We start from the raw sequence: 144,179 nt of genomic DNA, 5'->3' as shown, positions 1-144,179 counted from the left end.
GCATTTTGGACCAGCTGTAGTTTGTTGATCAAGCATGCAGAACAACCACCCAATAAAGCATTACAATAGTATAATCTTGAGGTCATAAACGCATGAATTAGCATTTATGCATTTGACGTGGAGAGCATAGGTCACAATTTAGATATGTTTTTGAGATGGAAAAACTCAGTTTTACTGATGTTAGAAGCATGGCTTTCAAATGAAAGATTGCTATCAAACAGCACACCTAGGTTCCTAACTGATGATGAAGAATCGACAGAGCAGCCGTCAAGTGTTAGATAGTGTTCTAGGTTATTGCATGTGGGGTTTTTAGGTCCGATAATTAACACTTCTGTTTTTTCAGAATTTAGCAGTAAGAAATTACTCGTCATCCAGTTTTTTATATCGACTATGCATTCCGTTACTTTCTCAATTTGGTGTGTTTCACCGGGCCACAAAGAAATATAGAGCTGAGTATCATCAGCATAACAGTGAAAGCTAACACAATGTCTCCTGATAATATCTTCCAAGGGTAACATGTAAAGCGTGAACAGTAACGGCCCTAGTACTGAGCTTTGAGGTACTCCGTACTGCACTTGTGATCGATATGATACCTCTTCATTCACTGCTACGAACTGATGGCGGTCAGATAAGTACGATTTGAACCATGCTAAGGCACTTCCACTAATGCCAACAAAGTGTTCTAGTCTATTCAAAAGAATGTTGTGGTCGATAGTGTCGAACGCAGCGCTAAGATCCAGTAGCACTAATAAAGAGATACAACCACGATCAGATGATAGAAGCAGGTCATTTGTAACTCTAATGAGAGCAGTCTCAGTACTATGATACGGTCTAAATCCTGACTGGAATTCGTCACAGATACCATTTTTCTCTAAGAAGGAATATAATTGTAAGGATACTACCTTTTCTAGTATCTTTGACAGAAAACGGAGATTTGAGATCGGTCTGTAATTAACTAGATCTTTGGGGTCAAGTTGTGTTTTTTTAATGAGAGGCTTAATTACAGCCAATTTGAAGATTTTGGGGACATATCCTAATGACAATGACAAATTAATAATAGCCAAAAGAGGATCTATGACTTCTGGAAGCAGCTTTTTTAGTAGTTTAGATGGAATAGGGTCTAACATACATGTTGTTGGTTTAGATGATTTAACAAATTTATACAATTCTTCCTCTCCTATAGTAGAGGATGAGTGGAATTGTTCCTCAGGGGATCTATCTGATGTGATACTGTAGCTGACGGCTGCATGATTACAATTTTATCTCTGATAGTATCGATCTTGGAAGTAAAGTAATTCATAAAGTCATTACTGCTGTGCTCTTGTGGAATGCCAACACTTGTTGATGCTTTATTTTTCGTTAATTTAGCCACTATAATGAATAAATACCGGTGGTTATGTTTGTTTTCTTCTAGAAGAGACGAAAAGTAATCAGATCTAGCAGTTTTTAATGCTTTTCTGTAGGATAGGGTACTTTCTCGCCAAGCTATACGAAATACCTCTAGTTTTGTTTTCCTCCAGCTGCGCTCCATTTTCCGGGCTGCTCTCTTTAGGGTGCAAGTGTGCTCATTATACCACAGAGTCAGACTGTTTTCTTTGTGATGGTTCTACCATACTTGTAACAAGGAGTAGAATTTACAGTTTTAGCTATATGGAGTTTACACAAGACTAGATAATGATCTGAGATATCATCACTTTGCTGCAGAATTTCAACACCACTAACATCAATTCCATGTGACAGTATTAAATCTAGAGTATGATTTCGACAATGAGTAGGTCCTGAAACGTGTTGTCTAACCCCAATAGAGTTCAGAATGTCTATGAATGCTGATCCTAATGCATCATTTCCATTATCAACATGGATATTAAAATCGCCAACAATTAAGACTTTATCTGCAGCCAGTACTAACTCAGATAGAAAATCAGCTAATTCTTTAATTAAGTCTGTATGGTGCCCTGGTGGCCTGTATACAGTAGCCAGTACAAACATCACAGGGGATGTATCACTAACACGTGTTTCTCTAGATAATGTTATACGCAGCACCATAACTTCAAACGAGTTATACTTAAAGCCTGCCCTCTGAGAAATACTGAGAATATTGCTATAAATTGTAGCAACACCTCCCCCTTTACCTTTTGGACGTGGCTCATTTTTATAGCAGTAATCTTGGGGGGGGGGTAGACTCATTTAAAGTAATGTATTCATCTGGTTTTAGCCATGTTTCTGTCAAACAGAGCAAATCTAGGTTATGATCATTGATCAAATCATTTACAAAAAGTGCTTTTGTAGAAAGGGACCTGATATTCAGTAAGCCAAGTTTTATAAATTGTTTCTCGGTATTGTAAACATTTTTTATTTGTTGAACATCAATTAGATTGTTACTCTTAATTTGGTTTGGATGTTTTCTGTATTTTCTAGCTCGGGGAACAGACACAGTCTCTATAGTGTGATATCTAGGTGAAAGAATCTCTATGTGCTGAGAATTAACTGACAAGACAACAGAAAATCAAGAATAAATAATAGAAACAATGCTGTAGAGTAGGGCAAGTAAAAGCTATAAAATAAGAACAAGAAAAAAGAGAAAAGATAAATTTAGGAAGATAAAATAAAATTTAAATATAAAATACAAAGTAAACATTTTATACATTAATCATTAAAAAAACATTAACTCTACATTTGTGCAGAATATGTAAAGTGGGGCAGTACATTTCGGAACATGTGCCAGATGTGCAGTGATGGGCCAGTGCAACTGATTTCAGTTTGAGATGTGTTTTTTCATGTAAAGTGTAATGTCCATGGGTGTGAGTAAGAAACCCTGATGGGCCCTGGTATTGTTGATAAGGGCAGTCACTGTTTTTGTGGCGTGAGGTCCTGGTCCTGATGGACCGCAGCCTTCTGCCAGATGGGAGTGCCTCCAAAAGTTTGTGTCCAGGGTGAGAAGTGTCAGCCACAATCTTAACCGCCCGCTTCGGGGTCCTGGAAGTGTACAGGTCCTGAAGAGATGGAAGGTTGCATCCAATTACCTTCTAAGCAGAGCAAATAACACGTTTCAGTCGGCCTTTGTCCTTGGCAGCAGCATACCAGATGGTAATGGAGGAAGTGAGAATGGACTTAATGATAGAAGTGTAGAAGTGAATCATCATTGTCTTTGGCAGATTAAACTTCTTCAACTGCCTCGGGAAGTACATCCTCTCCTGTGTTTTTTTAATTAGAGAGCTGACGTTGACTATGAATATGAAATGAATATGAACAGAACACACGATATGGTATACTGTCAATTACTGTTCAGTAAAAAATTAATCAATCAATTCAGAATCCTCTTCTGCATTACAGCATTGGTAATGATTTTATTTGCCATACTATGGTAGTCTTCTGACAAAAGAAAAATACCCTGTAGGCCAACTTCCCTCATGATCATTCCATATAGAAGAACATGGTCAACCAGTGCCTTATATTTTATCAGAAACAAATCGACAGACAGACAGATAGATAGACAGACAGTCAACCATAGATAGATAGATAGTCTGCTCATATACCATGCTGAAAAGTTATTCCAAATATTAGATACAATAAGCAAATTAAATGATTTCAAGTAAAGATTTTTAATAGAAAAATACACATAAATAGAGACAGGATTCCTGTTATACTAAGTTCAAAAGGACTGCAAGAGCCAATAGAATTAGCATTTTTATTCACATGAAACAGCGCATATTATTATTATTATTATATTAGGATAAATCTCAGGCTGTACTCTATTTACAGTAAAAATATATTTTTCATCATTTGCAGATAAACAGAATTTACAGGGCAAGCGATCTCAGAGGATACAGGCGATGCAGAGTCAACTTTTTTGCGTAAGCACGACAGCTGTGGTCTTTCAAATTCATCATAAAGATGTCCAGGATATTTTTAATAATCAGATCACGTTTTTATAGGACACTGGGGATTATTAAATTTTTTTTATTTATTTGCAGGAGGGGCTCCATTAAAGTTGATATGACTCTTATCTTTGAGAATTCTTCTACAGTCCCAACCTCATTTGAGGTAGAGAAAATACTTAACAGGACTGCTGTGAATGGTTCCATAACTTTTGACATCATACTTGATACTATCAAAGCAGGTGAGTGTGTGAAGTACTAGTCACAAATTAGCATAATAATGAAATAGTTCAAATATAATTTCATTTTAAAGTTTCATGTGTGATGCACATTTTATACTACAGGGGAAGAGGTTACTTCTAGTACACCACCGCCTGCCACAAATGCAACTGATGAATATACCACCATGAAATACACATCGAGTACCAATGGTATTTTCCGACAGATACTATGTTCCATTGTTAAATAGTATTTTATTTAATACTTTTAAATACATAACATACAGTATTTAGAATATTTCATGTAATGTGTAGTGCACTGAACACCCCTGAGAACTCAATGCCATAGCCTGTATTCTTATTTGATATTTTTCTGTACTTCTTACTTTTTCAGAGTACACAAACACCACGTCTAGTGCCTTTTCATGGATGGTGCGCTGTTCACTAATGACTATATCTCCAGCCATTACTGTTTTATTAACACAAACTGTGATGTTTCCGTAATTTAAAGTGCACTAGTAAAGTTCACAAAATAAATAAAACAAATAATATTTTGTTTAATATAATATTTAAGCTGATTTTTATTGTGAAGAATGGATAAATGTCGTAGAAGTTTATTTTATGCAGAGACTATAGCTTAGTTTTTTTAGTATCATCACTCTACTAAATATCTAGTAGGGTATATACTATATCTATGTAGAATAGATCCTATAGTATAGTATATAGATACAGTATGTAATGCTATCTCTATATAGTATTTACTGTAGTATTCACCGACCATACATTATTACTATGTTAATATTAACCAAAATAACTACTGCTAAATAAAATAACTAATTACATAATTGATAGATTTTTAAAATGACATATTAGTTCATCTCAGAAGGACTAGTCATCAGGGATGTGTGCATTTTTAATTGTTTGTGTCAGATTAAAATAATAATGTTGGTTTGTAACGTAAGTGTACAAATAAAAATGCTTCACTTCATTTGTTTATTCTTATTGAATGATAATATTTTATTAACATCATTTAGTTTCCCATTGTTGTATATTGTGTATTCTTTGTTATTAAACTTAATGCATTCTGCCATGTATCTTTTTTGTCCTCTTCGCTTTCTATAATTAACCCTGGTACCAGTAGTGCATTTTTGATCACACATATTAGGGTTTATACAGTAGAAAGAAAAGGAGAGAATAGGAGATATAGGAGATGTTCTAACATCACCTGTTTATAAATTGGGTACAGGGATGATACCCCCATTAATCCTCCTAAGGTGATAGTAGAAGTTGTATTAATGTTATTAATTCACTGTGTAATAATGTAATAGATTTACAGAATGGATAAAAAAAATAAATGAACCAATCAATTTTGAGATATAAAAATCGACATTCACCTGCAGGTGTCATCTGAATCAATATTCTCTTGTTTACTTTGATATACAGCATTTACTCAAAACATACAAAGTAAACAGATAAATCTAGAAATATCCTGTCTGAGCAGATGGAGTGGGTTGTAAAACTCCTTTTTGGAGTAAAAGTTTTTTTTTTTTTTTTTTATAAAAGTGTTTAAGCCTAAACATATTTACACTCCCTGCTTTTTTTTATTGTTGCTTCATGTTTCTACCCACTTATTTTTACAACTCACCCCTGGAAAATAGAAGAAACTAAATCACTCAAAATTTGCTTGTAAATTGCAAAGAAACAGCAAGAAACACCAGTCTTTTTTTTACAGTGTTGGGCAGGTTGTAACAAACTCCTTGTCAGTGTTGGGGAAAGTTACTTTTAAAAGTAATGCATTACAATATTGCGTTACTCCCTAAAAAAGTAACTAATTGCGTTACTTAGCTACTTTTTATGGAAAGTAATGCGTTACTTTTGCGTTACTTTTTAAATATGAGCAGGGCTTGATTGTTTTTAATACAAGAAATTACATTAATACAAATGTAAAAGCCCTGTATCTTGTGAAGGAAAAGTAAATTCACGTCTGTAAAGTAAAACTCAGAATAAGAAGGTTTAACACTCTTCGGCAATAAAAAAAAACAATGAAGCACAATTGTTAGTTTATCTAAAGTATTTTTTGCTTATTAGTATGGTTGAACTGGATCATCAAAGGTCAGCGGCAAAGACATTGGTTTATAAAATGGGATTAGATACATTGGTGTTGTTTAACATATTTAATTATTGCAGGTTTGCGTCATATTCTGAGTATGCATTTCACTGTTTTAATTCATTTTGATGAATACTAAATGCGAGTGGGATGAATTCATGCACATTCACATTTAGATCTATAGTAACAGCATGTTCACACAGCGCACTGTCAGTCAATAAATGGGGAAAAAGTAACTCAGATATTTTCTTGTAAATTAAAAAGTAATGCGCTACTTTACTAGTTACTTGAAAAAAGTAATATTACGTAACTCGCGTTACTTGTAATGCATTACCCCCAACACTGCTCCTTGTACATAACATTACACAGTTTAGAGATTAAAAACTAATGTAATGTGTGGCAGATAAATAAATGTATTTTTGTATGTTTTACTTGCATTATTTTATATTGCACTTGACAGCTTGCTCACATCTCACTGCAATTTTGTGTGATCTGATGTTTTCTAAAAGTAATTTTGGGAACAGGCTGAATGTCAGTTCTTCATGTAGTCATAGATCAAAAGAGAGATTAATTTAGAAACAGTCTTTATTTGTAAAGTTTTTACAGCACTGAATTTACAAACGGAACAGGATTCCCCCTTCATTTTATTAAACATTAGTCCTTCATAAAACATAATACAGAGTATTTATTAGAACATCTTTCATTTGCTTAAAGATTAAATACATAGCTTTCATATCTTCAGAATTTAACTAATACATTGCTAAAAAAATATTTATTGTTCAATCCATTTTCAAAAGATTAAAACAATCTCAGTTTTGAATTTCAACATAATAGCTCTATAGGTAACTTCCACTTGTGCCATTCCTGTGGCACAGAGAAATGTTCAGATTTGGTTTCAATAAACCAATCCTCATTATTTCTCCAGCTCAGTGTACACATAAATAATGTGCTTTGTGTAAATCAGAAACAAAAATACCATAAATCACCAGGCTCTATATGTGGCAAGAAAGACTAGGAAATGTTCCAGCTAGATCATAACTTGGCTTGTTTTGCTTTGTGACTTGCTGATTCTTCATGTGACCAAAATGATCAAAAATATCACAATCATTTCGCAGTAGCATACTTTTATGTGTGAAGGTGATGCTTAGTGCATCACAGCTGACAACAGAAGTGATGCTAGGGTCATCCAGAAAGCAGTGAGCATACTAGCCAAGACTGGAGACTTGTTAGCTGTAAAAAACAAAAAGAAAATAAATGTGCATTCCCATTAGAGAGACCACAAAGCTTCTTAAAACATCCTAAAACATCTCTGGAATTTATTCATTCATTCATATTGTCTTTGCTGATTATAGACACAACAGGGCCCCCACTACTTTCATTCTCATGTTGCTTATATTTCTTTAAGCGTTGACCTGGTCTATCATGTAATATTATTGTACCTGCTAAACCCATCACAGAGAAATTTTAGAGAAATTACTGCACGTTTGAGTCATGAAAACTTATGTCAATAAATGTATACTGACCAGTGGCTCCTGTGGAGTCTGTAAATTGGATAGTTTTTGTATCAATTGGCAAATTGACTGCTCCCTTTCTTACGCCATCAGCAAGGGTTTCAGCCAGGTTTTTTACAGTAGGACTAGAGACTTTGTTGAATTCAATTTCTGCATCTACTGCAATGGAGCCATTCCTGAGAGGAATTAATAATCAAATAAAGAATAAATTAAAAACTGCACAAGTAATCCAGTCAAACAAACAAAAAAGCAATCGACCACAATAATAAATGGGTGAAAATCAATTTGTGATGATGCCATTTTGATTGTTTATAAATATAGAATTTTACATAATTTACCTGAACCGCTGGACAAGTGTGCGCCTGTGGCTCACAAAAGTTTTGAACACTTTATCAAGCTACAAAAAAAAAATAGATTTTAATTTTAAAATCATGAACTAGACAAAAGTTCAGATAATTTTTCAACTGGAGCATTATCATTACTCAAAGACAAAATAATTACCTGTTCAATGACAGTGATTGTCAGATTAGTGGCTGCAGAAGAGGACATATTTGATAAGTCATTTGTGAAGTCTCTCATCATTTTGAAGGTTAAATTAAACCTTTCCACGCTTACTGAGGTTGTTGCAGCTTGAGTCGTAGTTGTTTCTTTTTAGGGCAGAATAAAAGAAAATGTAATATAATTTCATCAAACATGAATGTTTATGTCAGGATTGACAATGTAACAGACACGTATAAAACAACAACAAAAGCATCTGTGAATACACACACTGACCATTGGTTGTGATGTCAGTAATATTGATGGATGTGGCATCAACTCTAAAGCTGAAATTTCCAGTTTCAATTGCATCAATAAAGACGTTTGTCACTTCCGTCACATTAGGACTAGAGTTGTTTGTGTTGTCAAACTCAAAGACAGAATCTGCCACAATGGAGCCAGGACTGTGGGGAACAACCATGTTGAAACACATAATTAACCAACAAACAACTGAATGACCAAATTGAACAATCAAATGGTCACATGATTAATAAACTGATTGACCGAACAACTATAAAGCAATCCACTAATAAAAAAAGTTAAAAAAAAAAAAAAAAAAAAAACATGCATGTATCCATCTATTTTTGATTCAATTTAAACCAGGTATTTGCAAATTACTACAAGTGAATGTACTGTTTTACCTGAATTTTCGAATCATCATGCGGAAGAAGTTTTTAAAACGTCTCTTGTAAACTGTGGTGAACTATAAAAGACAGATAAATAATCATAAAAACAAATGTTATTTACATACAAGTCTATCATTTCTGTTTTTCAGATCAAATTTTGCTACAAGAAATTTAGTTTTAAAACAGACATTTAGTTTAGGTAGACTAAAAAGTAAGTATTAAGCTAATTATACAGCATGTAAAAACATAATGACCAATTGTATTTATTTTTAATATTGCCAATACACAGAATTAGCGGAATCTACAGCTATTGCAATCAATAACCATGCCTTACTAGAGAAAAATATTACCGCATTGGTGATGTTCTCTGTCAGCTGTTTGGTCTCAGGATCAGAGAGATTGGAGTAGCTATCCTTGAAGGTTTGAATGATTCTGAACACTACATTAATTTTTGCAAGTTTAGCAGGTGTAGCGACTGTTGTAGCTGCTGTAGTCACAGCAGGTGCTGGTGAAGCTGTTTTTATTTTGGGTCAAATTAAAATGGGACACAGATCAACAAAAATGTCTCACAAGTAATGTGACCTTTAACAACTGTAAAATATTATTATATTAAGATAAATCTGTAAACACACACTGACCACTGGTTGTTGGGACATCAGTAATTCTGGTGAGATTGGTAAGGATTTTGAAGGTAAAATTTCCATTATTCAAGATTTGTGTCAGGTTTTCACTATTAGGCTTGGAGTCACTGCTGTTAAAGTGAAGTTTTCCATCTACCACAATGGAGCCATTCCTGAGAGGGCATACATGCAAATAATAAACAAATGAACTGGGTGAACAGATGCAAAGTAACTATACAACCAACCATTCAAGCACTAAACCAAACAATCAATACATGTATAAATTAATTTATCATGATGTGACTAAAAAAGCATTTGTAAAATTCAGTTTCATTCTCTTTTACCTGAATGCTTGAATATCAAAGCGTTCAAAGTTTTTAAGGTGAGAGAAAACTGGCGTAACCTGCAAAAGATTAACAAACAGGTCAAGACTTGTATCCATAGTGCTCTACAGTTATTGAAACATTTAATTAAATTTAATTACTACTTGATCAAATCTTGCATTGACCTCTTATGCTGCAAACAATTGTAAACTTTTTATTTTGCAATGTGGAAGAATAATAACAAAGTGCAGTAAATGGTAAAACTGAACCAGTGTATTTATAAGCACTATATTAAATTATAATATTATGATAAGAAATACCAGTTTGCAATATCAAACATCATAACCAGGCTGCTTTGTATACAGCTTAAATAACTGGGAGCGATGATGCTGGAAATCTTGCACATTCAAGTTACAAATAGAGAAGTTGGCTCTTATGTTTCTAATGTACACCTTTAGCTGAACCCACAGCTAAAAGAAAAAGGTGTAAATTTAACCATACCTCACTGGCTAAAAAATATTACCTCAGAGATGATTTTGTTTTTCCAGTTTTTTGTGTCATTATTGGACATGTTGGAGTAGATATCAATAAAACTGCCTTCAATGTGAAACACTATATTCAATTCAAAAGCAGTGGAGCTGTTGTTGGTGCTGTTAGTGTCAGCAGCATTTCCTGGCACAGGTAGGAATCCTGTTTTAGGTCAAATTAAGGAAAATGAGGCATGGTAAAAAATAAAATAGAATAACATTTCAAATAAAATAAACATTCATTATTATTGCTAACTGCTAGATTCTATGCATCGCCAACTAAGCCTATTTGACTGAACTGCATTCCATTCCATTTTGAGAGTAAAAACTATTCTTGTAATTACGATTACAGTTATCACTGTCGGCTAAAGATAGGTCTTTATACAGCTGCATTGTTGTGAAAATCACATTTTGGAATAGTATGATTAGAACGTTTGTCACTTTCTTTTTCACAAATCTTTGTTCTTGTTATTATGATTGTATTTTTAATTGTTGATATAAATGACCATAAAATCCTTTTGTAATTTAAGTGCACTTATGAACAATAACTATCACTACTTATTTAGAACAAGCATCACTACTAGGTTCTTACCAATTAGACACAGAACAGGTACTACAATCTTCCACTCCATTGCTATGTTCTTTTAGTAATCCCTAAAAATGAAAATGAAGCACATAAGTATGATGTACCAAAGTTCAAAAACCAAAGATGTCAACATTTTAAAAGGTATCAAGAGCTGCATAAGTAACAAACAAATAAATAGAATTACCAAATTTTACAGATTTAATAAAACATAATATATTCCACACAAACACCATTCAAGGCTGCATAAAGCACTCACTTATTACATAATAATGAAAACATTTTCTTCTACTTACTTTTTGATTATTTCTCGACAAAAAAGCCAATCCAGGTTAATCCGTTTAGCAAGTATTTGTCTTCAGTTAATTGATCACCTCTAAAAGATACCAGCAGACAGGTGGACTGACATTTAAAGTGAGATGGGTTTTTTTCATTAGAAGAACCAACCAATGAGAGTTGAGCATTGCTGAAGTTTGCTGACAAACTTGAGGAACGACAGTATTAAAATAAATATTTTGTTTCCTGGTACGCACGTGACGGCCCATGATGACTGTATATGTTGCATTTTTAACCAATTATGGCAAACTGAAAAATCATGGCTGAAAAAAATTGTTTTTTTCATCTTATACCACTTTGTTCCATCAGTAGTAAAACTGTCCATTATTCATGTGGAAATATGTACTTAATTTAATTATTTGGAAGTAACTTTTTCTTTCCTAAAATACAAGTGAAATGCTAATTTTATATCCAGTGTATCTGTAATAGAATATGCATCTAATAAGAGTTATTCTAGTCAATAGGACTTGTTGCTTCTAGACATTATAACTAGACATTCTGATATGACCTGGATAATCTAATCAGATACTCACTAAATGATGTGACATTAGCCAGCTACATCAAGCATGATAATTGGCTAATTATTTTGCCTGATAAAGTACTTCAAATTTGGGATCTTTTCAAGGTTATAGGTTGGGGTACTGGGTTAGTGTTAGGTGAAATACAAGTATGAGGTGTGAGAAATGCCTGAGACATTCCTCTTGGACGACTCATTCTCAAAAGCAAAAAATACATATATACTGCATGCATACTGACATATATTTAAAAAAAAAAGTTAAACTGTGTATTAAGAACAGGCTGAGAAGAGAGTTGTCTAAATTGTCTTTAGAAAGAAAAGGTGTGCTACGTTACAAATCATGTTGTATTTCCAGTTCATCAGCAAAAACCATGAGGAAACTGTGTAACTGGCTTTTCCAGCAAATGTAGTTCCTCATAACTCATGCTTGTTCCAAACCAAAGTATATTTAACCAAAGATTTGGCAAACATCTTCTACTGCAAAAATCAACAGTTGATCTTATCATTTAATGCATTATGATCTGTTTATTGTTTCCATGTGGAATCCTGCACAGCTATTCTTCATATGGTTGCTTAGCTGTTGTTTGTATTGTACAATCTGTAATTTTTTTTTTTTGTTGTTTTTTTCCATTTTGACCTCTAGTAAACAGAGAAGAATGTTTTCCCCGTGCCAAAACGTCAACGTCACAGAATGGTCACAAGCTTCTGTTTTTATTAATAGCAGTCAGTTCTTAAATTCCCCTGAACAATCTGATCTTTTAATTTCACAAAGCACAACTTTTGCACAGTTTCTTAAATGCTCTCTTTTCTCTTTCCAAAATGTTGTCACATCTTTTTGAAATTATATTTGAACTTGGGTAAGCCAGGGTGTTTACTGTCTCACTGTTGAGTCAGCTGTTAAAATCTAAAATGAATGGGAAAGTGATTTTTAAGACTTTGATAGTGATAAGATTGCTGGTGCCATACTAAAGACAAATCTCTATTTTGGACTTATATTTAAACCTGGGAAAAAAGTGATATATACTGTATGTGGGGTCCCTGTGTTTTTAACTGCTATCCAATTCCATCTGGTTCTCCCCAGGGGAACTTTTATTCCTTCTGCTTTCTGTCATCTGTATAAACAGTTTGGATTTACATCTGCCTTCTGTAATTCCTGTAAAATATGCTGATGATCTAACAATCACTGAGCTTCCTAACTCAAAAGGCCTTGGATTCTGTGGCAGAATAGGGAGAGGAATGTTCTCTAGCAATGAATGGAGCTAAGACCATGGACATGGAAATTAGTGCCAGGAAAGATGATAATATCCCCTCACCCCCTTCTCCAGTCATTTTGGGACATGTAATCAGTAGACTCTCCACTTTTTAAACTGCTTGGAGTTCAATCACCTACTTTGTCATGGGATGCACACATCAAATATATGATTCCGAAGTCACGTCCAAGAATCTACTATCTTAATTCTTCAAAGACAGTGGGCCTCCCATGCACTAATAAGGCATGAACTTTCTTTTATTCCCCATGCTTTTTAAATGACCTATATGTGGTGTTTGATTATGTGCTATTTTTTATGCATTTCAAGTTGTGCAGCTAAAAGAATTAATTATTCCTTTATATATAGGCAATAACCTGCCTTGTCAATTAAAAAAGAAACTATTATTCACGAGTTCGCACTAACATATAATATGATTGAGCAATTAGTAAGCATATTTGGCGTGCTGTCAGGAGGGAGGGCTCCGAGCTCGGGATGGAGCCCAAACCCAGAGAACCCCCCCCCATCCCAAGAATGGGATGAAATTTAGATTGGAGTGCGGAGTTGGGGTGGAGGCGGGATGCTAGAAAACTGTCATAGAACAGAGGTGAGTTGGCTGTATATATACACCTGATGTGCTTGTTAAGGTGATTAGCTGACGAGCTGCACCTGGGCCAGACTGATTATCTGATCGTGCTCCTCCCGAACCTTGTTAATAAAACATCATTTTGTAAAAATCCATCAAAATCTTAAAAATCAGTGGTCTTGCAAATTAGGTCACTCATTTTTTTCAAGATTTTGATGATGATAGGATTGTTGGTGTCATATGTAACATCAGAATTGACAAATCATAGCGCCATTTTGGAGAATATCTGCTGGCCCAAGCATATTCATATTCTTCATATTGCCCTGTATGAATTGATATACCAACACTTTCTGTTGCCTTTATCTTGCATCTATTTGTTTTTTCTCTACTATCCTCCTCATTCACCCACCCATTCACAGAAATGTCTCTAAAATGTTTCCAGGTGACTGAGAAAATTTGTAGAGTAAACAAAAAAAAATGCTTCTTCTAGATTAAAACACACACATCAAATATTGGACTGATTATTGGTTAATTTGTCCCACCTGTGTTATCTTGTTACCCTCCTCATTTGCTCCCTTCATAATCTCCTTGTGTTTCCAGTCCTGTGCCAGTTTGTCATCGTATGTTCCCCTGTCGTGTGCTGATCCTGCCTTGCCAAGCCTGCCAACTGTCCTGTTTTTCCCCTATGGGGTAGTTTTGGTTGGTTTTGTTTATTTTTATTATTAATAAAAGCCCATTCTCTGCAGTACTGAGTCCTCGCCTCATCCCTTCACCCCACAACCCTGACACTCTGCACTTCATTAACTGTCTGGTTCAGCTCAGCTACCAAATCTGACTTTAGAAGACAACGGCGGGTAGTCCAGACTGCTGAGCGAATCATTGGTACAACCCTCCCCACTCTCCAAGAACTGTACTCATCCAGAGTGAGCAAAAGGGCTGGTAAAGTCACTCTGGACCCCTCACATCCAGCACACTCCCTCTTTGAACGGTTACCGTCTGGTCGACGCTACAGAGCTCTGAGCACCAGAACGACCAGACACAGGATCAGTTTCTTTCCTCAGGCAATCCATCTCATGAATATTTGAACTCTTAACAATAAACATGAAATACACAACACTATCATACTTTTTATTTTTTATTTAACACACATACTTATTACATTTCAAATTTGCACCTAACATACCTGTACATACTGAATTGTCTATTTTGCATATTGTCCATTTTGTATATTTGTACATTATTATTATTTTATTAATATAATCTGTGTCCTGTCCTGTCGCTGTCATTCTGTCGCACTGTCGAGCTACTGTCACTAAAACAAATTCCTCGTATGTGCAAACATGCCTGGCAATACAACTAATTCTGATTTATATATTTATATTTTATATTATATAAAAATATATTTAATATATAAACATAACATATTTTTTTTAAATATATACATGCATGTTTGTGTATTTATATATACATAATAAATATACACAGTACACATACAGTGGTGTGAAAAAGTGTTGGCCCCCTTCCTGATTTTTTTTTTTTTTTTGCATGTTTGTCACACTTTAATGTTTCAGATCATCAAACAAATTTAAATATTAAATCAAAGATAACACAAGTAAACGCAACATGCAGTTTTTGAATGAAGTTTTTTATTATGTAGGGAAAACAAAATCCAAATCCACATGGCCCTGTGTGAAAAAGTGCTTGCACCCTCAACCTAATAACTGGTTGGGCCACCCTTAGCAGCAACAACTGCAATCAAGCGTTTGCGATAACTTGCAATGAGTCTGTTACAGCGCTGTGGAGGAATTTTGGCCCACTCATCTTGGCAGAATTGTTGTAATTCAGCCACATCGGAGGGTTTGAGCATGAACAGCCTTTTTAAGGTCATGTCACAGCATCTCAACAGGATTCAGGTCAGGTCAGGATGTTTTCTGGCAAAACGGAGACAAGTCTTTATGTTCTTTTTGCTCAGCAGCGGTTTTCGTCTTGGAACTCTGCCATGCAGGCCATTTTTGCCCATTCTCTTTCTTATGGTGGAGTCATGAACACTGACCTTAACTGATGCAAGTGAGGCCTGCAGTTCTTTAGATGTTGTTGTGGGATCTTTTGTGACCTCTTGAATGAGTCGTCGCTGTGCTCTTGGGGTAATTCTAAAACATTATATAAATAAATAAATATTCTACACAGACAATGAAACCATAATGTTTAAATTTTCACTAATTCTAATTTTCTGATGTTCTGTTGAACACAATATCTGATCAGTCTCTGATCAGTAAAGTATCTGTGATTATATCAATAGTGTGGACTCCAGTGGTGTAGTTTTCTGAGAATGGGCCGTCTTTTTAGAACAAGGAAACACATAACCCCACATGAACTTTATATAAACAGGACATTCTTCAAGTCTCCACAGTTAAAATTCTTTTAGGAGCACATGACATACTGTATCCCATTGTGACTCACTCTAACCTTACAAACCACAAAAAGCCCATGTCTAAAACTAGTCAGTCCACATTACCGAGAGCAGTCAGTGCCATTCGCTAACTGCATGCAAGTGAGTGACAAGTGAGTGGGTGATACATGCAAACTTGTTCATGAGATTGAATTCCCCTCCTTACACCGAAACTATGCAATATGATACATGACTGGTATTTTAGACATGACTGCATATACATTTCATTTAATTTAGTCCATTCGGGCCTGAACTGTGTTACAAAAACAAAACAAAAAACAATTTTATTCAATTCCTTTAATAATTTGAATATTTGATTTCACTGTTCCAAACAAGTACAGTTAATTCGAATATAAGTTGTAAAATTGTAAATCATTTAAAAACTATGAAAAAAAACAATAATAAGTGGTTGGCAAAAATAGCAAGAGATACACACCAATGTACTGTAATCTATTGTACATTCATTAAATCAATAAACAAAACTACAAAATGCAAACATTACCCTTTTCTGGGCTCTCTTTTATTCAAATTAAAGCGTAAACAAACAAAAACAGCATATCCGTGAGGTGCGGCTGACACAGAACAGCGTTTGCATCCAGTGGATATTCTCCAAAATGGTGCTATGCTGACACAGAGACGAATTGTTGAATAAAGTCATTATTTTTGTTTTCTTTGCGTACAAAAAGTATTCTCGTAGCTTCATAAAGTTACGGTTGAACCACTGATGGCAGATGGACTATTCTGACTATGTGTTTCAAACATAAATTTTGTAACTGTGACAAAGCATGACGATCTGATGCAAATGGTGAAGATATGACATTGTTTGATAAGTGAATCTTTTTTGAGACAAACATCAAGCTTCTAAAAAAAACAACAATCATTGTACTCAATATAAACCAAACATTGGCAAGATAGTACCTAGATTCCTATTTGGCTTCTTTGTCATAATTGTCACTTGGCTATCAAAAAATCTAGACAAAAAGGTGACGTGTCTTGTAGGAATCTAGCACTCAAGACCTCACCTTACAGTTCAAGTTTTACAGCTTGTGTAAACTCACGAACAAATGCAAAGCCCTGTAGAAAGATTGATGACAAGACGTTGACAAGTTTTCAGAGGTCATAGTACCAAGATACCACTGAACCTGATAAAACCACTAACAGTAGACTGGCTACACAGGCCTTCTTATCTGTGACTATGATCGTCATCGCAGACACGTCCTCTTGCCCTGTTAGAAAGTCTCTGATCACAACCACTGAGACTCAACTAAGACATTGATATTCCTCCTATAAAATGTGGGAAGGGTCAGGCATAATTTTTTCTGACATGGTCAGCATTTATTTTATTTATTTATTTGTTTTTTGTATGCAGATCTTGAAAATTTGGCTCAAGCACTTGGCCCACAATTTTAGAACAAATAGATAGCAATCTAGCCAATCGAGCTTTGAGCTGAACAGAGACAACTATACCATGCACGCATTCCATATTGCACAACACTCTGTATTATAGATTGGAAAAAACACCAGCAGAATCTGCTTATTTGCTCCAAATGACCTTAGTCTCCTAAGAAAATAAATATGTTGTTGTACCTTACTACAAAAATAGTCTATATGTGCACTCCATGATAAAGCAGCTTCCACATAGACACCCAAATATTTATAGGAAGACACTTGTTCAATCTGTATGTTATGTAGAGTCACTTGTTTTCTATGCCTATACCCTGAGAAACCAAAAATAATTTCCTTTGTCTTCTTTTCATTTATAATGACACCACACCATTCCACCAATTTATCTGTACAACACTGATGCATGCTGGAATCATCTTCACTCCCCACTAAAGATAGAGCAGCACTGTATCATATGAAAAATTCAATAAATATGTATTTTCGATATCAGTTTTCAATCATCTGTATAAAGAGTGAAAAGGAACGATGAACTCACACAACCCTGAGGCACTACAGAATAAGTTACAATTGGAGTTTAACATTTTTGATTAACTATCTATATTCTGCCCATCAAAAACAAGTAATACCAAAGAATCAGATACAGATTAACTTCCATTTTAATCATTTTTGTCAGTACCAGCTCTGATTGGATTGAATGCAAAGGTTAAGTCCAAGAAAAGGGCTCGAGCTATAGTTTTAGGCTTATCCAGATGTTTCAAAATCAAATGTAACAAGGTTATCACTGCATCTTCAGTACTGCGATTTTGCCTATATGCAAACTGACAAGTATCTAGTTGAAAAATTCAAATTGAATGCACTAAGATTATCTGATCCTAGCCTTCCTATGATTTAACTTCTTTAAGGTACTCCTCACTTGATCAACCGTAACATCAATTCTGACCACTCCAACTGAATTTATAATTGTCACACCCTGATCTGAAATATTCCCTTTATCAAACCTAGAGAAAATTGACAATCCAGTCATCCCCTTCATAGTATCTCATAACTTCCCATAAATTCATAGTATCCCATAACTAACTCTTATTAGAGTATTAGTAGATTGTTACATTAGGATTATTGTTAGTAGAATTAGTTGACACATACTTGCAAAGTTTCTAAAATAAAAGGTGTTACCAAAGTTTAGACCTCTGTTGTTTATATTGAGAACATTCATTACATAAGTCTGTTACAATAGTAAGGACAGAAACATCGGAAACACACACTACAGTCCCATAACATTATAACTGCATGGTATGCACAGAAAGACTCATACATTACATCATACATGACAAAAATTACCTAGATTTCAAAAGCGCAATCAAGAGGCCAAAACAGAGGATAAATAACAGGGAATTTGAAAGACACACAGAATCCTGAGAAATGTAATAAGATCACATGGCCCTGCAGATTTTAAGAAATGCAAAAAACACTAAAATATATTGAAAAACAAACAAAAAACTAAATATGCCAAGCAGTCACTTAAATGAACAAACTAACAAAGTTTGTTTATGAGACAACTCATTCCAACCATAAGTTGTGCTGGGAAAAATAAAGTATTTCTTCCTTCTTACATTTCCTCTACTTTGTACAGGAGAGGTACATTCTTTAACTTATCTGAGTGATTTCCTTGAAATCAAAGGTTCTGCATTATAAGCAGTTAATGTTCTGAATTATATAAGAGTAGCATGGTGAACATGGTGAAATTTTGGGCTTCATGCAAGTTACACACACTGGAACAGGCAGGCACTAAAACAGCTTTAGTAAATGACAATGTAAGCAGTTATGTACACAGAAGTTTGATAAATGTGAAACTAATCCTCATGTGAATTGGAAACTTGCCGTCTACAAAACTCCACATTGTCTATCTCCATTTTCTTTTGAAGTAAAATCCATTAAAACATATATAATATAAATATTTTACCAAACTGGGGCAGTCATCTCAAGGATGTACCTGTTTATAAGTGTTGAAACCTTTCTGAAACATTTCAATGAACGTAATGAATCAAGAGACGGAAAGAGAGAATAAATAATGGAATTTGAAAGACACACAGAACACAGAGCGCACACGGACCACAAAACCAGTCATAAGTCGCACAGGTATATTTGTAGCGAATGAAAACTAAAAGACTTTCAAATCACATGAGCCAATATTGTATTTACAATAGAACAGAGAATATAACTAATGTTTAAAAAGAGAAATTTTACACTTTTATCCACTTAATGAGCTCATTTCAAATTTGATGCCTGCTACGGGTCTCAAAAAATTTGTCACGGGGGCAACAAAGGGCTCAAAAAGGAACATCTAGCAACTAATTAAGTTAATTGACATCAGGTCTGTAACATGATTAGCTATAAAAGGAATGTCTTAGAGAGGCTCTCAGAAGTAAAGATGGGCAGAGGTTCTCCAATCTGTGAAAGAGTGCGTAAAAAGATTGTGGAATACTTTAAAAACAACATTCCTCAACGTCAAATTGCAAAGGCTATTGACGAGTTTCCTGCCATAACTGATACGCGATCTTCTGATCAATCCCCAACCGGGAGCATTAAAAAACGATCAGATCAGATAGAAATTGATTTTAATGATCTTTCAGCACAGGGACCTCAACGTCTCCAGGATAAGAAGGTCAAGAAACAGAGGAAGAAGGAACAAAAGGTGGACCTAAAAGGGAACTGGAGGACCAAAAGATCTTCTTCAAAATGAAAGCCATCCTGAAGTTAATGAGGAAACAGGAATTGGTGAATAAAAGAATAACGAAGTTAATGAACTTTAGAGTACAGTAAACTTTTTAATCCATGTAGAGGGAAGAACTGCAATGTTGGAGAGGCCTATAGCTAACAATAAACAGTGCAACAAAATACAGAAAACACTGATAAATCTAATATCATCACATAGAAAATACTTAATAACATGGTATATAAACAAGATTTATATGCTGTTAGGTCTGTAAAGGGGGTACATTGTCTCAGAAATAGTTCACTATAAAAACATGAACAAATCACATGAGTGCAGTTTTTTTTCCTGTGTTGAGATGTTTGATTTTGAAACACACATTTAGGGCGGAACATGACATTGTTTATTAGTCATTATTCTTTAGCTCTTTGCCAAACCATCAAACAAATTACTATTACTAGTTTAGCGGGAGGTACATATTAAAAAGGGGATGTCATTTGGCAAATCTGGATACACTCGTGACTGAAAAATTAGTCATAGAATCGATTTTCGATTCCCAGCCTTAGTCATCTGTCCATAATATTTTAGTAAAATAATTTTCTCCGTTTGAAAAAGCTGTATAATCTGAATCAGGAGAGAAACATGCACTAATCAAGCAAAACAGTTTTAAACAAATATCTCAGTGGATTTTAATATGAGAAGACAACATGGACTTTTTCACACGGTGGAAGCGTTATTATGGACTTTGGACTTTAAAATACCTTAATAATGGGTTTGTTTCTCACAAACATGCAGTTTGTCACTTCACAAGATTCTAACTGGAGAGGTGTAGATTACTTGTGGATTATTGTGATGTTTTTACTAGCTGTTTGAACTCTTCTGAATTCTGATGGCACCCATTCATTGCAGAGGATACATAAGCAAACACTGCAATGCTGAATTTCTAAAAACCTGCTCCAGAATAAACTACTCTACATCTTAGCCAATGAGTACATTTTCAGCAAATTTTCATTTTTGGGTTAACTATTGCTATAAAATATGCCATTCAAAAACAAAAACAAAACAAAAAAAACCTGTTTGATAACATTGCAGGAAGATTTGAATGAATGTTTTTTTGTTAAGTGAAGTGAACCTCAACAGATTACGTGCTCAGGGAGTACGGAGTGAGCACTGCATAGGGACCCTGTCAATCAGAACACAGCCTCTCCCTCACTGTCTTTAACAAAAGCAGAGTAGACTAGGCAACTGGTGCCATCTTGTGATGAACATAAAGCCTTTGATGTCTTTGAAGTCCCCACTTAAATATTTTGTCATTGGGTACATGGTTTTGCCATTTTCAAATATATTATTGATATTTTATACAGCTAGATTGACACATTCTTAGTGTGAGAACAGAAGGTTTAAAGAAACTTGTCTTTGACCATGTGTGTGTGTGTGTGTGTGTGTTGTTTAGTTGTCTAAACTTGACTCTTCTGTATTTTTCTTGTAAATGTGTAATTCAAAGATTTTTGTTATTTGAATCAGAACCTGAATAAAATCCTTATTACAAGTTCCAAGAGGCCCGAACTTGACTGAGCCAGGATGGACACCGGGCGAAAAGAACGAGAGACTTCTGCCAACATCAACTTAGCTGAAAGGTGATTATATATTTGTTGATAATGACCAATTTATGAGCATGATAGATGAGAATCAGGGGTTTTAGCCCTTTAATCCGGAATATCAAATATAACACTATGCAAATCTCATCATCTACAGTGCATAACATCATCAAAAGATTCAGAGAAACTGGAGAAATCTCTGTGTGTAAGGGACAAGGCCGAAAACCTTTGTTGGATGCCCGTGGTCTTCAGGCCCTCAGACAACATTGCATCACTCATCAGCATGATTCTGTCATTGACATTACTAAATGGGCCCAGGAATACTTCCAGAAACCACTGTCGGTTAACACAATCCGCCGTGCCATCTGCAGATGCCAACTAAAGCTCGATCATGCAAAAATGAAGCATATGTGAACATGGTCCAGAAGCGTCATCGTGTCCTATGGTCCAAGGCTCATTTAAAATGGAGTGTTCAATTGTTCTATGGTCAGACGAGTCCAAATTTGACGTTCTTATTGGAAATTGCAGACGCCATGTCCTCCGGGCTAAAGAAGAGGGAGACCTTCCTGTGTGTTATCAGCATTCAGTTCAAAAGTCAGCATCTCTGATAGTATAGGGGTGCATAAGTGCATACGGTATGGGCAGCTTGCATGTTTTGGAAGGCACTCTGAATGGTGAACGGTATATAAAGGTTTCAGAGCAACATATGCACCCCTCCAGATGACGTCTATTTCAGGGAAGACCTTGTGTATTTCAGTAGGACAATGCAAAACCACATAATGCAGCTATTACAACAGCATGGCTTCGTAATAGAAGAGTCCGGGTGCTGAATTGGCCTGCCTGCAGTCCAGATCTTTCACCTATAGAGAACATTCCTCAATATATATAATTAGTTTTGGTACTTCAAATTTGTTTTTCAAAAACAATGCAGTGTCATCAGCGAACTGGATAAGTTTAAATAGTACACCTAAAGCTGTGATACCATTAAAATTGATTTCTTTTTAAATGTGATGCTAAAACCTGAGTGACTAACAAAAATAAAAAAGGATAAAGAGGACATCCTTGCCTAATGCCACGATGAATATCAAATCTTTGTGAGGTACCATGAGCAAGTTTGACAGAACTATTACACCACAATGTTTTAACTGCTTTCAAAAACATATCTCCAAAACCAAACAATTGAATAACTTTGAAAATAAAATCATGAATCACCATATCAAATGCTTTATAGAAATCAATAAATAAAATAAAACTATCATCCTCAATAAGGTGATTATAATCATATCTACGACTAGTCTAATATTATTCCTGATATGACGGCCTTGCATAAACCCAGACTGTTCTATATCAATTATTTTGTCTAAACCTTGCTTCAGTCTTCTAGAAAAAATCTTTGCAAACAATTTACTGTCATTATTTAATCAACTAATAGGCCTCCAATTTTCAATTAATAACTTCTCTTTATTAGGTTTGGGAATCAGTGTTATAAGTCCTTGTTCCCTTCCAGGAACTCGAGCTGTGTCAAAACGCTAGGGGAACAGCTTCAGCGTGACCGCACTCTGAATCACATGTGTAATCTGTCCAATGGAAGGGCGGGACGTCACGGGCAGGTGACATAATCGACCAGAAGGCATAAAAGCATGTACGGTAGAACCGGCATTTGCTTTTTGTCATTCAGCAACCACTATAACAAATTCCTAACTGCACAAGTTAAAAACACTGTTATAAATCAGAATTTTTGGAGGGTCTGAAAACTAACCATTAACATGAATAAACAGCTTATAATTCAATAGCAATAGTTCAATTCTGTGAACACAAAACTTCATGGTTGCTTCATATATATATATATATATATATATATGCACAAAAGAAACCCACACTTGAATTACCCAATAAAGAAAACAAGCAAATACAAAGTCTTTGAAATGAAAATAAAAAAAAAACAATTCAAATAATGAAATTTAAATGGGTGTAAGATAGTTACAAAATCACTTGAAATTGTCCCTTGATGAATGAAAGAGATCCTTGTAATCCTTGCATGCAGATAAATATAAGAGAGAAAAACACCAATCCAAAATAGTCCATCCAAGATCCACACCAAAGTTTGTTCTTAATCCTTGTGCACCAAATCCAATAGGATCCACAAGCGATGCCAACAAAGTTCATGAATAAAAATCCATTTGATCTCCCATTTCACAAATAGCCCAGAAAGCGGTCAATAATATGTATCATGAGGTCCTTTTTTTCTATAAATACAAAGGATAACTAACATTAACAAACATAGCTTCATAGCAAACACAAATGCAATCATACTGAAAACCATAGACATTGGAACAAAGCAGACCTAAAGTGTATTGAGAAGAGAACACCAAAGAATCTTACTTCGATTAAGCAGGAAACTAGAAGTTTCTCAATCACGACAGCTTCACTTTGGAAATGCAGCAGGAAAGCCATGCTTTCCCTGCCCAAATAAATCTAACTTCCTCTACTACACAGCTCACTTATAAACCCAATGTATGAGCCCTCTTGTACCCCCTAGTGGTGGGTAGTATAGTACATGGTAACAGACCCAAGTCTGTTACACCGCTACTCTGTGTGTGTGTGTCTGTCGATCTGTGTTGTGAGTCTTATTTAGTGTTGTTGTCCGTGAGCACAATCACTTGTAATAAGCTCCACAATGTGTGCAAGCACTTGGGCGAGAGCAGATCGCATTACAGGCTGTATGTTCCTCCCTGCAAACGTTACATCACTGCTTGAGATACACACAGTCAGTGTGTGGTCTTGCTTGAGAGCAGAGCACGCATAGTCAGCTCTCGAGGGAGCGTTTGTCGCTGCTTGCTCTCGGAAGGCTCTTTTTGAGGACTGAGCTTTCACTAGCGTTCCTCGCAGGTCCGGTCCCGCTTCTGCTGAAGAAAAAGAAAAAAAGGACGGAGTGGCAGCTGCGCTCGTGGGAATCGCACATGGATCAGGTGGAGGGAATGAAGACGGGCGAGCCCCTATCTTCTTCCTTTCCCATCAGATCCAGCGCCCGCTCTCTGGGATCGGAAGCCCGCCCCGCGGTTTCTTCCCCCCAGAGAGAGGGCTCGACACTCGGCCTGTCTTCCTCTGAGGAGGTGGACGTGAAGGACGTCCATGAGCTTTGTAAAGCTGCAGTGTTTGCACAAGTATATTATGAATGACGACATTATATTTGTGCTGTCAGCTCTAAAAATAAGGGGCTGATGGTGCTTCTCCCCGCCGTACGATCTCGCGGTCCCGCTGCTGCTGAGGCACGGCGGCGAGTGAGATCGCGGGGATCGCAAAATGGATCTGGCGGATGGGTTGGAGACGGGTTCACCCTATCTCCTCCTGCATTCCCCAGATTTATCGCTCTCGCTCGGGGCTGGAAGCCCGCAGTGCAGTTCTTCCCCTTTGAGTGAGAGCTCGCTGTTGCAGCGCACGTTGCCGAGGCGACGCGTGCATTACCTCATTCTCATTCATATCAGAAGTGATGCCCCGGGTGGACCAGATGCTCGCGAGCTATCTGTCCCCTGGTGCGGCGTCGTCTTTGAAGGCTCGCTGCTGCAGGTCAGGCTGGTGCGTGTCTGCACACCATGGCGGTGTTACAGGCATACCAAGCCGACGTACCTGCTTAAAGAGCTAGATGAGGGAGAGAAACGCTGGCTGTGGTTGACCCTATCTGACATGAAGGAGAAGATAGGGTCTTCCCCATGGACGCCCCGCTTACGCCTTCAGGCCTGTTTGGCAACGCCGTCAATTCCGTCGTCGACAGGTACCAGGAGGCCTGTAAACAAGTGGCGACGTTCCAGCGTTTCCTCGCTCGCCGATCTCTAGCTCAGGGGCCTGCGGGGCGGGAGGAGCCCTTGCCGCGTGACAGCTCCTCATCAGAGATGCACAGAAACAGAGTGTTGCGACCTCATTATATGGTATCCGTCTCCCCCCAGTGCCCTCAGGAGATCAGTCTGCCAACCCTGCCAGAGTTCCAGGGTGCAGCTGGCTCCAGCAAGCGCTTCTCTCAGTTATTTCCGCCCGGAAACGTAGCGGAGCTGAGAAGCTCGCCACCCCTGCGGGGGTCTCTGGAGTAGCTAGTTCGGCCATCTCCTGCCGGTCCTCCGCTTCAGGGCACCGAGCTAGCAGCTCTAGGTACACCGGAGGCCAGTCTCGAGAGACTGGTTTCCTCCGTAGGCACTTGCCAATGTGGGAGCCCATGCCAAGCGTGTCTCATTGGGTCCTGCCTTGCAGGCTCTGGTTCTACCAGTCTAGTCTTCCTTGAAGATGACGCAGGTCTGAGGACAGTTGCTTCAATAGGAGACTTGGGCTGAGGCAGTCCTGGTGTCCATGGCTCAGGACTTATGAGGGCAGGCCCCTCTGGGGAAGAGGTTTTAGTCCCATTTTAGATCTGCATCAGTTGAACCGCTCAGTCAGCAGACTGAAGTTCAAGATGCTCAAAACTCAAACAGGTAAGTACCTTCTAAATCAACTTCTACAAGCTTAAGCAATGATGCTGCATCAACATCTGAAATGCCAATAACAACTCAAAGCACCATGCATTTGCCAACAACATCCTCTACGTTTCAAACAACAACCATTTTGCCATCAACTTCTACAAGCACAAGCAATGATGCTGCAACAACATCTGAAATGCCAAAAACAACAACTCAACAAAGCACTAAACTTTTGCCAACAACACCATCTACTGTTCATACAGCAACCGTTTTGCCATCAACTTCTACAATCACAAGCCCTTCTACGGAGAAAACAACTAAAAAGCCAACAATAACTCAAAGCAATTTGTCTTTAAAAGTCTCAAATACTGTTCCAACAACACCAAGTGAGCGACCAACATCTTCAAGTTCTTATATACATTAAATTTAACTCAGCCACTCAATTCCACTAGACTTGCCATTACACCAGCTGCACATGCGACAATGCTATCTACAGCCATAAGCAACTCTACAACTAAAATGTCAACAAGAACACCGCAACACACAGAAATTTCTGCCAAACCATCAAACACGAGTCCAACAAAGACTGACAAAACACCAGCCATTACAACAACCAAGCCACATGCAACAAGTGCCATTTTGAAAACGACAGCAAAATCAATGAGTACTCCAAAAACAACTGAAAAGAATACAACAACAGCCAAACCACTACCAACAACCCTTGCATCTCTGGATCCTCGCACGGAGAAAGAGAGATTCCTTTATCTAAAATTTCGAATAGTGCGGATTTTCATTCAAGATTACAATGATAAAACATCTTCTGCTTACAAAGCACTTGAAAGATATGTAACAACTGAGGTAAATCACTTATCTTTTTCAATTTGAAGGAATATTTTAGATTAAAAACAAAATAAGAAATTGTTGTACTTTTATCCTGTTATCACTGTTGCAAGAAAATTCAATTATCTGCATTGTTTTTGTTCTTTTCTTTTGCAGCTTAATCGGGGATACAAATACGTGTTCCCAGCTACATTTCTGAGAGCGGTTATCATAATTTTTTGGTAAGTTAGATAAACTCCCAAACTGGCTTTATCTTCCTGTAGCTATTATCTCTAAACACTTATTTATGCATTTTTAACGTCTGAAAAGTAATTGCCATTCTGTTGCAGTATACTAACACACAATATGCATAAAATGTATGGTATGACCATTACAGCAAATATATACAGATCTACGACGGCTTAATTAATTCTGATTCTTTTACACAAATGAAAGAATAAACCTTTTCACAAGCTTTTTTTCATTAGGCCTGGCTCTGTGGGGGTAACGTCTCAGCTAATTTTTCAAAACCAGCGTGGTTCCAAACATAACAGATATAGTGGATTCTTTTAAACAAACAATTAATGAATCCATTGTCAACTTGAACGTCATCACATCCAGTATTTCTGCTGGTGAGTGTTAAAATTTTTGTTTTATCTATCTTGAGGAATGTTTGCTTAATTATAAGAGGGTGTAGTATTTTCTCTCTAAGTGTACTAAACACTATACTACCTTATACTATCCTTTGTTTAAAAAGGAAATGCAAAAAGAATAACTATTATACACCAATGAAAAGTCTATTTAATTATTTGGTAAAAACCTTCTTAAAACAGGGACTACAACAATGGCAAGCAGTCAGTTTGCTACAACTATTACATCTGCTATTGTCACTTTCTGCTTCTTTGTATCCTTACTAAATTATTTTGGATAGAGCTTTAATACTTACATAATTATTGTATATATTGTAACAACACAACCAAAAATTAAAATCATATTATAAATTATATTATATATTATTGCTAACATACTGTAAAACTCCATTTCATGATTAAATTCAACAATACATTTAATGTACTACATGTATTGATGTAAAATGTTATATATTCTCTCATTCAATTAAACATTCTGCAGTTTTTCCCCCCTACAAAATTAATTTTAAAGCATTAATTAATCTTAGTTTAAGTTAATTACATGTACGAATACACTTTTAAAATCAAAATTGTATCTGTTAATACGGTTTAACTGACCCGAGCTAACATGAACTAATAATGAACAGATGCCTGTTTATTAACTAACATTAACAGATTTATGAATACTGTAACTAATATATTGCTCATTGTTAGTTATATGCTATGCTATAATTCATTAAGGAAGGTTATTTTAAAGTGTTACCCAATCATAATGAAAACTAAACATAAAAAATAAATGTATTTTTGTATTTGCTATACATTGAGGAAAATAACTATTCTTATGAAAAATTACAAATTAAAAGTCAAATCAGACTAGGTGCTACAATACAAATTCATGTTTTCTGTAATAATAGCCTCTCTTAATTGATTCATCTAAATGAAAAAGAAAATTCTGTCATTTATTCAAGAGATTTTGATGAATGTGGGTAACCAAACAGTTACTAGAACCCATTGGACAGAATTTTCAGTTTTGGGTAAACAGTCACTTTAAGGGTTACAGAAATGTAGCATTTCACCAATTCTGACTAAACACCTTAGTACAGGAAGTTCCACCACAGTATCATTCAAGATGTTGGACCAGTTAAATGGCGTAATGTCTTAAAAGCACAACAGAAGAATGGCTTACTTGTAGCAGTATGTACATTAATGTCTGTACTTTAAACTGGAACAGAATGCATTTTAGAATAAAAAAAAAATAAATAAATAAAAACTTCACCTTTGAATCACTTCAGAAATACTTCACAGACGACTTGTGTAGTATAAAATGTTTTTAATTCTCAAAACAACAAATAACCACAATTAACAAGTAAAAAAGGTTTCCAAACAATCCCCTGGAACAATAAAATAAAGTACACAAATGGAGAAAAGGCTCTTTTGGCATGATCATATGCAAATAAAACTGGGCGGTTCTCATCCTGCTGTCACAGAAAACTACACAGACACAAATAAGGAGAGCTGGACCACAGCCACCACCACTTCAGCACACATCTAGCTCATCTGGACTGCTCAACTGGAGAAAAAGAAAACAGAGGGAAACATTAAGAGGCAAGCTGTAACTACATTTAAAAAAAAATAAATAAATAAAAACTGACCCCCATGTCATCCAAGAGGTTTGTCTTTTTTAGTTGAAAAGAAATTAAGGTTTTTGAGGAAAACATTCCACGATTTTTCTCCATATAGTGGACTTCAGTGGTGGCCAACGGGATGATCCTAGCCAAGGAATAAGGGTCTTATCTAGCGAAACAATCAGTCATTCTAAAAAAAATAAAAAGTGTATATACTTTTTAACCACAAATGTTCATCTTGCAGAAGCTCGACTTCACGCATTACGTAATCACACATGCGTGACAGGCAGAGCTACCGACCCAGTGTTTACAAAGCAAACATGCAAAGAAAGTCCTTTGCAAAAAAATAAATCCACACACTTGACTTTTCTAACGTGATTACGTAATGCGTGAAGTCGCGGACGTGCACCGGAGAGCTAGTGCAAGATGAGCATTTGTGGTTAAAAAGTACATATTTTGTTTGTTTGGAAAATGACTGATTATTTCACTAGATGAGACCCTTATTCCTTGGCCAGGATCGTGTAGAGCCCTTTGAAGCTGCAATGAAACTCAAATTTGGACCTTCAACCCATCCACTATATGGTGAAAGTTAGGGCTGCCCTAGACTAAAGATTTGTCTGGTCGACTAGTAGTCGTTCATTTGAACCATTAGTCGACTAATCACACGTTTATAAATAAACCATTTAAATCATAATAATGAGCCTTTAATCGCCTACATAGCCTAATAAAGCGCTCAAATGCACGCATAAAACATGCCACGGCACACTAGCAGAAGTAGCCTAATGATTATGAATGTGTCAGGTTTAAACCGTAAGGAGACTGAATTATTCAAATGTTAATGCATCGATAAACTAGTCAAGTGCTTTCTTTGCTCTCAGTTTAAGAGATGAAACGGCGACACTGACTCACCCATGTAGTATAGGGCTGTGACGATTAGTCGACAATAAAAACTTTTAAAAAAAAGTCAAATAATTTTTGTCGTCGAGTTAGTCGTTTGATCTCATATGACCTAATGTAAGAGCCTGCAATATTGTGGTTTGACCAGCGTGGCGCTGTAGCACAAGACTGTAGTTCAGCCCTCCTGGATGCAATTCAAGAGAAGACGACACACAGAGCTTCAGAGAAAATGCATCCGAACCCGAGCGGCGTTTGGATGAATATGTAAATATATATATAGCATGCTTTGCTCTCAGTAACGAAATAAACAAAAACGGACAGCAGTGTGAAAGCAGCAGTTAAAAATTCCAACGATATGGATGTTTGCATGAGCTCTGCAGTTCAGTAACGTAACTCCAGTAAAGTCCGGTAGGGCTGTCGCTGTGAAGTAATTTTCCTTGCGGTAATTTTGAGTGGCTCAATAGCGCGGTATTACCACACACACACACACACATATATACATACATATACATATATACAGTGGGTACGGAAAGTATTCAGACCCCCTTAAATTTTTCACTCTTTGTTATATTGCAGCCATTTGCTAAAATCATTTAAGTTCATTTTTTTTCCTCATTAATGTACACACAGCACCCCATATTGACAGAAAAACACAGAATTGTTGACATTTTTGGAGATTTATTAAAAAAGAAATACTGAAATATCACATGGTCCTAAGTATTCAGACCCTTTGCTCAGTATTTAGTAGAAGCACCCTTTTGATCTAATACAGCCATGAGTCTTTTTGGGAAAGATGCAACAAGTTTTTCACACCTGGATTTGGGGATCCTCTGCCATTCCTCCTTGCAGATCCTCTCCAGTTCTGTCAGGTTGGATGGTAAACGTTGGTGGACAGCCATTTTTAGGTCTCTCCGGAGATGCTCAATTGGGTTTAAGTCAGGGCTCTGGCTGGGCCATTCAAGAACAGTCACGGAGTTGTTGTGAAGCCACTCCTTCGTTATTTTAGCTGTGTGCTTAGGGTCATTGTCTTGTTGGAAGGTAAACCTTCGGCCCAGTCTGAGGTCCTGAGCCCTCTGGAGAAGGTTTTCGTCCAGGATATCCCTGTACTTGGCCGCATTTATCTTTCCCTCGATTGCAACCAGTCGTCCTGTCCCTGCAGCTGAAAAACACCCCCACAGCATGATGCTGTCACCACCATGCTTCACTGTTGGGACTGTATTGGACAGGTGATGAGCAGTGCCTGGTTTTCTCTACACATACCGCTTAGAATTAAGGCCAAAAAGTTCTATCTTGGTCTCATCAGACCAGAGAATCGTATTTCTCACCATCTTGTGGTCCTTCAGGTGTTTTTTTGTGTCTTGCACTGAGGAGAGGCTTCCGTCGGGCCACTGCCATAAAGCCCCGACTGGTGGAGGGCTGCAGTGATGGTTGACTTTCTACAACTTTCTCCCATCTCCTGACTGCATCTCTGGAGGTCAGCCACAGTGATCTTTGGGTTCTTCTTTACCTCTCTCACCAAGGCTCTTCTCCCCCGATAGCTCAGTTTGGCCGGACGGCCAGCTCTAAGAAGGGTTCCGGTTGTCCCAAACGTCATCCATTAAAGGATTATGGAGGCCACTGTGCTCTTAGGAACCTTAAGTACACCAGAAAATTTTTTGTAACCTTGGCCAGATCTGTGCCTTGCCACAATTCTGTCTCTGAGCTCATCAGGCAGTTCCTTTGACCTCATGAGTCTCATTTGCTCTGACATGCACTGTGAGCTGTAAGGTCTTATATAGACAGGTGTGTGGCTTTCCTAATTAAGTCCAGTCAGTATAATCAAACACAACTGGACTCAAATGAAGGTGTAGAACCATCTCAAGGATGATCCGAAGAAATGGACAGCACCTGAGTTAAATATATGAGTGTCACAGCAAAGGGTCTGAATACTTAGGACCATGTGATATTTCAGTTTTTCTTTTTTAATAAATCTGCAAAAATGTAAACAATTGTGTTTTTCTGTCAATATGGGGTGCTGTGTGTACATTAATGAGGAAAAAAAATGAACTTAAATGATTTTAGCAAATGGCTGCAATATAACAAAGAGTGAAAAATTTAAGGGGGTCTGAATACTTCCGTACCCACTGTATGTATGTATGTATGTATGTATGTATGTATATATATATATATATATATATATATATATATATATATATATATATATATATATATATATATATATATATATACACACACACACACACACATATATATATATATTTCTAAAAGTTAGACAGTAGTAGAAAGTACATCCTGCTGCTTTCATGTTTTTACAAATGTGCAATGTTATTATTGTGAGTGCACACAAATAAACGTAGAGACTTTAAAGATTTGAAAGATGCATTACTGTTATCTGTATGAGCAAAACTGAGGGAGTGTTTTAAGAGCAAGTGACTACACCGGTGCCTCCATCTGTCATGCAGTGAGCGTGCTACAGCTTGCACACTCCACACAGACACTTGAATAGCACACATATTTCTAGATTAAAATCAGATCGAGCGGCCATGTAAAGTCACTGCTACCAACATATTCCAGATGATAAGCAATATTTAAGGTAGATTATAGGCAAGAATTATAGGCAAGCGTTTGGATGTCCTGCCCTGATGTATTACCACACAGACCAGCCCTTAACAATCTACGTGACTTCGCCAATGTGGATTTTTATTTATTTTCTCTGCAACTAAACGACTAATAAAATTTTGGTCGACTAACCGTTAGTCGACTATTAGGGGGCAGCACTATGAAAAATCCTGGAATGTTTTCCTCAAGAACCTTAAAAACCTTTCCTCAAAAGACATTTTGGACGATATGGTGGTGACTAAATTATTAGGAAATTTGAATTCAGGAGTATACTAATACTTTAAACTAGGGATGAGCCAAACGGATACTCAGAATCGAGAAATTTCTTACTGTAGGTGGAGATATCGATTTCCTCAGGCAACTCAGCGACATCGACTTCAAAACGGTCCTGCACGTCATTCAGGATCTTTGCATCCGTCTCATCTGATACAAAGGTGATGGCCAATCCTTTTGTACCAAACCTACCAGCACGAGCAACCTGAAAGAAATGAGGATAACAAGTTTAACAATCTTGAGTTGTCCATTTTTCCAAACCCAGCCCTGAGCAGTTATTACACTTCTGGGTTTGATGAAAAGTAGAGCACCACAGCGTGCATAGATACCCTGTGTAGGTACGTGTCCGAGTCTTCAGGCATGTCATAGTTGAAAACGATATTAACACGCTCGATATCCATCCCACGACCAAACAGATTAGTAGCCACCAGGATCCGCCGTTGAAAATCTTTGAACTGTTGATACCGGGACAATCTGCGTGAAGAGAGAAAAAAATAAAAATCAGCATTTTTTCCTACCCAACCATTTCAAGATCATAGGATCAACAAATGTCTCACCTTTCTTCCTGAGCCATTCCCCTGTGGATCGCAATGGCAGGGAAATTCTGTTCAACCAACAGCTGAGACAGAGCCACACATCGCGGAACGGACTTGACAAATATCACCACCTACAAATCAGCCAAACAAACCGTTGAGTTGACAGCGGCCGCATTCAAGGTCGACAACTAAACGTGATGAAACGACAATTACCTGGTTGAACTCAAGAACGTCAAGCAGGTCAAACAGTTTGCGGTTCTTTTCACTGTCCTTCAGTTTGACGTAGTATTGCTGAAGACCATGCAGGGTAAGCTTAGTCTCGTCATCAACAAACACCTCCATTGGCTGCAAGAAAAGAAGAAACTTTACAGTTCAGAACATCATTCACAGTTTGAGGGAAGTACAGTTGGGAAACAAATTATGATTTTCTGCTGATTTCGAACGTTTGCCCACTGACAAAGAAATGAACAGTATATAATTTTAATGGTAGGTTTATTTGAACAGTGAGAGACAGAACAACAACATAAACAATCCAGAAAATGCATTTCAAAAGTTATAAATGTATTTATTGTTCCGTTATTTTTTCTACTCGAACCGGTTTCAGAACGGTAATAATACAGAGGAACGCAGGAACGGAAACGATCAATTCTGCTCAGAGTGAACCGATTGACTTTTTTTCGTTTTCAAGCCCTGCTTCCCTGCCTGCGAGGAGATGCGCAAAGACGCTCCCGAGTGCGAGATTATTTTGCCAAGTACAGAAAAGAAATCGAAAGTCTCCAAGAGCAATTCAAAATTCGCTTCCAGGACTTCCACAACATGCAGCCTCGCATAGACCTCGTCGCAGACCCTCTGAGCACAGCTTTCAGTGAGCCTGGAGAGATGCAGCTAGAGCTCTGCGAGCTTCAGTCTGACCCCTTCTTTCAGGCAAGGCATAATGAGAGGGGGCTTGAATTTTTGAACCAGAGTCCCATTTTCCCCTCCTCAGAGATTTTGCGCTGTTAATGCGCAGCATGTTTGGCAGCACTTACATCTGTGAAAATAGTTTCTCAACAATGAATCACATCAAATCGAAAGAGAGAAACAGGCTGACAGATGACACTATTTCAGCTACTGCAAGTTGGTGGTACAAACTTTGAGATTGACATTGAATCAATTGTGCACCAACAGACCCTAGTCTCATTGAGATGTCTTTTTGATAGGGTGAACTGTGAATGTTCTCTGAAATGAAAGGTAAATGCATATGTTTGGGGGATAGCATGCTATGGATTTTTAGCACTGAATGGTTATATTCAGTAATAGTAATATGTGGATTTTGGTAATAACATGTTTTTGTCAAGCACTATTTCAGGTTATTTTGAAAATGTTCTGTAAGCTAGGACCTTTGTACATTTGTTTTTGTTCATTCAGTGCAATTGAGATTTACATTTGCTTGTGGATGAAGTTGACCATTTAAATTAGCATAATTGCAGTTAAAATCTTTTAAACACACAGAACTAATTGTACATTGAGTTCCCTCAATAAAATTTCCCTCAGTAAGATATTGAGGAAAACTATATAAAATGTGTGAATGTGAATTAGTAATCTGGCCCCTTGGCCCTCGTCATTATCAAAGTTGCCCATCCCTGGTCTAGACACAAATGCAATCTATTCTAGAGGACATCATATGTGGATGCAAATAAAAAGTCTCTAACTTTAGGGTTTATAATTCTCCATGCATGAAGTAGGCCAAAATCTTCACAAAACTTAATCAGTTTAGCAGCCTGTCTTGAAGCTGTAGTATATTTAGGTGGGTTAAGGTCTATACTCATCAAGGTCTCATCCCCTTACACTGATTGGCTTCATCACTCTGTCTCCTCTCCACCAGTAAGCTGGTGTGTGGTGGGCGTTCTGGCGCACTATGGCTGCCGTCGCATCATCCAGGTGGATGCTGCACACTGGTGGTGGACGAGGAGACACCACCCCTCACAATGTAGAGCGCTTTGAGTGCTTAGAAAAGCAGAAAAGCGCTATATAAATGTAATGAATTATTATTATTATTATTATACTGGGATCAAGCACACAATGTGAAGCAAAGCACAGCCGGGAATCGCATGGTGAAACGAATGCCACGCTGGATCAGCACCTCGCAAGATTTGTTGAAACTCCGGCGTTTCTCCTTTATGGCAGAAGAGAAGTCCTGCTGAATGAAGACTTTCTGACCATCCACCTACAGGAAGCGCTTGGCCTTAATAGCAGACATTATGCATTGCTTGTAGTATATTTTTTTCGTTCATCTTTTATAGCCTACTCTTTAGTAGTGTCAGTAATTACTGTGCTGCTAATTTCTGATTTGGGAGTGATATGTTTGTTAGGCAAATCTTAGGCTACCTTATTAAACAGACCTGTGTGTTTTGTATCACTACTAGTGCAGTGTCCGTTCTCAGAGCATATAAATCGACTCTAGATGATTCTAAATGTGGCTGCCAGACTTTTGACTGGCACCCACAGATTTGATCATATCTCTCCCGTACTATGCTCTTTGCACTGGTTGCTGGTCTGTTACAGAATCGAGTTTAAAATCTTACTGTTGTTTTTAAAGCTCTGAGTGGAACGGCTCCTGAATATCTCAGTGATCTTTTAAACCCAAATACATCTTCTAGACCGCTGAGGTCTTCGGAGAAAAGAGTGTTGATGGTCCCTAGATCTAGACTGAAGTTGTGGGGTGACTGTGCCTTTTCAATTGCTGGGCCAAAATTACGGAATAGTCTTCCAGTATCCCTCCGATTAGTTTCTTCAGAATCTGAATTTAAATCAAGTTAAAAACTTACCTTTTTTCAAGGGCTTATAACTGTCCTTAGAGTATAAGGATTTGTCACCCATCAGTGATTTATTTATTTTTTTCTTCTCTTTAGTGTATTGCGGTCAAAACTGTTCATATTTATTTGTCTTTTTGCATTACAGCAAGTTATACTGTAGGCTCTCTTATAAAATAACCTACCTTTTGATGTTAATGTTCATTATGTATTGTAGTAGTAAAGAGAAAGATATAATGGGTTCACTTGCCGCTTGAACTGAGGCGCTAAAGCGATTGTGCCAGCCACATTAAAGGACGCCAAAACTGTATTTATTGTTTGAATTTCATTATGAATTTGGCATAATTTTAATACTGATGCTGTCTGGAGCCCTGTGGTAACACTACGCCTTGAAGGACTGAAATCCTGCAGAGCGCCAAAGGTCCCCCTGTACAGGCCCGTCTGAAGTTTGCCAATGATTCAGAGGAGAACTGGATGAATGTGTTGGTCAGATGAGACCAAAAATCAAGCTCTTTGGCATCAACTCAACTCGCCATGTTTGGAGGAGAATGAATGCTGCCTATGACCCCAAGAACACCATCCCATCGTCAAACATGGAGGTGGAAACAATATGGTTTGGGGGTGTTTTTCTGCTAAGGGGACAGGACAACTGCACCGCATCAAAGGGACGATGGACGGGGCCATGTACCGTCAGGGCCAGGGCATTGAAAATGGGTCGAGGATGGGTATTCCAGCATGACAATGACCCAAAACACACAGCCAAGGCAACAAAGGAGTGGCTCAAGAAGAAGCACATTAAGGTCCTGGAGTGGCCTAGCCAGTCTCCAGATCTCAACCCCATAGAAAATCTGGGGAGGGAGCTGAAGGTTCGAGTTGCCAAACATCAGCCTCGAAACCTTAATGACTTGGAGAGGATCTGCAAAGAGGAGTGGGACAAAATCCCTCCTGAGTTATGTGCAAATCTTATGGTCAGCTACAAGAGACATCTGACCTCTGTGATTGCCAACAAGGGTTTTGCCACCAAGTACTAAATCATGTTTTGCGAAGGGGTCAAATACTTATTCCACTCATTAAAATGAAAATCAATTTATAACTTTTTTTAAATGCTTTTTTCTGGATTTTTTTGTTATTCTGTCTCTCACTGTTCAAATAAACCAACCATTAAAATTATAGGCTGATCATTTCTTTGTCCATAGATAAAATTGCACAACCGTAATTAAAACTGCAAACAAAAAAGAAAGGATGACTCACATCTTGCATGAATTTGCGACAGACCGGTCTGATCTCTTTGCTTAATGTGGCACTGAACATCATGCACTGCTTCTCGTGAGGGGTCAGTCTGAAGATATCCTGGACATCCCGTCTCATATCTAATATGCAAATCACACACAATTACTCCTCTGGCGAACGGGAAAACATCCAGCTCCATAAACTGGCCCACACATGACAAAATCAAACCCACCTAGCTGCTCCAGCATCTTGTCGCATTCATCCAACACAAAGTGTTTGACATTTTTGAGGTTCAAGGTCTTGTTGCGAATGAGGGCAAGTATTCTTCCTGGTGTTCCCACTACAATGTGAGGGCAGTTCTTCTTCAACACTTCCTCATCCTTCTTTATGGACAAACCACCGAAGAACACAGCACACTTAACGTTGGACATGTACTTGGAGAAGCGCTCATACTCTTTACTGATCTGAAAGGCCAGTTCACGTGTGTGGCACATAACCAACACAGAAACCTGCAGAGAAGAAAATGACAAAATGGATGAAAATGTCGACTTAACATGCATAACTACCACAAGATCTCATAATAGTCTCTATCCAAAGTAGCAGTCTGCAACAGCATAAGAAACCACTGCTGGTTATTAAAGTGTGAAGATTTAATGCTGAATGGAACCGTTTTCTGAGATCAGTGTCAAGAAATGTTTGAAACAATGTTAGAGCAGCCCAAAACATTCTTAGGTTTTACTGGTCAAAAGGTTGGAATTAAGAGACTTTTCAAAAACAAATCTTACGCTCAGCAAGTTCGCATTTAAAACAACTTTATTTTTAAATTGAATACATTTTAAAATGTCACTTATTTCTATTATGCAAAGCTGAATTTTCAGCATCATTACTCCAGTCTTCAGTGTCACATGATCCTTCAGAAATCAGTCTAATATGCTGATTTGCTGCTCAAGAAACATTTCTTATTATAAATGTTGAAGTTGTTAATGCTTAATTTTATTGGAAACAATATTCAAAAGTTTGGATTATGATTTTTTTTTAAATAAAAAGAAGTTTACACTTTTATTCAGTAGAGCAAGGACATAAGATTTTGGCAGCAAAAACTGTTTGCATAACCGGGTAACCATAATTATTAACGATGACCATTAATAATAAGGAGTACCAATAATAATTAAACACCAAATCAGACGAACAGATTGATTTCTAAAGGATCATGTGACACAGAAGACTACAGAAATGGCTGCTAAAAAAATCAGCTTTGCATCACAGGAATACATTACATGATCAAATATATTAAAATAAAAAAATGGTTCTCTTAGATTGTAATAATTTCACAATATTACTTTCTGTAATTGTACTGTACTTACGTTTAAATTAATGAAATTACTTCAAAACATTTGACTGTTAGTGTACAAGCTAGCAAAGCTCATGCAAATTTGGTTTATACAAATAAGAAGGAAAACCATAATGTGTTTTTGAACTTTGCAAGATCTAGTTTAATGAACACACACCTGCCCATCCACTGGCTCAATCTGTTGAAGTGTGGCAAGCACAAACACGGCGGTTTTTCCCATACCAGACTTTGCCTGGCACAGGATGTCCATACCCAAGATGGCTTGTGGAATGCACTCATGCTGGACTGAGGAAAGATCATATATTTTACTACTAAAAATTAAATCATGTTAATACAATTACAATGAAACTAAGACAGCATGAAAGTGATTCTGCATCTGGATTAATATATTTATGTTTGCACTTAAATACGTTAAATGGTATAAGAAAAGTCTTAACTATAATTTCAAAAAGTCTTACATTTGGGGACGGAAAGACAAGAATGGCGATACAGCTGCATTAAACTTCAAAAGGCAATGATGTCATTGAATAAATGAGCGCTGCACATTTCAAAGTCAAAACACGACACGGATGTCTTTGTGAGAATGTATGCTATCTGAAGGGAACCGACCGTCCCCAGAAACGTGTCGTTGGCATTTTTATTTCATCTTACCTATAATGCCTGATAAAGCAGCGTTTATGAGCGCGGACGGTGCTGCTTTGTGTACTGTTGCTAACAGGGAATTTCAGAGGGAAACAGAGGTGTAAAAAGTACTCAAAAATTTTACTCAAGTGAAAGTACAAGTATCTGGCCAAAAACATACTTGAGTAAAAGCAAAAAAAATAAAAGTACTACTTTAAATTGTACTGAAGTATTAAAAAAAGTAGAAGTACTTTTTTTTCTGGCAGACATACAGAAGTTTGGTTAAAGGTAGAAAACGAAACAAAATGCAATGGTACAGGTCAAACACATCTAGTGCAGCTAAAACAATTAAAATGCAGCACAGCGGAACACACACAAAATCGCAGGGAAAGGGATTAAAAGGAAACTCCATCCTTTCCACCCTCATGCCATCGCATACATATATATATATGAATGAATGATGCGTTTATATAGCGCTTTGTGTATTGCTGTACACCCAAAGTGCTTTACAATCATGTGGGGGGTCTCTCCTCAACCACCACCAGTGTGCAGAATCCACCTGGATGATGTGACGGCAGCCACAGCACAACGGCGCCAGTGCGCTCACCACACACACACACACATGACTTTTATTTATCAGATGAACACAAACTAAAAGATCTAATTCATCTAAACTAAACTATCTCTCTTCTTATAAGACAAGTATGGGACGTCCAAAAATGACACTTCAAAAACTACACAAAGTGAATATGACAGTAACTCACACCACCCCTTTTAATGAATCAATATTTTTAACTTGACCATCGTGTTCACTTTGTATCGTTTCTGAAGTGGTCCAGTCCCCTTGCATTACACGGACTAGAAAACTTTGCTTGTGTTCATCTGAAGAAAACGTCATAATCATCTGAGACGACATGAGAATCTAAATTTTTGGGTGAACTATCGCTTTTAATAACAATGTGATGCAGAGGTTAGAAACATATTCCAAACAGAATGAAAGAATGGGCTGAATTAATGAGGAGAGTCATAGAATTAAAACATACAACATTAACGTTATGAAAGGCACTTTTTTTGTGTTGTCAACGTCACTGTCTAAAAGGATAATTCATCTTTTAATTGTTTATTTGGGGCATTTTTATTTGGGCTTTAATTATATGAATTAATAGGGGTGTTAAAAGATCGATACACGTGAATATCGCAATATTTTATTTGGTGATACTGTATCGATTCTCAAAAACGAAATATTGATATTTAAAAAAAATCATACAGGATTCATGGCAGTTGTTTCGTTTTGAGTTCATATCCCGACCGCTAGAGAGCAGTCTTCATCTCTGAACTTAAACAGTGACAGGAAATACTAGCATTAGGGCACGCCACTAATTTCTGTGTTAATATAGTTCGCTGCCAGTAATGGAGGATGAAAGAATTGTTCCAGCTCTCGTTTCAGTGTACAAAGCTGAATTGTGGCATCATTTGGGCTTTTGTGGTAACGTCCGCCCCGGGACCACGGCGCGGGCGCCACCTCGGTTCCGCCACTTGCCGCTTCCCATGAGAAGAGCCTTCACACGGGGCGCGGCGGAGGTAGGGTCGCCGCACGGCTGCAGCTTTCTCTCGTGTTGGGGGCGTTTTGTGCAGTTGGGGCGGTGCTCGCGTCGCGGCCTTAGCGATTCCACACGGAACATAAATAGAAACTGAAAAACCTGTGAAATCCAAGCTGAAGGGTTCCGAGAATGTTCAATATCTGTATTTATATTTTATTGTTTTACAATTGTTTTGTTTTCTTTAGGAATCCTGCAATCACTTTATTTTTCATTGATACTAAGCAGATGTAATTTTTTGTTCAGATCAAAATGTTATGTATATTACAATTGTAGATTTAAACTGTGAACCTTTAAAGCAGAGTTTAAAAATATATATGGCCTTTTTATAAAATACATTTTATATAAGAATCCTGCAAGCACTTTAATTTTTCCCCCTTGACTTGTACTGCACAAAAAGTGGTTCAATAACGTTGAATGTTACACGGACTGATTATTGCAAATGCAGATCCCAGTGTGTTCTGGTTTAACAATTTTTATTCATTCATTTATTGCTAGGGTTTGCATATGGTGGTGTGCTCTTAATGACAGCTTTCCTAAAACATATATCCTATTCCTAAAATAAGAAATATCCCAATTTATCGCCTTGCTTAGCGTATCGCAATGCATCGCAATATATCGTATCACAACCCCTGTATCATGATGCGTTTCGTATTGCCAGATTCTTGCCAATACACAGCCCTATGAATTAATGAGCAAATCATGTAATTATTGAGATTTTAAAAATATTAATTGAGAGTCCAAATTCCTACAATGTGTCACACAATGACATTATTAAAACAACTTATCCACTACCTGGTAAGAACATCACAACATGAACTACAATTAAGTAAACATGCAATGTTCATTTAAACACTTTTTTGAAGATTCGTAACATTTAATAAAAAAAACATTATATTTAAATTTTCATCACTGATTTTATTTGCACTCAATCTTGTGCATTCAGCCAATATATTACACCGCTTATGGCTCAATCAAAACAAAAAGAATAATGAATAAACTTTTTTTGGGGGGGAAACACAACTTTGCTACCTCAACATGCTTCCTCAGATTTGGTGAACTTTTAAAGCCAGACATTTACCTGATGAAAATCATAACTGAAGTAGAACTGTGTGCTTGATGCATGAAAACAATGATCGTTGGTTCTCACATCAAGCACACACTTTTGAGCTTCTGTTTACCATATTTAATGTGCATAAGATAAATAAAAAAAATGTAATGTACTTAAGTTGAAATAAATTTGTAAGTACTGTTTTTTTTCTTCAGATATGTAATCAAGTAAAAGTATAAGTAGTCAGTTTAAATTGTACTTGAATAAAGTAAAAATCCCCCAAAATAATACTTTAAGTAATCAAGTAAAATTACCCAATTATTTTACACCTCTGGAGGGAAATATCCGCTATATTAAGTCCCTCCTAAAGTCCCACCTCGTGACAGAGAATTAATTTTCATTTCCAATAAACCTTTCTTGCTGCTTATGGTCAGGTCAAAGCAAATATCCACCCATGCTTTTAAGCAGCAAACACCGTGTTGTAAATGAGAAAGAAGTTAATGTGCCTTCTAAAAATCTAAACAATTAAGTAATATTCGTTTTAAATAAATATAGTAATTTATATGCTTGATTTACCCCTTTTTATAAAAATGGTCTAAAGGCCGAAATGCTGTTGTATAAGATTTGTTTTTGTAAAACCTGTATCTGAACTGTAAATCATGCCCTTTTATGGCTTAATACCGTATGTTACCATAGACATAGTCCAACCCCGCTCATACGGTGCTCATTTTATTTGTGCAGCTCTTAAAATGGCTCATAAATTGCCTTAAATTGTTTTTTTTTTTCATTCTGCAGATACCCTGTAAATAGTTAAAGAAAATTCCTTCATATTTGTTGATATTTGTGTATTGAAAATATTTTTGATTGACATTTAGACTCCTATCTATTTTCTATATTTTAAAAAAAATTAATTTGTTTTATTTGGGCTAGTTAAATGAATTTTCGAGCTATCAAAACCTGAACAGTACCTGCCCGAAGGGCTACCAGGGATTTAGAAATTTGCGAGCCCTGAATTGTCACATAAGTCCTCACCCTCAGAAGGATGCTCAAAGCCACAGTCGACGATCGCACGGAGCAGCTCTGGTTTCAGGAGGAAATCGCGGAAGCCGGAGCTGTGAATGGAGACGTAGGAGCCTTTCACCTCCTTCTTGCCAGCTGGGACTGCACTGTCCACAGCGGTCTGCGGCTCCTCGTCTTCCTCGTAGTCCAACAGCTCATTATCAACATCGTTTTCGGCCATTGTAACTTTTGGTTAAAGATGTAAAAGAGAGAGAGTTATGCCAAAGATACTGATCAATATATAAACATGACCCAGGACCACAAAGCCAGTCATAAGGGTCTTTTTTTTATTATTGAGATGTATACATCCTAAAGCTGGATAAATAAGCTTTCCATTGATGTATGGTTTGTTAGGATAGGACCATATTTGGCTGAGACACAGCTATTTGAAAATCTGGAATGCAAAATAAAATAAAAAATCTAAATACTGAGAAAATTGCCTGTAAGGTTGTCCAAATGAAGTCCTTAGCAATGCATATTACTGATCAAAAATTAAGTTGTGATATATTTACGGAAGGAAATGTACAAAGTATCTTAAAGGAACATGCTCTTTACTTAACATCCTAATGATTTTTGGCATAAAAGAAAAATCTATAATTTTGATTAATACAATGTATTGTTGTATATTACTACAAATATACCCCAGCGACTGGTTTTATGGTCCAGGGTCACATATAGGCAAATACAGAATCATTTACACGAAGAAAAAAAAAATGTACAAAGAGTTCAAAAATGCTGCTCAGTGATTTGCAACCTAAACTTAAACTAATGAATGGAAATTACGCAGCAACATCCAAACTCCTCGAAATAATCTTTAAATCATCACTTACACTTATCACTTTCTTTAAAATATTCGTCTCTGATCGTAAATCGTACCTAGATGGTGAAAATAGTTAAAGGGCAAAAACATCGATAATATAAGTTTCTATGCATGTAAAACCAGCTCCGATGTGGCCACTCAGACAATAGAGCCGCCATTCGCTGTCACGTCGAAACCGATCTTCTGATCTAAACGAGCGGTTCAAAGCGCATTTTCTCAAAAGCACCTAGAATACATATAGTTATGAAGTCTTGTGATGCACGTGAAGAACTAAATATGAGCAGGTTTGGACGCAAATCGCTTTCACATTTCAGGCTGCGCGGCTAGAGAAACGCGAGGTGTCTACAACTGTGTTACGTTTAAATAGATTTATTACTAAAATGGCCTCTAAAATAAAGTTAAATCCGGAAGTGAGTAGTATTAACTATCATGTGTTTAACAAATTATAGTTATTAAAGGTATAAACAAAACTAATTACCTTTCGATGTTGTTACTGAACGTCGGCACGTGCGGTTAGGCCTTAAGATTCTGGCGCTGCCCGAAAATAAAAATGTCCCATTGGTTGTATTCAACGCCAATAATGGGTTGAGACGCAGCGCAGGCTTGTGATTGGATAACATAAATTCGCGTCAGGTTGTGGGCGGGTTCCAAAAACCAGTCACTAGCATCACTGTAAAGTGTCCACACGATGTCACTACATGCATTCTGATTTTAGCCTACAGTGATAAATGTGTATTAACTGTGCGACCTAAAATTTAAAACCATATTAAAATCTACATTTTTTTCCTTGACACAAAATTCATAAATAATACACACACACATATAACACACACACACACACATATATATATATATTGTGATGGATGATTAAATTGGAATTTGGCCTTTGTTTTGTTTTCCCTCCTATGTTTACTTCTGTGAAACAGGAAGCCATGGCTGGATAATTTCATGTTCATAATCACCCTGGAGTGCTAAAAATTATGAATATGAATGGGAATATACTTCAGAGATATTTTACTCATAAGAATTTCTAGGGGTGCCAATAATTGTGTCCAACGTGTATTTGAGAAAAACATTTATTTCATAATGATACCCCCCCCCCCCCCCTTTAAAATTCTTATTCTCCAATGAAAGTTTACATTTTTGTAATTTTTTTAAATAAAAGATCAAAAGGATTAACAATGCAGATTAATTTTCACAGCCTTCTTTGATCATATTTACCAAGGGTGCCAACAATTCTGACCACGTGTGCATACATTCAACACTAAAGTCAGAGTCAACAAAGTTTTGTTGGTTTGATTGCATACTAAGTATTAAAATAAACACATAAAACAAAGGTTGACGTAATAGATAGATAGATAGATAGATAGATAGATAGATAGATAGATAGATAGATAGATAGATAGATAGATAGATAGATAGAAGATTAACCACGTTCTTCTTTACTTCACAATATTCTATTTTATAAATAATATACAGAAAAATATCTACAAGCCTGTTCTTGTTGACATTTTTAGTACTTATTTTTTTTTAAGGTTTATTGACCTGCTGTCTCCTGCTTGTTAAGTGAATAGATCTACACTACAGTGGTGTATACTGCTCTGAATCATCATTTTGCATGTATCAGTCAAATTATATTATCAGCTTAGACGGAGACAAACTAAATCCAGAAAAACTGTAGCAACGTCTCCAAGATGCTTTAAGAAACCTACCTATCCCCCCCAAATCTGTTAAGCTGATAATATAATTTGACTGATACATGCAAAATGATGATTCAGAGCAGTATACACCACTGTAGTGTAGATCTATTCACTTAACAAGCAGGAGACAGCAGGTCAATAAACCTTAAAAAAAATATTACACGTCAACAAGAACAGGCTTGTAGATAGTTATTTATTTATTTATTTATTGTATATTATTTATAAAATAGTATTGGTTAGTAGTTACCGTGAAGTAAAGAAGAACGTGGTTCACCTTCAGAAGATAAACCAGATTAAATTTTCTTAACAGTACTCCAATCAACACCGCAACATCACCTGCCCGCTACCCACTGTGGCTGAGGTTAAGACAAATAACGGATTGGTGGAATGAGCTGTCAATCATGACAATTCGTCTAGTTTGATCCTCCTATTGGTCGAACGCTTGTCAATCACATGAGATCCGCTGACGTTAGAACATGGCACTATGGTTCATTTTGAACGAGGTCGGCAAATAATCGGAAAACAGATACGAATTATGAATTCATTTTCAACGCATATTTATTATAATCAGACAGTTTATGATTAATTATACCAGCATTTCTATTAAATTACGGACAAGGTAGTAGGCGGGACTTGGGCGGGGTTTTGTCTTGTAGGCGTCGACCGCAGCTCTCCTTGAGGAAGCTCGCACTGACGACTCATATATTTTCCTCTAAATGAGCATCCACGTCCAATATGTCCAATATGGTTCCGTATTCATTTCTCGACTTACCGTAGTGGTCCAACGGCTTCGAACAGAAAAGGATTGCCGATACCTGCCGGTTTTGTGACCGATCATCTTTAATATGGCAAGATCGCGGGAGTCGCTTGAGTAATGAGAGCGAAATTCAGGTGGGCATTGGTCTATGCATTTTCCATCACTGACAGTGTGTGGTCGCTGGACCATTATGTGTGCACCCATCCATTTGTGTACACCGTTTATATTACCATGTTAATCAGGATTTATATGACAGAGAGGAGGTCTAGGACAAAGCGGGGAAATTCCAGCGCATCATGCTCCCATCTCTCTCTGGACCAGCGGCGGTGGTTTGCCTGCTTGCCCATCTCCTAGTCACCATGGGGGAGAATCATCATCCACACCCTTATTATTTTACACGGAAACAGATGTGATTATGACCTCATTTAAGGCACCAAAATACACCGTGCGTTTTAATACCACTGTGCTCTGAATTCAACGCAGCCTTCCTCCATTGCAAAGGCATTTAATGTCATAACGCTGCACAATAAAACAACCTTATCACTAAACTCCTCTCCGCAAAAAAGCAAATGTAATATGCAGCTAATAATGGATTCGTAGCACCTATAGTAAGAACTGGCATCCCCTGGTGGTGCTTTTGCATGAGGGTTTGCTGAGTCCAGACTAAAGGCTTTATTGTACAATAGTAGCCTATAAGAGTCCGCATCATACACGTTGAAACAACGGTTATTGCTAATTTAGGCCTTTTTGGTCTTCTAGCTTCTTGAAGGACCTGAATGGCCTGTTATGGCTTCGTGTTATTTTCAATGTCGCGATATTATAGCTTAAGCATGCATCAGACAGTTATGGCTGTTATGCACATTTCCTTTTTGTCATTTGTCACACTGCGTTTTGTTGACATTTTGGGCCAACCAAAGGAAAATATGGCATGGTGAGCTGTTATGGTCTTTCATTTTGGTTTGTTGTGAATTACAGTTTAAGAGATTAATTATGTGGCTCTTGCCTGTTCTTACTAATGATTAAGGGCAGTCTGATTACATGTTTCGGTAGGAGGAGAGTTTGTTTGACTCTGTATGAATAGACTTTTGTTTTGCTACCAGCTAAGAGAAAAAAAGGTGTGTGGGATCCCATGATGACGTTTTATTTATTCATTTGTCTAATTATTTACTTGTGTCTAAAATAAGTGGATATGGTGATCATTCTTTGCAAACGATGTCAATGCAGTTGATGATTTTGCTGGTGTTAAATTGGAGCTTTACTGCTTAAAGGGATAGTTCACCCAAAAATGTCAATTCTGTCTTCATTTATGGCTTCTCATGTCATGTCTTCTGTGGAACATAAAAGAATATTAACTGAAGAATATTCGTAACCAAAGCGTTTCAGTTCCTATTGATTTAAATTATACAGACAAAAAAAAAATAGATGTCAAAGGGAACTGAAACCATTTGGTTGCCATCATTCTTCAAAATATAATATTTTATGTTCCACAAAAAAGAAAGTGATATTGGTTTGGAATGACATGAGGGTGAGTAACTGATGGCAGCATTTTTATTTCTGGATGGACCATCCCTTTAACACTTTCATGTATCCATTTGTATTGGAATGTGATGTCATGCTCCGTTCCAGACATCAACAAGGTCACAAAATCTGTGTGAACGAAACTCCTTAACAGCCAGGTCTGATGAGGTAATATTGACCTCATGATGGTTGGGCATAATATGCCCAAAAGGCCTCTGTTAATCGTATCTCATCACATTCATTCATTTATGAGTTATGTAAACAACCGTCTATATTTTCAGTTCAAAACGGCAAAATTCCACACACTTTTTCCATAACTGGATATTACTATTGGTCGTTTAACATTTCTATCCTAAAACAGTTGTCAAATTAAATATTTACATACTTACATCTTACCTCACATTCACTTTTAGAACTGAAGCCTCACATCACAAGTATTTTGTCTTGACAAGCACATTTAAGAGACAGTTACATTATGTCTATGGTAGTTGCAGCCCTGCTCTTTGTACACAATCTGGCAGGTGTGAACATCTGAGAAGACTGTGATTTGCTTGAGGTTCCAGCCTAACATTTGCCATACTGTTTAGGCTAGTGTGGTAGACAGTACTGTCAAGAAAAAACAAGAGATTGCCTGGAAATACATATGATCTCCAGGTTCAAGTGTTGGCTGGTTAGCCCGTGTTGGAAGTTGTCTTTACTGCACCATTCTGTGTAAAAATGGTGGCTTTCTCTTTTGGCCGCCATTGAAAATCTGAATTCTGAGGCAGTAGATAGTAATATATATACATTACAAGTATTTGTATTTTTGCCTTTCTGCTGGTGTCTTGCTGCTGCAGAGTAATTAGTCCAATGGCATTTACAGCTTGGGTGATTGCTGCACCGTTTTCTAGGATTTGGGGCCCATGAGCAAAGATTGGTTCTGCACCATTTAGGTTATGTGGAAATATTAACAGATTTCTCCATGTAACATAAATCTAGTTGGATTTGTTGCAATTGTATAAATAAATAGTGGACATTGTTTTTTGTTCTAAGAGCTGCACTTTAGTCTTTTTTTTTTTAATGACGTCAAAATAAACATATTTACGGGTGTGGTAGATTGGTCATGTGAAATGTGAATGTTTAACTGATAGGGTAGCTGTTGTCTTTTCATCTGGACAAACAAGCCGTTATGTAGTTCACATGCCCAAGAGAGCCAGAGAGAAAGCCATTATCTGCCCTCTGCAACCTCTTTTACTCGCTGAATCTCTCTTTTCCTTTCTGTATCTGTGTTTAAGTGTTCTGGCATTGTCACACGTTCTATTGGTTTATAGCTGATGGCTAACTCCAGGTCATCGTTTCAAACAGCACAAGAATCTGAAGGCTGGGCTAACATTTGAACATTTTGTGTGTCCAAATAGAGAGACGATGACTTTGCTTCAGAGCAGCCGTGGGTCCTCAGCCATGACAATCATAACGGACCTGTTCTTCCGTTCTGCTCGGCTGCTGCTGTTTGTTGGGTTTTACTTAGTCATACTAATTTAAATTCACTGCAGCTGCTCTTAGTTTACAGCAGATGTCTTATTATTTTTCTGCCATCTAAATTGTTTATTAAGTTAATTTTATTTTCTGTGTCATATAGCCTATTGTTTTTTTGTGTTACTACGACTGTGGCTGTCTTCATTGTTGTGGTAGATTTTAATTTGCATGTTTTATCTCCCCAAACCAGATCAGCACAAACCCTGTCCACTGAGATTCTCAAGTCCATTGATCATTTCAATCACTATGCTGATTGCCTATAACGCTGAAACAAATACAAAACCCTAACCTTAAAGGTATAGTTCACCCAAAAATGAAAATTCTGTCTTCATTTACTCGAACTTGATGGTAGCTACTGACTTCCATAGTGTTTTTTTCCGTACCATGAAAGCCAATGGCTACCATCAAGTACCAACATTATTTAACATATCTTCTTGTGTGCTCAACAGAAGAAAGAAATCCATACAGGTTTGGAACAACTTGAGTGTGAGTAAATGATGACAGAATTTTTGGGTGAACTATCTCTTTAACCTTAGTATAGCATTGGTAACGCATCCTGATCTCTGTGCTGAATCTATACGTTTTCATGACAGGTGACTGTGTGTTGATTTAACCAGTGAAATAGGTTGTGTGTTGTGGTTTGTGCTTAACTGGTTTGAAATCATGCTTGTATTTTATTTTATTTATATTTATGCATTTAGCATACTGGCAAATAAGGAACTTTCTATTGTATTGTAAATTACAGTATATTTCCTCTTCATAGCCATTTGTATTAATATGGCAAAAGGCAAATTTCTACATTGTTTGCAGTTTAGTCAACGTGGCAGCTATCTTGAGAATTATGAAGTGATGTAAATGAATTTCATTATGACTTTGGAGATTTTGAATTTAGGACATTATAGAATATTTGTAGTACATTTTAGCAATTATCAGGGAAAATTTGATTGACCCCTTTACTTGACCTTATGACAGTTTAACTCATTTTTACTCTTTTATATGTCTTTGTGTTCATGTCAGTCTTTATGAAGTGTCGACTGTCCAACTTCTTGACACACTAAAAAACAATTGGTGTAGAAACAGTTTACACTAAGAAGTTGCTTGTAAGTTTGACAACTGAGTACGAAGAAATGGCAAGCAACACATTAAATTGAGTGGGAAGTCTTCAAAGACTGAAATAGGATTTTGTTGTAAAACATACTTCAATAATCTGCAATAATAATTTTACAGTGCCCTTGGGTACATTTTGTCTTCTACCTTTATATTTAGTGTTTCAGTATAACAACCTGATAAAAAGCTTGTGCTTTCTGTTTTCTGAGTGATAATAAACTGCATTTGAAATTATTTAGCCAACTTGGAACAAGTCGACCTGCTCTTGAAAATCTATGGTCGTGGTTAAAGGGGTCATATGACATTGCTAAAAAGAACATTATTTGGTGTATTTGGTGTAATGCAATGTGTTTATGCAGTTTAAGGTAAAAAAAAATACATTATTTTCCACATACTGTAAATTATTGTTGCTCCTCTATGCCCCGCCTTTCTGAAACGCATCAATTTTTACAAAGCTCATCGTTCTGAGAAGCAATTTTTGTGTATTTGAACCCTTTCCAACAATGACGGTATGATTTTGAGATCCATCTTTTCACACTGAGGACGGCTGAAGGACTCATATGCAACTAGGGTTCAAACGCTCACTGATGCTCCAGAAGGAAAAGACATGCATTAAGAGCTGGGGCGTGAAAACATTTGAACAGAATGAAGATGAGTACATTTTTCTTGCTTTGCCTAAATACCATATTTTTTCATTTAGTACTGCCCTTCAGAAGCTACAGAAGATACTTGAAGATAAAGTAAGTTAAATCTACCTTGATCTTCAAATTCAGAAAGTTTTCTTAGTGCATGGCTTTTCCTTCTGGAGCATCAGTGAGCGTTTGAACCTTCTATAATAGTTGCATATGAGTCCCTCAGTTGTCCTCAGTGTGAAAAGATTGATCTCAAAATCATACAGTCATTGTTGGAAATGGTTCAAACCAAAGAATTTGTGGGACCTGAAGATTTTTTCTGAAGAACAGCAGACAGTTGAACTGTTCAGTACAAACAAGGGACTCATGAACAACTATCACTATCACTAAGGAACTTATTTTGACAGGAAACTACAACAAAGAATATCGTTTACATGTAGCGCGTCAATTCTGCATGTATGTTAGGCTCTCTCTTGCTCCCTCTGCCCTCACCAAAGCGATGGCGAGCCGTGCACCGTTACACTAGAGTTTACGGTGTCAAATACAGGTGCGCATCCATTGAGATGAACTGAAAAATAGCACAGCTTGACAGAGAGCGAAACTCTGAAGCGCTCTGTCAAAGTGTTCAAGGAGTTAAAATATATCTGTGCTAAACTTATATTTAGCCTCCAACTCACACACTGGCGAGTAAAATCTGAGAATGTATTAGCCATTGGCTAATATTAGACATCATTTAGTCATCCAGATTGAAGATTAGTTGCATATGCGAGTGATTTACTCGCAATGTAGAGGGTTGTATGGTAATAATACTGCCTTATACTAACTAATGTAAACATGGCTGGCTCCTGGGAGTGACACTTTATCAGGTTCTCTGAATATGAATAATCTTTTTTTCTCATTTTGTGGACCGATGTGCCAAGCTATCCCTCATGATCTTTTTGGTCTTACCTGGTAAGCCATTAGTTATGTTTATGCAATATTGTCCCTCCTTGTTTTCTCAAACCACTTAATGCAATGAAACATTTGTGCAACAGAGCAGACGTAATACAATTCTTCCTCCAATTATTCCAGTGATCGTTCATTTTATGCCTAGATTAACCGATCATATTGATGATCATATTTAAGATACTTGATTGTTCACCCTAAATTACCATGTCAGCTCTTCAGTCAAGTCTGTGAGTGAGTCATTAGCTGTCTTTGTGAAGGGCAGTTATGGTGAAGAGGGTGTGTTCTTGTGCGTCTCTACGAGTTCAATGATCATGGACTGTCACACAGGGTAGAGGAGCTCTATGATGAAGCTAAAGCTATTGTGTGATGTTTGAGTCATACAGAACAAGTGGTCCACGCCTATGATGCATGACGAGGTTTGTTCTAAGATGTCTTTGTTTAGAGCTGCATGTATGTCTTTGTGTATTTAGGTGTGTTTTTGTGTGAATGTCTGCCTGCCTGTGTTACTGATCATCTTAACTTTAAGTTGACAGAATATTTTGATTTCCACTTTTTGCACATTTTGTTCCATTAGAAATGTAGAAAAATTATGTTTTGACAAGTATGTTAAAGGGGTCATGAACTGAGAATCCCAAATTCCCTTAATCTTTTGACATACAAGAGGTCACTGTACTATAAAAGCATCCTGTAAGTTTCGGAACTGAAAACTTTCTTGTTAGTCTAAAAACAACTTAAGCCCGGCTCACACTGTGCGATTTTGGCCACGATTTGTTCGTCTGAGACAAATTTTGAAAATCCTAAAAGATTCCTATAATCCTAGGCTAAAATCGGTCGTCTATATCGCTGGTTTGACATGTTCACCGACAGCCGATTAATGGCCGTTGCGATCATTTTTTTCCTCCGATTAAATTCTGGCAGTGTCAGAAGATTTCAGACACTTTCCTGCAGTGTGACATCTCCTACGACGACCATCAAACCAAGAACCAATAGGAGCACTGAACTTGATGACGCAATTAGCGCGACAACTTCAAACCATTCATTATTTGTAAAAACAATACATGTACAAGGTAAAGTTTACTTAAAGTTTATTTATTAAGGGGCAGGATGTTTAAACTCGAATAATAAAATTACCTCAAGTTCGCTCTGTAGAACTGGAAGTCCATAAAGTCCTCTTTTGCCCAGCCATGACTTGCTCCACACACTTTGTCTTTTTCGTTTTTTTTTTGTTTTTTTTAACATCAAGGCATGTAATTAATAAAACTAACGCTACACGTTGCTGTTGTTTGCTTGCTACCATTATAGCGAGAGAACGCGGGTCACGTATTGATGACGTAACACTCCGGACAAGTCTTCTTGAGTACGTCCGTTTTTATCGGCGTCTTGACTGTCGTACAGTCTGACATTAAGAAAACTGAGATCCTACAGTCTGACATGGGGATCATGTTCGTACAGTGTGACAAGCAACAATCGCAAAAGACTTTTAAAAATCGCACAGTGTGAGCCCGGCTTTATATTGAAGCGAGTCTGCCAAAATGACATCGTGTGGAATATACCACTCTATGATGTAATAGTGTGGATAAGCACCACCTCCACAAAAGAAGATCAACGCCTGCTTTTACAGCACTGCCCGTTTAGCCCCGCCCACCCAGTCGCGCATGTAGTGTTTATAAGAGAGGCGAACGCGCAGGTCTATGCAGAAACCAAATGATAAAGGTAAGCCAAAAAATAAAACGAGACGCTGTGCAGTGCCAAGTTGTGGGGTAAAAAACAAAACAGTCTTTGCATTGCCCTCCTTCTGATCCCAACTTTAGAAGGAGTGGATGAACTTTATATTTAATAAGGTGACCAGACATGCCACTTCCCGGGGACACGTGCCCAGGATTTCTAAATTGCCCAAAATAACGATCAAAGTAGCGCAAGAGTGATTCGAAAGCATAAGGAGCCATCTGCTCTGCTCTCTTTCCCTCTCACGGTACTTTGATGTCATACAATGATCAGCTAAACAGTAGGGCTGTGTGGTATATCGAGTTTGTACGATATATACTTTATAAGCGATACGATATGAGGCAATACCGTTTATATCGATATACAGTACATTAGTTTGAAAACGAGCGCATCTGATAATACAGTGGAGGACACAGACTGAGCTGCTGCAGAGAAAGTGCATGATACAATTTGTTCTAAACGTGCAAAACTTTATATGAAGGGCTTTAAAAAAAAAAAACTCGTAAGATATAGAAGCCTATAGTTTCAGTTTAAAGCGGCTCGGACAGAAAGGCTGCGTGTGCCGCTGACAGAGACTCACTGTTTAATGTGTTTGAGATGTGCTGTTTTCCTTAATGCATAACTTACATTTCACAGGCATATCCTCCATCTGTAAATGTTAGAAAGCCATGGAAATATTTCCATTTTGCCATCAGAAGTGCATGAGCTTTTGCTTTGAGATTCTCGCTAAACTTCACAGACTTAATTGAACGAGCGCCTAACAGACGCGCAATGTAATAGGAGGGCAATAATTCTGACTAAAATATACATTTTACTGAAATATTTGTTGTTGGACAATAAATGTGACATGTAGAATTTTAAACCTACAAGTAAGTGTATTTGTATGATAGCACAAACTGTAAAGTGACTGTAATGGGGTAATCAAAACAGCCTTTTTACTCAAGTAGTCTGTGCTTTTTTTTATTATTTTCATTTTTAGTTTAGTAAATTTAACTCCTGCTTTAAAAGCATTATTTTTGTTTTTAGATTGCAATGTTACAATGTTAGAATGTAATTTTAACCCTTTTTTAACGTAATATATGGTTACATTCACTTTATTTGTACATTTTTTTGATCCAAATACTAAAGCATAGAAAATACCGAGATATATATACCATATACCGCAAATCAGCCACAAAATACCGAGATATGAATTTTTGCTCATATCGCCCAGCCCTACTAAACAGCTAAAACCTGGTTATTTTAGGCAATTTAGAAATCCTGGGCACTGTCTGGTCACCTTTTTTTGGTCACTTCATTTTTACCATGGATTTGTTTACAAACAAGGCACATTTTAGGATTTTCAGAAAGATTGAAACTGAAGGCCAATGCTGGCTATATTGGATCAGACACTAATGTCGCAACACACAAGTGTGAGTAGCTGTTTTTATCAGGTGACCATTATTCCTTTGTTAAACAGATTGTTTTATATGAGTATGTATGCGTTTTTAACCTAAATCACAGCAGCGTCCATCTGTGAATGACTAAAGCTGCCAAAGTGTTAGCCAATCATAGCATGGGGATTTACTTCCGAGTCTAGAAAAACAGGACGGAAAAGAACCTTTTACTTTTAAATTATGATGTTTTTTGATGTAAAAATCTTGATAGCATTATAAGTGGACCTCAGAAAACTGTACAAAATAAAAAACAGGCAGTTCATGACCCCTTTAAAAAAAAAAAAACCAACGGCGTGGGACATCACATATTATTCTACATAACTCTCATGTTTCCTGCCATGTTGAGATCACATGATCTGCCGAATGTACTCTAATTATCTTTTATTTTTTTGAGTAAATTAATCAAGGGTGATAAATGTATTTCTGCTTTGGCATTGGAAACAGAATACTGTTGTTGTTGTTTTACGCTGCATCCACAAAAAATGTACATTTATAGCAATTCCTTCAAGTACAAGCACTTATGCTCCCCAAGGCTGCATTGGACAAAAATGCAGTAACATTTTAAAATATTATAACAGTTTAATTTAAGTCTTGCCTGTTTTAAAATATTTTATGAAAACAATCAGTGATGAAAGCTGAATTTTCAGCATCATTGCTCTAGTCTTCAGTGTCACATGATCCTTCAGAAATCAGTCTAATATGCTGATTTTCTGTTCAAGAAACATTTCTTATGTTGTGCTGCTTAATATTTTTGTGAAAATCACTGTTTTTTCAGGATTCTTTAATGAATAGAAAATTAAAAAGAATAGCACTTAGCCTACTTGAAACATGCTTTTGTAACAGTCCTATTGATCAATGTAATGGACCCTTGAATAAAAGTATCATTCATTTTAAACAGTAGTGAACGTTGTCTTTGAGAGGTAGTGCATAATATTAAATAATGCAAATTGTGCATGGTGTTAAAGGTCGTCAGTGAAGAATGTAGGTGATTTTACAGACAGCGAGATTGAGGTTTGGAGGTTTGGGTTTGAATGCGTGTGGGGGAAGGGTGTGTGTGTGTGTGTGTATGGATTGACACAGTGCTAAGAGCTACAATAACCACACTTATGCTGCTCATCAGGAGAAGAAAGAGACAGATGCAGCAAACACAGTGCTGTTATTGTATTCAATGACTACACACACAGACAACCACACACAGTTTCTCTGTGCCATTACCAAGATGATAAGGCCTTTGCATCTCTCGTATAATTTCTACATCCGGTGTCCATTTGAAACTTTCTGAGTGTGAATTTATATGCTTCAACTGCATTTGATGTAAGATTTTACAGTGACAGCGAATTAGGCATATTTTAATGCTGTTTTGACAAACCATGAAATCTGAGATTCTCATAGCAATGACTTTGAATAAGGGAGATTGTTGTGGCTTGCTGAAGATCGGCATTGTGGTTGTGCTACACAGACACTGCATTTTTCTCTTTGGTTGAGAGTGCAATTTTTGCGACACTACTGGCACCAAAAGGAAATGCAACAGCAAAGACGCAAATCTTTTTTTGTTGTTGTTTTTTATTTTATCATCAAAAAAAAACACACACACACACACTTCAGATTTAAAATGAAAACAAATCATAATATATAAAATACTAAAAAATTATAATAGTGATGATGGCAATATTCTATTCTGATGTGGATAAAGATCTTGCATCATCAGTTTTATTAAAGGTCATTTTCAAACCACATTTTTTGACTGCCTCTCCATTCCCGTCGCCTATACAGGTTCTGGACGTTGCTGTTCTGTTTGGTTGTGGCTGCACTACGTCGACTAACCGCAGATGAGAGTGTGTTTGTGTTTGTGTGTGTGTGTTTCTTGGTCAGGGGGGATTGGATTCATGCGCTTATTAATGGTTCTTTTGATTGGACTGCTCCTCTAATATGAATGCTGCCATTGTCCACAGTGTGTGTTTACTTTGTTTAAAAAGGTTTCATCTTGTACTTTATTTTTAGCTGTGGGTTATCTTTCTGTTTCTAATGCATTCTCCCTCATGGAAGAATGAGTGGTTTAATGTGCGCATGTGTTAGAGATGTCTATGCCTGTGGTATGTTTTGGACATTTGCATTTTACATTTGCATTAATGCTATTGGAAGACTTTTATCTAAAGTGACTTATAGTGCATTCGAGGTATACAGTTTTTTTTGTTGTTTTTTTAACAAGTATAGGAATCAAAGGTCACACTTTATTTTAAGGTCCAACTCTCGATATTAACGAAGACTTTTGCCTGAATAAACGTGTAATTACTGCTTATAAATAGTTACTAAGGTAGTTTAGTTATTGAACTAATTTGGTCTTGCAGAATATGTGCTTTATAAGTACTAATAAACAGCCTATGTGCTAATAATAGGCATGCTAATAAGCACCTAGTTAATAGTGAGAATTAGTCCCTAAACTAAAGAATTACCAAACTAGGAATAGTAGTGTCACTCCATAGATTGCATTGATTGGGTTTTTGTTAACACTGCTGCCGGTCCTTCAAATGTGTACCAGTACACGTGGAGATTCAAACATCATCTGCTGAGCTATGTTCCTGTAGTCGACTGAGCCATCTAGCGGTTTGGCTGTGAGCTTGCAGAACAGCACACGGATGTAGACTCATCACTCCAAATGTGTATTTGATGCTTGGTTTTCTTCACCAAAACAGGTCTTCCTCATGCATTGTTAGGATTGAGATTAATCACGGTAGAAATGCGAACCGAATGTGGCGACGGCGAGTATGGTTCTCTTCATCTTCATTACACCCATAGCACTGATAGACATCTAATGACTTTCTGATGCATATTATGTTCAAAATTCCAAGGACTTGGTTTGATATGAGTGCTGTTGAGAATGAAATAATCAATGTTTTCAAAGGTTTGGCAGCTTAGTGGTATCATTTTAAAAGATAAACTACCGTTTAAAAATTTGGGGCCTTTTTAAAATTAATTTATTTTTATGTATAGAAAGAAAGTACTACTTTTATTCAGAAGGAACACATTTAAATTGATAACAGTGACAAAGACATTTATAATGTTACGAAAGATTTCTGTTTCAAATAAATGCTGAAAGAGTTTATCACATTTTTCCCAAAAAAAATCTATTAAGCAGCACAACTGTTTTCTACAGTATTTCTTGAGCAGCAAATTGCCATGTTAGAATGATTCTGAAGGATCATGTGACACAATCTCTGTAGTAAAGAAAAATCAGCTTTGCCATCACAGAAATAAATTACATTTTAAAACACATTTATTTTGAGCCTGGTCAGTACCTGGATGGGAGACCTCCAGTGAAAACTAGGTTGCTGTTGGAAGAGGTGTTAGTGAGGCCAGGAGGGGGTGCTCACCCTGCAGTCTGTGTGGGTCCTAACGCCACCGGTATAGTGACGGGGACACTATACTGTAAAAAAGCACCGTCTTTCGGATGAGACGTTAAACCGAGGTCCTGACTCTCTGTGGTCATTAAAAATCCCATGGCACTTCTCGTAAAGAGTAGGGGTGTAACCCCGGTGTCCTGGCCAAATTCCCTCTACTGGCCCTTGTCTATCATGGCCTCCTAGTAATCCCCATACACTTGATTGGCTCTATGACTCTCTCTCCTCTCCACCTGTAACTGGTGTGTGGTGAGCGCACTGGCGCCGTTGTACTGTGGCTGCCGTCGCATCATCCAAGTGGATGCTGCACACTGGTGGTGGTTGAGGAGAGACCCCCACATGATTGTAAAGCGCTTTGGGTGTACAGCAATACACAATAAATGCGCTATATAAATGCATCATTCATTCATTCATTCATTTTAAATTCTAATAATATTTCACAATTTTACAGTTTTACTGTTTTGATTAAATAAATAAATATAGCCTTCCTGAGTATAAGAGACTTGATAAACTTTTTTTTTTTAAAATCCTATCAACCCCATCCACAAGATCCACAATAAAAACTGTCTACCAAAAGATCAGTATTTGTTCAGTATAGGCATTTTCTGCTATTCCAGTGGTTTCTGTATAACCGTTACAGCATTATTGTATTTGTTTCTCTGTCAGTCTATTATTCTGTTATAGTCTGTTATGGTTTCAGATAACCCTGCCCCTAAATGTCACGTAAAAAACAAAATGAGCTGTGGTTTTGTTCCTGTCTAGTTGGTGGTTCTTGGCCAGACTAAGTTTCAGTGTAGACCAGACGGGTTACTGATTAGTCAGATGTCTGACTGTGTGAAAGTACAGAAACGGGGTTTATTTCTGTTCCAAACCCAAACAGGGCTTACCAAGCTCTGAGTTTTATTGTTCCTTTGAGAAAACACCACATTTGTCTGTCTTTAGTAGTTTAGTAATGTGTGTATGAACGCATGTTTGTCTATTTCTCTGTCTACTCTATACTCTAAATATAATGCACATTCCCTCTCTCTCTTTAATGGCTTAGGTTGTAGCGTAGCTGCTCCGTTTGTGTCTGTGGTTTGTTGTAGGATGCACAAATAGCTTGTTGTAATGCAGTACAAAACACTTACACAGTTTACATATGCTGTACAGTCATTTTTCTTCGTGGTTGTATTCAAACAGCTTCACAGGTTTAATTTGCACGTTATGCCCATTTAAGTATGAGGTGGCATAGATGTAAGACTGGAGTACACTACACAACTTTTGACCAGATTTTTAAACAGTCTGGACGAATCAGCGCTAGTTGCCAAAGCCAAATAGTTGACAGCTTAGTGCCGATTATAATTGGAAATGGACTTGCATTATTTATTCTTATATATTATTTAAGGTATGTGTTATTTTTACTTACTCAAGTAACACTTGCCGTTCTCAAGTGTTGTTTCGATTGTTTCGAAGTTAAAACACTTCTGTAAGTTGTACTGTATCATACTTTCTGTGGTTGTTTATTTCACGCTATAGTGTTAAAGAGCAAGAAATTATTGGTTTACATTTTCACTAGACAATATTAGAGCCCTGTCATCATAAACACTGAATTAATTAGTTAATCACAGCAGTCGTAATCAAAATCTCATTCATCATCCAATTAATTACGCAGCCCTTCAATACATAATCTCACTTCCCTCATTTCCACAGATTAACCCAGTCTTGATATACACGTCTTCAAGGAGGCCTGTTTACATCCACGGCACCAGGAACCCTGAAGAAGTCCTTCCAAGTCCCCACGTCACTGCTTGACTTTTCCTGTCCTGGGTTTCTCCGTCATGTCAAGCCCTAGCAGCAGCCCAGAGAGAGAGGGAGGGATGGCAGGTTCTGTTCGGCTGGAGGACCTCAACTCGCCTCCCGGACTGGAGACTGACCCTCCTTTAGCTGGCAGCCCAGTGCTCAGTCCGGATTCCAGTTCCCATGATGCTGCGCTCTCTGCCCCGGCGGCTTCCCCAGCTGACTCAGAGAACCTCAGTCCAGATGAGCTCGAGCTTCTGGCTAAACTGGAGGAACAGAACAGGTAAAACAAGAGCAACGTACATACAAAACAGTGTGTATATCAAAAATTTATTTTTTGGAAGTCAGTGACCAAAACTGTTTGGTTACCATCATTCTTCAAAATACATTCTTAATGTTCCACAGAAGAAAAAAAAATCATACAGGTTTAGAACAACAAGAGAGTGAGCAAGTTTTAATTGTTTGGTGAACTATCCCTTTTTTTTTTTTTTTTAAAGAATATCCTGGCTGTGCTTTTCCATATGTGACCCTGGACCATAAAACCAGTCTTAAGTCGCTGGGGTATATTTGTAGCAATAGCCAAAAACACATTGTATGGGTCAAAATTATGATTTTTCTTTTATGCCAAAAAATCATTAGGATATTAAGTAAAGATCATGTTCCTTGAAGATATTTTGTAAATTTCCTGTACATATATAAAAACTTAATTTTTGATTAGTAATATGCATAGCTAAGAACTTTCAAACTTCAAAGGCGATTTTCTCAATGTTTAGATTTTTTTTGCACCCTCAGATTCCAGATTTTCAAATAGTTGTATCTCAGCCAAATTTGGTCCGATGCTAACGAAGCATACATCAATGGAAAGCTTATTTATTCAGCTTTAATGAAAATTGTATATCGAAAATGTACCCTTATAAGTGTTTGTGTGGTCCAGGGTCACATATAATGAAAGCGAATGAAGACCAGAATGCTATGTGCCAAAACTACACAATTGTTTTATCAAAATGTCATAACTCAATCTTCTGGTCAAAGAACAGACTCATCTCTGGTGATGTCCACTTAAACTCCCCTATTTTACAATTGATTGCTAGCTCACATTCATAGCGGCCTCCACTGATCAACAACCAATGGACAGAATCAAGTCCCCGCCACACATTTTTTATTCTTTAATAATCTAGTTCTCTCGGATGTATGTCATAAGTTGTTGCCACTTTGTTATTATTCCCTGAAAATCAATGTAGCTCTTGGCATGATCATGAGAGAAGTAACGATGTCTGGTTTGTTCTCATAAATCTGATTATAATTCAATAATTGTGTTGTTTTAGTTCACAGATCCAGTCTTAATGATTTGTTTATAAATCTGATTAATCCAGTTCTCGGGTTAAACTTCAATGATCTGGTCTCAGCGGTTAACAGCTCACTGAAAAGGAAGAATGACAACCTACTTTTTTTTGTTGTTGTTAAAAGTTACTCGTACAAAGCTATGACTTCAAAAGAATATAATGTGTAGACTTTTCTTCATGCACGTATGGTGCCTTTTTGTAATTTCAGAGATTGATAGACCCAGTTCTCAGTCGCTTTTGAATATATTAAAAAGGAGTGGCCAGGAAACATTTTATAAATCACATTTTGCATTCAAAAAATGATTTCAAACCTGTGAGTGTTTGAAACAGCATCAGGGTTAGCAAAAGGGTAATTGCACAGAGCAAATGTCAAAGTGCATGTGTCATGCAGACACGCACATAGTGTGTTGCGCTTTGATACTTGACATCCCTCTGAAGGTAGCAACACCTCAACAAAGGGAACACTATGCATGCTTGAGACAAAAAAGCTACGTGTGTGGTTTCTCATTTGGTCTGTGAGTTGCAAACTCATAACAGTTAAGCTTCTCTTCCTGTAACAGCTGATATGTAACAAGCTTTCGCTATTTATCAGTTGTGGTGGTTACCTGGCAACAACAATAGCAACAGTTACCGTTCTGATTGTAGAACTTTAATGGGCCATTTAAGATGACCGCGGCTGCACTCGTTGAAATTTGTTGAAACGTACTCTGTGCTTCTGTCAGAGAGATCATAGATTCCTTGAGATTTCACAAAGCATTAATAAACTATTATTCAGCTGAAATAGTCTGGCTGAAACTCAGTATTCTGAATTCAAGAGGTGGTGGAGTCAACAGGCGTGTATAAAGAAGCATTAGTATTGTGTTTAGTGGTCTGTGCCATGGCAACCATTGCTTACTCATACTATATCTGAATTTGAACAAACTTTGTGTCCCACACAGTGCTATGGACATAACATTTGACATACTTTAGAAGTGATCAAACTTAGTTTCATTCACATTTGCCTTCTAGACGATCACACAAACGTAATATTGTGAATTAAAACAAAGACTATAGAAATACAAAGACCGTTCAATCCTTTATGAAATATGTAATTTAATCGCGAGTTCAGCGAGCAGTTTTTGAGATTCCAGGATTCCCCCATTCATTTAGATAGGACTTGGTCTTATTTGAGCTGCCGGGAGGCGTGGAAAATATGTCGGCCGAGTGAACGGACTTTCCTTGAATCTTTTTTTTTTGTTTGTTTTTTTATGTACTTCATTGCAGTGATGACAACTTTTCTTTCAATTTCAAGCAATTTACTTTCTTACATTAGCTGTCACTAATCAATTTTAATCAAAGTAAAAACAATCTTACGGACCCTGAACCTTTGAACAATGTTATAGATTTAACCTCCCTTACAGAATTTGAACCCACTTCCTTTTGGGTAGCAGCCCAGATGTTTAACCACTAGGCTGCACTACCATTTGTATGTACCCTGATCTCAGTGTGTTGTGTTGCATTCAGGTTGCTAGAAGCAGATTCCAAATCCATGCGCTCAATGAGTGGATCTCGGAGGAATAGTGGCTCCTCTCTGGTGTCAAGCTCATCTGCATCTTCTAACCTGTCCCATCTGGAAGAAGACACTTGGATCTTGTGGGGACGGATTGTCAATGAGTGGGACGAGTGGAGACGAAAGAAAGACAAACTTCTGAAGGTGATTGATTGGTCCTTTTTTTGTTCAGAATCTGAATGACAATGTGTTAACCCACATCATAGACACTAGACAAAAGGATCTGAAACTTGTACATTCATCTCTTATTTTCTGCCTTACCCTCTCTCTATCTGCAGGAGCTAATAAGGAAAGGCATTCCTCATCATTTCCGAGCAATCGTTTGGCAGTTATTATGTAATGCCACTGACATGCCAGTAAAGAATCAGTACTCTGAACTCTTAAAGATGTCCTCACCCTGTGAAAAACTCATACGCAGAGATATTGCCCGCACATATCCAGAGCACGACTTCTTCAAAGGCCAGGACAGCCTGGGACAGGAAGTTCTATTTAATGTCATGAAGGTGAGAAAGACAGAAATGGGTGCTGGAAGATAGATCAGATAAATTGGAGACACAGTAGAGCAAATAAAAGAAAGGTGGTTGATTGAACAAAAACGGAAAAATTTACAAAATGTAATTTTCACACTAATAACAAAAAAAAACCAAGAGAAAATGAAAGAATTCACCCAAAAAAAGAAAATAGTCATAATTTACTCAAATGTCATGTCGTTCCAAACCTACGTGATTTTCTTCCTTCTGTAGAAGTAAATTAGCAAAATGTGGAAGGTGATGTTTTCAGTACAATGAAAATGAGAGGTAAACGAGAAAATAATACAAATATTATGGTTTAAAATAACCGTTTTATTATTTGAATATATTTTAAAATGTCATTTATTTTTGTAATGGGAAAGCTAAATTTTTAGAACCCATTACCTCAAAAATTTCAAAGAACTATACACACACACACACACACATATACATACATATACATATATATATATATATATATATATATATATATATATACTATAATTTTAATCTGAATGGATGTTTCTTGATCTCACAGGCTTATTCTCTTGTGGATCGTGAGGTTGGTTATTGTCAGGGCAGCGCCTTCATCGTAGGATTGCTACTTATGCAGGTTTGCTTATTAATGAACTAAAGTAAGATAAAGAAATGTCTGTGAGCCAAACTTTGCATACACCAAATTCATAATTCATTGCGTTTTTGTAGATGCCGGAGGAGGAAGCCTTCTGTGTGTTTGTCAGACTAATGCAGGAGTACAGGCTTAGAGAGTTGTTTAAGCCCAGCATGGCTGAACTGGGTCTGTGCATCTACCAGTTTGAACACTTGCTACAGGTAAGGAAGAGTACTTTATAGAATCCAGACTAACAAAAATGTGCATATAATGAAAGAAAAAAGGCATAATAGGCTGCCTGATTGATCATGGAGTTTGCTGTGTAAAATTTACTATGAAAAATTTGCTGTTGTAAAGAGAAAGAAGTCTCTTGTGCTCACGAAGACTACATACACTCCCCTCCAAAAGTATTGGGACAGTGAGGCTAATTCCTTTATTTTTGCTGTAGACTGAAAACATTTGGGTTTGACATCAAAGGATGAATATCAGACAAGAGATGCTGGCTTTTATTTCCAGGTATTTAGATCTGGATCTGACACACAACTTAGAAGATATCACCTTTTATTTGAACCCACCCATTTTTCATGTGAGCAAAAGTATTGGAACATGTGACTGACAGGTGTATTTTGTTGCCCAGCTGTGTCCTATAACAGTGATTATTCAAACAATAATTAGCACTGAATGTCTACGCTCAGTTTCAGATTTGGGTTTTGCCTGTTCAAACTGCATTTATAGTTAAGAGGTGTAACCAACATGAAAACCAGAGAGCTATCTATGGGTGAAAAACAAGCAATTGTGAAGCCGAGAGAAGAAGGAAAATCAATCAGAGCCATTGCACACACATTGGCCATAGCCATTTCAACCATTTGGAATGTCCTGAAGAAGAAAGAAGCCACTGGTGTACTAAGTAACAGACATCGAACAGGTAGACCAAGGTAAAACAACTGCAGTTGATGACAGAAATATTGTGAGAGCTGTCAGGAAAGACCCTAAAACGACTGTAAGTGAGATCAGCAACAACCTCCAGAGGGCAGGAGTGAAGGTATCACAATCTACTGTTCGCAGAAGACTTCCTGATCACAAGTACAGAGGCTACACCAGAAGATGCAAACCACTCATTAGCAAGAAGAATAGGAAGGCCAGGCTGGAATTTGACAAAAAGTACAGAGATGAGCCTCAAAGATTCTGGGACAAAGTTTTATGACTGATGAGACAAAGATTAACCTTTACCAAAGTGATGGAAAGGCTAAAGTTTGGAGAAAGAAAGGATCTGCTCATGATCCCAAACATACAAGCTCATCTGTGAAACACAGTGGAGGTAATGTAATGGCTTGGGCTTTCATCACTTCTTCTGGGACAGGCTCATTAATCTTCATTAATGATGTAACACATGATGGCAGCAGCAAAATTAACTCTTTAGACAAACGTTTTGTCTACCAATTTAAAGAAAGATTCAACCAAACTTATTGGGAGATCCTTCATCATGCAGCAAGATAATGACCCAAAACACACTGCCAAAACAACAAAGGAGTTAATCAGGGGCAAGAAGTGGAAGGTTTTAGACTGGCCAAGTCAATCTCCACACCTAAACCCAGTAGAATATGCATTTTACCTGCTAAAGAAGAGACTGAAGGGAGCAACCCCCCAAAACTGAAAGAGGCTGCGGTGAAAGCCTGGAAAAGCATCACAAAAGAAGAATGCAAAAGTGGGTCACAGGCTTGATGCAGTTATTGAAAGCAAAGGATTTGCAACTAAATATTAAGTCTTTTTCACTTTAATCTATGTTGATTCTATCTGTTCCAATACTTTTGCTCAAAAGGTGCTATCTTCTAAGTTGTGTATCAGATCCAGATGAAAATACCTGGAAATAAAAGCCAGCATGTACATCTCTTGTCTGATATTCATCTTTTGATGTCAAACCCAAATGTTTTCAGTCTACAGCAAAAATAAAGGAATTATCCCAATACTTTTGGAGGGGAGTGTATATTTGATTTAAAAAACCATTAAAACAGTAATATAGTGAAAAATTATTACAATTTAAATGGTGTTTACAAATTTAATATATTTAAACTGTAATTTATATCTATGAAGGCAAAGCTGAATTTTTAGCATCATTGCATCAGCATCAGTTTCTTATATATTTCATACTGCATGCCAAGATGATTGGAGTAATGCCATGTTTGTCCACAAGGAGGCAACAGATTTATAGTACATAGACAGTCAATAGGCAATCCATTTGCTTCTTAGAAGCATTTTTATCTAATGTCTTTCACGGTATAGTTTTTTTCTTTTTTTACTGGTATCATGTTTTTTCTCTGTGATCAGGAGCAGTTGCCGGAGCTGAATGTTCATTTCCGCTCTCAGAGTTTCCATACGTCTATGTATGCCTCGTCCTGGTTTCTTACACTCTTCCTCACCTTCCTGCCCTTGCCAATAGCTACACGTATCTTTGACATCTTTATGTATGAGGTATGAACACAAGAGACTTTGTGTGTTTGCGTGTTGCTGATGTGACTGTATACTTTGGACCAAATGTTCCCGGAAGTTAGCAACACCTGAAAAACTCAAAATTACAAATGGTTGTTTTTATAGTTTCAAATTTTTTATGGTCATAATCAACCTGAATGTGCAAAGAACACATTTTAGTGTACTATAATGAAAATGTCAAATGTTAAGGTCTGTTTGAGGCTAAAGTAAAAGGGTAAAGTCAATATTATGGCAAGACTAAAGTCAATGGAAAGTCCCCACCATAATATATAAGCACTGTCAAGTGCAGAATTTGTGTGTACTGTATGTGTTGCATGCAGGTTTTCAGTTTTTTCAAAGGTGTAAATGCATCTTGGGCTTTGTAATAATTTCTTAGAGAAATGAATATACTAGGGTGTGAGCTTTTGTTTTAGTTGTTAGTCTGTGATTGTATGAATACTGTGTGTTGTGTTCTCAGGGTTTGGAGATCATATTCCGAGTTGGAATAGCGATATTGCAGTACAACCAGACAGACCTCATACAGCTAGACATGGAGGGAATGTCACAGGTTAGAGGAACATCATCTCTGCTATGTACATCAATATGTTATACATGCAACAACATAAACAACAGCAACACTTGATGTTTGTTTAACAATGTCACCACAGCACTTTCAGAAGGTTATTCCGCATCAGTTTGACAGCTGCCCTGATAAGATGATCCTACGGGCTTATCAAGTCAAATACAATCCCAAGAGAATGAAAAAGTGAGTGATCTGAAAATTTAAATGAGTGATCTGTGAGTAAAAAGTAAAGGAAGATTCACAATAAATAAAAGAAAGTGTAGTGCTTCTCTCGATTCAGTTGTTGTCTTTTCATCCACAGGTTAGAAAAGGAATATACCACTATTAAGAACAAAGAGATGGAGGAACAGATTGAAATTAAGGTCTGTAAATGCGTGTTTAGATATAATGGCACATATATAGTGAAAAAAATAAATATATATATCTCAAACTCAATTCCTGGACGGCCACAGCTCTGCAGAGTTTAGCTCCAACCAGCCCCAAATCACACCTGCTTGGAAGTTTCTAGTGATACTAAAGACCTTGATTAGTTGGATCAGGTGTGTTTGATTAGGGTTGGAGCTAAACTGCAGAGCTGTGGCCGTCCAGGAATTGAGTTTGAGACCAGTGTATTAAAGTATTCAACATTTTTGGTAATTAAAATAAAGCTTAAATAAAATAATATAATAATTTGATGAAAAACAATTTTCTTTATATTCAATTTCTTTTCTGTTTTAAATCATTGCTTATAATTTGCTTTTTAAATAAAAAAATATATTTAAAATATTTTTTGCTTTTTCATTTGAACAGAGACTACGTACAGAAAATAGACTCCTGAAGCAGAGGATTGAGACACTGGAAAAAGTGAGATGGTTTCTTCAAACCAATATGCATGAACATAAAATAGAAAACTTGATTAGTTTGTGTTTGAGTAAACAGTGTAAATATCTTTATTATGTGAGTCATGTACAATTTTAGAGCATGTAGATTTTCAGAGGCTCAGCTGTATTGCCTCCTTCCTAATGGTACATTTTTTTGAAGTCTCATCTCTTTTGTTTTTATCTGCCTTCCTCTGTTGAAATTACTTCCCCACAATTTTCACCACAAACACACTCTCATTCTGTACTTTTATGTTTTATCCTTTTACAATCCTTCACCGCTTTATTTTTTTTTCCTACCTGACTTATGAAAATGTTCCCTTGTTCTTCTTTTTACGTGTGTCTGTGGTTTTCCACACCTTTTTGCTCATCCATTGTTTCCTTTCTTCTCATCTGTTCTTTCTGTCCATATTTTCAACCTTTTCTTTATTTTCTCTGTCCTTTTCTTTCCTTTTTTTTTCTTCCTTTTCTTGCGGTGTTGTAGGAGAGTGCTGCATTAGCAGACAGGTTGATTCAGGTACAGTACTGTCAAGCCATCTGCTCACTAATCCCTCCTACCTTTCCTCCTCCCATTACTCAATCATATGCTTCTTCTCTTCGACCTTCCACGATTCCTCCTATAATCCACTCCTTTTCCTGCACCTGCGCTGCCTCCTTCACAAAATTCTGAGAATGGGCCTGTTGCATGAAAAGTGGTTATTTGTTTTTCTGTGTTTCTCATCACTGCCTTGACAGCTCATTTGTCTGTATGGCTGTAACAATGTCTAAGAGGTACTCCAAATGAAAGTTAACCCTGACACTATCCGCCGACAGTTTAGCCTTGCATGTGGGATGTGGAAGCATAGGTGTGCATCAGGGTTCCGTATTAGGTCCGGTGGCATTTTCGGATTTTATCATGTAATTCATCAAATTCCAAACTTCAGTGGGATTTTTTTGATTCTTGAATTTATCAGATTTCTTCTTTGGTTTTATGAAGCATATTTATCTTTGCATGTAGTCCGTCTCATCGCTTTGATTGGAATGTCATACTTATCTCCCCTTAACCGCGAGTTAAAAGACAAATCTCCCAAGAAGAAACTTACACTATTTCTCTTCACTCAGGGTCAGGTGACACGAGCCCAGGAGGCAGAGGAGAACTATGTTATTAAACGTGAACTGGCTGTGGTTCGGCAGCAATGTTACACAGCCAGTGAGAGTCTGGAGAAGGCGCAGGACACCATACGTGAACTTCAACAACACAAGGTAACATCAGATGCATAGCTACAAGCTACTGGAGTGAACTGCTCACCCATCGTTTAAAAAAGATATCTGCCACCGCAGGTGGAACATGTGGCACAAAGCCCAACAGACACACAAAGAAAGAGCACTTTCTGTTCAGCAAGTCTGATTGAATATAGATGATATGGGCAGTTTACCTAAGTTCATATTAACCATTTTAGAATTTATGTCTGTTTAGTGAAATAATCAAGGTAGTAACCCAGTAAGCTCTGAAACACTGTCAGCATGAAAGCACTGCAAAGTTGGCCTTTTCTCCCAGTTATGCTTTATCACTGCTTATGCGTGTCGTGTGAAACAGACACAACAATCACATCCCTTGACCAAAAACAAAAAAGTTTATTTCTAGCTGAAAATCAACTATAGCTTGACTTCATCCTTTTGAGGGTACCTCCTATTAAATTATTATTAAACTGAAAAGTAATACAGCAGTTGATTATGAGGAAATATTCTCTCTTATAAAGTTGCAATGTGAGATCATGCAGTTTACCAGAAAACTGAGCAGTCACATGTCATATAAACATGTTTTTATTTTTTTAACCATCTTTATGTTTGCTGTACAAATGGCTGCAGGGTGTGCTTAGTCAAAAGATCTGCTTTCACATGGCAGAATTACCCTAAACTGGGTCACTGACAGGTCAGTGATTATTTTCTGGTATGATTTATGAAAATGACTGTTAGTAACAAGTTGACTGTTTGAACCCATCATTATAATTTAAATTCTTTCATCATCCTTACAAGTTAAAATAATGGATGCCAAAGCATCGATATCTAGCAAATAGGGCATTTTGGAATTTTCGTTTTTTCCTTTAGGTGTCAATGGCATGTGTGAGAAGATGTCAGGGTGTAGTGGTGTCATGTTGAGTGTGAGCTGTGACCCCACAAGGTTCACTCTCAGAGCAACACTCTCTGGTCATATGCACTTTCCTGTGTTACACTCAGAATTGACCACCGTCCTGTTGCCGTGCTGATGTCAACAGAACTAGTGTACCATGTGCAGCTAACAGCTAACCTTTTTGTAAGCTGTTTTTCGTGTAATCCATATTTGTGTTACTTGCAGCTAGGGGTTCAACGGCTCATAGTTGATCTGTGATCTGTACTGACCAGGCCCTCCGGTTCAGCATGCATGTGATTCATGAATTAGTTTAACCGTCATGAACTGATGCATGTTTTTCTAAGTCTTGCCAATTGAAACATTAAAGTGATTTTAAACCATTTAAGTGCAAGAAGAGGCAAAAGAGTTTGGTACTTGTGCTGTTTTCTGTGCGCACGCACGCACTCAAAGCGCACACGTTTCGGACAACGTGAGAATGCAGCATTCAGTTCTCTTTCACAATAATCTGTCAAAAATCTGCATGTGCTCATCATTGAAATACTCTCACACCACTTCTTTTATACCAGTTATTCAATTATTTTACAGAGTTCTACATTTATTCATTATATTTCCTGTAAAATAAAAAAATCACTCCAGTTTAGATCTGACAGGTATTTAGTATATATAATGGTAAGTGTTTATGCTGCTTATTCGACCTAAATCTGATGAATCTGGTTTCCTTACCTGGAGCAAAGGGGCTCGCTGTGGTTGATATGAAATGTTATTAGTGGTCTACATTTCACATCCTCTTTTAATACACACACACACATATATATATATATATATATATATACATATATATATATATACATATATATATATATATATATATATATATATATATATATATACATACTGACCTATACAATTTAATTTTAGCGTTTAGTGAATGTCGAGTCTGAATCTCAGGCAGTGCATGTTTTCTCTTGTGAAAGGTTAATTTACGCTGTGCTTTGCTAACTGGAAAGGAAAGCGTTTGGTTTTTAGCTAAAAGTCCAGTCCTTCTGTTAAGATTTTTCAAGTACACAGAGGTAGAATGAGCGAGAGCCTCTGTGATTGAAACATCTGAGTAATACGGGTATGATGAAGTGACTGGAAAGCATGGAGGGAGGTAAGAAAAACAGAAGTAAAAGTCCGTGGGAACTAGTGTTCACACAAGTCTCCAGGGCAGGCCACAGCCCCCTCTGGTAGGCCACAGTATATGCACACAGAGCACAGCAGTAGCACAGTCACATCAACACTGCTGCTTCAGTGATGGATAATGCTAAAATTAACTAAATAAATTTCCAGATGCACATCTGTTGCTATGAGTAGACACTTATAGAATGACTATTGTTTTTCATACATAATCTTAAAATTCTTTGGAAATGCAAAAGAGGCTGAAATTGTTATTTTATGATGTAAAGGTCTAGAGGTCTACTGTGTTACAGTAATATTAAGGGCTGTTTTTAGACACTTAACACCTTGACTGATTTATACTTTTAACAGAATGGTAGCAAACATTGATATTAGTAATGTAACACTAATGTTCAATAACAAGTGCATTTTTTACCCTACAATCAAGAAATTCTTCCACAAAGTAATATAGTTCATCAGTCTAACTATAGACTCTTAAATGGTTATTACCAAGCAACATTGGCACAAAAAATAGAATAGATCACAACAGGGATCACATACTTCTCTAGCATCCTTGGATTCAGAAGAATTTTTCCCATTTTCTCCGTAAGGACTTCATTTAAGAGGTATATAATCCATAAATTAAACAAATCATCTGTGAAATGAACATTACAAAAGGTTATAAGACTTTGATCAGATAATGAAGTACAGTACACTTTATTAAACCCATTAAACCGCCCATGTTGCGACTAAAGCCTTTACATAATGAAACTGACTTATAGTCATTGATTTTAAGTATAAAATGCATTTTACTTAAATGTGTAAGGTTCCACCCATCCGGCCCAAGGAAGGTATCCAAATGGTGGATGAAGGTTTCCTGCGTGTTCGGTCTTTCCAGTGTGCACAGTTCTTCAATTTAAATTAAACTCTAATCTGACTCCATTTTATCATTTAATCTGACTCCATTTTATTATGACCTCGTATTTAGCTTGAAATACAAATTGATTGCTTGTCCATTTCTAATTTATTATTCTGATATTTGATTATTCTAGTTAACTCTTGACTTTATATTTACTCGTTCATTCGGTTGCTCATATCTTTAACAAGGATGCAACGTAATCTACTAGAGTCAATAATTACAGAGTAAAACAGAATAAGGTCAAATGTAACAATTTATTATCAGTCAGGTAAATACTGTATGTATTATGTCAATTCCACAGCAATTCAAAGAGATCAATTCATATCAATACAAAACATCGAATTCTCAAAGATAAATCTATAGCAAAATATTAAAATATACAAATAAATAAGGAGTTTGAGAGCGTAGGAAGACTTGATTCTAATTAAGTCGCTTGCAATTATAAGCATTTCCAGTGCAAGGAGGACACTGCTGAGCTCTTTTGGCATGGCTCCATTGTTGGCAAAGGAAAACATCTGATTAATAGATTGGTTTTCAAAATTTCTTCAAAGGATGATCTCTTTTCTGGGTTGTTGGAGCTCATGTTAGAGCTGTTATAAAAGGTTTATTGTTAAAAGTCTGTTGAAAAACGGAATAATTTTTTTTACTTCAAGAAACCGCTGCATTCTGTGAAGAAATGCCTTTTTTTGTAGAAGTTAGCTTTATTTTGTGTGTGTGTGTGTGTGCGCGTGCGTGCCTGGTATCCCCTACAATATGAGGAATGTCCCTATATAAGGATAGTAATACTAGTATTTTTTGACCTTGTGAGAACTTTTTTTTTTTTTTGTCTTGATGAGGAAACAAGCTTATAAATCATACAAAATAAAGCATTTTGAAAATCTAAAATAGCAGAAAGTTTTGTGAGAGGGGTAGGGTTAGGGTAAGGGGCTTGAAATTACAGTTTGTACAGTATAAAAACCATTACGCCTATAGAATATCCCCTTCAAACATGGAAACCAGTGTGTGTGTGTTTGTGCGGAATCCTTATATCTGTTACACTATGTTTAGCCATAAAAGAATGTGATTTAATGTCAGCCATTATAGCCTACTGTACAGTCATCAGTGTTTCAATCCATTTTGTCTCTCTGTCTGCAGTATACAGAGGAGTTTGTGAGTGGGCTGCAGATTCAGTTGGAACAGTCTCGTCTACAGGAGGCAGAACTACTCGGTGCTCTGAAAGAAATGCAGGACAAAGTGCTCGATCTGGAAAAGGTGTGTGTGTATGTGTGTCTTTGACTTCAATAGAGATGTTCAAGTATGAAATGAAAGTTCTGCATCAATGGTGATGATTAGATCAGTGGTGACGATACGGCTTGTGCACACACAAATGATAAGTGAAACGTTTGTTTTTAATTTTAGAAAACTATTTTCTATCAAAGCTTTTACTATATGATCCTGAAGTGTAGTGCTTAATGGAATACTGTATGTGTGTTACAGAGGAACAGCTCTATTCCTGATGAAATTAATGTAGCTCAGCTGCAGGAGGAGCTGAAGCTAGTGAAACTGAGAGAGCAGGAGACTCTGCGCTCCTTTAGAGAGATGCAAGAGGCCGTTACTGATCTCAACCAGTGCTGGCAGGTGCAGAATCTCTATACAACCCTACCTAACTCAATTGCTTTGGCATTCATAAAAAAAAAAAGTATGAATTTCTGGAAGGCAAAAATGGACCTTTCTGCCGCAAAATGCTTTGTTGGATCCTCTACTGGTCCACAAATCTAATTCTTTGCAAATCTTATTTTCTATCACAGAATCATACGTCTCGTGGAGGAGGAGGAGGCCACTGGAAAGAATCTCCTAAAAAGAATGCAATGAATGAGCTACAGGACAAACTGATGAGTCTGAGACTGCGAGAGGCTCAGGGTCAGGCTGAACTCAAAGAGGTCAAACTTAAAAACCTGCAGCTTGAAAGCCAGGTTAGAACTACAGTGTCCGTTTTAATTATTCATTTTAGGTTTGGTTATTTTAGTACTTCAGTTTAAACCAAATTGAGAAATGTTGACTTGATAACTAGCTGAAAATAAGTTTAAGGGTTTTTTATTTTTATTTTATTTCAGTCTTCTTTTATGTTGAGTAATAGTTTTAGTTTTACTTAACAGGATAACCCTGGCCTGTATATGGAATTCAGAATGTAACAGTACACACAGCATATAGCAATATAGCAATGAAGCCACAGTAACAAATTTGTGTGTACTCTAACTAATCACGCATGCATGTTTATTTGTACATAAAACTTGTATGTGAATATGTTAATGCAAAAATCATGATGCATTAGTAGGTTTGCCCTTCTTGTATTTTTCAGAATTTAGGATAAAGTTTTGTTACCATACATACACACTTACACTTCTCACACATTTCTCTCTTTTTCCAAAGAACCAGATCAACGGTAAACTAGTTGTCAGACATGAGCAAGAGAGCGCCAGCCTGCAGGAGAGACTGCAGAATGCTCTTTCTCACAACAAAACACTACAAAGCCAGCTCAACAAAATGAAGAGAAAGATGGCCGAGTCTGACTGCAAGGTGCAGTGCATTCACCGTCATACAGTACAGGAAGAACAGATAACTGAACATGCAGTGAGATAAACAGTAAATGGGATGTGTCATATATCAATACCAAATCAGTTATTGGCAAGCATGGGACGTTTTTTTTCAGCGTCATTGGTTGATATTGAATATTTAATTGTACTAATTTCCTCTATTTTAATTCATTAAATGCTCATTTCCTCTATTTTTACATTTAGTTTAGCTTGGCTTACCTCACACTGTAAAAAGTTCCAAATAAAATAAAAAGTATTGTACAATTGCAGTATGCAGTAAAATACGATTTAATTTTCTCTATTTTTTTTTCAATGTAGTCTCTAATGTCTTTCTCTAAAAACACACTTATAATTTAATAAGAAAATCCCATCCATTAAAAAAATAAACATCCTTTTTTTCATACTGTAATTTATATTGCTGTGATAAATACATTCATTTGTAGCATTTAATATCATTTATCTTTTTTTTTATAGCTTTATTTTTTATTTATTTGGACAAAATAGTATACATTTTCTGTTATTTAGCTTTCCTCAGACATGAAATAATTATCACCTTACCAGTATAAGCCAGAATTTTAATATCGGTGCATCACTTGTAAATAGACATTAACAGCTGAATTAGCGTTTATAGATTAATGCATGAATTAGAATTTCGCATTTTTTTAGAAATACTAATTTTGCTGTCGTTCTTTCAGAGCAAAGAAGAGGTGATGGCGGTCCGTCTAAGAGAAGCTGACAGCATGGCCGCTGTGGCTGAACTCCGGCAAAAGATAGCTGACCTAGAAATACAGGTGTGAAATATCATCCGTGTCTATTTACCAAGTTCATAAAAGTTCTGTCAGCCATCATATCAGTGTAATTAAGTGTAAGAGTGTGTATGTATTGCCTGCAGAAAGAGGAAGGATTGATCCAAGGCCAGCTGAATCACTCTGACTCCAGACAGTATATAACTCAACTGAGAGAGCAGATTGCTGAACTCAAGAACGAGGTGAGGCTATCACATAGATACACACACACACGTACATGCATAGGTCTGTCACAATCTTGGCACTTGCATTACAAGCTGTGATCAGAAAAAAAATCCATAACGTTTGCACGTTTTCGGTAAAAAGATTCCCACGATCCCATGTTACCACACAAACCTGGTTTCTCCTCTTCTTAAAATGCCATTTATCTCAGTACGGCTTTTTTATATATTTTATAATCGAAATCTTTCCGTCTGCACTTTGTCACCATTCTCATAGTACACTCTGAGCGGTTACCTGTGTACACCATTTTAAAGTGGTATTGTAGTGCTTTTCTTGGCATATGGGACCTTCCCTAACCACAATAAAAACCACTCGAAAATCGTTTTCCCCATTCCCCCCATATGCCCTCACACACACAGACGGCTTTGATGGTTTGATACTGTGGTGCTTACCCACGCACACAGTCACAGCTCGATCTCACGCACTTCATGTGATGATCTTGCTCATTTGTAGAAAAACCTTTCGTGACAGGGGGTGTGAGAGTGTGTTGACATTCTCTTTCTCTTGTATTTATTTCCCTCCCTTTCACCTCTCTGTTCACGTATCACTCTGTCTCTCGTCTCTCGTTTTCATCCCTCTTTTCGTTTTGATTTTGTCATCGCCACTCACGTTTCCTCTCGCTCGATTTCTTTGCTTCAGTGTGTCAGTGTTTACATACAAATGTGAAGTGATTATGCTCCAGTTTCATGGTTACTGTAATCACTGAGTTGAGATGCATTGTGGGCGCTTTCAAAAGACGGATTTTACATCAGCGTTTTACATGTGCTCATATTTACCCACGAAATCAGGTCGCCATATGTTCGGTGATGGTGAATTTAGAGGATTTATTAAATTAATTTTGTACTTCAGCAGTATAAAATAACTGATGTTTTAAATAACTATTTATTTCATTTTATTAGTAAATATTTTATATGGGGTAAATGTCTGTTTCAGTGTTGTCGTGGATATGTGTAGCACATTTTTCATTTAACAAAAAACTATGAGGAGTTGTGATATATCATTTTCTGTGATATATTGTGTTTATTAGTGCTGTCAACTGATTAAAATTTGACATGAAATGCAAGTTAATGTTTAAAATTATTAATTGCTATATATCCCATATATCAATATTTACAGTCCCCCAAATTATATTATAGCGTTCAGAGATGTTACATTATGGAGGCAGACAAACACACTAAACAGACTTTAGTTAGCTAAATAAATATATATATTCAGTTACATACAATACAAAAAATATACAATTATTTTTTTTTTTTTTTATTTTCATATCATTGAACATAAACACAAGTCACTAGCATATAGTTCACAACCATCCAGGAGCAGATTTAAAAGCTGTCCACACAGAAAGTGTTCTTGTATTCCATTTTTTATATATTTTTTTTGGTTTATTTATTAATCTTTGTACATGTGTAAATGGATATTCTTTGGGCACTTTTGCACATCTTGCAGTTTTTCAGTATATCAGCACTGAATGTGCTTTTCATTAAGATTTGTGAATGTTTCATTAACAGTACCTTTAAAAATCTCTGTGATGTCCTAATTCGGAAGTGCTGTGCACTGACTTTTGCTCTGTGGTTTTGACTGAAACGAGATCAACCAGACAGAGGAAGTGAGAGGTGGGGCTTGTGTAGATGATTGTCTCAGGACGCTTTTCCATTGGTTAACCACAGCCCCTCCCACTCCCACTCTCGCAAATTGCTAAAGCACTTATTGGGAAGCCCATGACGTTTCAGATCTGAGATTTTAGCATAATACCTGTTTTAGGCTCTCACGAATGTTAGGGCATACACGCAAACACACTCACTTATGCTCACTGACTCAGAAGGGAAGATCTGAAATGAGAGCAAAAAATTGTGGTCCATTTCTGTCACGCAATAAAATCCACTGTCTACATGATTCACACACATTCATAGTCGTAAAACATATTCATCAGTGCACATGCAGATTTTAACATACAAATGGTACCATAAATTTAAAATGTCAAAAACAGCCTTGTAAATAGTCTTGAAGATATGGTATGGTATGCTCCAAGGTATGGAGCCAAATCAAAATAAATAAATCTAGATAGTTTTAGGTAAATAAATTAAACCACTAAATAAAATTGTTTTATTAAAAACCTAGACTTTTTCAGTGCAAACTTTAATCAGATAATTTTTTAATTAATTAAAACTGATTTTTTATTACACTTTTTCAACTAATATTTTTTTTAAATTTGCAGCCCAAATATGCAAGTAATCTGTTTAACACCAAAGTCTCAGTAAAAACACTTCTTAATCAATTAATCGCACCCACAGCGTATTTAACACAGAAATAAGATTGACAAAGTGATCTCGACCACAGTGCATGTTTATACGTCGCTCTAACCTCTCTGATATTCAGTGATATCTGCAACCATTGTGAGTCCAGTCCAGAGTGATGTTTAAAACCTTCCAATGTGGACGACTGAACCAGACAACAAGCCATTTTTACCCTTTAATCTAAATAATGACATTTATAAGACTAGTTTATTCTTTTTATATTCTTCATACATCCAGAACATATCTGTGTTTGTGCATCAATGTCTCTCTTTTATGTTTTAGGTGCAAAACGTCATTGTAGGAAAATTATCCAAGATGTTGGCTAATAATTTTTTATCAGCTGTATGTTATATAACACGCAGGATCACAGATTTAAAGAGTGACAAAAAACTCTAACTTAAGAAAAGAAGGGTAATTATTATATGAAAGGTAATAATTAGCAATATGTGTTCAAACATTGAACGTTTCAGTGTGATATACCATGACACATAAAAACGGCTGCAGTCTTTTTGTTTTTTAATCGTCCAGCGAATCGTTAAATTCAGTATATCTTTAACAATTCCGTTTATCTTATTCGTGGCCAACGATAAAACAAACCAAATAGTACTTTATCCAAATTCATGAGCATAGGTAACGCGATCTTTGGCAAATAGTTTAAGACTTGAAGATCACATAGCACCAGACACTTCTTAATAAATCACAGTTTATTTGCTACTCTACAACACTACTAAGCTAAAATAACACAAAACAGAATACAGAGAGTTTAAGGTTCTAATGCTCGTTTCCAAGAATGCTCTAACTTCAGCCTGAGGGAGTCACAAGCAAGGAACTTTACTATCTTTACTCTTAAAGATGAATGCAACCAGTTTCCAGTAGAATTATGGAGAATTATTTGATTACTTGCTCTGAGTTGTTTCGTTCCTTTCCTGGTTGAGGGAACCCCGGGTGCGGATTGGCTGCTGAAGTCGTCGTTGCGTGATGTCACTGGGGATGCCCTCTTGCAATTGGTTGGTTTCTCTGTGACGTGATGACGCTCTTAGGGAGTCTGTTTATAGAGTTATTTCGGCCTCAAGTGTTCAAGTTTCTTTGGTCAGAACTTTGAAGGCATGTGTGGATCCTCGCCAGATGGTATATGGCTGAGAGCGCTTAACAGCGCGATTTAGATGAGGAGCCGAAGTTTCAAACAGTGCGCGAGCAAGCCCCAAGCAACAGCACACCGAAGTTGGGTATCTGTCTTTTATTGGGCTGATTTCAGTCTGCCCCTTTTTCTGTTTGATCCAATCACAAGTGTTTCTGTAAGGCGGAGCCCCGCCCCGCACGGCTAAGTTTTCCGTGCATAAATCCTTTGCTGAGTTATTTCATAAAATGAAGAACATATCCTAGCAGATTCCTATAAGTGTTTTAATCATACATTACGATGAGAAAAGTCAACTTTCATCCACACCAAATTATTGCTGACGCAACTAGCTTTCATTCAAAATCAAACACCAAGTATTTTGCATACCCATAGTACATGTATCAATTTTATCTATTACACGTTTAAGGCATAGATTAAACAATCCTAAATTCTAAATAATCACACCAAGCATGTGAAACTAAACAATAGTGATCGGGAAAAATTAGACATCAAGAGATTACAACAATAACATAGATTCCAATAACACAGCAAGCTTAATTTAATTTCATAAAATACAACCTGAATATGTATTGTAAATGTATTATATATATTGCTTTTGAGTATATTGCTTTAATAGCAGCAGCGATTTTATTATTTATCCTTTTGGGAACACTTATAAAGGTCCGATCTTCTTTGTTCTTCCAATAAGAAGAAAAGGCACGTTTCTCTGCTGGGGAGAAACAGGAGGTCATGGGAATGTCACTCCGGATGGAGATCTGGTGATTTTCTTAGCTCGGACGTCTGTTGTAAAACCATCATCTTTGTTGATACCATCATTGAATTACTGCGTTAAACGATCAGGAGATATCAGGGAGGGTCTGTGCTGGAGCCTTTCCAGATGCCACATGCTTTGTTCTGTTGATTATGCGACTTTTATTTATGGTAAACCGGTCAGGAACAACATTGAAGGTTCTGTTCTAAATCCATTTCAGATGTTCCCTCAAATTTATCCTGGGTTTTAGAGGTCTCCTGAGATAAGGAGATTTAGGGCAGGAAATCGGCCAGCCAGTCAAATGCAGATGCTGGGAGTGGAAGTCTTAACTCCTGCTAAGGAATGTGCTGTCTTGAAATAATTTTGTGTGTGTGTCCTGGTCTACTAGGCACTACACTGTTCTACCAAAGAAAAAAGTTGCCTACATCTTGAATGGCCTCAGGGCAAAAAGCACATTTTCAATTTTGGGTCAACCATCTTTTTAAAATCTTGTTGTAGGCCCCTGCAGAACATTTTTTTTTTATGCTTTCATATTGTATACTGTTTTTTGAATGCTTACCAGCTATACTGACTTGGTCAGTCAGTTGCACTAACTATGTTTTGCATACGCTGGTCCTTCTACTAGCCAGGCACTGATCCAGAATTAGTAAAATGGTCTTTTCTGCAGAGCTGTGCATTTGTAAGAATGTTTGCCAGAATCAACTCCCTTCTCTTAAACATTTTAGATCAGGCAGCTGCGTGGACAGCCCTCCAAGTTCCAGAATACCGGTGGTGGCGTTTATCAGGACCTATGTTTGGAAAGCCCAGCATCTGCAGAAGGTGATTACCTCAGTTCGGACGAGGACGCTCTTCAGAGCCTGCCTGTGAGCTCCCTGTACCCACACCACTCTTCACCACGTCTGGACAGTCAAAGCAGCACGGACAGCGACGGCGAGGAAAGGAACCCCATTCAAACCCCCTGCCAAGACCCTCTGCCTAACCAGCAGCAGCTGTACCCGGGCATGGTGTGCACCGGAGGACTCGAGAACTGAGATTGCTTGAAATGGTGAGACGGGACGGACGGAATCCTTTAGGAATAGACTGCACAAAATACACACATATATAGCGAGAGATTATGTACATTCAACCAGAAGCTGTCAGAGGTAGGGCAGGAAACCGATGCATAGCGTGACACTCTCATAGTATACTTCACTCTCACTCGAGCTGTGTCCGAAACTTGAAAAAGGCGCCCTTGCTAGCAGTAAGTGAAGATACAAGGGCACCAAGGCACGTCCAAATCCAGCATTTGCCTTCCATCTGTTTGACTTTAATATCTCCACAATCTTATATGTTCGGTTTGGCGGTTAGTGACATCTGATGAAGAGATTCGAAATACAAGAATATATAAATGACGGTTTTTTAAAACATAAGTTTACATTCTACACAGAAATGACTTGTAGTCACTAAATATTTGATTTATGTCTAAACTTTGTTCTAGATCATTAGATGTGACGTTTGGTGTACTTGGTAGCTGCTTTCAAATTCGGACACAGCCTCTATGTCTCTCTCATACTTTCTCTTTGTCTTTTTGTCGGTGTGTCTGTTGCACAGTCCTTAAATATATTGTATTTCTTCCCAGGACTGAATTTGGAGTTCTGTTACAAAACACATACACAGAGAAGTCAAACTGTCCTCTTCTCAGAGTGCCAGAAAGTTTGGTCATTTTTGCCATTTTCTCCTTTCAGAAAACAGTGTGGCCTTGAAACTACCTCTAATTTAACCAGACACTCACTCAATCCCTGTGAGCATACCAACTTCACCAATTCAACAGCCATCTGGCTAGAAATGAGGTGACAGAGGAGAGAAGGAGGATACACACATTCGGGTACACTAAACGTTTGCAGCATCTTATCAGATCCTTGGCTTTGGAAATCAAGGGATTGTCTTTGTCACACTCACATGGTGTCAAACGTAGGGACCATCTCTACTGTTTCTTTAGAGGAAAGCAGCAGATTCGGTGCTTTTCTCAACCTGGACGTTCTTCGTTTTTCTGTCTTGTTTCTGTGGAGAGGATGTGCACCTTTTATGTTTATCTCAAACGCAACAGACACTACAATCACTTTAATGAGAGGTGAAGGCTGAAGGAAAGAAAATAAGAATGAACAAAGTCTTATTATATAACGTAATAGGGATGTTAATAGTTACATACATAGATGAATATTACCGTAGCTCATCCATGTATTTGTGTGTGTTTTATACAAAACAAAGAAAGCTGATCAAAATTTTGGATAGAGAAAATCCATTGCTAAAGAACTCTTGTGTCAACATTGCCAAATGTTTTTTATGTTATTTATATGTTTATTTCTTTTATGGTTTTTTAAAAATAATGTTAATGTACTTCATGCATACAGAGGCCAAACTATTTAATTTATACTATTCTTCTGTGCCAATCCTGAAAAACAGCATGAAGCTGAAACTACAGGGTCTCCAGAAAAGAGATTAGTTTGAAAAAGGGTAAAGAACATAAAACAACTGCTGCTATGACATATATAGTTAGTTATTTTATTATTATTATTATTATTATTTATTTTTTAATAATTTTTACTCCCATGTAAGGTAGATCTATAAATCCAAGATAAACTGTGAAGTTATTATCGACTTGGCGCTTACCAGCAATGAGTTGCCTAGATTTGTACACTACATAAAAACTCTCAAGCAACTATGCGATATTGATTTGCATTTCACATTTCAACTGTTAACCATCTTAAGCATTGATCCTGAGTTTCATGGGTTTGTGCTGACTCAAAAGCAACTTCCTGAAGCATTTATGAAGACTGTAACTCTTGGTTATTAAAGAAAGTTTGCTTGCGTTTGACTGAACTACAGAAGGTTACAAACAAACTAAATTAGAGTTAATTCACAAACTGCTGCGAGATTTGTTATGTATACATTATATTATACAAATATTTCATACTTGTAACAGTTTTCTTCCTTTAAATCGAGTTTGGTCACTTAAATTTTTTTTACCCACAATTTCGTAACCTGTCTTGAAGTCTAACTCAGTACTGTCTGCGATGCTGTTTTTGTCTGACCACACATGGTACATCAGTGTCATTGCCTTTCCCCACCACTGCCTCATTTTGCTAAAGCTCATCGATCGATGCATTTATCAGACATTTTACATGTTTACATGACTTTCTGAGAGCGATACATTGCCGACATTTGCACCCTTTACTGGTTATTGACAAAAACCAGTGAGACGCTGCTCTCAGTCATATCTCTGACTGTATGATGCATTACAAGACATTGGAGTTTTGGGGAGAAGTATTTACAGTATATGCTGAATATGACATGAAAACCATTTAAGTGTGTTCATAAAGCATATCTCCTTTTGAATGGTTGCAAATTCTCAAGGTAGCCTGGGGTTGCTGTTTTAACGTACCTCAGTGTTTTATTGACTGAAAATAGTTTTTGGGGTTTTTTTGTCTAATGCAAAATTGATTGGTGGAATTGCTTGTTGGAATGTAGTTGCTATTTTCCCTTGATCAAACCTGTAATGCCCTTGTTACTGATTAAATATATTTATTTTATTTTTTTTAAAGAAAAATTGACATAGTGTGAATTGGACTCATAATGATATTTTCTGCATATAGACATTTATGATTTTAATGTTGTTTCATACTGCACTACAAATGAAAACTAAACCTCTAGCATCGTCTCTACTAGGGCTTTACTCTGATTTAGAACATCCTTCCTGTTCCACAGTGACCTCTGTAACATTTAAAACCATCCACCAAACCGGTTTCAGAAGTGTGTACCGCTTATAAACTGTGTTCTTTACAAGAAAAGGAAGTTGCTTTGCACCTATCATTTCTTGCTGGTCTTTAAAGGGAAACCTCAGAGGGTCCCAGAAGCTGAAAGATTTGATCAAGCAGTTGTACCAACATTTGTTCTGGTTTGGGACTGTTGGATTTCAAATAGTCGAAGGAAACTTTCTTCACAACTTGATTACAAAACACAACGGTTTTGTGGTGTGAGTTTTAGCTTCTGAAGAAAATTTGCTAATAGGAAATCAGAAAGGGCTGTTTTGAAATGAACTTGGAATGAGAGTTGTTGTTTAGGGACTTAATTTAGTTTCAAACAAAAAGTCAGTCTTATTGGGAAGGCTTTTCCAAGCTTGTTTTATTGTTATCTGACCAGGAACGTACCATTAGATTGTCAATGAGTAGCTAATATGATCAAACACATTTGTTTCACATTGAGCTCTTATTTCAATCACCTTCAGAATGGCTGAAATATGTTCTAATCCATGGAAGAAGAAAAAAAAGATGAATGAAAAATGTTATACACATTAATAATATCAGTACTTTGTGGTAATATGAGTCAGTTTTCCCTGCATAAAGTCTATCACATATCTCAGAAACACGATATCACTGTTTCAGTTGAAGCGAAATACTTTTATCTACTGTTATCAGATTTTTTGTTTTCTTTGGTAACGTCCTTTAATGGCAGTTTTTATCTCGGACTCTCTTTTTGTTGTTGTTGTTTGAAGGTTGCCATGTAAGCAATGATCATAATGAAACTCTAATTGGTTTCATGAAAGATATGTTGTAGTTACAGTAGACAACCTACCTACAACAAAATGCATAATTGACACTTTTATGCATGAGCTTGAAGAAAATCACTGTTCAGAAGAACTGTATTATTGAATGCCTCCTTTTTTTGGTCTTCCATTTTCTTAAATAAATGTGGAGATAAATTGGGAAAGTAATATGTGTATATAGCACATGTAATGTCATTCAAATGTTACAATCATACAGAAAATGTCCTTACTGTATGTACTGTATTCAGTGTTTTCATCCATATGTAGTTTGACTGCTATTTCAAACACAGTGTATATCAAAACAGCAACCCCAAAAGCAGAGGTCAATATTTCATACACACCACATTATGCTTTCAGGTGTAGCCATATTAAATAAATGGCCAGTGAGGGTATGAGGTCATAACGCAGAGGCTGATGTGACATCACCTCCTCTATAGTGCTCCAACAGCTGCCTTACCTCCTTTCACCAGTACATAAATGTCCAGTAGTCTCCCCATGACACCCATCAGATCACATCCTCTCTCTCCTACAGTTTTACTGATGTGTTATTAAGAATGACAGTACTACAGATTATATAAATGGCAATGTTATCAAATGATGATCCAGTGTTCTGTATTTGATGATAAAATGTATTTAAAAAAAAACTAAATAAACATTTATGCGATACATTTGCAAAGTTCAAATTTTGGTGTCATGCGTATGTATTATTTTGCATTATAACATGAATTCTTAATTATATATATATATTCACCTTAAAATTATGCAGCATTAATATGGTAACCAAATATTTTTTTAAAGAAATCTTAAGTATATATAGTATAATTCTTTTTTTTTGGGGGGGGGGGGGGTTAAAATGGAAAATCTTTTGGTCTAAAATGACAGAACAACCACTAGAGTGTTACCAGAGAGCACCATTCCAAACAACATTGGAGCCCATTGACTTTCATTGTATGGACAAAAAAGACTTCAAAATAGCTTCTTTTGTGTTTTACATAACTACTAAGTCCTACAGATGACGGAATGCTCATTTTGACTAAACTGACCCTTCGAAGCTCTGCATGGATGTAGCATCATGCAAAAGTAATTGTTTTGGGTTAGAAATATGTCTGATCTAGTTATGCATTTTATCTTGTTTCATATTGAATAAAACACATTTAAAGGGATAGTCCACCCAAAAAGTTAAATTCTGTCATTTACTCAAGTTCATCCAAACCTGTATGAATTTCTTTTTTCTCTGGAACACAAAAGAAGAAATTCTGGAGAAAATGGATAACCAAACACTTGCTAGTACACACTGACTTCTGTATTTTGCATACTATGGAAGTCAGTGGGGACCAGCAACTGTTTGGTTTTGAACTTTTGGGTGAACTATCACTTTAATTGGGCCACTTAAGCCCTCATCTCATGTGTGTACATAATTTAGAACATTTCAAATTTCTTGATGTGGAAAAATCTGCTTTTTAAAAACCCAGAATGGTGCTTTGCACTATTTTATATCCATTTCTTGCTAAACCAGTAAACCTGCAAACTGCAGCTTTAGAAAACCAAACTGAGAGTTTCTTCCTATTTGTCATCACTACAGCACAAATGTCATGCTGCATGGTTTGCCTAAATGTGAGGACTTAATGTCACACTGTTAAAAGTTGCTGTAAAAATACAGGGCATTTTCTACAGTAATGTACCGTTCTATGTAAATACAGTTAAATACTAACAGATATAATATAAAAATATTAACAGCAAGCTACTGTTCAATCTTAACGTTTACTACAGTATTTTTTAGTCTAGTCAGACGTGTGATGTTGTTGCTTGAGCCCGCTCATAACTCATCTGAGCAAACCCACGACGCATCAGCTCCTATCAACTGTCAAGAGATGTGCACTTGTGCAGGTTCAAAATTACTGATCTACAATATTTTATTAACGAGAGAAAGAAGAATAAGAAGCAGAACTAAAGACGATTTTTTGTGAGCTGCCATCATCGAAATGGACGGCACACCGGCTTGCTTTTCTATTCGCCAACTAAGGTAATTACGATTTTGTTCAAAGTCAGTTTTAGCCTGTGATATTATTTACACACTGTTATTTCTTTTTATTGAATGAAGTTACCAATAACAGTTAAAAAATTACCAGTAACTTTTGTTATTTTGCAAGCTAATCAAATGTCCATGGTATATGCGTTCATCCATTGAATTTTTGAAACTGTGATAATTTTTGATAACTGTATTTTGTTATTTACCGTGTGTAGGCTGATACCTATATTTTGTAATGTTTCTGAATATTAGCTAACTATTATTGTTGTCTGCATCAGTTGCTGGTGACGAAGTCACAATTGGAGGTTGGATGATCAGTATTGAAGCCAGCTACTGTCTTCAACTTACAAAACCAAGAGAAAGCTACTAAGACACTGGAGTTTGTTCAAAGGTAAATATCGTTTTATTTTTTTTTTATTTTTTTTGCCCCTCTTCCCAACTTTGTTCAGAAATTGTTGTTCTTTCTTTTTACCTTCCACCCCACTTCTCTCTTTCTTTATTTCTCTGTAACACATTAGGACCCCAATTAATATTTACTTGCTACGCTTAACATCCCATATTTCTCTATTATTACATTTTAGGCACTTCATTGGTGTGAACCATGAGAGGGAAACAAAGGCCAGCCAATTGAAGGTGGTGTTGAAGAAGACAAGGTAAGGTTTTATAAAAACCTTATGAACTTTGAGTGGGACAGTATTTAGTAAGGTGAAGTCACATGATCTGCAACCAGAAGTCAGCATTTTGTTGTGTTCAGTCCAGTCTCACTGGTGAAGTGGAAACAGTGTAAATAAATGGCCAGTGAGGGTATTATTAATGCTTTAATAAAAGCCTAATGTTTTAAAGCCATCTCTTGTCCGAGCAATTTGTGTTCAAGTAATTTTAAGTTGTATTTAATTGTAGAATGTAAATTTTAAATAATTAGCTTAGCAGTGTTACAATGTTAAGTTCACATTCTACAGTACTTTAATACGTACTTTAATAAATTTTAAGTAATAACGAGCTTATGAAATTACAGTTGGAATACTAAAATAACAGTGTAATGACAGTATTATATATTTTCTACGGCACGGTACTGTAATATTTTTTACAGCAATAAACTGTTATTGCAGATTACAGTAGGTACACTGTCAAATTACAGCATTATACTGGTGAATTTAGCTGCCAGTAGTTTACTGTAATTTAACAGTGAAATTTTTTACAGTTCAGTTATTTAAATGGTTTTAAGGCATGGGCAAAAGAGTTAAGTCTTGTTGCACCTCGCACAACCACACTCCCCACGGTTCATCAGTCTTTCTACAGCCTCATCACTTTTCGCTTTCTTCCTCTCTTCCTCATCTGTCTGCATGAGGTCTGTGACTGTTTGATACCTTCAGGGACAACAGAAAATTAAAATGGTAAAATGATGCGTCATAATCACACCTTCAAAACCATATCACACTCCTAGGCCTACCTATGGTTTACATTTGCAATGAATGACTACTGCAGCCATTTTTGCAATGAGAACAAAATCACCACAGTGTCTTTTATTAGTCACATCCACAGTTAAACTAAGATGTATGTCCAACAGAAAAGGCTGTCTTTTCGATGAGAGCACCCTGATTTATTTTGCTGGTTCCTTCGCACTGCAGCAGAAGTTAGGGTTAGTGTAATTATGGTTTGTAACAGCGCGAGGCAGAGCGCGCGGCGGAAACTGACGAGTCTGTGGTCGGCCGGTTTTGTGAGCGCGCATTACCGAGGTTTCAGTTTTGCTGCGCTTTAAGGAGCGCGCACCTGTCCTCAGTGATTTATTACTGCTGGTGACTGAGCGAGACACGACACCGTAGCACGGCCTAATCTGCTTGAAATACATACAGTCCGATAATAAAAGTGAGAGGAAGTATTGCATCTAATGTTCATTTTGTTATAGAAACACCTCGGCTGGCTCTGGACGCATTTACTGGTAAGTCCTTGCGGTTTATTTTGAAGATAATGGCACTAATGGCAGTGAACTAATAACTATAATAACTACTATTAGTTTTTAAAATAGGTTTCGGTTCCACCATGACATTTTCACTTAATACCCCTAAAACCACCTGTCCTCACAGCAATACCTAAACTTTAAATGATTTGATATATAAATATGTATCTTTGAAACTGTGTCCTGTAAGGAAGAGATTAAAATATACTTTATGATTAGTTTCTGTGGCCCTACACACCGTTAGATATTTATGAAGCATTTTATAACATAATGTAATATCAAAGTCTTCATCCTTAAGATCTTCTTTCTACAATCACTTGCTTACTATCAATAAATCGCAAAGGGTCTGGAGAAGTTTAAAAATTATAATTTTTAAGTAATCACACAAATTGTAAAGAAATGTTGTGTCCCCCCCCCCCTCCCATTTGTATTTGCAATACCAGAATCACAAAATTGTACATGTGATATAAAAATATAGCTCTTTTTCAATATGTAAGATGTCTCTGTAAGATTTTCTTTGTGGTAAAACAAAAATAGACAAAAAAAAAAATCAATCTGAAAACGTTAATTCATTGAAGAATGGCTAGATTTGCTTTAATAAAAAAATGCAATATTTGTTTAAAGCTCTGTAGTCTGTTTTTGCCCCAGTACACACAAAGTGTTGCTATTTGTGAGTTGATATTTTGAATTTCATATTAATATTTCATGATTAAATGGATAATCAACATGACCAAGACCTAAAAGATTTACTACAACAATCATGATTGTTTCACTTAAATAGTACATTGAGCATTTAATGAACTCTTATTTAAAAGCAATACATGTTACACAGACCTTTACGTAATATGATTTTTTTTTTCTTATTGTGCTGTTAAATATTAAATTTTTGGTACACCTAAAGAGTTATTTTTATTTTATAAATAAGCATTATCAAGTCATTTATTTTCAAAATTGCCACAGTATTTCTAAATCTAAACCTATTATTAAATAGATCTATTTATTACATGACATCATAAAACAAGAGTAGACCATAGAAATGTCTATATTCATATTTATATATAGCTCATCTCCACTGGAACTCAAAGTAATATCTAATTAATTTCATAAAGTGATTGTAAGTAATGGGGATGAAGTGTTTCAACAGGAATATGCTGACATGAAGTTGCTCTGATTATCATCTGAGAATCTCTGATTTGCAAGATGAGAACACATTTCCGTTTAGTTATTCTGAGTTTGTATTTCATAATTATAATAACAAATAAAAATAAAATTTTTATTTGGGAAATGCATTTTTGCCAAAGCATTGCTCTAAGCATTTGATGCTTAGAGCAAAGCCAAGCAGAGTGATATAGGAAAAATAATATTAGACTCGAGAATCTGTGCTTCCCCTGACAAAAATAAATAAACCCATTTATTATTTATTTTTCATTATAAGCAGAGATCAAAATTAGTTACCAGTGCACAACATATAATCCTCATTTAAATCAATACATATATTATGCTGAGATTTAATATGCATCATGTCCCAGTATATATGGTTGGCATTTATTTTCGTCTCTCCATTTTCAGTCCTGCAGGACAATCTTCTCTGTTGCTAGCTCTCTGTTCATTATGCCTCGTTCGTTTCTGGTGAAAAAGAGCAGGAAGGGAGGCTTCCGTTCCTCTCTTCCCATGGCTGACGTGCCCTATCTAGGCCTGGTGGGCTGGTCTGTCCCCATAAAAGTGGCTACACTGCCAGAGGAATCAGTTCAAGAGATACAACCATATTCTCCAATCATGCAGCAAAACAGCACGCACAGCAGTCTCAATAATGACTGGAAAACAGGTACGTTGATAAACAAAATTCATTTTTAATACACAAGGAAGTTTTGGGGATTCCTTATTATTTTTTGTATAGCCATTAGCAAAAAAACTTCAAAATTTTCCGATCTTCTCATGTGTTTAACACTCATTCTTCTTTGGGTTTCTGCAGATTCAGTAGGTTTCCGGTATGGCCCTCCTCCGTCTCCAATGCACTGGTTACCAGTCAACTCTAGAGACATAGCAGACATACAAGGGCTCAACAGCAGAGACAGTTCACTGGACTGTTCTCTGATGAGTCCTCGGAGGGATTTGGGCCCAAAACACTGCAGCTTATGTGGCAAGGTGCGACTTTTTTTGTCCAAAAAAAAAGACTTAGAAGACAATGTTATATTCTTATGTAACACTGACTTGAAACAAAGGAAACACTGAAGCAAACTGTCTTCAGGCCATTTTTTGGAAGATTTGTTTAAAATACAAATCCACTCATTTGACCAGCTCCTCCAGTCCATAAATCTTGCTCACCGAGAAATAGAAGACAAAACATTTTCCTTGAGTAGCACTTTAATTATATTTCACTTTATTTTGACCTCAAGCCTTTCTATGACAGGGGGAAAACTTTTCACTTCCTGAGTCATTATTTAAACAGTTCTGTTTTGAATTTTTTCCATTAGGTTTTCTCCTCTCTTGCTCGTCTGGAGATTCACGTGTACAGATTGCATGGTAGTCATCATGGACAGTCTCTGGTATTCTGTGACAGCAAAGACCCCACGATGCCATGCAGGGTAAAGGTATGACCATTCGTTTGCAATTTATTTATTTTTATCTTTGTGGATTCACAATAAAAGGTTATATGTCTCCCTCTGATGCTGAATAGTGTAACTGCAGCCTTAGTAAGTAGTCACACGGTGTACATTGTACTTTTTTAATGGTTAGGTTTGTATGTTGGCCTAGAGCAGTGGTTGGCAACAGGCAGCCCATGGGCCAAAAAGTGGCCCGCCAGCTATAATATCTGGCCCGTGTATATACACACACACACACACACACACACACTATATAGTATTTTTCTTGTAAAACAGTTTTGTATGCTGAGTTTGGTAAACTATAAAGTTATGTACATCGTCATTACATTTGTTCATTTTGAATTTCAGGAACGAACATTTGAGTGCAAGGAATGTGGCAAGGTATTCAAACGCTCATCCACTCTGTCCACCCACCTCCTGATCCACTCGGACACACGGCCATATCCCTGCCAATACTGTGGCAAGAGATTCCACCAGAAATCCGACATGAAGAAACACACCTTCATACACACTGGTGAGGCTCACAGAGATTTGAAACTTTGAATAGAATGGAATCATTTGGATAGACAAATTATTTTTTCCCCATTTCATCTATTATCAGAACCTTACAAAATAACTGATATGTTAAAAGTAAAGTATACCGCATTTCATTTACCATATATTGAGTGCATGCGTTTTGATTGCTCCTCATTTGACAAGGTTTATTTTGTGACTTGTTCAGGAGAAAAGCCGCATGTGTGTAAAGTGTGTGGTAAAGCCTTCAGTCAGAGCTCCAACCTGATCACACACAGCAGAAAACACTACAGACCCTTCAGCTGAACACTTTCCTCTAGGAGGATCCCAACCAAGACCTCTGTGAATGTACCTAAGTTAGCTTTAAACACAAAGTATTATAAATTATCAAGTACATATTTTCTTCTGTATGTTCTCCAACCAAATAATTCACGCAGCAGTGCTTAAGAGCGTTACGTGTGAGATGTAAACGAAAAATGTCATCACAGCTGTATATCAGTAATAAATGAATGCTAAAAAAAAAAAAAAAAAAAAAAAAATCGTGCGCACAATTAAATGCAATGTTGACTCATATAGATGGATCTGGTGATACAGAAATGAGTCAAGCAGCAGTGCAGCTGATGGCCGCAGGTTCATTTGAATCACTGCAAAACAAGTTTGTTTATAGCCGTTCACACAAGTTGAACTTGTGCATAAATCAGATATAACCAAGTTTTCACAGTTTTTTCCTTCTAAAGCCCATTGATTTGAATGCCATTTTAAAACTTCACCATAACAAGTAAATGACATTCAAAGCTTTATTGTTTTGAAATTACTATTAAGACTTTACATCCGTCAAACAAAAAGAACAATGATTATTAGTTGGGCTTTATCCAGTTCAGCCGCCTTCTCTTAGGACTTCACATTAATGGGATCTGGAAAAAGTGCTTTAGGTGAATGAAATGCATGTAAAACAGGAGCTCTAAAGACTGTAGTAGACCTATTAGGAGTCAGAGATTCATAAACCATAAATTATGGCTGTAATTGCATACTGTGGGAATGAAGTGCAATGGCTGAAACTCACCTGAAAAGCAGCCCTCAACACATGGACCATCCGAGGGCAGACAAACCTCAGTTGAACACATAAAATAAATCTGACAAAAAACAAACAAAAAAAAAACACGTTACATGTCAAATTAAATTTGACTAGATGAAATCTATATTTCTAAGCACTTCCAGAGCTGCTTTCTACCTCCTCGTCTGTCTGCAGATTGGCTTCTTCAGACAGGAACTGGAATGTAGTGATTGTGAATCGTCTAACATGACTGATCAGGGCCTCTGCAGGTGTAGCAGGAGGCTTGTGGGTTGGGGTCTGGTCAAGGAAATTTGGGCACCTAAAGTCAAGAAGTTTGAAATTAAGATTTTATTTATTTTTTTAAATGTTGAAAACAGTTGTGCTGCTTAATATTTGTTGAAAGCATTAAACCATTCAAAAGTTTGGGGTAAGATTTATAAAAAAAAAAAAAAAAAACCACTTTATCAGCAAGGATGCATTAAATGAATTGACAGTATACAAAAAAAAAAAAAAAAAAAAAAAAACCTTCTCGTACCCATCATAAATAAGGATCCAGGCAGATTTTGCAGAGCGTGGGTATGCAACACAGTAATGCACCAGCAGCACAGCAGTGGGGTCTGGAGGATTTAGCAGACGCACTTCCAGGTAAAGGGGTTTCCCCTGCAGCATATGCAGGGGCTGGTGGTATTGTGGGTAATAATCATTGTAGTGTTCATCTGAATGAAAAGAGGCTGTAGTTAAATGTACAAAATCTTTTTTTTTTTAATAAAAACTTTTTGGTTGCCGAAGTCATAAAATGCCTTGATCTTCTTGAACATGTTAACATTTCACTTGGAAAAATTATTTAAATTTTTCAACAAACTGTAAGATAAGACTCAGCTAGGTTTTATAAGAAGAAAATGTTTTAAACCTTTTGCAATCCTGAGCTGAACTCCAAACACCCCCTGAGCTTTGATAGAAGGTCCGAGGGAGGGGCTTTTCACCAGATAACCCACACTTACCACAGATCCAGGTAAATAGCGACACTCAACCAGTAGCCTGGGACAACAGGGAACATGGAGTCTCAGCATGATGCTTGGCTCTTTGTGCATCAGTGTACCTGCATTTTCATGAGTACCTTACAGGTGACTCTCTAGTGATGGTGCCGTAATTTAGACTGAGGGGCTGCACTCGATTCAGGATCTCCACCATATAGATGACCGTTTTACCCACCTCCTAGAGACAGTTCAGTTAGACTTGCACACAAACTTGCTCTCAGATACACACGTATTGCAATGAATCTACTCACAAATCTGTGCACCCCACATTCATCCAGAGGGATCTTGAAGAGGGCCATGTCAGCAGTTACTTTTTGAGGTGTACAAGAGTTGTCGCCAGCAGTGACCAGGTTGGTGGGGGACAGGGGTGGATCAGTGGCGGATGAGTGAACAGAGAAAACAAAATGCCGATCCATTGTGCATTCTGATTGGAAAACACAAAATACGGTCTACATATACATATACAAAAAAAGCTATTGTAATTAAACTACATTATGAATACCTTTATATTGCATTATACAAAGGTTGCCAAATGTTCTTTATAATTGCAAGCATATTTAGGTAATTGTTTTAAAGTTTTAAAGTTAAATACAAATTTGAATTAAGGTTTATGATTAATTCGGATTTAATCATTTGTCTAGCTCACCGTCCATGGGGTAATAACATGATTGGGTGTCTGTAGAATAACAGCAGCCTCTGTCATGGCACTCAGATGATGAGAACACCCCAGATCCACAGACCAACTGCTGATCAGGTGCAACATTGCACTCTGCACAACAACAAAAAATATTAATTAAAAACTGCATTTAAGTCAAAATGTTTGAATCCACTCAGCAAGATTCATACCGTACCTTGACTGAACAAAGCCTGACACTCCAACAATGACTCAACTGTGCGCCCTTTTGGTATCTGATATTTTAATATAATCCTGTACATCCCATCCTAATTAACAGAAACAAATATTCATGAAATCAATGTAGCCATACAACTTGCATAACAATGAATGACCTCACAGACCTTCTGAGTCATGTGACAGGAAGAGTAAGGCAGAAGGATGTTGATGGTACCATCTTTACCCCTTTTTACAGAGTACCCACAATGACTTGGCGCCTCCAAAATAGGAACAGCTTCTGTTTTTATCCCATTGGAAGGGGCTATAATAGAAAAATCTAATTTTAAGTTTGTTTTTTTTAGATTTGATGCATTAAAAGCCTGAACCTCAAACTCACCTTGTACAAAGAGGCCAGATGTTGGTCCAGATGGCAGTTTTACGCTCATATGTTGGCTAGAACACAGCACCTTAAATTCAGGCGGTGGGCGAGCAGTTGTGGGTTTAGTAAGGTGAGGAATGATTTGGTGCAAAGGTTTGATTGTAACAGGAGGAACTGTAGGTTGTGTGTCTATATCTCCAATGTAGTGACACTGAAGCTGTAGGGTTCGGTATCGCAGTTGAGAGAGATCCCAGAACCTGACATATAGAGAGATCACTGTGGAGGACTGAAGAGGTAAAAAATGCAAAAGCAGAGAGAGTGAGAAAGAGACATACATGATACCTTTCCTACATACATGAAAGCCATTCCTAACCCAATGCTAAACAACGTAATTTTAAAGAAAAAAAAAATCATTTATAGTAATTTTAATTATATTAAACTGACAGCAATTTTTATTTCATGTCAAATTTATTCCACATATTTCATTTTGCAATGTTTTGCAGGGTTGAGAAAAAGTATCATTACTAATACCAGTTACTTATTAAAACTCTACTAGCCAATTCCACAAATCTGTAAAATGTATTAATTTTACACAATTCCAATTTTGAATTAAGGATTATTATTCTATTTAATTTTTCAACCAACTTGTTCAATAACGTGTTGGAACACAGCTCACCATTTTTTGTGTGTGGCAGGAAGGCAGTGGTGAAGAGAGTACAACACTGCCACCTCTGGAGTGGAGTGTGTAATTACAGGCTGCTGGGACAGATGGAATGGAGATCCAGGTATTTGTCTTCACATCTTCAAATATCACCACAAAGGAGCAAAAAAGAATTAATTAAAGAAACTGCACTACTGGGAAAAAATACTTTCTACTTTTTCTAAGTCCCTTATGAACATCAAAGCTACATTTGTGATCAAAATAATAGCAGTAATAGTGTGAAATTTAATTACAATCAGAAGTCTCCAGAAATGTGGTTGAGAACTACTGCTATAGCTCACCTTTGACTTTAATGGAGTCCACTCTTGCTAAGGGCAAAGTTGCCATTAATTTATCCCTCATGCAATTAAGAGATGGAGACTTCTTTGGGGGTTGTGCAGGAGGCGTCGGAGGAAAGACAGAAAGCTGAGGGAGCAGGGTCGCTTGCATAAACGGAGGGATTAGAGGATTGTATGTAGGTTGAGGAAATGATGTCCATGGCACTGATTGCGAAGCAGCTGTCATGGCTAGTGGGGGATGGTGGTACGGCATGGGGTACTGAGAACAGAAACTCTCGGGATAAGGGGGACAGGATATAGGGTACGGTGAATATTGTGGAGGGGGCATTATTGGGTATTGGGGTACTGTCTTTTCATGTGTTTGTTGTAATTGATTTACAGATAGAGACAGATGTTGTTGGACAGAAGGTTTAGGAGTATCAACAGGAGGTGCCAGATGATGAAGGGGATACATGGGATAAATGTGAGCAGGCGGTTTCTGGTGCTGATAAATACTGGGTATCTGATGGCTGGGACCTGTGCCATGATGAGAGGTATAAGGGTATTTGTTAGGGTGAAACTGTGGTACTCCAGGTTGTTCAAAAGGAAGGTGAGGGATCACAGCAGGTTTAGATGTATCTGGCTTAGGTGTTGCAGGTTGCCGAGTGACTTCAGGGAAAGCAGGAACATGTGAAATAAAAGGCATTTGCTCCTGACTGGGCTGCAGTAGTTGATGGAATGGATTAGAATGAAGGTAAGGAAGAAACTGAGACTGGCGGTAAGGAAATGGACAAGAGAGGGTGAACTGCTTTCCATCCAAGATGACAACAAGGATGTTTTCTTGATCCTACAGAAACACAAGTGAAACTTCTCAAACAAGCAGTGTCCGTTTCAAAATGGACCTTGTGTGACATTAAGGACACTAAGGCCTTGTTTAGCCTACACTGTCAGTTAAATGTGACCGATTTTTTGCTCAGATGTGAGACAGATCGGATGTGTTCTATGACTGTGTAAACGGGGGAAAAAGCATGCATTTGGATATTTCGAGATCGGTTTCATTCCTCATTCATATGTGGAAATAAATCAGATATAAATCATGTGTGCCAATGCGACTCATTTAAACAGGCAGATCGGATTTGAGGCAGTGCGTTCAGTACGCAATTAAAACTGCAACAATTTGGTACTTCTCCACGGTTTAATAACGTGATATTCTCAGGAGGAGCACGTGTGGAGGCGGTAGTGTTGCCAAGTCCGCGGTTTTCCCACAGAATTGGGCTACTTTAACACTGTTGTCGCCAGGGCCGTATTAACCATTGGGCTAGGCGGAGTAGATTGACTGGTCATTTGTAGCGCCGATCGCTAAAGCCCCACCACGCCCCCATCTTAGCGCTATTATTTAGTGGAGCTTTTCCATAAATTCCATGCATTACCATTAGAGATTAAAACATAAAATCTGAATTTGGTTTACCAATCAAATGCATTTATTTAACGATGTGTGCACGTATTGTTGAAGCGACCCCAATAACATGATATTTAGCCCCTGGAATGTGAATTGTACCAGGGAACCCTGCCAAAAAAAATGTGTTGCAAAGACCTGGCAACCCTCCGAGGCGGTAAATGACAACAACACAGGAAACATGGAGGTATGGCAAGTGTAAACACATGAATTGGATATGGGTCACAACTGAAAGAACGTGTAAATGGACCATGGGGGAAAAAAATAAAAAAATAAATATTGGATATAGGCAACAAATCAGAATCGGGCATCAAGACCTGCAGTGTAAACAACATGTTCCTTTAGAAATTTTAGTATTTGTTTAGATATGAAAACAAATTTGAGGTGACAACCAAGAATTGTGATAAAACATAGTTGGGAAGAATATGTACTGTTTCAACAATTGTTGTATATTTCTAAAGCATCATGTTGGCTATAATTGCCCATAATATTGTTCGATTATATAGTATTTTAGATTCAGTATAAGCATGGGTATCTATATCAGTGATATTTTCAAAATGATACTGAGGACAAAAACTAGTAGCGCTCACCCTCATGTGAATTTTTACAAATCGTCGACTGTGTTAGATATTTCTGGAACTTTATAAGACGACATGACTTCAAGTGATAATGTCCTGGAATGTTTACAGCTAAGTGCATTTAAAACCAATTAAAAGCCTGAAAACCTTGGGATGAGTGGTTTTTAATAATCTTTACATAAAAACTACTGAATAAATTGTTTAATGCAAACACACAAAAAAAAAAAAAAAAAAAAAAAAAAACACTTTTGTCTGCAAACTAAAGTAAGTGTGGCATATGTAAGGACTAGAAGTCGAACGCATTAAAATCAAATGATCAACAAGTACAGTTGAGAAACAAAATAGTGACAAAGATGCACAAATGTGGTCATTTACCCCAAGTGTAGCAGACTCTAATTACCTTCATTTTAAGTGCGTTTCTTACCTTAACAGTCACACATCTTGAGCTGAAAACAGTATGAAGTAGAACAACCTCAGAAGGAGAATGTATGCGATATGCACATGTCTCAGATAGGAGAGGCAGTATTTTCCCATTCACTGTGGATAACAAATAAATTGCATTTAGGACTAATTTTGAATCTCAGAAGACAACTGTGAATAAAGTATTACAATTTTTTTGTCAAGCTAAATTTAATTCTAACTTTAAGAGAATTTGCATCAATGTGAGAACAATGTGATCATTTGTGTTTTAAAAGAAGGTTAAATGACTAACTTAATTTAACTTACCTTTAACCCTGTGCTTCTCTGCAGCTTCCCGGGCACCTTCTATTGCAATGACCATGTCAAATTGAGAGCACAAGACAGAAGGTGTTGGTTGTGAGATCACAGGTGTCACAGGACAGGATATCTTTATGGGCCTGCCCCACCACAGCAGTGAAAGCACATAACTGCCATTCTGAAAAGGGGAAAGACTGATTAAAAATTTGAATTTGGATCATTAATTTATTTTTATTACTGATTAAACAGCAAGCAAGCTGTTAAATCAGAAATTTGTCATAGTAAAAAAAGAATCAGAAAATCCAATCAGAAAAACATTTTGTACATTCTGGACATGTAGTCACCTAGAATTGATTGGAATGCGTAAAGCATAAACTAATGTAATACTTTCTTGCTCTCCTTTCTCGTAGCATGCTTAGGAAATAAGTAACTGGTCCAAGACAAAATATTTGGTACCTCTTGTGTGATGTAGCAACCATCATATGGGGCCATTAGGACCAGATCTTCCCATGTGACCCTGACAGAATAACCACAATATGCAGGTACCTGGAATAAAGGCAGTGGGGCTGCATCCACTGGGGGTGGGGTGGGGGACACATCAGTGAATTGTCTGTATAGGACCATCAGGGGAAGAAAAAAAAAAAACATACACACAAACCCTTGACTTGCTCACCTCTTTCCACAAGGATGTGCGTGTATTCTTTTCCAGCAGCTGTTAAGGTGAGTACCTCTTCTGAACAGTGTACAGTTGGTAATGCCAGCCACATAGATGTGGGTTGGGAGCTAGACCCACTTTGAGGACTATACATTTTCCCAGAGATTGCTGGTCCCCAAAATGCTATCCATTAATACAAAAACAAACTATTGACTATTTAAAAAAAAAAAAAAAAAAAAAAAAAAAAAAAAAACACACACAGAGAATATTTATATTTCCACATTTACAATAAGGTGAACAAACCCGAGGCATCGCCTTGAAATCCATCTTCGATTTCAAAAGCTCTTTTGTGAAAACTTGTGAGAGCAGTGTTTTCAGTGGCAGAGCGTATAGATGCACTATCGTTGGATCGAAATTCATTCATGTATTTACTCGACGGCAGAGGTAGCGTTTCATTCTTATTTCTATTGGAAGAATCGGCTGAGACCTGAAGTTTTGAACTCGCGCGTCGAAAGCGCTTGACTTTCGAATTCGATTCTTTGAACTCCAGTGCACTGCTTTGGAGCTGTCGTGGAAATCCAGTTTTTTTGGCAAAATTGTACAGCACTCTACTGAAACTGCTTTCTCCGGAATAACCAATGCCTTCCCGCTCAGGCGTAGCGCTAAATGAACGACAGTTGAGATGAAGTGCTATTGCTGATAATATAAAAACTGAAATGAATGCATTTAGTTCGCAAGACATCGCCAGTTTGCTGTTTACCTCAAACGTGCACCCAAGTTCGCACGGCCAACGAGTCTAATCAACAAATTAATCTAGACCACCTGTATGGGTCAATGACATGACGCTTATTTTGTTATCTGGATTAGTTAAATTTTAAAAATTACCAATACATTGACGTCACTTTCCCGTCGGAACACGCCCCCTCAGCCGGACTGAGTGGCAAAAGATCCGAGTTCGCTGTAAACGGAGGTCGGAGCGAGCTCCAACTGGGCGGGTCAGCTACAAATGGGTGTGATTTGTAATATCAGGTGTGTTCGACTTTATGCAGCGCCGCACAGACCTATCGGCGAGAGTAGCCGCTTGCAGTCGGGGCGGAATTGGCCGTCCGCAAAGAGCTTGATTGACATGCGATCTGACCTATCAGAACGCAGAGATTACGTGCCATAGAAATACATACAGGTACATCTCAAAAAATTTGAATATCATGGTTCTAACCATGGTCCTATGTAACGGAGGCGCGTTACATCTATTTTACGCTGATTGAGGCGGCCAAATAGACAGGATTCCGGTAAGAGGGACATCAATAACATTCTTGTAACTTATTTCAAAAAGTGAAACGTTCATATATTTTAGATTCATTGCATGTAATTTACATGTAATGAATCTAAAATATATGAAAAATATTTTAGCTATTTTAATTCAAAAACTGCTAATCTACTGGGATTTTCACGCACAACCATTAGGGTTTACAGAGAATGGTCCGAAAAAGAGAAAATATCCAGTGAGCGGCAGTTGTGTGGACGAAAATGCCTTGTTGATGTCAGAGGTCAGAGGAGACTGTGCAGACTGGTTAGAGATGATAGAAAGGCAACAGTAACTCAAATAACCACTCGTTACAACCAAGGTATAGAGAATAACATCTCTGAACGCACAACACATCAAACCCTGAAGCAGATGGGCTACAGCAGCAGAAGACCACACCGGGTGCCGCTCCTGTCAGCTAAGAACAGGAAATGGAGGCTACAATTCACACAGACTCACCAAAATTGGACAATAGAAGATTGGAAAAACGTTGCCTGGTCTGATGAGTCTTGATTTCTGCTGCGACATTCAGATGGTAGGGTCAGAATTTGGCGTAAATAACATGAAAGCATGGCTGCATCCTGCCTTGTCTCAACGGTTCAGGATGATGGTGGTGGTGTAATGGTGTGGGGGATTTGTGTTTTCAGATTTCAGACTCAGATAGCCAAAGAAAAAGCATTAAATCTCACTCTCTCGCTTGCTTCATATTAGCGGTTGGCAGCATGGCAGAAACATTCCCTTATTATTGATACTGAAATTAATATAGCAAAACACTTGTTTAATTCAAATTCAGTTAATATTCGATTGTTTGAAATGCAAGTGCATATATTACATGACCAAAACTTCACTGGTATTTGAGCTTTCGTTCTTACTGTATCCCATCTTATGTATGTGCGTTGATCAGTTGTAAATAAAAGTTCAAATTAAATCTGAATTTATGAATGATGCAATGGTCTGTATCTTAAACCTGCATTGATTGCTTACCTCCACTGTAACTGATTTCCCCACACAAATGTTAATGCTTTGATGCTAACTTAAGCTTGATCACTGTTAAAGCTAGAATGTCCACTACTGTGTTTATTTACAAAAAGGCATGAGTGAAGAAAAACAAAGCAATTTTATTTTTGATCAAATTTGTCATAAAACTGTGATTTAAATATATTACTTCTATAAGCTATACAAAAAAAAAAAAAAAAAAAAGAAAAGAAAATAAAAAAATACAGAACAATTAGGTGTGTTAAATGGTGGTAGCCTAGTCTATGAATGGACCACCCCCCTAAACTCACATAAATGGTTTGACCCAAGTCTTCAGCAGCCAATGACACTGACCCGTTCAAACTGATTTTTCACGCGTATTTAACACGTAAGGGAGTGCAGGGCACAAAGAAACGCGGCGTTAGTTGTAACACACGTTTTTGAAATATTTCCACACATGCTAGCGTAACCAAATTTACAGTATTTACTAGTTACCATATCAACATTATATAGAGAAAAAAAAGTGCGCCAAAATTCATATTGAAGATTCTTTTGAAGATATCGCTGAATATTTATTTTACCATAGTAAAATTATATTTCTGGCTTAAGTAAATTTTCCATCTCGGTTTTTATTACTAATTCAAAATGAGACAAATCTGCTATTATTTGAATCTCCCATCTGTTATTTATCAGTTTAGATAGTTTTTTAATGCCTCGATAAATAGCAGAAGACACTAACCGGTTTTAAATTAAAGTTGTGCAGATGGGGTAAGTGTAACACTGTGTTACAATCTGCCCTGCCGTGCTATTCTATGACATTAGCGATGCAATTCACACTATTTACTTTAATACATTTTAATGAGAAACGACGAGAAACAGGTGAATAAAGACTGACAATCACTGTTTAATGTTCAAAAATTATTATTTCAAGACATGGAAAGCATTTTTCCTCATTTATATGGGCCCTCCCAGGCATGGTTGCAATATGTTAATTGTCAAACTCAAAAATCAGATTACTTTTAATTATTAAAAAACGCCATTATTTTATTTTATTGACAACATATTTGAGTTTATCTTGTTTTGTTTTTTTTGGTCATGTTAAACGTGCCCCTCAGCTGTTACAATGTACCCCACCTACATGGCATGTTGTCATATTTCACTTCCAATTTTTGAGGGTAAATAAAGAAAAACAAATACACTGTATTTATGAAACAAAGCGACATATTTGTACCAGACAAGTGTGAAATTACTGTGGATAAAAAAAATTATACTCTGAACACGAAGTGGATCTACACAATTTGAGAAAGTCAAAAAGTGTTACTTTGTGCCCTGCTCTCCCCTATTTCACGCGTAAACAACACGTATTTAACGTTAAATACGTGTTGTTCACGCGTTAAATACGTGTCTTTAACGCGTTGTTGACGCGTTAAAATTCACGTGTTTTTGGCCCATTTGGCCTTCCATATATAACCGCCGCGCATCACTATCGCCTCGGCTGCAGTGAGGGGAGGAGTGAAAAGGCGCAGTCGAGCAGTCAAGACGGAAAGTTCTGACCTCTCGAAGAAGAACAGATACCTACGAGATCAGCGGCGGTTATGGCGTTGTTCTCACTCATGTTAGGTGCTGCTCATAAACATTATATAATTTCAGTTCTGTTGCTTTATATGAAAATAAATATGATGAACTAGACACTCAAAGTGCTTCCTATTTAATTCCATACGAAAGGTGTATTTATCATCCTTTTTTTTTATACAAACATGTATTTTAGATTTGTATAGAAATAAGACAACAGTCACATACGCCTATCTCGCACAGAGATCGCACTTAATAGTGTTTGGGAATATCATGTATAATACATAATCTCATGAAATCAGATTTAAAAAAAAAAAAACATTTTAGAAGAGAATTTAGTGCAATATTTGGCATTGCAACATTTTAGTGCAATTTTAACTAACAACTGTAATAAGTAAGTTCACTGTTATCCCACCGGTCACCAGCAGTACACACATCACCTGAATAAGTTCAATAATAATTAGTATGGTGTGTTCAGCTTGAAGCGGCGCTGCAGATCAGATGATATCAAAGTCGTGTCTGATCAATTAGTCGGCTACACTGTAAGAAAAAGAAAAATGGTCAAGTTAATAGTAGCCAAATTTTCCAGGGCATTATCCATTATCCATGGTAACCCTGTAACCTGAAAACACAAAATACAATGTGTAATTTAAAATACAGGTAAAAAAAACTAAGGAAAATTCCTTCATATTAACATTGCAGACTATTTTTACAGACTTTGCTTAGAGTGTAGCATACTAACTGCTAATACACTTAATTGTTCAGAATGTGTAGTTTTACTTTATAGCTAATAAAAAATAAATAAATTGTAATTGTTCAAAAATGAGTAGGCCTAAGTGTTCAATAATCCAATGTTGTATAATAAATACAGTTATTTATATTTTATTGTTATATTATGCATTTATATTATTTTACAAACAAATCTAAATTGACATCAAATGTTTGTTTTTTTTGCTGAGAGTTGATGCAGTGACACAATTTTGCGTTCCTAATTATATAATGATGTCATCACACAATTACACCACAACATCTAGCAACTTTTAGCAACAAATCAGTCTTCCATTAGCAACTTTCTCTGAAAATTAGTTGGCAACACTAAATCAGTTTAAACTTATAGTGTTCCTTCCTTACAACTTACCAAAGATACAGTGGTGCATGGATATTGATATGCAGCCAGGAATTGTGTTTCCTGACATTTATATGTGCCTGATTTCGACGCCGGGGAAATAAATGAGGCATATTTGCCTGTGAAAGCATTTTATAAATATAAAGTTTGGTCTAAATCCGGGTGATCACTTATATGTTATATCGTCCAGCCCAAAAACTTGTTTTTTTTATTTAAAAACATCCAGTTATGCAGAATAAGATAAAAAATATTTAATTGATGTTGGCAATACTATATATAACAATAACAATATAGGGTATAACAATATATTATAACAATCAATAACAATGTATGGTATGATTTTACCAAAATTGAACATATTAACAAAATGATAACTGCAAATCCGTGTTTCGCTGCCTGGAGTGCATTTGTTTCTTTGAATTGCAAGGATCCATTTGCTTCTCTTTTCTGTAGCTTTCGGCAGTCTCTAAAATATACCTCAGATTCAGTTTGTACAGTCGCAAAGCTCTTTCTTGTTTTAGATGTGTTTTGTGTTCTGTCGCAGCATTCACGCTGAAAACCAATGCTTCAGTCTTTTTGCCACTCAGTGGACGGAACCACAGTCGTTCTGCATACCTTTCAGGATGTTTTCACCTAGTTCGTTTGAGCCCTCGAAACGCTCTCAGAGTGGTTCAGCTTGTATATGTGAACAAACCAAGTAGTCTCAGACCCCTCCCCCTCTGATTTCCTCTTGATTTATGAAAGCAATCAGGTCCCAGTTTGCTTTGTAGCCCTGTGTACCAACATAACAGTAATGCTTGAGATGGAATATATGCTTTTTTCATGTATTTGTATTATTATTATTTTCCAATGTAATTTCAAACGTTTCAATCTCTTGCTACTTTTTTTTCAAAAATAAACCAACTGTTAACTCTAATACAAAACAATTCTGTTGTCATTTGTAATCTACAGCTAGCTGTACGTTAAATTATCTTAATGCATGATGTGAATGCAAAGAACCACCCAGTGTGCAGCTGAGATCTAGCATTCTGTCCGCTTTAAACAGAGATGAAGTACAGTTGATCACATTTTTTGAATGCATGAATTGTATCATTGATTTGACAATTCATTAGAGATGAAAGTTGCCTTATGAGAAAATGTCTCACTCTGCAAAATGTGAAGCCTTGAGTTTTACTTCAAAAAAAGCAATTTGCAAAACTATTATATTAGTCACGTGGCAGCAGCTTTGACATGTTTCTGTGTTCCCAATGTTTCCGTGTGTGCACTGCATGATCTCCAATCTCTGTGCGCAAGTGATTGGTGTATGCACTGGGTCAATGAAAGCAGCAAATTAATATAGAACGGAGACTATAACTGACATGTGCATTAAACAGTTTATATATCTCATGAGAGAAAAAAAAAAAAAAAAAAAAAAAAAGTTGAATTAACTTTATACATAGTGGTCCCTTTTAATTTTAAATTTGACTAAAATGCGTTGTTAAAGCCCTGCGACTGTCTTGACTGGTGACATGAACAGGGTCTGCAAGCTTCCTCACCCCCTTCCCTGTCCACAATAAGTCAGACGCCACCTTTTCAATGCTGCACAGAAAGCTGAGCTTTGAGTTCTTATGAAGCTGTGGTGTGAACAAGAAAGGGTCTGAGATACTTCAGTGCTGAACCCAAAAGGAAAAAAAAAAGAAAAAAAAAAAAAAAAACATTTCTCGAGTCCATATTGTAAACGCCAAAAGGGCTAAGGTCACTTTCAGCTGGTTCATGTTTGATTGTTATAGGACCAAAAAAAAAAACCGAATTCAGAGATCTACACTCTTAACGATAGACAATCCATTGAAAAAAAAAAAAAAAAATTATTCAAGCCTAATGCATTAATAAACGAGCACAAAATCTTTACAAAATATTTATTGTATTATCAATAGCACACATGGTTTATCAAGCCACGTTCACACCACATGATTTCACTTTTTCCAAACAAACATCACGGTACATAGTACACCAACCCCGAACTACATTAATTGTGAGCATCAGCGGCTGGAGGAATGTAGACATATGATCCAGATTGTGATGCTTTTTTGCAGATTGCCCTTATTGTGAGGTAGACCTGAAGTGTGGCGGCACATAAACATCCTTCTGTATACTTGCCTGTCTGAAGAACTGGTGTGGTGGCATGGGGTCATTCTGAGGCTTCTGAATTCTTGGTTCACTTGGCCTTTCAGGGTGAACATGGGGATTCTGCTTGTACCCGACTAAAGGACCCTGACTGTGAGGAAGTTTTGCAATATGCTTCTCAGGTTTGCCCCGTAAAGGACGGTTCACAGGTGGTGGCAAGGATACAGTAGGACGATTACCTTTATTTGGGGCCCATGAACTGGAAACTGGTGCTTTGGACCGTGGCTGGAAAAATCCCTTAGGATTAGATCCCATATTTTGTGTGGAAATATCAGTTGAAGAGATCTCTGGTCTCAATGGTGGATATGAAAACTGACTGGGCTGGTATTGTGAATGACTTGAGGTTCCTGTGCCAGGGGTATGGACAACAGACCTCTGATATGGATCTAGATATTGGTTTCCACCAGTCTGATACTGGAGATACTGGGGTGCCTGGCTTGAAGCTGACATAAATGGTCTTGACCGTTCAGACAACCCTTTAACAGGAAAGTGACTGGTTGACCAAGGTTGTTGGACTGACCCAAGAGGCTCACTAGGCTTTTGGTAATACTGTGGCTGGAGGGGTCTTGAATCTTGAAAAGCATAAATTGGCTTTATTTGAGGCTGCAGATTTATGGGAATAAGTGGAGAAGTAGGTGATAGTGGTGTAGTGGAACTTTGATGCCTATAACGATTTTGGTAAAGGTACTGCTGGTATTGAGAAGGCTGGAAATGTTGAACTGGCTGGAAAAGTGGTGTACCAGAATCATGAGGGCTAGAAGCTACAGCACTAGTCAGTTGTTCTGGGTACCCTTTCATGGGAAGCACACCAGGATTAGCAGGTGCAAGTTGAGCAATGTCAGGCTTTTGATAACTAGGATTTTGATATTGTAATGGCAGATTTGGATCAGAAGGCCGAAACATATGTGGGTGAATTGACGGTTGTTGATTGTCATAAGAGCACAGGAAATAACCGGGAGGAATATACTGCGCTAAATTGGCAAAAGCAGGATTTACTTGAAGCGGATTAGGTTTAGAGGAGTTCTGAGCAGACCCATAAGGCTGATACAGTGCAGCACTAGAGACAGACCCTCTTGAAAGCTGATATTCCGGAGTAGGAGAAGGCGCCATTTGAGGGGAAGTTGAAGCAGGTTTTTCAAACTTATAAGGATACTGCATGTATTGATATTTAGATTTAGGAGCCTCAGTGACTGGAGCAGCAATTTCCTCTTGCATCTGCTCATAAGAGACATGAGGCTGTCCATTTTGAACACTGGAGCTAAACTCAGAGCTCGAGTCAGTTGGATCAGGGGTTGGAACAGAAGTTGTCAGCTTACTTGTCAGATGGTCTCTGCGAGCATACCGTGTTGGTATTGGTAGTGAAAATGGGAAGTTTACAGCTAGATTAAAGGAGCCAGGCAAAGAAGGTAATTTAGGCAGCAAATGACTACTGCGATGTAGAGTGGGCGCTTTTGTTGGAAATCCAATTGGTGGCTTGTGGTATTCCTCAGGTTCCCTTTGTGGCAGTGGTTGGTTTGTCACAGAAAGCCTTGATTCCTTGACTGGAAGCACTGGTATTTGCTCATATGGACAGGACAGTGTGATAATCTTGTCTTTTAATTTCAAACCCAGATCGAAATTACCTTTCTGAAACCACATGTCAGAAAATTTAAAATCTCATTAAAAAAAAAAAAAAAAAATCCTCAGCATATAAAAATAAAAAAAAAAACACTTACCCCTACAGTGACACCGCAGCTTTTATATGGAATGAGGAAAGTAAGATCTCCTTGGTTAGACCGCTCTCGGTGCCAGCATAGAGTCGCCACATAAAGCAGAGGTGTCCATTCTCCATTTACTGGTAAAACAATGTGGTAAAACATCAGCAAGGCCACACGTTTCAGGCCCCACAGAAACACCTACCCCCCACCATTACTCAATACTTACATACAACTGACAGTTCATTTGCTGTCCCATCAAAAACCATTAATTCCATGGCTTCGTTCTTACAGATCATGGAGGGAGGGGTCACACTTACAGGACAGGACAGGTCAAGATCTGTCCCATACCAGCTCAGAGACAACACATGTTTGGTTGACTAGAATGTGGAGCAAAAAGTATAAAGCAAATTGTTTTAAAGGGTCATTTTCTTGGGGGCCACATGCCGCAATTACAATAAACCCTGTTACTGGACACTTAAATGGCTTGTGAAAAACATGTTTGCTACATCCACAACTATAGATGTCCAATGGACATTGGTTGGGCACACCTTCTAATAAGTGGACACAAGGAACAAAGGAACAGAACAAAGCTAAGGAACAATGCAAACAGAAACAACTCACATAGACTTAAGTGAAAAAAACTTGCCTCATGTGTCATATAGCAAGAATCATAGTCGAATAGCAGGTGAACTTCGGTGTTTGTAGTCTTGATGGAGACACCACAAAATGCTGCCAAACGGTCCAAGTTAAGCTGGTCTCCATGCGCTATCAGAAAAGAGAAAAACTGTAGTTTTAAAAACAGGACTTATTACATTAATCTGATTAAGTGTCTACAGAACAAAAACACATTCCTTATAAGTCATACATGCATACATAAATTTCCACTGACATAAGCATACTGGTTGATAGGAATTATGTTAGGACGTTGAGGAGGTGGTGTTCACACTTACGTCCATAAATTCGGATATTGACGGTATCGGCATGCTTTAGAACAACTGTTAAGACGCGGTCGCCGCATTCATGTTGCGGTTTATTTGTTTGTGTCTGCTCTGCAGTTTTCAGTTGTCCATTTCCCATCGATTTCACACTTCTTCGCTGCTTTGAGTTTCGCCAAAACGACTGGAAGATATCGCCATTTGAAATCTCGTCGTGAAATTTAAGCTTCAACAGAGCGCGTTTCCTCCTGGCAAATTCGCTACACAAAACACCATGAAAAGCCAATAATAAAACACAGAGTATTGGGAGATGGCCGCACTTATTCATGTTGGATAGACCGCTAATAACTTCTCATCGTTTTTTGTGTTTAGTTCGTCTTATATTATGCTCGCACGAGCCAATGCCTAACTAGAAAAAAATCAATATGACAACTCTAGAATCACATCGAAAAGTTATAGCCTAGGCTACTAATTAAAGCAAATGACGCCTGTGAACTTCCTCATTAAATGGCATGAGCCACAGCTGAAGTTAATTGTCAGTCAAATACCAAACCACACTCAAATTATCACTAAATAGGTTGAGGTGGATCAAAAATGCACCTTGCATCTTTGGATGTTTAAGTCAGAATAGATTTAGCAGTTTAAATTTTGAAATAATTAAACAAAACAATTCAATAAACACATGAAAAATACTATAGTAATTAGTAAATACTATAGTGTTTTTGAACCATATGGTTCATACTATATATTAAGCTACAACATGAATGCTACAGTATTGTAGTATTAATTATAGTGAACTGATAAACTGTAAAATACTGTAGTCCGTGCAGCCTTAAGCCTAAGTGATGCCCTGGGCTATGGAATTGTCACGGCACATAGTAATAATTTAGGAGGCAGATGTACTGAGGCATAACATTTGAAAGCACAACTGAACATCTAAACGTCAGTCAAAGTATTTTTAAACAATTGCACTTAAAAAAAAATTGAACTAAAATTTTATTGCAAGAATTTGCAACCATGTCAATGAATGCATGAAAATAAAATAAAAATAAAAATTGTGGGTGTGGTCTGCTTTTGGTGCTTGAATTTGTTTTTAATTAATGAGGTCCAAGTTTAATAGCTACATTAGAAGTTAAATTTTTAAAAATGTATAATTTTGTTTCTCTATTTAACAACATTCAATTACAATAGTGAAAGGCGTCTTCCCTCAGTTAGTTTGTATGATTTGCAGCTGGATGTTGTGCTCATGATCAATCACATCTCTGCATTCGCCCAAACTGATTTACTGAAATCCCACTCGCTGTTAAGCAGGAGCGACCAGGCGGCAGAGGATTCCGTGTGGTCTTAAAGCTTTCCAGTAGCGACTACGTTCGCAATTCAAACAATTATTTGTAAAAATAATAATTCATTTGTTATTTGTATGGTCTAGGTCAGAGCTGTCCAAACTCGGTCCTGGAGGGCTGGTGTCCTGCAGAGTTTAGCTCCAACTTGAGCTCCAAAGAGTTCCGTTGTTACAACCTACGTGTGTGTGTGTGTGTGTGTGTATTCCTGTACTGTATTCTTGTCACACAAGGGTTCAGTCACTTGCTGTGTTGCCATCTACCTATTTTTTTATATGAATTACACATAGAAAATGCTGGATGGAAATGTCAAGATGCGCATAATTTCTAAATATGTACAAAAAACCGTATGTGGTTATTTGAGGTGGATATAGTTTTTATCAAATAAGAAGATATGCCCATATAAGCTAAGCCTTACCCAAGGACGATACACTTGGCGCCACAATCAAGTTTTGAAGGGCCTTGCTGCCACACTGGAGGAAAAACGATCTAGCATCAATGCCCTGTCACTGCCAATGTCTAACACCTCAATAACACCATGGGCAACTGCCTTCGTCCGTGAAGGGACTACAGCTGCCAGGAGCAACTCCACACCATCAGAGAGAAGCCAGCTGTGCCTAGCGCGCGACTGGAAGATGTTGGCAGACATTGGGAAACAGCTGGTGTTCCCCTCAGAGATTGCCACTACCTCCTTGAGGCCTGACTTGGTGCTCTGGTCCCCCTCCATAAAGAAAGTATACATAATCGAACTCACCGTACCCTGGGAGGATTCCATGGAGGAGGCATATGAGCGGAAGCACCTACGGTATGCCGACCTAGCCGCCGAAGCAAAACATTGTGGCTGGAACGTGGAAGTCCGCCCAGTGGAGGTTGGGTGCAGAGGGTTTGTGGGAACATCTACCACAAAACTGCTGAGGGACCTGGGAATTAAGGGCCAGAACCAGCGCACAGCCGTTAAAGCTGCATCAGAGGCAGCAGAAAGAAGCAGCCAGTGGCTCTGGCTGAAGAGGAACGACCCCAGCTGGGCCCCCAAGTAGTGTGCCAGGAGATAAGACGGCTTTGGCTTGGCTCAGGGAACAGGACGTCTCTGCCATGCACAGTCCCCTGAGATGTCCACTTGACAACAAGGTGACTCTCATGGTTAATTGGACTCGGGACGCAAGCTGAGGTCTGATCAACCTAGAGCTGGCCGCCTCTGGAGAGGGTGTATAGTGTCAAAGGCCGAAACACCCCATGACCCAGAGGAACACTACTGATGATGCGTCCCGTAAATCCAATTCTTCTCACGAATCTACCATCCACCATTCACCGACAAGTCCACCAGTAACTCGCATGTGCTCGCACAGGGAGTCTCCATCTCATCCTGTGTTTTTAGAATCTGATTATCTGGACCTGTCCAGTGACTGCTGAGAAAGATCAGCTGACGACAGGGGAAAGTCCTTGTGACAGCATGGAGAGACAGCTGGCAGGAGGGAATAGACCCCAACGGGACAGTCTTGGGTTAGCTGCCCACGACTGTAGTCTCTCATGCCTTGCAGCAAGTCAGAGACACCCCCCATTAGCTACGAAGAATCGAACAAAGAGAACACCCCCAGAGTCTGCGAGAGCGGGGGCGGAAGAAGACTCATCGGCTGACAAAACGGTAACGACTGGACTGGAATTGACTACGAGCAAAGACAGCACAGCGCAAGAGAATACCACAGCAAGCAGAGCAAGCTCTGCCACAGCATCGGACCACAAGCTGCAGGTATGTAGCTGTGGATGGAGGAGAGTAACATCTTTTCGGGGTCTGAGGATTCACCAGGGAAAGAAAAGGTGCTTGAGGGAAGAGAGACCGGGGCCTCGCATTGACTACTTCCTGCGGAAGGGGTCAAATCAGTCGAGTGAAGCTCACCAACTGGATGAAAACCATAGTTTGGAGGGCATCAGTACCCCCGTCGTGGAAGAGGCAAACTCAAGCACAGAGCTAGCGGTGGAACAAACATCAGCGGTGGAACCCACCCAACCTCCCCGACCTGCAGTCGAGCGGAGACTTCCAAGTTGCAGACTGCGTGTGAAGTGGCCCGGTGCTGCAGAGAAAAAGCTGTGGGAAACGGTGAATAAAGATCTGACCCTGTCCCTCGAACAACTTCGAGGCACAGTGGAGAAGAAGTTAGAGAATATGGGAAACATCATCTATCAATATGGAACAGAACGCTTTGGGGTACTAGAGCCGAAAGTCACTAAACAGGTTCCCACTCCACCAGTCTCCAGGAGGCAACAGGAAATCAAGTGCCTTGTGCAAGAAAGGAGACAACTCAGGAAACTTTGGAAGAAGGCCTCGGAAGTGGAAAAGGAGGGCATAAGCACCCTCCAAGCTGACATTAAAACACGTCTGGCATCCCTCCGCAGAGCAGAGAATTTACGGAAAAGGAGGAGGAATAAAGAACAAACAAGAACACGGTTCTATAAAGATCCCTTCAAGTTCCTGAAAACTCTCTTCACCAAGGAGAAAAGTGGAGTTCTAAGAACAACAAAGAATGACCTGGAGGAGCACTTGAGATCAATGCACTCTGATCCAAAGCGCTATGAACACCTGACCATCCCTCCAGACATTCCACCAATCGACCCTCCAGAGCATCAATTTGAGATCGGTCCTCCAACGTGGAAAGAGGTGGAGAAGATCGTCCATCGGGCACGAACAGCATCAGCGCCTGGGCCAAACGGAGTCCCATACAAAGTGTACAAGAACGCACCAGATGTTAGCAGGTTTCTCTGGAGCCTCATGAGGACAATATGGCAGAAGAGGATCATACCCAAAGCGTGGCGTAGGGCAGGTGGGATCCTTATCCCAAAGGAGAAGGATGCAGCAAACATCAACCAGTTCCGCCCCATTGCCTTGCTTAACGTGGAGGGTAAGATCTTCTTCGGGGTCATTGCACAAAGGATGGCCGAATACCTGTGCAGAAACGAGTATGTGGATACATCGGTACAGAAGGCAGGAATATCTGGCTTCTCTGGCTGCCTAGAACATGCCAGCATGATCTGGCACCAAATCCAAATGGCAAAGATGGAGAAAAGGGACCTCCACATGATCTTCCTGGACCTTGCAAATGCCTTCGGCTCTGTGCCCCATGAGCTCCTCTGGACTACTTTTGAGTTCTTTAACATCCCGGACACCATCACAACCCTGGTCAAAGGCTACTTTCAGGACCTGCAATTCTGCTTTACTACGCCTGAATTTACCACCTCATGGCAGTGCCTGGAAGTAGGCATCATGGCTGGATGCACCGTCTCTCCCTTGGCTTTCACCATGGCGATGGAGGTCATCATCCGAGCCTCAAAATGGGTTGTAGGTGGGCAAAGACTTGGCTCTTGTCGGCGCCTTCCTCCCCTCAGAGCCTACATGGACGACATCACCACCCTAACTACCACCGTTCCATGCACCAGGAGGCTACTCAGAAAACTCAAGGAGAACATCAGTTGGGCCCGTATGAAGATTAAACCATCTAAGTCACGCAGCATCTCAGTGGTGAAGGGAGTGCTTACTGACTTGCAGTTCTTCATCGGTGATGACCCAATCCCCACTGTATCTGAGCAGCCAGTCAAAAGTCTCGGAAGGCTTTACGACGCAAGCCTGAAAGACAAAGACCAGGTGAAGCAACTGCGTAATGATATCAATGCAGGCCTACAGGCGATTGACAACACCCAATTACCTGGGAAATTGAAGACCTGGTGCTTCCAGTATGGGCTACTACCCCGAGTGTTGTGGCCCCTGGCAGTCTATGAGGTGCCCATCACAACAGTAGAGAAGCTGGAGAGAAGAGTCACAGCCCACATCAAGAAATGGCTTGGAGTTCCGCGCTGCCTCACCACCATAAGCCTCTACGGAGACAGCGTCCTCAAGCTGCCCCTCACCAGCCTTACAGAGGAGTTCAAGTGTGCTAAAACACGTCTGCAGATGACCTTGAACGAATCCAAAGATCCAGTGATCAGAGGAAATGCACCGACCCTGGTTACTGGGCGCAAGTGGAGACCAGCAAGAGCAGTAGAGGAGGCAACAGCAGCTCTCAGACATGCTGATATTGTGGGGAACGTGCAGCAAGGAAGAGGAGGCCTTGGACTAACAACTAGTCGTCCAGCCTGGAGAAACGCCACTGCTCCAGCACGGAGGAAGATGGTGGTGGAGGAAGTGCGGCGTCAGGAGGAAATGGCAAGATGGGCCAAGGCAGTCGCCCTCGGCAAACAGGGACTGTGGACACGGTGGGAGAGTGTCGAAAGGAGGAGATTGAGCTGGAGGGATATATGGGCCATGGAAGCGAGGAATTTGAGCTTTACCATCAGAGCCATATATGATGTCCTCCCAACACCAGCTAATCTCCATCAGTGGTTTGGCGAAGATCCTGGGTGCATCCTGTGCTCCAGGCCAGCCTCCCTCCGGCACATACTCACCGGGTGTAAAACCAGCCTTACCCAAGGACGATACACTTGGCGCCACAATCAAGTTTTGAAGGGCCTTGCTGCCACACTGGAGGAAAAACGATCTAGCATCAATGCCCTGTCACTGCCAATGTCTAACACCTCAATAACACCATGGGCAACTGCCTTCGTCCGTGAAGGGACTACAGCTGCCAGGAGCAACTCCACACCATCAGAGAGAAGCCAGCTGTGCCTAGCGCGCGACTGGAAGATGTTGGCAGACATTGGGAAACAGCTGGTGTTCCCCTCAGAGATTGCCACTACCTCCTTGAGGCCTGACTTGGTGCTCTGGTCCCCCTCCATAAAGAAAGTATACATAATCGAACTCACCGTACCCTGGGAGGATTCCATGGAGGAGGCATATGAGCGGAAGCACCTACGGTATGCCGACCTAGCCGCCGAAGCAAAACATTGTGGCTGGAACGTGGAAGTCCGCCCAGTGGAGGTTGGGTGCAGAGGGTTTGTGGGAACATCTACCACAAAACTGCTGAGGGACCTGGGAATTAAGGGCCAGAACCAGCGCACAGCCGTTAAAGCTGCATCAGAGGCAGCAGAAAGAAGCAGCCAGTGGCTCTGGCTGAAGAGGAACGACCCCAGCTGGGCCCCCAAGTAGTGTGCCAGGAGATAAGACGGCTTTGGCTTGGCTCAGGGAACAGGACGTCTCTGCCATGCACAGTCCCCTGAGATGTCCACTTGACAACAAGGTGACTCTCATGGTTAATTGGACTCGGGACGCAAGCTGAGGTCTGATCAACCTAGAGCTGGCCGCCTCTGGAGAGGGTGTATAGTGTCAAAGGCCGAAACACCCCATGACCCAGAGGAACACTACTGATGATGCGTCCCGTAAATCCAATTCTTCTCACGAATCTACCATCCACCATTCACCGACAAGTCCACCAGTAACTCGCATGTGCTCGCACAGGGAGTCTCCATCTCATCCTGTGTTTTTAGAATCTGATGGAAACACATTTTACATAAATCCCTTGATGTGCAACAAAAACCTCACATGACTTTGCCTCAGAGGATGTGATTGGATAAATGGACTCATTGGAATCATCATTAGAAGTTGTTGTAACATTTTTAATGAACTGTTACAACTATCCCCACCCCATACAGTCATAACATAGCTGGGTCATTCTACAGAAACGTCCCCTTTTGGTATGGCAAGATGTCTTAATCAGACCCTAATCAGATGAGAACTCCTGGTTTAGAATTTGCTGTTCTCCTCCTGAACAATTATAATTGTATTTTTGGTATTATAACCACTGCTCTAAATCATCAGCAATTTCAACTGCAACCTGAAGGCTTTGATATTAATCTTGTCCACTAGATGGAGCTATAAGATAAGGAATCGTTTTAGACTAATATTCTTAATTTGTTTTCTATCCCTTTGAATGGAAATAAATGCATTGATTGATCTAATTCATTTGTGTAACTGTTGTGTATTGAGAGTATAGTGTTATATAGTTCATATACACGTAAGTTTGTGAAATGTGAATCACTAATATTTGATGGTGGAATTTTTTTTTTTTATATCAAATAATGTTTACAATAATTTATTTACATAATTTCTGCACTTTACATGACTGTTGTTGCTAGGTGCTAAGGCGGCTACATGAGGAGATGTGTTAACTTACCTACATTCTTCCATATTTTTGTATTTTTTATTATTGATAGTTATTTATTTTTGATTTAGTAAAGTTTTATTTAACATGCAGTGATTTCAATAAATATTAGTAGAAGCAAGTAGGCTATTGCTTTGAAAATAACAAAATCAAGTCCATCACTTGGATAAAATTGATTCCAAATTAGGGTTCTCCAGCTTTTAGCAATAGCAGAACCCCTTTTGGTGCTAAATAGAACAATTTTTATAAGGTTCCATAAAGAAATAAACTTTAATTTTTTAAAATTTAAAGTTTAATAAAAAATTTTATCCTTTGAAAGTGCTATAAAGTACCCTAATGATGTTGTAAATAATGTCTTTAATTTTAATTAAGATTAGTATTATCTTTATATTATTAATATTAGTATTATTAAAGAGATTACTGACTAAAATATGTAACTAATCAGTTGATTTTAAGACCCTGAAAGAGAAGAAAGATGATATTTACCTGTTTGTGGACCTAAAGGAAAATGAGATGAATGAGAAACAGCAGTTTTGGTGAGTTTTGACTCGTGCCACATTTCTATTGTGTTTGGTTTATATTTTGTGTTCAGTATCATCATATTACTTTTTTTTTCTTTGCTTGATGAATTTGTTTTCTTATCTGTGAAAAAAAGTGAACTCTGAAATTATCAAATTCAAAATAAGTATAATCAATTAATGAACTTTTATTATTCATAAAAGACTATCAAACTCAACTTGATCCACTACACCACACTAACTTATTTCTCAACTCATTTATCATTTTTACTAAAAAAATAAAACAGTAGGAAAGAATACTTTTAATACTTAGCTTTTGTCATTTGCAAGAATCTCCTTCACCTGAATCTAAGATCTGGTCTCCGGTATACAGTAATTTTATATTTCTTTTTATATATGTATAATTTTATATTTCCCACTCCGTGAGAACCTAAAACTCCAGCTTATGTATTGCATTTGAGTACACAGGTGCTACATATTGGATCACAATATGAACATACTCTGAATTTTATTCTTAATATTTCTTATGCAGCTATTCTGACAACCCAAAACTACGATTCAATTTGTAAATATGATGAAGAGATTATAGACCACTTCGCACAACATATAATAAAGGATTTTTTTTTTTTTTTTAAGTAACCACCACTTTGCAGGACATGGAGGTGCCAGAGCGGTCACTTGCATTTTTTTCTTGATAAACAACTTAAAATATGCCATCATTTTTGCTCATAAAGGTAAGAGTAATACATCATTCGGAACTGTAAAGGGTCTACTTTTATTTGTGTGCATTCACAATATCAATAATACCTTGTGCTTTTATAAAATAAATAGGAAAACAGAGCATGCGCTTGCAGTCTCATCTTGAACAGGAGCACAATGATGAACCGAAACTCAACAAATTGAGTCACAAATATGATAAATATATCTATAGAAAGCTTTAAATTACTACTTAATCGAAAACAAAAACTTTTTCATTATGTAATCCCTAAAGATGCATTTATCTCTAAAGGCATGTCCCACGAGGAGATGGCGAGTCATTTTTCATCACGTCTAAAATATAAAAATAAGGAAAAGCCTAAAACAGGCCCGTTTATATACAGTGCCCTCCAAAAGTATTGGAACAGTAAAGACAAAATTGCTCTGTTGGCTGTGGAGTCAAGACATATACAAATATGATTAAAAGATGAATATGAGACAAAACTACAGAATGTCACATTTTATTATTGGGTGATTCAACACATAGATGTTTTATCAGCTAAGAAGTTCAGCACTTTTAGAGTTACATCCCTCTATCTGGTGTGAGCATAAGTACTGGAACAGTTGCCTCTCAGGTCTTTCTGATATGAAATGTATGGTAATAATACGGCTTCTTCTCCTGTCGATACTCACCGGCACCAGGTCTTTGACCACATACATGTGCGGCACGGGTAGATCTTCGTCGCCTTGCTGGTGTTTGTGTCGATTTTGTTCAGACACGCCAATGTGTTTCCGCCGTTGATATTCATCGCGCAAGATCTGCAGATTCCTGCAGACAGAACCAGCTCAGAACCCAAAACACATCAGAACCGGTTCACACACAAACGGATCTATCATCTCACCCTCTCTGCAGGAGCGTCTGAAGGTCAGCGTGCCGTCCATCACGTTCTTGATCTTGATGAGCGTGTCCAGAACCATCGGCCCGCAGCTGAAACACACAACACACGCTCTTCAGAGCGGATCTGGGGAAAGATGGACTCCGGAGACTTCATCTCCTGAAAACAATATCGCATATAGTCTGATATTGTGAGCTAATGTATTCACACATTGTATTCAGCGTGTTAATTCAAATTCTTACCACCATCAAAAGTAAACGCTCAGAATGACATTTCCCAGAATATTATGTTTATAGATTATAATTATTAAATTTATGTGTTTATATTTGAAGTTGTTTTAAATAATCGTGAACATAACATAAAATTGCAACTTTGATGGTGTATAATTTGCATAGTCATTAATCTCCAAGAGAAAGTGAATGAATTATTTTTTATTATTATGTTTATGAACAGTACAGAGATGACATTAATGACATACAACTTTGTATGCACAATTTGTATCAAGGATATATTCAATGTCATCAGAACACAGGAAAGTAAAAGAAAAAAGTTAATGATTGATAATAAAGATAAAGAAAATAAGAAAACCTAGAAGAAAAAAAAGGGTAAGAATTTATTGTGGTGGTGACCCCTTCTCACACGTAAAAAGTACACGACTGTCTCCTTTTGTAGGTAATCCATGGCAAGATCCACCCCCAATACTTTAGATGACTCATCATCAACCTCTGCAAAGTACCTGCGCATCATTTTCTGCCTCTGCGCTACTTTATCGTGATTGGAGAAATGGGTTTTGACTGGCTCTGGGATCGCCCTATTGTTGGGTAGCCAGCCATGTGCTGTGTTTGGCCCGTTCAGCCACTTTTATGCCTGCAGAGTGCGACACCGGGCGAGTGTGGAGTCTGCGGTGCGTCTCGAGAAGAGCTGAGTTAGGATGCTGCGGCACGCGGATAGATCGCTGTATAGCACATCGCAGCTTTAGGTAATAGGATGACGACGTCGCAAACTCGTGCACAGAATTACTGAGCACTCGGCAAAAGTCATTTACAGTGCGTTTAAGGAGGCATCTAAACATTTGGCAGTCCGGCATTTAAAATAAAATGTTTTGGTGGCTGATTTTTTTACATTGAGAGAAATCAACGTTTGTGTGTCTCTTACTACACCTCGTGCATGAATTTCCAGAGAGCGAATATACAGTTCTAGGATTTCGCTGGATGTGGGATACGTAAGGACTTAAAAGTAAGTCCTTGAGATGGGTGGGGTCCTCTATGCAGCAAAGAGTGCGGGAGGGGTGTGAGACGAAGGACGAGGTGCGGGGAAGTGCGAATATCCTCGGATGGTGGGGCATCAAATAGGCTACGAAAATCAAGAAATAAATTGAGAGCTTAAAATACCCAAGGTAACCTTTTATTATCTGTGCCATCGCTGTAGAATTCTCATGCCAGTGAGGTTGTAAAGTTATTATTTATTGATACAATTAAGCGTCTTAGAATCGGCATAAAAGAAAGGGAAATATATTTTAAACTGTAATAGAACGTTTAGAATAGAATGAAAACTGTTCTGAAGAAAATGCATCCGAACGCATGACGTGACACGAATTCTTTCATCTGTAATTCGCGGGTGCTTTCGCATTAGCTTCCATTGTATATTTGTCTAATGTATGTAATGTAGCTTTGCTAGAATTAACCAATAAATAATATTTTGTTTATGCATTGTTTATCGTACCAGGCGTTATTGTAAACGGCCATCCAATGAATATAAAATATGAATGCATTGCAGGTCTGCTCTGAACTGTTGGTATAGTTTTTTATAATTTAATGGGATTTAGCACAATATTTTTCTCTTAAAACATTGTTGTTTGTATGAACAGCATGCATCAGCATTTTAAATGACATGCCAGTTCACCTACTGGATCTGTGACTTAAAGAAACAGAAGACTCTTCTCCTCCCACGTGACGCTGTAGTTTAACAGCCGTTGGAGATTTATGTAATCTTAGTAGAAACAAAGTTAGTATCCAAAAAGTAAAGTGACCCTATAGAAGTGATAAAACAATAGCTGTTTATTGCATAGCATTTATGCAACTTTAATGTGATGATGTGATAGGCCATGACTGCGTTGTTATTAGCATTTTGGGAAGTGCAAACACACATGGCTTAATTAGTATTACTAGAACACCATTAAAAGCACTGTGTGAATGAAAAGCATAGATTCATTTTGAATCATGTAAAAAGAACATTAAAGCCCCTTTCCTCTTTCTTCCTCTGGGACATCTTTAAATACAAGCTATTCTCTATAAGTCATCATTGGTTGGCTGATTAATTGCACAGGACCTTTTGATGTATAGAATTTCTTAAACACAATATGTTATGTCTTATAGTATTTCCCTTACAACAGGTTATTGTTCTGCCCTGTTTCCCCCTCATCCTATGAATATGTTCAAGGCCCTGGCAGGAATCTGTTTGCTTCATCTGACTACAATTTTCTTCCTTTTTTGGGCAACTATAGACGATGTAAGTTCATATTGTTCATGTAATAAAATCCATACGTCTTCATCATGCATGCAGACACATGATTTTTTAACAAATGTGTATGAAAAAAGTATATGTTGTGATCTGAAGGCGTTTGTATTGTTGTTGTTGGTTTTTGTTTTTCCCAGGCATGGTGGTTCACAGAGAACCTTTATACAGACTTGTGGGGCAGATGGGTGATGGAGAACAATGATAACGTCTGGGTGTACATGGATATACCGACCTCATACCGGAAGGGTAAGACAAATGTATGCATGTATGCATTTTTGGACACCTGCCTATTTTCACTAGTCAACCCCAGTGTATATGTACATTGTTCAAAATAAAGATTCCAGAAGTGGGTCTTCAGTGATTCCACAGAAGAACCATTCAGTTCTTACAAAAGCCATTTTTGTACTTAGTCTGAAGAACATTTTAATAACCTAAATAAGCGTTTATACAATGAAAACGTTCCATGGATGTTAAAGTTTCTTCATGCCAGTAAAAACCTTAGTTTTTAAGAGTGTAGGACATTCATGTGACGCCCCTTTAATTCATCTATCTAGACTATCTGCAAGCGGTCCAGGCGTTTGCAGTGCTGTCCTGCCTGTTTGCTGTGTTCTCTCTGTGCATGTTCATATTCCAACTCTTTACTCTGGGTAAAGGAAAGCGGTTCACCATCTCTGGAGTTGTGCAGCTCATCTCCTGTAAGTCCCTGTTTCTGGAAATCTAAGGATAAATTTGGGCATTATTGAAACACGTGTAGTTCGTTGTTTTAAGGGTCCTACAGGTCATACAGACATTATTTTTTGTTGTACATTTATGCAATTCTCTTGAAATCTCTAGGTTTCTGCATCATGGTGGCTCTGTCAGTCTATACCGATCACTTTCACAGAGACGAGAAGAATGGCTGGTATGGTTGGTCCTACATCATGGCCTGGTTTGGGTGGTTGCTGACCCTCTTCACTGGAATTATGTACATCATCCTGCGCAAACGAGTGGATTAAACTTTAGCTCTCGCTCTCAGTGCTAATGTACAGCCTTAATTATTTTTCTTCAAAGTACAGAACTTGAAAAATAATGAGTTGTCTCAAATATTACAGGCGTTGGTTGGAATTGTAGAAACTGATGCACAGCATCAGCAGTTCATTGAAACAGTTTAAATCTGTGAGTGAGAAAGTGTTGATTCAGCATTTCAGGAAAATTGACCAGAGAAGTTTCTTAAACAAGAAGACAAATGTTTTTTTCATCTTTGTTTAGAGTAATACTATAGATCGGTTTGATGGGTCATCTTTCCTTGTTTCGCAAAGCACTGAGGGCAGGAAGAGGGTCTAAATACACTTTATTGCAGGGGTTAGTGTGTAAAGATGCAGTATATACAAGAAGGAAATGTAAAAATGTATTTATAACATGTATAAAGAAAAAGATAAGTTGTACATATAAAGTACATTTTAAAAAAATATATGTTATCAAAGTGTAGTTTTAAAGATCACTTGCACTTTAAGAATTGGCCTTGTCTTAAACATGGGTAATTTTTATTTCAATTGATTTGTTTTATGTTGTTGATGGCAATAGCACAGGACATTCTCTGGGCAAATAAGGGTCAAATCTTTGTTACTGCGATGCATTATGGTGCTGTTCAAATTTGTGGTCACTCCCTTGATCATGTAGACATCAGAATACACAATCCTTTTGTAATTGCATTGTACAGACCCTAAGCCAACATATTTATTTTCAATTTCTGTGTGGACAAAGGCTCTCTTGATAATTAAATGGGCCCTGTCATTTTTGATTAGCATGACAGTGATTGTTGATGTGGTCAGATGATCACCCTGTACAAATCTAGAGCACAGAATGTTCCAAAATTTATAAATTGCTTTAGTGTCAATGTCAATATGTATTTATAGTTTTATGGGAGTAATTATTCAACATCCTCTCAAGGAAAAAAGCTCCTTATGGACATCTGAGCTATTCGGTTTCTGCTTACTTTGTTTGGTTAAAGTTTTAGCTGGCTCTAGATGTATTTTTATGTTGCAGTATAACAGTAAATGGAAAGAATGTTATTTTTTCAATGCAAAGCCAAACAGTGTAAACCAGAGATGACATTAATTTTAGTAATCATACAAATAAAAACCTCGCCATAAGAATCTCTTTTGTCATTTTATTATTTACAACATCAATATTTTACAACCTTAAACTTCAACATAATCATTTACCTTTTCAACACAATATCTTACTACTATATACAAATGGAGAATAAAATGTACATTCGAATCACTAAAGCAAGTTTGTATAGGAGACATGAAAACTTCTGACATTAGAGAAATTTTCATGTGTGTATGTACAGCTCTGCTAGGTTCAGTGACCTTCTACAGTCCTCATGCAAAATACACCAGGCGCTGGCATAGGAATGTTCCAATAAGAACTGTTTTGTGGGGGTGTATTGAACTGAATCATATGCCCTGACCGGAGGGTGTAATTCGCTCCTGAACCACTAAGTGGAGGAGATGATTCTGTTCTGCCGAAAGGAGAGGCCTGTTGTCAGAGAAGAGAAAGGTTACGGTTATCGAATTGCAAAGGCTTCAATCTAATATAGATAAATGCATAGTATGAGTCAGGAAATGCAGAAAGCTCACCATAGTTCTGTCTGGAGAGCCTTGAGAGATTCTGTATCCTTTTCCTGACAGGCCATCTGTAAACAGGTCAGTCAGACCATTTAGCCATCTTAATCCAAGAGTTCTACTAGTCATCAGTTTATAGCATTTTAGACAATAGTGTAGCCTAAAAGTCAGAGTCCACAACTGAAAATGCTTCTATTTTGCATATTTACTAGTTCATAAAATTTTCACTTCAAAGTATATTATCAATGTAAGAATTTAATTAAAAAGTTGAAATTATATTCATTTAGTTTTAATATCTCTTATGCTCGCCAGGGCTGCATTTATTTGATCAAAAATACAGTAAAAAAAAATTTGTATACTGTAAAAATTACAACAATTTAAAAGAACAAATAAAATAAAATTTTTATCTATACCTAAATAATATCATTCTAATATGTTGATTTGCTGCTCAAGTTAAACATCGCTGTGCTGCTTAATATTTTTGTGTAAACATGATACATTGTAACATTAAAAACGTCTTTACTGTGACTTTGAATCAATTTATTGCATGCTTTCTGAATTTAGGATTTTTTTATTTATTTTTTAAATAAATAGATACATAGAAATAATAAATAATAAAATATATTTCTTCCTTATTTTATGTCATAATGCTCCATTGTTTGAAATATTTCAGAATCCAAAAACTTGTTTCTAGATTATTTCCAGGTTTAAATTGGATTTTGAATGTGGTCTCAGACAGTAACAATCTAATTTTACAAATAGATTTTAAATACTCACCACAACCGACTGCAGGAGGAGGAACACATTTTCTGGAAGGAAGTTTACTAAAGGACAGACAGTAACAACAGTTTTTGAAGAACAGCAGTCAAATAAAATGCTGTGCCTGCCTGGTTCTCCATTAGCTACAAAGTCTTACCCTGACTATGCGAGTCGAAGGATTCCCAGGCGTATCGCTCTAGTGTTTGAGCGTGCTCAGGTAACAACTTTTGAGGGGGAGGCTAAAACACAGACACAAATATATAGTGGCATTTTTGGGCATAGCACTAATGTTATTCTGGTTTCTTAACATATTGTCCAAAATGTGAGCTTTTTTGTAAACCTCACAGATTTTAAATATATAATTTACCTCAAGTAGCATAAGAAGTAATACCCTGGAGATTTCACACTTTGCTATGATATCCATAAACGCACCTGGAATGAAAACAATCAGAACTGAAGCATGAATCCAAATGATCTTGCAGCATTTCCTTATTAGCTGGTGTCCAAACTAAAAGACTGCTGACTCTGCAAATGCAAAACAGATCCTTGACAAGTAGGAAAATCAGTCACAAAATGTAACATGACTTCTGCTTATAAATTGCAAGTGATTGCAGGTTTTGATCAGAAAAACCAAATAAACAGCAAAACCTGGTGAAAATCCCTGAATTTAGACCAGCACACCTCACACGTCTAGATTTCAAAACTAAGATTGATTGTATTGTCTTGTGGAAGTTGATTATTTTCATACCGACAGGGGTGTTTGTCCCGGGTAGCTGTAGTCCTCTTTCCTGATACATGTGCTGCATCTCAGAAATAACAGCAAGAGCGCCATCGTAATCGCCTACCAATCAAACATCACATCACTGCTCTGACCACCACAGAACTTCATCTTAAACTCAATACCAAAATTAATCATTTTGCTATCTCTGAACTCACGGGTCAGTATTTTGCAGGAGGCCATTTCCCACAGTGACAGCAGGGCCTCAATTGGAGTCTGAATCTCCAGTTCTGCGGCTCTCTGGAAATGAACTATGGCCTCCCCGGGTCTGTTCATCTCCTACGCACAAATATATAAACAGGACCACAACATGATTAAGCGCAATGGAACAAGATGAATATGCAATTTTAGTTCATTTATAAACAGAAAGCCGCTCCGTGTATTACAATGATTAATGTCTCACCTTCAGAGCATTGCCAAGCTCCATTGAGAGACTGGCCGCCATAACAGGCTGATTCATCTCAATATAGACCTAAACAATATATAAGTACATATTTGCAGTATAACATCTAAAAAAAAAAAAAAAAACACAAAATCTGCATGTGATTGCAAGATTTTAGGCTTTTTACTTCATTAGTTCAAAAAAATCTATTTTTTAGGAGCATTTCAACACAAAATGTGAAACAGCAGATAGCTGCAAGCGATAATCAGCTAAAACGGTTTCATTTTGGGGTGAACAATTACTTTAGAATATATTTAGCTTTGCTTGCAGTAGTTGTTTAGCTGCTCATGGTCATCTTCTCTTCTTCTAACTCTAACAGTAATAGTGAGTAAAAGTGAATAGTAAGTAACATTACGCTTGATGATTCTGTCAGGCCGGGGTTATTATAATTAACTAAAACTAAAAAAACAAACAAAAAAAATTAAAAAAATTCTTACAGAAAAAAATAAAAATCCTTACTTAAAATTAAATAAATGCTATATAAACATTTATTAAAATAGATGTATTTTAAAAATAAGTATAAGAAAAACAACAGAATGAAAAGAAAAAATATTAAAAACAGTAAGGTACAGCGGGGCTAAAGGCCCACTTTAGGAAAAATGTGCTATTCACTGCGCCTAAAATGTACAATAAATCATTCAAGTTGTTTATTTTGTTAAAAAAAAATGTAAATGTACGAGGTGACCTTTTACCCCACAAACGGGCACACGGTAAAGTAAAAGGCACACGGTATTGACACAAATACTTCAGCTACGATAATGTTTTTTAAAATAATGTTTTATTAATACTTGTTCAAAACAATCACTTTAGCAAAGTTTGTACTATTTTCTGCTTATTTTGAAAAATAAAATAATTAATTTTTGTTCAATAAATATAGTCATTAAAAGATGTTAATATAAAAATATATTTTACAGAAAGAAAATCATTTTAATAAGTAAAGATTCTGAAAGTATTATTAATACTTGAATATATATTTAAGGCAGTAACAACAAATGATATTTTATGACTATCATTGATATTTTATATTAATCATATCATGTTTTTAAATATGATGGTTTCATTCTAAACATGGTGATTATCTCTAAGATGGACACCCAACATAATATATTATATTTACCATCTGAGTCTAACCATGTCATGTCAACAAATGGAGAAGTCAGCCATTTATTAATTATCATGTTAATTACTGTGCGCCTTTAACCCCAACAGCAGGGGCACTTTTTTACCCCAAATACCATACTTTTACATATTCTTTCGTTATTTAAAAACTGTTGCTTTAATTATCTTAAACAAAACTGAAAATCATAAAAAATTGTCTCAAAATATATGCATTAATTTTAGCGATTCTCATTTGCAACTTAAATCTACAACATTTTAAAAAACATAAAATATTAGATCAAGTAAGCACAGAATTAACTTTGCACTGCTGCGCACGATCGCGTCAAAGATCAGACACATGCATCTTGAAAAGCGAATGTTTTGGAAAGTGCTACGTCACGTTTTTGTGCCATCCAGTGGTTTAGATGAAAATAATATCAAAGGTGCCTTTAACCCCGTTGTACCCTATATTAATATCTCAATTATACTGACACTGTATCAGACTACGCTGAGCAGGAGAATCACTTAATTTTATATTAAAAATATAAAATTATAAGAGACTTTTCATTCTATTTCAAGAATGAACTGAGCCCAACATTCTGCAAAATAACAGCCTGTGCTTATATATGCTTATCTGCTTGAGCGCAAGTATCTGGTAAAATATGCGTTTCTGACAAATACCTTAATAGCAAAAGTATAGCAGTTCATTGCTGCCTGCATATTCTCATCGAAGCCAGGGGCCCTCAGTGCTCGGGTTTCTTGCTCCGAGGCCAGAAAGAGTCGGGCTGCATCAGTCAGTGCCAGGGCTTCTCCTGGAGCATTGAACAGGGTCTGCTCACAGCTACGAAGACAGACAAACCATTCCACAAGTTCTTTAGATCAGAATCTAGGATGGAGAATTAATAGTTATGAGAGATACAGTTTTACCGGGCCATGGCGAGATTACAGAAGGCAGCATATTGAGGACAGTCCTGCTGTTTGAGCTCCTTGGCCAGCTGACCTGAGGAAAGATGTCATATAATGATAAACACATACTAGTATTACCGCACCGCATCACTCTTCTGTTCTGACACAATGCTCACCAAACTGTTCACTTGCTTCAGCGACATTAGGCTTCCGCAGAAAACGTCTGTGATTAAGAGGCAAAAAGAACATATTAAAAGGCTCATTTACAATGTGGTTATGTTTTCTTATTTTTCATATTCATACAGTATTTTCATTAAGACATATTATTTTATTACATTACATTCATATTAATGTATTACTCAGTTACTCAAGTATTATGCATTTGTATTCATAATTCCAGTTGTACTCATATTCCATTGACGTGGTAGATTTCCCTCATTTGACAAAGGTACACCCTGTTATGACAGGATGTTGGAAACTCATTCTTTATGCATGTTTTTTTTTTTATATGCACAGATGTTGCTCAGCTGGATTGAAATTAAACACCTACAATATGTCATCCTCAGCTGTTCATGCATAACGTTACATCTTCTGTAATTTTACAATAATAGATCGTATTTATGTGAACCTCATTTTGTAGCTCTTGAAATTTAATTAGCAACATGCTAGTGAGGTTTGTGTAGTGCTGTCACGACATTCTTCGGTTATGCTCAGCATTGTAGACAACATTAATGGTCTACCAGAGTTAACGTTGAAAACATTCGTGTATTAGTAATATATTTTAGCTCTTACTTTTTCAGTTTATTTGACACCGCCCGGTAGCGCATCAGAAAATCTCCCTCGGCTGCCATTGTTGACACTTCAGGAGGAGGAGCAAACAGACAGGAAGCTCGGATACGAGTGTTCCCATTGGTTGCACGCAACTGAAGATGTCTTTTGATTGGTTTACACAGCGTAAGGGCGGGGCTTTCACGGGCTGCAGAAATTGTACAATTTGTGCAAGAAGGTGAATGGTTTGATGAGTTTGGGGGGAAGAACGACACATATTCAGTTGTTTTGATCTTTCATTTATTTTCTGTCATACTGGCCAATAAAATATTAAATTGTACAAAAGCACATTCCAGCATGTATTCATAAATCACATTCATTAACTCAATCATTCCTTCATTCACAGGTTTTCATACACAGAATCAAAAGCTTCATCTTCTTGTGCGTTGCAGTGCTAAAAGAGAAAACAGCAATAGAAACGGTTGATATTCTGAAACAGGAGTCTTTTTTCACCAAATATATTCACATTACATAATTTTTCATCAGGTCATAAGATAGATAATAATCATGAATTAGATTCCTATTTTTACTGTTGCTTTCTGTCTGAGTTTGTAGGTATTTTATATTTAAAATTTGTGTATGTCATGAAATGTCTTCTGCATGATTCAGTTCAGTAAAAACATGCTATAATGATTATGCGCTCTATGTTTATATATTTAATACTTGAAGCTATATATTCAAATTTTACAAGCATATTATTAGGTCTACATTATAGGTTATACGTGTAATGTAACATCACACCATTTATTCAACAAACCTGTATTAAACAAACCTTTGCTGATTTTTTCTTCTTTGTGTTTTTTACATGCATCGTGTCTGAATGCAGTGTATCATAAATAGAGCCTGATCTGCATTGTAGAGTCTGTTGGAAAGGAGTATAAGACGACAAAAATTTATTTGAGACATACTTTAAAATCCTTATAAAAACAGGTTGCCAGGTTACCAACAAATGGCAAATACTGAGACAAAGAAAGAGCAAATGACTACAATCCAAACAGAGAAACAGACTGTTATCTCACTGTGTAGAGTGATGCAGATGCAGCATCTTCATCCAAAATCACTTCATCACTCTCCCCCGGTCTGTGCTCTGCAACTTCATTTTTGCCATCTCTACAAGGAGGGTGTTCCTAAAAAATAATGAAGCAAAACTAGAGCTGAAACTAACAGCATCACATGTTTTTCCGGACAGTACACTTGTGCCCTTTTTTGGTCATAACAGCACCATCTTGCAATCAGTGCAATTCTGGAAACTACATCTGGAGCATCTTGCATAAAAACAGAAACATGATATTTTCTGAACTGACAATTTACCACTTTGTCATGAGTCCATATCTACTGATCAGCCACAGCAACATTAAAACCATCTGCCTAATATCATGTAGGTCCCCCTTGTGCTGCCAAAGCATGGACTCCACAAGACCTCTGAACGTGTCCTGTGGCATCTGGGACAAAGACATTAGCAAAAGATCCTTTAGGTCCTACAAGTTGCAAAGTGAGGCCTCCGTGTATCAGATTTGTTGGTCCAATAAATGCTCAATCAGGAATTTGGAGACCAAGGCAACATATTCAACTTTTTTTTCCATGTTCCTCAAATCATTCCTTCACATTTTTTTTGCAGTGTAGCAGGGAACACCCAGCTTTCCACCTGATCTAAAAGAAAAAGTGATTCTTCAGATCAGGCCATTGCTCCATGGTCTAGTTCTGACACTCATGTGCCCATTGTAATTGCTTCCAGTGGTGGACAGGGGTCATCATGGGCACTCTGTCCAGTCTGCCCGCTACACAGCCCAGTACGCAGCAAACTATGAGGCACTGTGAGTTCTGACACCTTTCTGTCATTGCCAGCATTGAGTTTACCAGCAATTTGAGCTACAGTAGCTCTTCTGTGATTAGACCAGACAGGCTAGCCAGAACAGAGGTACTTCCTTCAGCCTGAGGCTTATTAATTTCACTTTTGGTGTGAAAGGGCCTTTACAGTTGGGGGGTTGTTATTTAAAAAAAAAAAAAAAAAAAGCAATCCTAGCCATGGTGACTAAATGTAACACAAAAGAAACATAATGCATTACTGTCCATAAAAAGTAATTTCAGTTTTAGTTACTTTTTATGGAGTAACAGAGTGCTGTAATGCATTACTTTAAAAATGAACTTTCCCTAAACACTGATAATCAAAGTTATTGACTTCACCTGTCAGTGGTTTTAATGTTGTGGCTGATCACTGTATAATCCCTCACTGTTAAATTGAGTCCTTTCAGACTTGCAGAAATCCTTTGCCTGAACTTCTACAGCATGATCATCTGATTTATGCATCAAAGGCGGCATAAAGAATTAAAGAAACTTACATTAGACAAATTAGAAAAATTTAATTATTACAGTATGTTCTAATGACACAATGTGTGGCCAAGTGTTACCTTGTAGCTCTTTAATATGTAAAGTGACCCAGCAATGGAGAAGATGAGAAGAATTCCTGAGAATGCCATCATTGTGATGATGGCACTCTCTAACTCCTCTTGTGGCTCCTGATAACCTTTATCTGGAAAACACCGAATTGGGGAAAGAGTGAATTAACAAGGGGGAAATAGAAAGAACGTAAGAGAGGAACAGTGTTTTCAGCCACAATTTTTGCATCACTGCTTTTCTTTTGCTGAAAGTGCCACTTTCAGTCTAACATGTCACATGGCCAAACTCACATGATGTCTTTATTTTTTTTAATGCATGTGTAATGAACGTTTATATTTATCTGTCCAGCCTATCTATAGGCTCTCAAGCCACAAACCTATCGAGTAAAATTCTCATAATTTCAATATTTGTATGTATTTTAATACTAATAAATGTTTGTGACTAAGAGATTATAAATTGCCAGTGAATTTCAATCATAGAGAGGAAATAAAATGATCTGCAGACTCACCTCTCACACGAACCACCCAATGCACTTTCTGATTTGCATAACTAAAGTAGTAATTGCCAGAACTGGAGCTATTGTGCATGTTGATACTTGCCCTCACCGACTGTGTAGTTTCAAATACTTCACTTTTAAGTTCTTTACTCCAAATGTTCATCTTGTTCTGAGTGTAGTAGCATACAAGTTTGCTAGTGGTGTAGTTTGCTGGGATGGAAACTGACAGGTTGAACTCAAGCCTTTCCCCTGCTAGTGCCACTCTGATTCTGTTCAGCATGGAGATACTAGGTTTGGCTGGATGAACGGAGAAGAGAACATGGTGTTATTGAAGCATCTGTGCTCTCCTGATATCTTCATAACTTATGGATTCTAATTCAGCTTAAGAGGGTGTGGGTGAGAAATCCAGCAATACAATAATAAAAATGAAATAAAACACACACTGTAATGACATAAATTAAGATCAACAATACCTAGAGTTTCCTGCCAACAGCACAGAATTACGATCCAACACAGGACAGCCTTGGCTGCATACATCCTTGAGCGAAATTTACATTTCCTTTCATTTGAAACAAAATGAGCCACCTTTTCTTTCTCTCTGTTGCTTCATCAAAGCTCAGAAACAAACTGCTTTCTGTCCAGACAACATGGGAAGTTAAGCCATATTACACCACAGTGGATGTTCACAGGACCTTCACACCAAGTACAATCTCAGAATCTCATGCAATCCTCAGAAACCACTTCCTCTCTCTCACTCCACAAGCTCACTTCCTAAATTATTCCCTTTTACAAAACTGTTGTTCTTTGGTTGGCATTGATAACAATCAATTCTAGATAAATGGTTTTAAACAAGATTTCAACACTGAAATGTAGTTTCTTGAATAAATGTGTGCACAAATTAAGCTCGAGGTCTTTAAAATGGTTATAGCTTTATCACTCAGTGAAACAGGACATTCACAAAACATTTGAGCAAACCTAGCTCTCCAGTGCCTCTTTGTGGTTACCCAGACAGCAACATAGTTTTGGCCCAGATCCGGGTTACATCTGGCCAGCTTGGATTTCACACGGGCCAAATGTGGGCCGGATCATGGGTATGTTTTGCAGAGCATCAAATGTTTCTATTTACAACTTATTTTGTAGGATTGATTAATATAACCAATCACAGACATCTCTGTCGATCTCTTAAACACATCTGATTGGCCATTGTGATTCTCTCACTGTAACCACGATTTAAGAAATACATTCATTATGCAATGTAGAGATCTTTATTGATTGTAGCGGAACTTTGTGAGCTGGCTATGAACTGAAGAGAGTGACAGCTTTTTAGTTATTTATTAAGGAATCACTATTTGCGCGCTTCCTAAAATAATCCATTAAATTAACTTAAATTAAATAAATGTTGTTTTTCCAGCTGCTTAGACGACCAACGGTCCTGTACAAACATTAGATGACATATAAATCCCTCATCAATCATTATACGGGATTCACTTTTTAAATTGCAACGACTGACATAATGATTATACCATGTAGCCTATGGGAAAGAATATAATTTGTCAAAATATACATGCATTGAGCAATGTAAAAAGACTAATAATAGCCTAGAAAAACAGACTAATAATAGCCTAGAAAACAGATGAATTTTCATATTAAAAAGTGTTTGAAATGCGATTGCAATTAACCTGTAAATCAGTTCTCACACTGTACATTGCTATTGTCGTTGTGGTAAAAAGTTATTTATTTTGCAGCATTGCAACTGTTATTTTAAACAGTTAACTTTATGATAAAACACAATAGGCCTACAATTCATGATGTTATCTGGTATGCCCAGATAAAGCTAGGCTGACAGTGTGTGTATGTGTGTGTGTGTGTGTGTTTACAAAACAACCCCTGGTTTATATCATAGAGGTTTATATGCATAAGCTAGTATACTAGTTCAAGTTCAGTAGGCTAATAGGATTTAAAAATAGTCTACTTTAACCACCAGGTGGCAGCAGACGAGCACACGATACTTTGTGAGCGAGCGGCTGACTTCAAATAAAGAGGAGTTCCAAAATCATCAAAAATGAGTTACGTAATGATTACATCACTGTCACTGAAATAGGCTACACATAATTAGCGCCAGGGCAGATAAATCAAAAACATCCGTACAGAATCTTTCTCCACTTTTTCCTTAGTTTAGTATGACTTTAAATTAAATATTACTGTATATATTGAAAAATATAATCTCTGATTGACAATAGATAACCAATAAAAACACGTTTAAGTGTTATAAGTGAAGACGTAAAAAAAAAGGTAAAAATATGTATAAATAAAAAAGACTCACATAAGAACAAAATACGATTTCACACACCTTACATATTTGAAATAGTTGAATATTCAAGTTCCAATTGTATGACAAATATAAAGAGACTGAGATAGGGAGATATAATGAGAAACAGGTGCATCAGTGCCTTGTGACTTCTGAGCTGAAGTAAAGGAGTACTCACATACTTTTATAAGCCTAGCCAGGCAAAACTGACCTATACCACAAAAAAAAAACAGACCAGGGCGAGAGAGAGAGAGAAAGAGAGTGCGTAGAGGCACAACAAATATAACATCTGGATACCAGGGAATACAAATATTTCCGTCCCATAATCTCTTTCATCTTCTTGTTTCTGCAGTCATAATGAGAGTCAAAATCAACACTTATAGAGGCATGATATTAAAGGACTACAATACAACTAAAGCATGAAAGGTTAATTCCAGGCTGCTTTTGTGAGAAAGAAAAACTCTGGAAGAAGACTGAAAGAAGAAGAAGTATAGTATATTTATTATGCTGTCAACAGGCTCATGGAAATAAATTACCATAAGATAGATAAAACATAGAGTAAGTTTTTGGTCATTTTCCTTAAAAGTGTTTTTATTTATTTTTTTAAGATTAAATCTTATACAAACACTTCAGGAAAAAAAAAAACTATTAAATACAAAAGTATGGTCAAGTCTTCATCAAGGTAAAACAGATGCAAGTCTGGACATTGTTTTATCCAAGTTTAACTATAGATTTAATTCAGACATTTATTGTAGTGGCACACAAAAAATTGTAACCATGGAAATAATACTGTGAGACGTGGAGACTGAATTATTATGAATGCAGTGTTTTTAATAAAGAGCATTCCAACTGAAAGGCACATGCACGTAGATGCAGTTGTTTTTCAGCGATGTTAAAGAGCCTTTTGATTGAATAACAGAAATCATGTGAGACCTGATTTATGACACTGCTCTGCTAACCTGCAAGATTCTGTCTGTCTGTCTGTCTCTGTGTGTGTGTGTGTGTGTGTGTGTGTGTGTGTGTGTGTGTGTGTGCGCGTGTGTGTGTGTGTGCAGATTTGGCTATACTTGTGAGAAAACGTCTTCAAGCATAGAGTGAAACAGGTCAAAAAATGATCGATGAGGACATTTAAAGTGGTTATCACTATTTGAAGCACTCATAATATTTGAAATATTTAGAATGCTTCAAAATGTCAAGAGATTTTAGTAAGGGTTTGGTTTAAAGGTAGGGCATTATAATCGTATTATGAAAGCCATTATGTCTATGAAAGGTCATCACTATTTACTATATAAGTTCTGTTTTGAGTGTGTGTCACTATAAGAGAAAAAGGGCAAACGATTGGAGGTAAAACAAACATTGAATGAATCTAAAGAAAAGGTGCATATCTGGAAAAGAGTGATAGTTTGGGAGGGAGTGAGAAGACAGAGCCCAACAGATGGAGAGAGGGGGAGAAAGAGACAGAGAAGGAGAGAAAGAACGAAAGAAAGAAAAGGAGATGCAAGAGAAAAGAAAGTGGGAGAGAAAGAAAAAAATTGAAAAAAAGTACAGAAGGGAGGGGGAAGAATAAGACAGAAGAGAGAGAGAGAGGTGAATGTACACAGCATCATAGTTCTTATGCAGAAGTTTAAGTGTTTGCACACTGACTGTCAACAGACTTCAACACGCTGTTCAGAGAGAAGAAGTGGACAGGACGGCGATATCACAGCAGAGGAGAGGAGCACAAAAAGAGAAAGGAAAGTCACATCTCATTCCCTGATAAAGTAAGTAATTTGAATTGAACTTTAGTAGAATTTAAACCAAAATGTATTCTATAATATGCAGTTTTACTACCCTGCTATTTCCCCTCTTTCTGCTGGATGAAGCCTTGTTATCTAGCATTGGTGTCCATAGATTTCATAAAGCATTAAAAATAAATTTTACAGCAAGTGTAAGAAATCAATAAATCCAAATGTTAGTGGATGCATGTCTTTTGTAATTGTTTGATTGATATTCTTATTGCATGTCGGTTCCTTCTCTCTGCATTTTAAAGCCTGCGTGATTTGAAAAAATGTGTGAAATGGGTAAAAACTGACAGAAGTGTCCTGATCAAACATTATTCCTGTGATTTTACGAGTTCCTGAGCACATTCAGATATCTGCTGCACCACGACGTGGAGCCATTTTGATAAATGCCTCTTTAGTGACTCACTCTACAAAGTCAATTACTATGATCTCCAAGTTCAATATTATGTAAAGCTCTCAGTCCCCTCTGGACTCCTTCTCAGTGTGGAGTCACTCCAGTTTCTCTTTGCTTTCCTGCAGCATTTCTCTGAAATGTGGCTTTTTTAGTCTAATGATCATGTTTTTAGCAGTTCTGCTTATTCGTAGTAATCTTACCTCAGAGAGCTCTCTGTGGCATTGGCCCTTGTGGCTCCAGCACAAAGAAGATTCTCTTTCAAATAAGCTAATTGAGTTTGCTATCAGTTAGGCCAGTCACAAGACAATCAACCCATCATCCATCTCCCCTCCGTGTTCCCCGAATGAATTCGAGTCATTTTGTGATCTGATTGCAGTCATTTAATAGAGTGGAAATAACCCTGCATTGTTCTTGGGAAGTGAAGAGCATGAGGCACTTTCCATGGATACGGCACAAAAGAAGGCATGAATCCCATAAAATTCAAATGGCCAGAGAAGAAGGTGCTTAACCTACAGAAAATATTGAGATGAGAATGTGGATTTCTTTTTATATGTTTATATACCATGGTGTACAGTCGTAATAATCAGTGCTCTTGGGTGTAACAATTTTAATGGTTGTCAATGTAATAATAATGTTTGGTCAAATGAAAAATTGTTTTAGTGTAATTAAGTCAAAATTTGTACACTGTTATGTGATTTTAATAGTTAGATACTGCAGAAAAGTTATTTTTGAAAAGGAAATCAAATATATTATAATTGAAAGAAATATGGGATTTGTGCATCTAACTTAAATACTAATTTCTAATAATAATAATAAAAAAGAAGTATAAGACAACAACAAAAGAGCCCTGGAAAGTATCATGAGGAGAAAAAAACGGAATATAGAAATGATGAAATATAGAGGATATGATCATATAAAAAAATGCAGGCCTCTGCACTGAAATTTTCCACAGTATCACCGGCCCCTAAAACACATCTGGCTGTTTGTCCTGGAAAAAACAAAGTGCTCTCCCATGTGCCAGATGTATTGGCAGCGTAAAGGTTTAAATCTTTTGCCTTACATTGGGAGTGTTCTTAGTACTTGTTTTAACTTTTTGATATTTTTTTCCTACCTCTCCTTTAAAATTCAGCCACTTCTTCACCATGGCCGTTTCGACAGCAAAGATGATGGTGCCTACGATGGTCATGGTGTTTTTGTCTCCATGTCTTGGGATGGGGAATGATGTGGATTATGGGAATTGGAACTACAGAGAAGGAGGTAATATTATAAAATAAATGATCAAATCTATAAAATTGTGCAGAATGTATTTAAGAATGGTAAAATGTGTTAAACTGAGATGAGACTGCATTCTTATTCCTAATATCAATTTAGCCTAATATTTCATAAATAAACATGCAAGTAGTGTTAGGTGAGTAATTATACTAATAACAGCCATTTCATTTTTGAGTAAATCTGATGAAATCTGAATTTATTCTGTGCAGGCTTTGCTTGTTGAAAATGTTGCATGTCAAGTCAAGTCACATTTATTTCCATAGCGCTTTATACAATCCAGATCATCTCAAAGCAGACTAACAGTAATAAAAATAAATAAATAAATAACAGTATTAATCTGGTAAAGTTCTGAAGTTATGAAAGGAATACAATTTCAGCTGTAAAGCATCCCTAAAAAACAATACGGTCATTATTCAGCTCAGTTCAATGTTTATTCAGGGTTCAGTAGTAGTGTAAATGTTGCAAAGTTCATTAATTATGACGCTAATTCAACTGCATAAAGCAGCTCTAAAGAAGATAGTGTCATTATTCAGCTCAATTCTGTTCAGTATTGGCTCACTTCAATTCAATAATAATGAATCAAATTATGAAATGAGCTCAAATCAACTATTAAGCAGCTAGCTTTAAAGAAGCTATCTTGAGTCAGTTCAGTGTTGATTCATCCAGTTCTGTAACAGTATCAATGGTGCAGAGTTTAATAATATGAAACAAATTCAATTCAGCTATAAAGTAACTCTACAGAAGACACTTGTCATCATACAGATACATTTAGTTCAAGTTTTGTTCTCATCTGATAGTGTCAGTGCGGTCACTTCATATTACTGAATATTAGATGTTTATTAAACCTCATTCCAAAAACAGCTTCAACCGTTGGTGTGGTGGCCAATGTAAAAAAATAAACGAAACAAAAAAAAAACAACAGCAACACATTTGTTCAGATGTACAGTTTCATGGAGCTAAAAATAAAATACAAATCACATTGACCTATGTACACCAATAAACTCCTACCCTTAGCTGTCAACCTAGCTAAAACACAAATAGACATATCCTAATTCCACACTTTAAAGTTAAAGCCCTGTAGTCTTGCCTTATTAGAGACTAACCTCATTGTCTTTGCCCTCACGGCAGCAGAGAATGTGAACGTGGCTAACATACGCAGCGTGACTCGAGTGTTGGATGCCTGGGGCAAACGCATATTCAAAGATATCAAGACTCTCTTACACTCACAACCCAATGCCCTTCTGCCAGACTACTCCAGGTAACACGCTGTCTTTCCTAATATCTGTACAAATTCATAGAAAAGACGTTTTACTATGGTGTTAAAGTGCAAAACAAGTAAAGCAATTAGTGTTAACCAACCACCAATATTTTTATAACATGCATTTTGGTATAACACTTGACAGTGTTAAACCAGCTATATCTCTCTTTGCTATGTTCACTAAAGCTGAAAAAAGTTTTTTTTTGCACATGAAAGCTGCTTGTTGGACTGTTTTATATGAACCAAAAAAAATGCACTGTCCTTTGGGGGTTTGTTATCCTGAAGTCGGCAGTTTAACAGACTTACATTCTAGCCCCAAGGAGACTGTTTTCATGAAGCTGATTGTAAGCTACAAGCACGGAAACAGCACTTAAAATCCCAGAAAAGGTTTCCTCAGTATCTATATCTGTATAAATTTATATTAGATCAAATTATATTTAATGCATAAATACAGAGGTCATCCCTTACCATAAATATGCATATATCCCTTACAAGGGGAAAGGGAAGTGGTGTGACCCATACTCGGAATTTTAACCCATCCAAGTGTACACACAGTAGTGAACATACACCCGGAGCAGTGGGCAGCCAATGCTGCAGCACCCGGGGAGCAGTTGGGGGTTCGGTGCCTTGCTCAAGGGTCTCACCTCAGTCGTGGTATTGAGGGTGGAGAGAGTGTTGGTTATTCACTCCCTCACCTACAATCCCTGCCAGACCTGAGACTCGAACCCACAACCTTCAGGTTACAAGTCCAACTCTCTATCCATTAGGCTACGACTGCCCATATATATATATATATATATATATATATATATATATATATATATATGTATAAATATATTTGAACATATATGTACTTTATTGTCCAAAAACCTTAATATCTGTTTTCAGTAAACACCTTTTTCTTATATACCACTACGAATATTTTCATACATGAAATGTGTATGCAAACAATAAAGAGCAGAAGTTTATTAATATGTGTTCAGCCTGTAAATCCATGCATTAATTAAGTGAGGTTTTCAACAAAGCTAATACATGTAAAAAAATGTAAAAGAAAAAAAGTAGTGCAGTAATCTTCATTGCTATACTGTATATTTTTATTTGTAGCAACATAACATAGGCCTATTGGGTCGATGCCTATATTACAGTATATTTAAAAAAAAAAATTCTCATATATGGTATGTATTATTTAATAATTTACATTATATTTCCAGTAGGTTATATTCCAATATATTTCTTTTTCGTAAGGCATCCCAAAGCGGCTTAAGAATTACGCATATGAATCAAATGGCAAATAGCAATTACAAGATCAAATCAGATCAGCTAATGATCACAAATTATGCGAAGCTTAGCCTAAAGCACTAAGAAGAAACACTGTAAACTAAACTACTAACCTAACAACAAACAACAACAAATGTCCTAGTGAGGAAGGTTTACAAGACATATGTCTGCCGTTTAAATGCTGAAGCTAAAGGATCCTTGTATTTGAAATGTACATTCACACAGAATGTATTTGTGCATTTTAAAACTCGAACTTCGAGAAGCACAATGCATAATAAAGCTTGTTAATCTAACTTGACGTGGCTTTTTAAAGGAGGCGTGTTTGAACAAGTTGGCACGTTTGAAAAGTAGTGCAACGTTCAAATACCGCAACATACAAATGCATGTTTAGAAAAATAAATAAAAGGCATAGAGCAAGTAACAAACTGTTGCCAAGATAGCACGATTTTGGATACGTTTGAAACCCTGTAATGGCAATTGCCAGAAGCAAGACATCTGCAGTAGTCTAGCCTTGAAAATGTTAGAGACCAGATAAGCTACACAGAAGAGTAAATTGTGGAGAAAAGGTTTTGTTTTTCTTTTGTTATTATTCGTGAAGCAGCTGGATCGGACAGTTGTCATAATGTGGTGTACAAAGGACTCGTCATCCTATGGCACAGAGTGTTTTAACACACCTAGAGGCAATGACGGCTTGACCTTTTGAGTTTTTGTGAGGCAGGTCTTGGCTAGGAGAACCAGAAGCTCAGCCTTGTCATATTAAACTACGTCCTGTTAATGTATGTTTTTTTACTTTCTGACCCCACATTCTAGTACACTAAAACAAACATAAAATCTCCTTATTCAAGTTAATAATTCATAACTAACATTTGAAGGACTGACTTGGTACGTTGATTTTTGGCGGTGTTGAGTGTGCAAAGCATGTGCCAAACCCTCACAAAAGAAACAGAAATACGATTATACACTCTTTTCTCTCTCGTAGGCCTACAGATGTTGTATACAAACATAGAAGCCTCATCTATCTCGCCCCATTTCACACTCTCTTCTTCCTCACAGGGTTCATCCTCTCTCAGAGTCCCTAAATGATCTTTTCAGAGAAGTCTCCCACTTACAGAGGCGCATCACAGATCTTAACAATCGCCTAGCAACCCTGGAACCCTTCCTCCGTCATCATGGTTACCGTGAGGAGGGGGAGGAAGGAGGGGATGGCAAGGAACCGGCTCCTCAGAGTGTGGGACCGAGTCAAGCGAAGTATCCAAGGCGCTACGTGGTTCGAGTGGTCCGTCCTGTGAACAGGGGGGCGAGAACTAGATGAGTCAAATTGTTCAAAAATGAAAATGCAAGGATTAAAACAAGCGAGAGCGAGAGGTAGAGGGACAGACGAAAGATTTTCAAATATTATAATCAAATGCATTAATGTTATTCAGGAAATATCCTTTAAATTGGGGATAAAGTATACAGTAATTCACATATTAGAAATGTTAGTGTACTGCAAGCGTGCATTCATTTTCCTTTGTCTGTACTCCTTCGCGTTTGGGTCTCAAAGGTGTGATTAAAGTTCCCTGGCAGAAAAGCGAAGGCTGGGAATCTTGATTGTGGAAAACGTTCCCAGCAGGATAATACCAAATAAAAAAAAACCAAAAAAAAAACTTGAGTAAAAACAGACACTCTTTCCAAACAAAGCAAAACAAGGATGAAGCCATATACAATCAGTTATTATTTTCTGTGGAGAATCTTCATTTAGGTATTGGTATCCAGAGACATGTGTGTGACAGGAATGAAATAAATATGAATTCTTTAAAATATAATTCTGTCAATGTGTGTGTGTTTTTATGATTGACTACTCATTTTTAAATTGTGTTCAAATATTGAACTAAATGCAGGGGTTGGTTGACACAATCTAAATTTTTTGTTGACTATCTCTGGATGGAACATATTAAGATAAACTAATTACATGAAATCCTTAGTTCTGGGTAAATTATGTTCAGTTATGTTACGCAGTTTGGGTTTGGTTGGCACAGTGCCTAATGTGAAAGAAATATACAGAAAAATTTAAAATTTATATTTTATGACTTAACACCACTAAAACTACTTTATGATTAGTATGGCTCATTTTTAGTAAATTATTAATTTGAACAAAGTTTGTAATGTTTTTTTTTTTACTTCTCTGGTTGCCTTTTTTATTTATGTAGGCACCGTTTCACATGTGTCTGTACGTATGTAGAGGTAAGCATGCGGTTATGTTCTGCATTATTAAATTATTGTCATATTACACACGCCAACCATCTCCATTCACATGATTTTCATAAATGATGTCAGCCGGGTGGCATATTTTCTCTCAGGCTTCCAAATATTGAAATATGTTTCCCATCTCTGTGTAGGCCTATGTGAGCAGCGTCCTATTGTATAGCTACCACACATTAACTCCTGCATATAAAATACATCATTACTAAATATTCACTTTGACACTATCTAATAGATAACAGCAGTATACTGCTCACTAATAGGCGAGATAATTACTGAACACTATTACGAACATCTGCATTGAGAAACACAATTGCTTATAATGTAATTCGACTTATTTGTGCTCTTATATAACAGTCAGAATCATAGTGGTGTAATTTTAACAACTGAAAATACAAACCATAGCGCCTCTACCTCTTCAGATGTGAGCGAGAGGACTCTGGAGCGGTATGTAACTCCGGCCGCACGGTGGCAGTGTTGCGTCGGTTAGTTCACCGCGCGTTATTTTGACACAGGAGTGAGAGCTTGAAGTCTGTGGGCCACATGGCTCTGCAGTACTTGACTGTTTTTGGTCAACACCGGAGATAAAAACGATTACCAATATTACTTCCTACTTAACGTTTGCCGGTAAGGACGTGTGATTTAATATTGGTAGTAAGAACAAGCAAGGAGCGTCCGTCATTCGTTATCAGTCCTTCTTTAAATGAACGTAAAAGCTGCGACTTGATTTAATTTTTGAATTACTTGCTTTATGAATCTTTCCATGCACGACTCCCTCTGTCTATGCACCTGTCACTCCTTCCTTCAGCTTCCCTGTTTGCGTTTAGCTCTCTTCATCTTTTTTCTCTCTCTCCCTGACGCCATGGACAAGTGTGGGTGTTGTTTATCATCAGTTCTTGCTGTTTCTGTGTAATATGTTGTAGCACCCAAACCAAGACACAGTATACTACACAAATCTATCTTTCTCCCTCCATCTCGGTCTCTTTCTTTCTCTAAAGGTCCAGTTGCTAGGTAACAGTTAATTGTCAAGAAATAGTTACATGTGTTGCAATGTATTCTGTGATTGGCTGCTTTAAGGAAGCGTGTGAGAGAAAGGGGAATGAAAAAGAGAGTGGGGGAGTCAGACAGGAATAGAAAGAGTAGGTTTGTGAAATATTGAATTGCTATTACTTTAAAAATAAACAGTACGTATGACATTGTCATGATTAGAAATAACACTTTCATACAGGAATCACTAATCAGAATATGTTTGACGTGAATCGATAGATACAGAAATGAGAGATGAATTCAGTGACATCGATATTTGCTTGCAGTTTGTTCATGATGCAGTGAACCAGACGTATCCACGGCAACACCAGTGGCTAAGAAGCTCTCATTCACCTTCCTTGTACATCATGTCACGAAGCAAGCCTAAGCTTGTGTTGAATTATCAAATAATATCACATACATTAGAAACGCATTTCACAATTTTCATTGTGAAAACCATGTGAGATTCATATTTGGCACATGATGCCAGAAAAAAAAGTAGCGTCACTATTTCCTCTCATATTCTGCTGCTTCCTCTCACTGCTGGAGATGTATGGAAAAACACAGAAGGACTA

General features: G+C 37.4%; 9 protein-coding genes across 10 annotated transcripts in view; 4 read left to right on the top strand and 5 right to left on the bottom strand.

The window, feature by feature from the left end:
* The window catches only part of LOC306873769 (uncharacterized protein), a gene marked incomplete at its 5' end in the record, with an annotated part of 9,928 nt that extends 4,739 nt beyond the window's left edge, over positions 1-5,189 (top strand). The window contains 4 exons of the mRNA XM_079423250.1: positions 3,790-3,854; positions 3,975-4,120; positions 4,223-4,309; positions 4,491-5,189. Coding sequence (XP_079279376.1) covers positions 3,790-3,854; positions 3,975-4,120; positions 4,223-4,309; positions 4,491-4,600 — 408 coding nt within the window. The 3' untranslated portion in view covers positions 4,601-5,189. The remainder of the gene's footprint in view (positions 1-3,789; positions 3,855-3,974; positions 4,121-4,222; positions 4,310-4,490) is intronic.
* Positions 5,190-6,770: 1,581 nt separating this feature from the next.
* Positions 6,771-11,408, bottom strand: LOC306873829 (uncharacterized protein). The gene is made up of 12 exons (XM_079423326.1): positions 11,227-11,408; positions 10,940-11,001; positions 10,344-10,510; positions 9,842-9,900; positions 9,516-9,670; positions 9,228-9,391; positions 8,893-8,954; positions 8,489-8,655; positions 8,216-8,361; positions 8,053-8,111; positions 7,727-7,890; positions 6,771-7,433 (listed from the first exon to the last, which is right to left on the bottom strand). The coding sequence occupies exons 2-12, from the start codon at positions 10,977-10,979 to the stop codon at positions 7,348-7,350; spliced, it is 1,269 nt and encodes a 422-aa protein (XP_079279452.1). The 5' UTR covers positions 10,980-11,001; positions 11,227-11,408; the 3' UTR covers positions 6,771-7,347.
* A 17,201-nt stretch (positions 11,409-28,609) lies between these two features.
* On the bottom strand, positions 28,610-44,693 carry LOC306873662 (ATP-dependent RNA helicase DDX39A-like). The gene is made up of 10 exons (XM_079423106.1): positions 44,621-44,693; positions 43,296-43,508; positions 39,151-39,278; positions 37,875-38,151; positions 37,664-37,782; positions 33,834-33,965; positions 33,642-33,751; positions 33,414-33,558; positions 33,142-33,289; positions 28,610-29,240 (listed from the first exon to the last, which is right to left on the bottom strand). The coding sequence occupies exons 2-10, from the start codon at positions 43,501-43,503 to the stop codon at positions 29,224-29,226; spliced, it is 1,284 nt and encodes a 427-aa protein (XP_079279232.1). The 5' UTR covers positions 43,504-43,508; positions 44,621-44,693; the 3' UTR covers positions 28,610-29,223.
* A 1,798-nt stretch (positions 44,694-46,491) lies between these two features.
* On the top strand, positions 46,492-92,740 carry LOC306873387 (EVI5-like protein). Its single transcript, XM_079422646.1, has 24 exons — positions 46,492-46,733; positions 60,568-60,937; positions 63,501-63,690; positions 63,825-64,049; positions 64,594-64,668; positions 64,761-64,886; positions 66,991-67,134; positions 67,610-67,699; positions 67,800-67,897; positions 68,016-68,076; positions 68,504-68,557; positions 69,056-69,088; positions 69,673-69,813; positions 73,890-74,006; positions 74,232-74,372; positions 74,543-74,707; positions 75,165-75,311; positions 76,024-76,119; positions 76,221-76,316; positions 81,268-81,472; positions 91,083-91,255; positions 91,585-91,701; positions 92,062-92,227; positions 92,435-92,740. Exons 2-24 carry the CDS (start codon positions 60,696-60,698, stop codon positions 92,530-92,532), a joined length of 3,000 nt encoding a protein of 999 aa, XP_079278772.1. The 5' UTR covers positions 46,492-46,733; positions 60,568-60,695; the 3' UTR covers positions 92,533-92,740.
* Positions 92,741-93,010: 270 nt separating this feature from the next.
* Positions 93,011-100,089, bottom strand: LOC306873386 (uncharacterized protein). The gene is made up of 17 exons (XM_079422645.1): positions 99,931-100,089; positions 99,714-99,832; positions 99,267-99,435; positions 98,965-99,077; positions 96,531-97,353; positions 96,205-96,329; positions 95,547-95,814; positions 95,335-95,471; positions 95,169-95,259; positions 94,964-95,086; positions 94,569-94,741; positions 94,398-94,495; positions 94,191-94,318; positions 93,816-93,996; positions 93,458-93,599; positions 93,290-93,359; positions 93,011-93,140 (listed from the first exon to the last, which is right to left on the bottom strand). Exons 1-17 carry the CDS (start codon positions 100,064-100,066, stop codon positions 93,118-93,120), a joined length of 2,919 nt encoding a protein of 972 aa, XP_079278771.1. The 5' UTR covers positions 100,067-100,089; the 3' UTR covers positions 93,011-93,117.
* Positions 100,090-120,104: 20,015 nt separating this feature from the next.
* LOC306874211 (epithelial membrane protein 1) lies at positions 120,105-123,863 on the top strand. The gene is made up of 5 exons (XM_079424080.1): positions 120,105-120,612; positions 121,609-121,724; positions 121,871-121,979; positions 122,288-122,428; positions 122,568-123,863. The coding sequence occupies exons 2-5, from the start codon at positions 121,641-121,643 to the stop codon at positions 122,726-122,728; spliced, it is 495 nt and encodes a 164-aa protein (XP_079280206.1). The 5' UTR covers positions 120,105-120,612; positions 121,609-121,640; the 3' UTR covers positions 122,729-123,863.
* On the bottom strand, positions 123,864-129,957 carry LOC306874209 (40-kDa huntingtin-associated protein-like). Of its 2 annotated transcripts, XM_079424078.1 has the most exons (13): positions 129,926-129,957; positions 129,118-129,301; positions 128,502-128,548; positions 128,347-128,419; positions 128,101-128,260; positions 126,283-126,351; positions 126,038-126,158; positions 125,850-125,942; positions 125,469-125,533; positions 125,259-125,340; positions 125,120-125,166; positions 124,358-124,413; positions 123,864-124,256 (listed from the first exon to the last, which is right to left on the bottom strand). In XM_079424078.1, exons 2-13 carry the CDS (start codon positions 129,174-129,176, stop codon positions 124,175-124,177), a joined length of 954 nt encoding a protein of 317 aa, XP_079280204.1. In that variant the 5' UTR covers positions 129,177-129,301; positions 129,926-129,957; the 3' UTR covers positions 123,864-124,174. The 2 variants fall into 2 exon arrangements, with proteins under 2 accessions (XP_079280204.1, XP_079280203.1); XM_079424077.1 differs by lacking the exons at positions 126,283-126,351; positions 129,926-129,957 and having other exon boundaries at positions 129,118-129,292.
* LOC306874210 (uncharacterized protein) lies at positions 129,787-132,764 on the bottom strand. The gene is made up of 5 exons (XM_079424079.1): positions 132,520-132,764; positions 132,059-132,343; positions 131,562-131,683; positions 130,173-130,280; positions 129,787-130,015 (listed from the first exon to the last, which is right to left on the bottom strand). Exons 1-5 carry the CDS (start codon positions 132,581-132,583, stop codon positions 129,902-129,904), a joined length of 693 nt encoding a protein of 230 aa, XP_079280205.1. The 5' UTR covers positions 132,584-132,764; the 3' UTR covers positions 129,787-129,901.
* A 3,013-nt stretch (positions 132,765-135,777) lies between these two features.
* On the top strand, positions 135,778-142,140 carry LOC306874208 (uncharacterized protein). The gene is made up of 4 exons (XM_079424076.1): positions 135,778-136,114; positions 137,659-137,786; positions 138,930-139,059; positions 141,391-142,140. Exons 1-4 carry the CDS (start codon positions 135,969-135,971, stop codon positions 141,647-141,649), a joined length of 663 nt encoding a protein of 220 aa, XP_079280202.1. The 5' UTR covers positions 135,778-135,968; the 3' UTR covers positions 141,650-142,140.
* The last annotated feature ends 2,039 nt before the right edge of the window (positions 142,141-144,179 follow it).

Source organism: Barbus barbus (genome assembly GCF_936440315.1).
Source record: "Barbus barbus genome assembly, chromosome: 8".
Classification (NCBI taxonomy): domain Eukaryota; kingdom Metazoa; phylum Chordata; class Actinopteri; order Cypriniformes; family Cyprinidae; genus Barbus; species Barbus barbus.
This window is presented reverse-complemented; position numbering and strand designations above follow the sequence as displayed.

Bases quoted from the DNA above. Each gene is read 5' to 3' on its own strand.
- LOC306873829 (XM_079423326.1), bottom strand. From the start codon at position 10,979: ATGGAGTGGAAGATTGTAGTACCTGTTCTGTGTCTAATTG. The intron at 9,671-9,841 runs GTAAAAGAGAAT...ATGCCCTCTCAG, and splicing joins TTTGATATTCAAGCATTCAG to GAATGGCTCCATTGTGGTAG. The intron at 7,891-8,052 runs GTAAATTATGTA...AATTCCTCTCAG, and splicing joins ACACTTGTCCAGCGGTTCAG to GAATGGCTCCATTGCAGTAG.
- LOC306873662 (XM_079423106.1), bottom strand. From the start codon at position 43,503: ATGGCCGAAAACGATGTTGATAATGAGCTGTTGGACTACGAGGAAGAC. The intron at 38,152-39,150 runs GTGTGTGTTCAT...TCTTCTCTGCAG, and splicing joins TTGAGCCAGTGGATGGGCAG to GTTTCTGTGTTGGTTATGTG. The intron at 33,559-33,641 runs GTGAGACATTTG...CTCTTCACGCAG, and splicing joins GGAATGGCTCAGGAAGAAAG to ATTGTCCCGGTATCAACAGT.
- LOC306873387 (XM_079422646.1), top strand. From the start codon at position 60,696: ATGTCAAGCCCTAGCAGCAGCCCAGAGAGAGAGGGAGGGATGGCAGGT. The intron at 60,938-63,500 runs GTAAAACAAGAG...TGTTGCATTCAG, and splicing joins AAACTGGAGGAACAGAACAG to GTTGCTAGAAGCAGATTCCA. The intron at 63,691-63,824 runs GTGATTGATTGG...CTCTATCTGCAG, and splicing joins AGAAAGACAAACTTCTGAAG to GAGCTAATAAGGAAAGGCAT.
- LOC306873386 (XM_079422645.1), bottom strand. From the start codon at position 100,066: ATGTATAGTCCTCAAAGTGGGTCTAGCTCCCAACCCACATCTATGTGG. The intron at 93,360-93,457 runs GTAGAAAGCAGC...GTTTTTTGTCAG, and splicing joins ATCTGCAGACAGACGAGGAG to ATTTATTTTATGTGTTCAAC. The intron at 93,141-93,289 runs GTGAGTTTCAGC...CACTTTTTCCAG, and splicing joins TGTTGAGGGCTGCTTTTCAG to ATCCCATTAATGTGAAGTCC.
- LOC306874211 (XM_079424080.1), top strand. From the start codon at position 121,641: ATGAATATGTTCAAGGCCCTGGCAGGAATCTGTTTGCTTCATCTGACT. The intron at 121,725-121,870 runs GTAAGTTCATAT...TGTTTTTCCCAG, and splicing joins TTTGGGCAACTATAGACGAT to GCATGGTGGTTCACAGAGAA. The intron at 121,980-122,287 runs GTAAGACAAATG...TCATCTATCTAG, and splicing joins ACCGACCTCATACCGGAAGG to ACTATCTGCAAGCGGTCCAG.
- LOC306874209 (XM_079424078.1), bottom strand. From the start codon at position 129,176: ATGGCAGCCGAGGGAGATTTTCTGATGCGCTACCGGGCGGTGTCAAAT. The intron at 126,159-126,282 runs GTGAGACATTAA...ATTTGTGCGTAG, and splicing joins AGCTTGGCAATGCTCTGAAG to GAGATGAACAGACCCGGGGA. The intron at 125,341-125,468 runs GTAAATTATATA...TCTGTGTTTTAG, and splicing joins TACTTCTTATGCTACTTGAG to CCTCCCCCTCAAAAGTTGTT.
- LOC306874210 (XM_079424079.1), bottom strand. From the start codon at position 132,583: ATGTATGCAGCCAAGGCTGTCCTGTGTTGGATCGTAATTCTGTGCTGT. The intron at 132,344-132,519 runs GTATTGTTGATC...CCGTTCATCCAG, and splicing joins CTGTTGGCAGGAAACTCTAG to CCAAACCTAGTATCTCCATG. The intron at 131,684-132,058 runs GTGAGTCTGCAG...GGTGTTTTCCAG, and splicing joins TTGGGTGGTTCGTGTGAGAG to ATAAAGGTTATCAGGAGCCA.
- LOC306874208 (XM_079424076.1), top strand. From the start codon at position 135,969: ATGCAGAAGTTTAAGTGTTTGCACACTGACTGTCAACAGACTTCAACA. The intron at 137,787-138,929 runs GTAATATTATAA...CCCTCACGGCAG, and splicing joins TTGGAACTACAGAGAAGGAG to CAGAGAATGTGAACGTGGCT. The intron at 139,060-141,390 runs GTAACACGCTGT...TCTTCCTCACAG, and splicing joins CTTCTGCCAGACTACTCCAG to GGTTCATCCTCTCTCAGAGT.